We start from the raw sequence: 137909 nt of genomic DNA, 5'->3' as shown, positions 1-137909 counted from the left end.
TGGACAGAGCAGGTGTGGACACTGGGCTGTGGGCGCCAGAGTGGAGGCAGGGAGGCTTGTGGGAGGCTACTGTCCAGGGGAGAGTCGCGCTGGCTCTGGCCTCCCTCCTCAGATGCCAGCCCAGGTGGGGCACAATAGGAGGGACTTGTAATGACCAGTCCCAGACTGCACAGAAGGCGGCACCAGGTCTGGGCTCCTTCGATCTGGACACGTCAAATGGGCAGGTCACGAAGTAGCAGCACCACTGCCTGAGCTGGTTTCAGCCCAGACAGCTGGTGTCCCCAGCTGGCTGGGTCACTCTCCCGGCCCCTGCCCACCCCGCCCCTCCAGACTAATGTGAGGCTTCCTGTCTCAGCTGAAGGGTGACCCAAGGCCTGACCCTGGCGGCCCTGGCGGATGAGCCCGGAAGGAGGGCCTCCTCCTTGATGCACTCCACGGCAGGCAGCTGGTGGGGGCTTCCCTGGGGACTCCCTCAGGAAGCACTTCACACACTGGTGGGCGCTGAGCCAGGGCAGCCCCCAGCCGTTGCGGGAGGCAAGGGCCTCAGGGGCAGGGAGGGCCAGCGGCAGCGCCTGGGGCTGGGGGCAAGCCCAGGCCGCCCCTGCGAGAGAGCCGGAGCTCTCAGGGAACACGCAGGCAGGCTGGCAGGCCAGCTGCCTGTCCAGCCCAGGCACGGGCCAGGGTGAGAATTCAGTGAGCTCGTGCGTGCGTGTGTGTGTGTCCCCATAAGAGAGCTCCAGCTGTAGCCATGCCATGAAAGTCGCAGGCCGGCTCCTCATTTCTGGTGTGCGGCCTCCTCTCGCCTGCGCTGAACTCTGTTCCTGGAACGCAAGCCCCACTCTGTTCTGGGAGTTACTCCCTCCCGCTCGCTGTTCATCCGTCAGAGTGTGTACTGGGGACCTCCAGTGAACCTGGGACGCCTGGCCTTGGGCATCTCTCTCTTTCCTTTTCCCTTCCTCCCCACCCCCAAATATTTATTGAGTCCCTACTATGCGCCAGTCGCTATGCTGGGCACTGGGGATTTAGTTGGGAACAAAACAGAAAGCTCTGTTCTCCAGGAGCTGACAGTCTGGGGGCAGATACCAATCACTTAAATAGAGAGTAAATGCAAAACTGTGACTGTCTCTAGCCCGTTGGAGAGATGCCCGGCTGGCAGTAGAAGGGCAAACAGCAGAGGGATGGGGGCCAGGGGAGGGACTAAGGGGAACTAAAAGAAGCGTGAAGAAGTGGGTGGGATGGGGAGGCAGCAAGTGCAAAGTTCCTGTGGCCCTAACTCTGCGGCTGGATGGTGGGAGGAGCTGCGGCAAGGGTAGGGCTGAGCAGGCAGGACTCCAGGGGTAGGCTGCGGATGTTGATCTTCTCAGTCAAGAGCCTTGAAAGGACTGAGCAGGGTTGTTGTGCTCTGGTCTAAAAGATCAGCCTGTCTCCTGGGGGAGTGCTTGCAGGGAGTAGGTGTGGGGCTAACAGCCTGGACAGGACCTTAGGGACAGAAAAGGGAGAACTAGGTGGCTGCCGCACGCAGGAGGCAAAACCACCAGGCCTTCTGACAGGTTGCACGGGAGGGTTGGTGTGTGCGAGGGTCGGGGGCGCGTACCCTCTCCTCGGGAAGTCCTGGCTCGTGGAGGGCGCTCTCCCCGGTGCTGCTTCTGGACGCCCGCCCCTCCCACCTCCCTAGCCTCCCTCGCCTCCCCCTGATTGGTGGGTCTGGGAGGAGGCCGTGCGCATGCTCACCCCGGGAGGGCTACCCGCCCCCTCTCCCCGCCCCCTCTCCCCGCTCCGGCCCGCAGGCGGTGCACCCTCTGCGCATGCACAGCTCCGGGAGTCCCGTCCTCAGGCGGCGCGCCCTCTGCGCATGCCCAGCCAGGGGAGCCTTGCCCGCAGGCGGCACACCTGCACTGCTCGAACGGTAGCTGTCCCAGCGCCCCTGGCGGTGCGGCCTTTGCCCAGCTCTGGGGAGGACTGACAGGGAGCCCACTGAGGCCATACGGCTGAGCACCCTCTCCAATATCCAATGACTCAGGAATAAAGGCGGCATTGGCCTCTCCTTATGCCTTACTCTTTTATCTGCTCATTGAGAATTAAGTTGGGGGAAGTGGGGACGCATCATCCTGTATGTCCCCCCTCCCGCATAGACGGGTGGCGGGCGGTGGGAGGAGCCGAAGTCTAGGGCCAGACCTGGGCTGCAGGAGGGCTGGAGAAGCATGGTGGCTAGATGGGGGTTACTCTCCAGGTTGTCTCCCTTCTCAAGTCCCAGAATCCACGTGGCCCGTGCGGACTAGAAGCTAGTAGACCCCTGATGCACCTTGATGTGTTCAGGCCTTGCCTTCCCCTCCCTGTCCTCACCCCTTCCCCTCTCCCTCCCGCTGGGATTTTTGCTTCCAATTTCAAACATATCAGACAGTATTCCATCTCCATTCCCCTATCCTGAGCTATCTGCTGCCAGACAGGCCCTTTTGGGGAAAATGGAGAAGAACGGATCCACCACCCACTGGAGAGGGGTTTGCTCAGCCTGTGTGAGCAGCGTCTGACTGGGAGACGGGATGGGTTCTTCTGCAGCTGGGCTGTGGGCACGGATAAAGAGGGCTGGAAGTTTAGCGAAGGAGAGGAGCCCTGTGAGCCTGTCCTGTGCCTGTGTGGCCAGGGGCATCCGCTTTGGCTTCTGAGCCTCATTTTCCCCAGCTGCCTTCAAGGTGTGGGCCCTGGGTCTGCACACAGGGCTCTGTGGCCAATGACCCTGGGGGGCGGGGCATGACAGGCATGAGGATGAAGCCGAGGGGGAGTAGGGAGGGACTGGGACAGGATGAGCGGCAGGTTGGGGCTCTGAGCTGATGCCGGTTCCTGTTCTCAGCACCGGGACTCTGATGGAAGGGAGGGTCATGGGCTGTGATGGTGCTCATAGCCAAGGTTCTGGGCAGAGGTGTCCAGGGGGATGGAGGGTGTCACATCACGCTGGGAGACAGGTCAGTGCTGAGCAGAAATGAGAACTCATTATAATTCCCTGAGTGGAGAACAGCCCTTGATCAGATAAGATCCATCCTGAGGCCCCATAATCCCCTTAGCCAGCTTTCTGGTGACCGACCAGACGGTGAGGGGCCTTGACGTGGGCCTCTCCTGTCCCCTACTGCTGTCACAGCCCTGAAATCCCACCATTGGGGTCACAGTTCTTTGATCCTATAACATTCCTGGATTTTCCAGTGTTAAGCACTCAGAAGACAATGCCAGCAGCTGACACTTATTAAGGGTGTCCTGTGTAGCAGGCTTTGTTCTGAGGTCTTTTTTTTCATTACCTCTTATTCATGCAGGAAATAAATCCTCTTAACAGCCCATTTACAGACTAGGAATCAGCAGCTCAGAGAGGTTAGGTAACTTGCCCAAGGTCACCCTGCTGTGGGTGGCAGAAGCAGGATGGAGCCCAACCTCTGGGCTGACTGGGGGGAGTGCCCTGATTCATCTTCAGAACCTCTACCCTAACCCCGGCGGGAACAGCAGACCCCTGAAAATGGGCTGAATGGATGTGATTAGCCAGGCAGCTGAGACGGAGGGCAAGGGACGCTGCTCCTGGAGGTCCTGCAGTCCTGTATTTAAACTCTGCTCTGCCATGAAAAAGCTGTGTGCCCTTGGGCAAGTTACTTCCCTTCTCTGAGTCTCAGTGTTCTCTACCAAACAGGATACTAAGATATGATTTAGAAGTATGTTGTGACAATTCAGTGTAACATGGGGTGGCGATCAGGAAGAGGTGCATCAGGCAGGCAGTTCCCCCCTCATTCCTGGCTGACCCCAGCCAGTCCCTGCTGTAGATGGGCCACTCTCTCATTCTGCAGGGAGCAAGCTGAGCCCAGAGAGGGCACCAGCTCTCTCTGCATTACACAGCAGAGGAAGCCCAGAGATGAAAAAAAGGAGCATTCTGGCTCTGGCTTTATCACTATGGCTGCAGCCTGACCAAGGCAACTGTTCCAACTGGGGGCCCCAGCCCTGCACCGCTCTCACATGCCCCGAGCCTTGGCCCGCCTGGCAGCGCGGTTTTATCACTAGGTTGCTGGAGGGTTTTTCTTTAAATGGAGGGTGATGCTTAACCCAACAATAGTTACATCCAGCCCGGTCCTTGGCGGGATTTCCTGGGGCCCACGTGTACTAGTGCCTGTTAACACTCTGAAAACTAGGGAACAGCCCCCCCCCGCTGCCCGCTCCTGGTGACTCTTGCCTGGGTAGAGCAGGGGGAGAAGACTTGCAGTCGGAAGCGCCCGCAGACCTGTGTGCCGCCGAGAGGTCTGTGATGAATGTTTCAGCCGTCCTGATAACATCACTTCCCAGCTCCCAGACTCTCCCTCTCCCAGTTTGTCCTCTGTTCTGTTTGTAAGTGGTGTCATGCCCTTAGTCATACCTTGATTAGGAGGGAGACACCCCTCCCTGCCCATCTCTTTTCCCTGTTCCACCTTCCCTGCTGCTGAATGTTCAGCTTTTAATTCAAAAGGTGATCATACAAAATGTTTGCTAAAAATAACCCACTCAAACATTCCTAGACGTGGTATGCTATTGTAGATCTTAAAGGCTGCTTAAAAATGACAGTGCCCCAAGTAGGTTTTCATAGTATATAAATTTCTTTTTTAAATCCAGTTTTGAGTCTGCAAAATGTCCTGGAAGACCCAGGTCCTTGGGACCTGGTCTGGGTGGCCTGGGTGGCTTGCCTTTTCTCCCACCTCCATCTCAGGGTGGGTTCTGGGGTCTGCCAGAGTTGGGTTCCAATCCCAGAGCCACACCCTTCAGAGCTGGCCAGGTGAGGGAGGTTGACTGCCATTGGTGCTTAAACGCCAGGGCAGTGGTAGCACCCCACCCTGCACCCATCCCTCTGAGCTCCGATTCTGCCCATTTTATGGAAGGGGAAATGGAGACCCAGTGTAGTCCCTGCCAAGACCCAGAGAAGTGTCTGCCCAGCAGGCTGGTCAGCTCCCGGCGTCCCCAGTCTCTCCTGGAAGACCCCCCTCCTGCCTCTGTCCCTGCAGACCTGGCCCCTGCCCCAGCCGGGCACGCCTCCATGCCTGAGACCATGCCGGGCCTTCAGCCTGCACCTCTCACCCTCCAAGTCCAGGGAGGCCTGCAGACCCAGGCCCTCTCCGCTGCCCAGCCCCTAGGGGAGGGGGACAGAGGGGCCTAGGGGCTGCCCAGGGCGGAGGAGTCTTGCTGTGCCCCTCTCCTGAATGCTTTGTGTGATCTCAGTCCCTGGACCATGGGGTCCCCAAGGTCCCCTTGGCTTGGAGGACAGTCTTCTGGAACATGGGGTCCCAAAGCTCCCCTGGCTGTTTTCTCCTGGGCTGTTCTGAGATGAAGTTCCAGCGCTGGTCCTCCAGGTCCTCCCAGGCCCAGAAGTCTGAGCTGAAGCCTCCCTCCCTGGGGGGAAGAGGGGAAAGGGAGTAGGGTGGAGGTTGGGGGTCAGGTGCAGACACCAGTACAGGGCCAGGAAGCAGCCGGGTCCAGCTCGTATGGTGTCAGAGCCAGGAAGGAACTTGGACCCATAGGCTCCTCCCCTCCTCAGCCCCAGCTTCCTCACCCACAAGATGAGGTGGGGGCCCCACCCTCCTCGCAGGGCTTGAACAAGATCGCTGACCGCACAAGGCACAAAGCCCCCAAAACCTATCAGGAAACATGCTGAGGCGCCGGGGCGCTGGCTGGTGGCTTCTCAGGCTCACAGAGGCGGCGTCCTGACCTGGGGAAGGGCTGCTCCAGGCAGATCCGGGGCGGGTGGCCGTTGGCAGGGAGGGGCCTCGGTGTTCTCATCCGTGAGTCAGAGGCGATGGGAACATTAATTTATTTGAGTGGCTGGCATGGCTGAGGACTTGGAAGACAAGAAGACTTTACCAAGGGTGGGCCAAGGGTGCCAGGGTGGGGGCAGGGATGGCGCCTGGGAGACCCCTTCTCGGCCACTTGATCACTGTTCCCAGGGTCTGCTGGGCAGTAGGCCATGTGCCATGGACCTGCCCTCAGGGAGTGTCAATCTGATGGGGGACCCAGGGGAGGGAGTTTGTGACCTAGATGATGGGGTCATGGGGGAAGGTGGGCAGCTGGGCAGGATCTGCAGCAGCTTGGGTGGGACCTGAGGGGAGATCTCCAGGCTGGAAGAGGCAGGAGGCACAGTGTGGCCTGATGGTAGGAGGAGCTGAGGAGGAAAGCAGTTTTCTCCTGGAGCCTCCAGAGGGAACTGGCCCTGCTGGCACCTTGATTTTAGCACTCCTGACCCCCAGGGAGAATACATATGTGTGGTTTTAAGCTGCTAAATTTGTGGTTCTTTGGTACAGCAGCCATAGGAGACCAAGGCAGGCTTTTCTAGGGCCAGAGGCCAGCTGTGGCCCCAGGCTGATGCTGCTGGCTGCCATCTTGGGGCAGGGGTGGGTGAGGCCAATTCCAGGACCCCTGGTGGCGGTCGCTAGGAGCCCAAAGCTGGCCCCACCCACAGGCCATGGAGACAGGCGGGCTTGGGCTCAGGCTGGCCCAGGACTGTGACCCCCAGGCTACGTGCAGTTCCCTCTGGAGGCAGATCTACTGTGGCACCCCCAGCCCCACGCGTGGTGTTGGGGTCCTTACAGGAATGGCTGGGTTGGGGGTGATTCGGAAGTAAGTAGGGGTTCCGGGCCAGTCTCTGGGATACTTTGGGATCTCCCAGGAGACTCTGAAGCCAATGGTGAGGGCTGCCCTCCCCACTGCTGACTCACCTCCCCGGCCTTGTCCTGAGCACTGGGCTTGGCTGGAGGCAGCGCTGGGCGGGTCACCAACAGTACAGATGGTACTTTTCGTTAATCCTGTCAACAGTCTTGTGGGTGTTTCTATCCCTGTTTCTCAGATAAGGATTTTTTAATAGTTTTTTTTTTAATTGAGTTGAAATTCACAGAACATAAAATCACCATGTTAAAGTGTACAATTCGGTGGCATTTGGTACATTCACAATGTTGTGCAACTGCCCCCTCTATCTAGGTCCAGAACATTTCTATCACCCCCAAAAGAAACCCTGTACCCATCAAGCAGTCACTCCCCACTCCCTGCCCCCAGCCCCTGGCAACCGCTAATCTTTCTGTCTCTGGATGGGCCTGTTCCTGACGTTTCCTATAGATGGAGTCACACTGTGATTGCTGTGTGTTCCTGGCTTAGCTCACGCAGTGGAATGTTCTCAAGCCTCACTCACACTGTGGTGCGCCAGTGCCTTGCTCCTTTTCATGGCAGAGTAATACTCCGTCGCCCAGCTGTTTAATGGCTCATCTGTTGATGGACATACGGGCTGAAGCTGGGGTTTGAACCCCTCTTTTCGGGGTCCTGGCTCTGCTCTCCCCCACAGCCTTCACCACTCCAGGCCTGCCCTCCCCTTGCCTGGACTTAGTGACTTCTGCCCTCCTGGAGGCCGGGCTGGGGAGGGATCAGCCAGGGAGTGAGTGAGGTCCCTCCAGGCTGTTTGCACACAGGAGGTGTCCTGCAGCTGCCCTTCCTGCCTGAGGCTCCAGAATCAGCCAGTCCTACAGTTCCCTGGCCTCAGAGCTCTTGGGTCTGAAGGTTCCCAAATACTAAGCTTCCGAGGTTTGAGGAGCTGGGGAGTTCTGAGCAGATACCTGCCTCCACCCCGCGCCCACAGCAGGCATCACTAATGGAGGTGGCTGGGCCTTCAGCATCCCTGTGGGGCCTGAGGCAACGACCACCACTCGCTGGGGGTGAGGCCCATGGGCCCTACTTCCAGCAGATGGTCCGTCTCCAGTCGACCCTTCTCTCCCTGCTGGGCTCCCACTCCCCTCCCATGGCCACAGGCCCTTCCCTGCCCCCTCCTACCCGAGTGGGCCCTGGTCTTTCCTGCCACCTCGATCCTGTCCCCAGCATGCTGTGGACAGCTGGGTGGGCCCTGCAGGAAGGGCCCTGCAGGCTCTCAGGATGGGGACAGGTGGTGGGGATGGGGGAGGCTGCCCGGGTCAGGGTGCCCAGGTCCCTTGGGCAGCAGCAGAGAACCTGGCTGAAGGGCAGGGGAAGACCCCAGGAGGTGACAGGGCACCCCCTGCTCCCTCCCTCCCTTCCAGGCGTCAATGCCCCGGTCAGTCCTCTGGGTGGGGAGTGAGCTCTCAGAGGGGCAGTTTCCCGTGGGTAAGGTGTTCACACCCCTGACATCCTGCGGGCACTGGTCCCACTGCATCTGGAAAAGGGGTTTTGGAACTGAAACTGTGCACCCTGGGGGCTCAAACTGAGCTCTTGGTGCCCTGGGCTCCCGGGGGAGGGGAAGAGAAGGTGGGGGGCTCTTTGTTGCTCTTGTTGGAAGACAGATTCTGTTTCTGCTCTTCGTGCCTCCCACCCTATCCTCCCTCTGCAGCCTGGGAGCGGGGACCCTTTGTGGGAAAGGGCGAGCTCTGGCCTCGAAATAGCTACATGTGGACAGAAATAACCCTGGCCTCAAAAAAGAACATGGAAAATTAAATAAGGAACATGAGCAGTAGTGCTTGTTGAGTGACTGATCAATGGACTATTGTCATGAACATGTGAGTGGAGGTAAGTTGAAGCCCTCATCCCGTCTCCTGCATTTTCATCACGACAACCTGAGAAGTTCAAGGTAGGATGGCCATTTTATGGATGAGGCTCAGAGAGGTCAACTCACCTGCCCAAAGTCACACAGCAATTCAGGGCTGGATCTGGGATTTGATCCCAGCCCCACAAACATGGATATTTCTGCAGAGCCCACTGTGTCTGGTGCCAGGCTCAGATGGACCTCTGACTGTCCAGCTTGTCCACTCCCTTCTTCTCCTGCACCCCGTGGCCTGCTGTCCCTTGGGCTGGCTCTCACCAGTGGCATCTGAACACCCTTCCTCTCACCCAGCACCCCCTCTGTGGATCTGGCTTGTCTTCTGAGGACCCCCAGGCATGGAGGGATGTGCTGTCCCAGGAGTACTGCAAATATCCTGCGAGGTGCCACCTGCAGCCACCAGGGAGACCAGGAAAGGTGGCTTTTCATGGGAAGGCAGGGGTGTGGTGCACAAGCCAGAAGTCCGCATTCGAGGGGGTTCCGAGACTGAGAATCACAAACCTCTGTCTCTCTCCTCCCTTAGCCCGGCCCCCCACTTCTCGTTCCCTTTGAGGGGGTCCTTGGCAAGCACCAAGGCCTGAGGCTACCCATGTGAGAGGCTGGGGTCGGCAGAGGCCACAGGGAAGCAGGGAGTGGATGGAAGGTTCTAGAGCCGTTGCAGTGAAGGAAGATGAACACAGGGAGGATTTCAAGGCTCTGGTGTTCACCTGTCTGTCTGTCTGTCTGTCTGTCTCCTGCTTCCTCGCTGCCTGGCTTTGGGGCGGCACCAGCGCTGTGGTTGGAAACGTCCAGTGCTGCTTGTCGGGACGCCCCAGCCCTCGGGCATGCTTCTCTCTCCTGCCCACACAGCGGGCCCGCCTGCCAGGCTGTGTGACTCAGGGCAGCTGTCTGACCCTCTCTGGGTTCATAAGATGGTGAATGAGGTTCTTAACCTGGGGACTGTGTATAGCCATGGCGGGCTCTCAGCTGCCCTAAATCACGCAGTCAGGGGGAGGAGGCATCTCGGGGGAACCCTGGCAGCCCAGAGCCCGCAATCCCCATGTGTCATGGAGTTATCAACCTCTCTCCACAGCCCACGAGCAGGGTTTGGCTCACTGTCCACTCCCCCACCTCTGGCCACCTCACTTAACCTGTCTGGCAGGTGGGGACACAGACCTAGAGCGAGGGGCTGCCTCACAGGTGGCTATATTGAAGGGGCCAGGGAATTCCTGACACTGTCACTCTCCACACCAGGAGCATTAAGGAAGCTGCAGCTCTTCCAAGCAGCCTTCCAGGATTGCCGGCTCTGGGGCCACCCCTCCGACGGTCAGGTGGCAGAGATTATTTTGAGGGTCCCTGCCCTCTGGGTCCTGGCTGGCGGCTGACACCTCAGGTGCCGCTCCCAGGCCAGCAGCGCCACCTGGTGGCCCCAGGCACTCAGACATCTCCATCCAACTGGCATTCCCAGGGGATGCTGGAGGAGTTGGGATCTGGGAGTTGCTCGCTCACCCAAGATCTCTGGCAGCTCTGAGAACCCAGGCATCCTGCACCCACACACCTCCCCTGGTCGTGTGTGTAGGTTCCAGGGGAAGCTCAAAGACGGGGCTTAACCCAGAAGAAAGAGTGAGAATGGAAGGGTCCCTGTCATTGTGACTAGTGTGTGCGTGCGTGTGAGTGCCCAGCTGAGGGGGCAATTGTCCTGTTGGGAGGGAGACCCTCAGGTCACATCCACCACAGGAAGGTAAAGGATGTTGTTGAATAAAGGAAGGAAAATGAATGAATGTGCTGGGGCCTTCCTTGGGGAAGCACTATTTCCTTCATTAGCTCGGTTCAGTCACTAATTATTGCCTGGTGAGCACCATGGGAACACACACACACACACAACAACACTCACACACAGCAACATACACACATACAACACACACGTACACACACATAAACACATACACACCCAATACACACAGCAACATACACAGAAACACACCACACAATACACACCTACACGTACACACAACACACACAGACATACACACAACACACACAACACATATGTACACACACAATGCACACACACGTACACATATGCACATAATGCACATACACAAACATATACACACATAAACACACATATACGTGATAAGTGTGTATACATACACATACGTACGAGTGTTTAATTCTCATAACTGCACCTAAGGCAGTGGATGTAAATCCTCCCCCCGACAGGAAAGGAAACCGAGGCTTAGTGATGGCACGTGACTCGCTCAAGGCTGGAGAAGTTGTTGTGGCCAAGGGGCTGGCGTGGGCCGCACACGCCGTTCCACCCGCCTGGCTCTGTACCTGGGGCGCCTGCCCTGGGCTGGGTTGCGGCACTACCCGTGAGCCTCTGGCCTGAGGTTCCGGGGAACTGCTCCCAGACCCGCCCCGCCGTGGCTTTACTCTGGAGAGGAAGGATGGAGTGCAGGTTCAGAGCCCTGGACCTCACCCCCATGGACTAGAACTTGACCCTCAACCCGCAGCAGGTGACTAAGGGGTGTACCCATGGGGATGAGTGGGGCAAAAAGACCCTCACAAGGTCCCAGGTCTCCTCTGTGAAGTGGGGCCTCAGGCCACCGGTACAGTCTGGAGCCTTGGGGTGCACGGGGTCAGGTGCCTTTCACCCCTCCACGGCCTGTAGGTCCTGGGTCCTGAAGGTTCCATGCAGGGTGGGTGACTGTGGCCCTGGGCGGCTCCTTCCACCAAGCCCCACCCCTTCTCCCACCTGGGACCTCATCAGGAACTCCCTCTCTGCTGTGTGGTGCCCCGGGAAGGCCTCCCTGGCATGGGATGTGAGCGGGGACTCCACGCCTTGTGAGGCCACCTCTCTGCCCAGGACCCTTCCTTCCCCCCCAGCTGGGGCCCGAGAAGCCAGGGGCCGCAGGGGCAGGGGGAGCAGAGCCTCAGGCGGGCGCACAGACGGCTTCTCCCATTCCGGTCGTGGCTGGCCTGGGTACCGAGGATCTGCCACCACAGGGAGCCGTTTGGTCTAAGCTCCTGATCACAGCCGAGGAAACCGAGGCCCAGAGAGGGCAGGGATGTGGCTGAGGTCTCATGGGCACCTGGTGGGCCTCCTTGGGGCTGGGCTCTGCTGTGTCTCGAGCTGGGCTGGGGCTGTCTCAGTTTAGGGGGGCACCTGCAGGCTGGACAGCAGGACCCTCCCTATAGATGGCAGAGCCAAGCCTTGGACAGGTCCCAGAGTCAGCGAATCTGCAGATGAGCTGGGCTGGGACTAACGTGCATGGCCCCAGCACGTGGGCTGGTGTCCACACACCCTGGGGCTCAGTTTCTTCATCTGTAAAATGGGGGTGAAATGCCCTGGCCCTGCCAGCCTGCTGAGGCACCAGGGGAACCTGATGCTTGAAGAGCTCCTATCACCACAGCCTCCAGAGAGGCCCAGCCACGAGGGGTCTGGCAGCCAGGTGGGCACGGTGAGGACCAGGAGGGCAGGGCCTCGAACACCTCCTCCTCTCTGAAGCCCTTCTGGACACCCCTGCTTGGCTGGCCCCACACGGTGTGGGCGAGGGCTCTGAGCCCCCAGCCGCCCAGCTGGGGCCCAGGCTGCAGGCTCCCGGGAGCCCTGCAGAGAAGGCGCTGCAGTGGGCAGTACTGAGAGAGAAGACGGGGACAAGCCATGCAGAGTCCCCGAGGGCCATGGCGCTGCTGGGGCAGGGGCTCAGTCTGGATGGCACAGTTGGGCCATGGGATCTGTTCTGCAGTGGGCTGGGTGGGGAGGAATTCATCAGGCTGGCCCCGGGGGAGCAGGGCAGACTGGTAGGGCAGGGGGCCTGCTGAGACCCAGACCCAGAATAGATGGGACCCTCAGGGAGGGTGTGGGGGAGCCCTGGGCCCTCATCCTGCCAGTGTGGGGTGCAGGACCTGACAGGGTCTGAGGAGGCTCCAAGGGGCAGGTGGTCATGTGGAAACAGGGAACAAGGGGTGGGGAGGTGGTGAGCAAGGCAGGGAGCAGGGGGGCCAGGCCTGGAGGCAGCGGAAGGTGGAAGCTGTTTGCCCAGGCCCATCCGGCCCTGGTGCGGCGGCCCTGCCCCCCCTACCCATCCCCTCCTGCACCCAGTGCACCCTCCTTTCTGATGACACTCAGCTGACTGGTCCCTACATCCCTGACCCACAGCTTTCCTGGCTTCTGTCAGGGGGTCAGGGGGTCAGGGGGCCAGGAGGTAGGGACCTTGGCCCTGGGGTCAGGCAGGTCCAGTGGGGAATGCTAGCCCCGTTTTGAAGATGGCGTTGGGTAGACTTGGTTTGGTCCCATTAGCTCTCAGCCTCAGTTTTCTCCTCTGTGAATTGGAAATGCAGGCCCCTCGGGCGTGGGGGCCGGCCCAAGTGGGCGGGAGGACATGAGGAGCGACTGGCTCCGGGGGTGTCTTCACCTTGTTCCAGGGTTCCCCTCACCCCTGCCTGCTGTGCTCCCCCGTCCTGGGCTCAGGGAGGGGAAGGGAGCACTGAGAGCCTCCTGAGGGAGGCCGTGGGAGGAGTGTGGAGAGGTGGGAGTTGGGGGCTGTGAAAGTGCGGGGTGTAGACCAGGACATTGGGGCGGGACATCCATCTCCGCAGGGCCCCCACCCCTGCTCAGGCACCAGAGGCCCCAGGAAGCCCGGGCGGGCGCCCAGTGACATTTCCTGCTATTAATGGAGCTTAATCTAAACAGGCCCTAATATTTACCTCCAGATGCCTCCGGCCTCTGAGGGTGCCAGACAGCGGGAGTGATGAGTCCCGTGCAGGCGCTGCCCTTCTCACCCTGTGCTTTCCTGGGCCGTGTATGATGCAGGAGAGGGGCCTGGAAGCTCTGGTCCGAGCCCCCTCCTGGATGCCAAGAGCCTCAGTTTCCCCATCTGGATTATGGGGAGGATCAGAGAAGAGGACAGAGCTTTTTCAGCTTATTTGGTAAGCGGTGCTGTGGTCCTTCCCTCTCTCCCTCACTCTCCAGTGTCTACCAGCTGACACATCTCCTCCCTCTCCCTCCGGATCATACATTTGGTGATCTGACCAGATGTTGTGGGTAGTCTGGCTGCCCTACTCATGTCTGTGTTCTCTCCCTGGGCAGGCAGAGCTGGGACCAGGATCGGGCAGGACCCGCCATTCTGCTGGTCTGTGCTGCTACCCTAGCTACTGCTCCCACACCCTGCCCACAACTCTACCGCCTGTGCCCACCCCTCCAACCCTCACCCTTCAGAGGCCCCTACACCTGCCCCCAGCAGTGGGCAAAACCACGAACCCACAATCAGTCTTTCCTGTGGAGCCCCTGTCTGTCGACAGGACGGTGAGTGGGGCAGGGGGGACACAGGGGCCCCCACCTGGCTCAGTGCCCCACGGCGACACCTGCCCACCAGCCAGGGCACTGCGTCAAGGGCACAAAGGGAGTAAACAGGACGAGGACGCCTCGTTAAGGAGAATGTTTACATCAGATATAAATATACACACCATCTTACGTCTCTTGGGTTTTTCAAAAATCTGGGAAGGGAGGCTATGCGGATGGAGGTGCAGGGACTTCACACCCTGGCCCTTGTGGGACCAAGGACAGCCCCAGTCCAGCCTCTGGAGTCTCCTGGGCCTGTGCCCTGATAGAGGAGGCCCGAGTGGGAGGGGGCAGCCGTCAGGAGGAGGGAGCCGGTGTCGGAGGAGTATGGGGACCCAGACAAGGCCATGTGGGGTGCACCCCTTGCCTCCAGCTCCCTGCCCACCAGCTGCAAAAAGGACAAGGACAGGAGGGGGAGGGGTGGAGAGCGGGGGAAATAGGCCCACCCAGTGAGGGTTCTGCAGGGGGGCCATCGGACTTGGCTTTCTGAGGTGTGAGGTTGCCCCTCCCAGGCTTGGGTGGTGGAAGGCTCTCGTGGGGTCCTTCATCCCCAAGACCCTCCCAGTCCCAGAGGAACCCAGGTGGGAGAGTGGGATTTCACGTGTGGGCAAGGGGAGGGGGCTTGGGCAGCCTGGGTCTGGACCCCAGTTCTGGCCGCTGGGCTCTTACTTCCATCAGTGGTGGGGATTCAGGCTGCAATGCGTATGAGGCAGACCCAGGCAGACCTGGGACCCAATCAACATTTGCCCAGCCTCGTGCTGTCACCCCTCCTTAGAGAGGAGGAAGGGATTTTCAGAAAAACTGCAACCTCTCCATCCCCAAGCACAGCAATCAGCTAGTGTCAGACACTCACTCTTTAGTATAAATTAGAGTGAGAGCCTGGCTGCTGACCCCGGGCTGGGGCCAACCCCTGACACTGACCTTCCCTCCCCTGCTCCGTGGTGGCCCCGGGGGCGGCTTGCAGGCTGGGGAGAGGCAGAGCTCTGCCGGAGGCTCCTGCCTGAAAACCCAGTGTTACTGCCGCTCCCCGGGCTTGGTATTGCTGCTGCTCCGGGCTTCTCGGCACAGTCTGCTCCATGCCCTCCTTTCCTGAGAGCCAGGCTCCTCCTCTGCCCTGTGCAGCTCCGGGTCCTTGGTGAGCCACGGCCCTCTCTGAGCTGGGAGGTGGGAGGAGGCTCCAAGGGTGGTGGTCCTGATCCTGACAGCCACACCCTCTGCTTCTTGAGCATCCGGGCCCAGGAAGCAGCCCTGGGCTGGGGGCCCGGCTCCACCACCATCTGAGCAAGCCTTGGACTTCCTTGGGCTCCAGCATCCCTGCCCGGCCAGCCCACAAGGTCCTGGGGCCAGAGAAGCTGACCCCGTGGGGCTCCAGCTGTAGTTTGCAGATAGTGATGTTCTTGCAGTACCCGGTTCTCACACTGTGACCCTGGCAAGGTCCCTTCCCTCTCTGAGCCTCAGTTTTGTCTTCTGTAATATGGATATAAATGGATTTCCTGCCTCTCATCCAGGCCTCACTCCAGGGCCCTGAACTTGGGGGACAGGGTACTCTGCCTGGAGCCACTGAGCATGTAGGACTTTTCTCTGTAGACAAAGGGCAAACTGGGCCCAGATCCCATCTCACCTGTGTCAGTGGCGTTGGCCACATATGAGGGTGGAGGCTGGTGGCTGGAGGTGCCCGGGATGCTCAGCACTACTCTCGTGCAACAGGCACCCTCCCCTCTTACAACAATCCAGAAAGGGCTCACGGGAGCTTGGAAGCTTGACAGATGAAATCTCAGAGTCCAGCTCAGAGAAGGTGACCAGAGGCCCAAGCCAGAGAAATGCTCCCTTCCCAGGAAAGGCCCGGAAGCATGATGAGCCAGGCCAGCAGGAGAACCCAGGGCTCTGTGGAGGCGGGGAGCCGGTGGCCTTGGATCAGCAGGCCGGGGGTTCAAGTTGCTGTGTCTTTTTTCTTGGTTTCTCATCCATAGGATGGGGCTGTGAGCCCTAGCGCCCTCCAGGGGAAACAGGCAGGGTATTCTGAGATGGTTCCTGAAATGGGGGGCTTTGGGAAGAGCTGAGCAGTCTCCCTGGGGCAAGCATGGAGGCTTTGGAGGAGGTAGGGCTGGGTTTTATTCTGACTTGGTCATCGCCCAGCCGTGGCACCTGTACGTGACCCTCAGCACCCCCAACAACCTTCCCTGCGTGGTGAATGGGCGAAAAACAGCCTCTCCTTTGTAGGAGTGTCAGCCCAGATACCACAGCGCTTACGGCAAAGCACTCCATGGTGTCATGCTGTCGTTTTGTGAGATTCACAGGTGCCTCAAGAGGGGATCCTGCAGACGTGAACCCCTCATGTCTGCTAAGGTAACATTATGTCCCCTGACATTTCCCTTCTGTCCTTGTTCTCTGTCAGGAGGGACGTGGGGGTGGGGTGGGGAGGGGGCCTCTTCAGGTCATCTTTTCAGCCCTCTTTGAAATTCCCAGAACCTACCAAATCTTTGTCCCTGTTTCTGAGGAACCCCTTCTGGGAGTAGAATGGTCCAAGTGAGAAGCAGCTCCTGGCTACCCCTCTGAGTTTTCAATGGCCACAAGATACCCTAGGGGTGGCAAGTAATCAGCATTCAGGCCACCATGCACTCTCTGGAGCCCTTGGCAGACATTGCTAATCAATCTCCAGGCAGTGCACCCGGCAGCCATCACCAATTGATCAAGGTGGACCCAATTTGCCACCTGGGTCGAGCAGATGTCTGTGCCGTTCCTGACCTGGTATGCCCAGATTAGTCCTGGCCCACGGCCCCCTTGCAGAGTCCTGCCGACTAAGCCTCAGGCCCATTAGCCAGGGTCTGCGTGAGGGCTCGAGGTCTGGCTCCGAGGATGTGATGGTGGCCTGAGCCCTTGGAGCTCCTGTGCATGCTGACCACGTCGCAGCTGCTAGGCTCGCACTCCACTCCACGCCCACGGAAGAGGCCACGGACGGTGGCCTGGAAGCTGCTGGTGACGAAGCAGTAGACGATGGGGTCCATGCAGCTGTTGAGGCTGCTGAGGGTCACAGCCACGTGATAGGCCACAAGGCTAGTGTGGGGCGGCACGTCGGGCCACAGCTCCACGGCCACCTGGCGGGCGTGGAAGGGCGTGAAGCAGACGAGGAAGATGACGAGCACGGTGAGCAGCAGCTGCATGGCCCGCACGCGGCGCTGGCGGCCCTGGCGCAGCAGGCCTGGCCGTGACAGCGCGCACAGGATGCGGCCCGTGAACATGCTGATGACCAGCAGCGGCAGCAGGAATTCCAGGACGGTCAGCGCGAGGACGCGGCAGCACGGCCCGCCGGTGGCCGTCACGCTCAGCACGGACAGGGTCACGGTGCTGGCAGCCAGCCACACGCAGGCGCACACGGCCCTGGCACAGGCAGGCTGGCGCCAGCGGCGGGAGCCCTCGGGCTGCACGATGGCCAGGTAGCGGTCCACGCAGATGCAGGTGAGGAAGAGGATGGAGCAGTGCATGTTGAGGAAGTAGCTGAAGACGTGCGGGAGGGCGCAGCGCAGACAGCCGCGGGCGCCGTAGAAGACGGCGAAGCGCGTGGGCAGGGACAGCCCCACCAACAGGTCGGTCACCACCAGGTTGATGGTGTAAGTGACTGACGGCGTCTTGGCCCGGGTGCGGCAGCTGAAGACGTACAGCGCCAGCCCGTTGAGCACCAGCCCCGCCAGGAAGATGACGCCATGCACTGCCATCAGCACCAGCCACAGGCCCGGGAAGGCAGCATGCAGCTCCTCGTCCAGCAGGGCAAACCGGTGGAACAGGGACATCTCTGACATGCTGTTGTTGGCCCACATCACCCCCTCCACCGTGGCATTGGGGGCCGCCACGGCTGAGGGCCCTGTGGGAGACGCGGAGGGCATGACAGTGGCCAGCGTGCACCCTGGGCCTGGAAGGAAGGAGACGGGGTTAGCCTGGGGTTATTGGAGCCCTGCCCAGGGGCTGAACCCCACCTGGCTCATCTGTCCACCGAGCACCCCAACATTCCTGCCTTCGTGCCTTTGCCCGGCCCAGCCCTGGCACTTGCCAGTGTGGAGCTTTGGCAGAATGCTAGGGCTCTGAGCCCACGCCTCTCTGATGCAGGAGGTGAAAAGCCTTGCAAGATGATCATCAGGACTGAGAGAAGACAAAGGCGACTGGTGTGGCACAAATAAGATGATGGGCCAAGTGTGGGGTGTTTGAGACCAGGCTCTAATTCCAGGTCCTCCCTCACTTGCTGTGCAACATCAGGCAAGTCACTTAACCTCTCTGTGCCTCATGTCCTAATCTATACCACTGGAACTGCAGAGCCGCTGGGAGGATTAGCTGAGCACAGCAGCAGCGCCCAATGACCACAGTTCTGCTCGGACAGAGCCCGGCCCATGGTCACCCCAGCCCGCTGACCCCACACGCATACCTCACAGCCCTGTCCTCCAGGACACCCATCGGTTCTCACCTCCTCCAAGGCTGGCACCAGGTCAATGCCCGGGGCGAGGATCCTCAAAAGGGACCTTGCCCAAAGAGCTGGGATGTGGGGAACGGGAGTCAGTCCCCTGGCCACCCCAGTTTCTTCCCAGCTCTGAGAGGCTGCCACCTTTGCTGTCTCGGAGGCCCACGTGGGCTGGCTTACTGGGCCAGGGGCCTGGCGCCCAGCCCCTGCAGCAGCAGGGCGGGTGTAAGTTAAATAAACCCCATGCTTCCTGCCGGGCCCAGCCCGGTGGCCGCAGTCGGTGGGGCGGGGTGGGGGCTGGACTGGGGCCGTCCACTTTGTTTTTATTCCTGCTGAGCTGTTTAACTTGAGGAGATTTATCCCTTTGTTTATAAATGAAGGGTTAACAGACTCCCACCCCCACCCTGGGCCAGGCAGATCCTCCAAATAAGGACATTTCTGGCTTTTTCAGGAGAAAGGAGAAGGCTTTGGGGGGAAGCAGGGAGGAGTGGAGGGCACGTGAGACATCCCGGGGCAGAGTGTGCCCTCCCCAACCTGCAGGGGGAGGGAAGACCCCCCCCCCCTTTTCCTGGTGACTGAGGGGAGTGAGGTGTCTGCACTGCCTACTCCCCCTGGCCTCAGGCAACAGGCACCCCGTGGAAGTCCTGCCTGCTGGGGACTGGGGACAAAATGCCCAGCCTGGCTGGGTGGGCACAGCAGGGGAGCTCTTGCTAGCTGAAGTTCGGGTCCCAACCTGGCCTGGAGGGAGGCCCAGGCAGGGCACGTGGTCGCCTCCCTCGTCCAGCTCAGAGAGGTCAGCACCAGCAGAGCCTCTGCCCTGGGAGTCTACCCTCACTCGAGGCTGTGGGGAGGGGTCAGGTGCTGCCCGGGCCTGTGCCCGGCTGCTGAGCCACCTCCGGCACAGGTGTGTCCAGGCCTCAGCTCCCGGGGGGGTGCCCTCCGCTCAGTGTCCTCAGCCCCTAACTCACAGGGACGGTGGGTGTGTATGTCAAATGGCAGCTTGGGGATGTAGGAAGTGAGAGGGACATCTGGGACAGAGACCTTCTGTGGGCGCGAGGGGGCGGCAAGGGGAGGCGACGAGGCTGGCACCGCGGGGCTGTGGGCAGCAGGGGCCCCAGAAATTCCCTGGGAGGGACGGGGACGCCTCCCAGCGTGCCGCTCCTCTACTACGAGAAACATGACGCCTCGGCAAACCAGGGAGGAAGGGGCCAGGGAGCGAGGAGCTGGCCCCGGACACGCGGCAAATAATGGTTTTGAATTTCCTTCCACGTGCTTTTCAGTTTTCCATCTGCACGAGGTCTGTATTAGTGTCACAGTCAGAGACAAATCATAAACATCGCAGAGCGCTTCCTCTGGGAGATGGTCCCAGGATGACGCTGGCCCGGGGGAGCCTGCCTACCCAAGAAACTCCCCAAGGGCAGCCTCGCACGCTGGCCAGCAGCTCGCCGAAGGTTCTGGGGGTTCCAGGCCAGCACTGCAGGCCTCGGGGGACCCCAGAGCAGGGGGATGTGCATGCAGGACACCCCAGAAGCTAGACAGGTAAGAACAGAGGATGTCCGCAAAGCACATGCTGGCCCTCAGCTCCAGGAGTCTGCGCCTGATCTCAGGCACCCACTGGGCGCCAGCCCTGGTCACACACTGAGCCACAGTCCAGGAACATGATGACCCTTGGTGTCTGTCGCACTGAACCCGGGGCCTGGCCACAGCCTGGGCCCTCAGCCCTGACTTCCTCACCCGCCATCCCTTCCCCTCTGCTCTCTGCTGAGTCTGATCTCTCAGCTTCTGTCTGTGTGACAAGACCGTCGCCACCCCCCCACTCACCCCACCCCCAGCAGGCCTGGCCCTCTGCCCTGCCTCTCACAACGACAACCACGGATCTGATTCTCAAAGGACCATTCTCTGGACATCTGCTCAGGATCCCTTTGGTTCTGAAAGATGAGGAACTCAAACAGTGAGACTCTGGACCCTGTGCTCAGCCTGTGAAGGTGGGCCTCCTGAATCCACCATCCACGGCCCTCCCCTCTCTGAGGCAGGGAGGGAGCTGGGCTGGGAGGCTCTGAGGGGAGCAGCTCGCACCCCCACAGCCTCAGGGAGGAACCCCCTGCTCCGGTCTCGGCTTCCCAGTGGGCTCCTCTGCCTGAGCTCCTGGGCTCCCTCGATGCACCCTGGGACGGACTCCCCAACCCCCTGAATCTGTTTGGTCAAGCGTGTGCCCTCCGGGTGGGCCCCCAGCCCCTCAGCCAGGTGCCCCCCTACCCTGTCCACGCTTTCAGCACCCTGTGCTCCTGCCGGCCCTCTCCTCCCTCTCCTCCCACTGTCCACACCCAGGGCCCCCGTACCCCTGCCTGCTGCCCCAGGCTGGGCCTGTCCAGGCTTCCAAGGGAAGAAGGGGCTCAGGGCGGTGTGGAATGTCACAGCTGGTGACAGCTGGGGGTGGAGAGTGTTATGGGGAGTGTTCAAACAGTAACAGTCACCAGCGGAGGTGCGGGCTGGGGGCTGGCCCCCACTGGCCACTGGTCACCCGGGGTGTTGATTAACCTCCCTGAGCCTCAGTTTCCCTGCCTGGAAAGTGATGGAACAAGAACACCTCCTTTCCGCAGCCTCCAAGCAGACCCATGGCATCACTTCTGTGCAGAGCTGGGTGCTGTGCACCAGGCCCTCCTCACCAGCTCCTGGCCTCTTCTGTTCACTCGGAGGAAACTGCAGCTCTGGGAGGGACAGGCCAGGACTCGAACCCAGGTCTGCCTCGCATGAGCCCACAGCCAGGGCCTTGCTTCTGGGGGAGGGTGGAGCACCCCGGCAAACGGCCCCCTCTGCCCGTAGCTGGGACTTCTGCTGGCAGCTCTTTCGTGGGTTTCCCAAGCTGGTTGGATGTGAGACTCAAGCTGCTGATGGCTGTGTTCCTCTAGAAGAAGTCCACAGGAGGAAGGACACAGTCCTGACAGGGCGATTCAGGGCCCGGGTCCAGCCTCGCCTGGAATCAATATTCTGGGACTTGTTGGTTACCTTCCTCTTTGACTTAAGTTACTTTGAGTAGAGTTTCTTTCACTTGTGACTAAAATAATTGGCTGTACCCTCCTATTCACCTGTCAGCTTTCTTCAGTTCAGATGCTTCTTCCTTCAGAGAGCCCTCCCTGATTGCTTCAGGTAGATTTGCTGCCACTTCTGTGCCCTCACAGGCCTTCCCCACCAGCCTGTGAGATTTGGGAGGAGAGGCTTGCGTGCTCACATTCAGTAAATGTCAAATGGGTGAGTGAATGACTGTGTAAAGGCCCAGCTTGCACTCGGAGGGTGGGGAACTTGCTACCTACCAGGCTAGACCACCGCGTAGCCCCTGGCCTCTCTGTTTGGCACGGCTTGGAGTATGCCTGCTTTCTCTGCCCCTTTCCCGGGGGCCCTGCAGTGAGAAGGAACTGGGGAGAGACATCTGGACCCTCCTATCATCGTGGAGGGGGAAGATCCGTATTTTATGAATGAGGATGCCAGATGGAGAGACAGAGAGCTTCAGCAACTAGCCTGGGACCTTGCCCTGCCTGGCCTTGGAGTGAGAATTCTGACAGTGTCCTCTCTGAACCTCAGTATCTTTGCTTGTGAAGTGGGGACAGCCACAGGGCTGTCGTGGGCCTTAGCTGAGACAGAACACCTGGTGCAGGTATGGCCAGAGGTGGAGAGGTGGGGGAGGGCTCCAGCAGGAGGGCAGCCTTTCTCCCCTGACCCCTCCAGGTGCGCAGGCCTGGAGCTCCAAGACCCTCTGGGGGTGGGTGGGTGAAGGATATCTCCGTCTTCCTCATACGCCTCCCCCCAGGCATCTGGTTACAACCAGCCTTCAGGGGTGGGGCCACCGGGGCAGGGGTCTTCCCTGGGCAAAGCCTGAGGCTCTGAGCAGGGCCGGTGGGGGGGGGGCCCTTCTGAGTGAGGAGGCTCCAGGTGCCCTCCAGCTGCTGTGCCTGTGCCCAGGCTGCTCCCGCCCCCTCCCTCTCCTCCCTATTTTTAGGACCCCCCCCCCCCCAAGCCTCAGCTCCTCGGGAAGACATCTCTTTCCTCCGTGACTGGTTTGGTGTCTCTCCTGGGTGTTCCTCGCCCTGCACCCTGTGCTTCCTCCAGCCTAGGACCAGCCCACGGTGCCTCCCCCATCAGACTGTGAGCATCTTGGGTGGGCCTGAGCTCCCGTCTGCAGCTCCCAGAACAGCCAGGCACAGAGTGGCATCCATCTTTCTCTCTGGCTGAGTGAACCCCTGAGCAAGCCCAGCAGAGCCTGTGGGGCGAGGCCCACTCGGGCACTTGGGGCCCTCCACAACTGGCCCAGCCCCTTCGTAGCCCACCCAGTGTCCCAAGCCCCGCCTGGAACTGGCTTTGCCCTCAGCCCCGCCCTCACTCCCCACCAGTCCTCCCAGCTGAGCAGGGCTGACACCTCCTCCTGGAAGCCCACCCAATCGCGCAGCACGTCGGGCCGTGCTTTCCCCGCCCCCCCCACCCACCCTTGGTGCTCATCACTGGTGTTTGTCTCAGAGCCCCAGTTCCTTCGCCTGTGATGCTGGGCATGCTAATTGTCGAATGAACGAGTGACTGAGCTCATAAGCGAAGTCGGCAGGACAGCTGGAGGTACTGGTGGGGAAACGCCTGCAGACGCCCCCACACAGAAGGAGCAGAAACAGCCGTGCCCGAGGCCCCTGGCTTCCCGCCTGAACGAGGCCTGCCTGGGTCTGCTGCCCACCTCTGCGGAGAGGCCCGGGTCACCCCAAGCGCTCAGTGCAGGGCTTCTCAGAACCTCTGCCAAGCTCCCAAACCCAGGGAATCTTCCCGGAGGGGAGGATGAGCATCTTTCCCAAAGTCACTTGACCCTGCCCCGCTTCGGGCCCCCTCTCTGTCCAGCCTGGTGGCCACACCAATTCTCCACACCCAGAGTGGGAGGTCATGCCCGGCTACCTTCCTCGCAGCTTTGGGGGTCCTTGCTGTGTGCCCAGGAGCACAGGCCAAGACCCGGAGCCTCAGGGCGCCAGTACTTGCCCACAGACGGCCGGGGGGTGCCGGCCGCACTGACCGCCCTGCCTTTGCAGGTGAGGGTGCATCCTAACATCTCCTTGGCTTCTCTTGAACCCATCCCGCCATCCCTGTGTGTTCTCTGTGGCTGCCCAGCTGCCTGGCAGATGCCAATCCTGCAGCCTGGCTGCTAATATGAGACCAGAGCAGCCAGAGAGCCTGACCTCAGCCCTGGGCAACAGCCTGGGAGTTTAGCCCAAGATCCCAGGTTCATCTGAAGCTCCCATATCAGGAGCCAGGAGGGACAGGCATGGAGGACAGGCCCAGCCTTTCCCCTTTGAAGGTGCCTGGGGCATCTGCTGGGGACCAGCCACCCTGCCAGGAACTCTGCATCCACATAATAATCCTGGGTTTTATAGGAGAAGTAGAGGCCCAGAGAGGTGAGTGACATGCTTTAGGACACACAGTGTGAACTCGGAGCTGGGAATCAAAGGCAGGTCCACCGGCTCCAGGCCCAGGCAGGGGCAGGACCGGGCTGGGGTCGACATTTCTGGACCTGGGGTTTGCGTGCAATCAGATTGTGGGTACACAGAGCACCTGGATATGCCCGTGCCCTCGACGGGGTGACCCTCACGGCCTTCCAAGCCCCAAATAGCCGTTACTGGGGGAACCGCCTGCATGTTAATTTTCCTGATTATTCTTGACTTCACAGCATCTGCTTTAGAACATCGCCTGCTGACTTCGGCCAATCTGAGCCTCTGTTTGTTCCATCCAGGGACAGCTGGGCCCTTACTGAGCCCTGATCCGGTCTCCGCAAGGGGACCAGACTGGCCCTGGTTGCCCAGCAGGTCCCAAGTGGCACCAGCGGAGTCGAGGTCCCCACCGTGGCCAGGGCTCTTCCGCCTAGCCCCTGGAGAGGGCTCACTCGTGGACCTAGGTTGAGCACCTGGGCTCCACCCCACGTAACCCGGCCTCACGTTTTACCATCTGAGAGCCCTTGGCTGAGATCTTGGCTCTGATGGCAACGCAAGTTTTTCTGGGGCGGGCAGCCGCAGGCATTGCCACATATGGGGCTCCTGCCTGGTGCCAGGCAGTGCTCCCTGCCAGCCTGGTTCACCCCGCACCTCTCCTCGAGGGCCACAGCTGGTGCTCAGCAGGGCCCGCCGGCCCCTCCCGGCCTCCCTGGGGCAGCGCAGTGGCTTCCACGGCTGCTCCTGCCCGCGAGCCCTCAGCCTGGTCCACAGCCTCTGGGCTGTGGTTCCCTCGGCCTGATGTGCCGCTTCTGCCATGTCACCTGTTGAAGGCCCCTGGTGCCCACAGTCCCCCCCCGACCCCACAGTCCTCCCTGGGCCCCTGGACACCCCTCCACAGGGGCAGAGCCGCAATGCCACAGTTCACGGGCTGTCTCCAAAATGACCCCTCCAGGGTCTCACTGCCTCCACCCAAGACGCCCTCATGCCAGTGTCGCTGGCCCCATCTTGCCTGCGGGGGAACTGAGGCACAGGGAGGTTAAGTAACATGCCTGGGGTCAGCCAGATGGGGGTGGATGAGCTGGGATTCGAACTCTGCCCCAAGGACCCTCTCGCCTGCACCAGGCCACTGAATGTTTACCATGGCCCACTGTGCAGAGAAGGACTCAAAGGTCCGGGGGCTGGCCGCTTGCCCCAGGCCACACATCCAGGGTCCTGGGAACAGTTAGGACCACATGCTTTGGAGGCATCAGATCTGGCCCTGAACCCCAGTGCTGGGGGCACGAAGGGTCCCAGGCAGATGTAGCTCCAGCTCACGGAGCTTGCAGCTGGGGGCAGGGTCGGGGGAGTGGGCTGGAAGTGGCAGAGGGGGCAACTTTGGCCGGTCAGGAGCAGGAGGGGCCTTAGGAGGGTCTAGGGGAACAGTGTTTCAGGCACTGGGAAGAGCACAGCATGGGCCCTGAGGCAGGAAGCAGGCTTCTGTGTTCAGGGCACACTGAGAGGTCTGTGGGGTGGCCTGGGTGTGGTGCTAGCTAGCAGGGCAGAGCACGGCGGGGATCTGTTGGTGTTCTTCAGGCCCCAGTGCCACCTCCTCAAGGAGGCCCTCCTGGATGGCCCAGCTCCCTGCATACCCTCGACTTCCACCTGCTTTCTTTCCCTTGCAGCCCTTCCAACACCTGACAGCTTCGTATTTATTTCTTTCCTGTTTCTTGTTTTTCCCCTACTGGACTGGCAATGCCTCGAGGGCCAGGACCTGGGCTGGCCTTTCAGGGCTGCGGCTGAATAAATAAACAAATGATTTTGAGAGACCACCTCTGGCCTCTTCAAGCCTGAGCTTCCTCACCTGTAAAGTGGGAGTGCTGAGACCCCCCGCATCACATCAGGTTACCTCAGGACAAAATGAGACCAACCCCTCCCCCACACACTGGGGGCTGGGAACCAGCAGATCTTGCTTTTGCTGAGGCTCAGAGGGGGCCAGCGACTTGTCCATGGCCACACAGCTGAGAGGGGAGGTGGCACCATGGGTGACTCTCTGGTTGGGAGTGACCAGATGTTGGCAGAAGAGTATGGGGGCCAATGGGTAGGGCCAGCCGCCTGCCTGAGGGCTGTGAGCCACTGCCACCACCCCTCCAGTCCCTTCCGTTCCCAGTCTGGCCCCAGGACGCACAGCTGCTCCCTGTCTGTCCTGCCCAGCACCCTGGCCACAGGCCAGTTCCCAACCCGCCCTCCCCCTCGGGACCCTGTCCTTGCTGCCTTCTCACAGGGCGGTCAGTGCCAGCGGGGGCCAGGCGGGGCAGTGCAGTGACAGGTCCACACTGAGGGCTGGGTGGGCTGGCCGCCCTGGGCCTCAGTTTCTCCATCTCTACAAGGCTGGGGGAAGGGCTGGGGCTGGGGCTTAAGACCTGAGCTGGGGGATGACAGGAGGCCACCCTTCTTGGAGCCTGTCCCCACGAATCCCCCAACCCTCAGCCCTGCCCCAGCTTGGGGGATGCTGGTGGCCGAGGTCCCAGAGCTCATCAAATGCCTCTGGGGTCCCCCAACCCCTTTCCTGGCCTGGCCTCTGGGGCCACCCTCATGCCTTGACAGATGGGGAAAAGCAGCCCCCAGCAGATGCCCAGTAGGAGTGTTGAATGAATGATGAGTGAACGAGTTCCAGGGAAGGGGGCTGTGCATCCAGCAGAACAGATGGGGCTCAGGGCAGCAGGAGCTCTCCCTACCCCCCAACACAGCCCTCACCCTCAATCTCAGTTTTCCCATCTGTGCAATGGTTCCTTGCACAGCGAGACATCAAATCCCTTTCAGGCTCCGAGCGCTCTCCTGCCCCTGCCTTTCTCTGTCCTGCAACCTCTTCCTGCCCTGCTGAGGAGTGAGGACACCCAGTGTCCTGGGAGGGGAGGTCTGGCCCGCCGAGGGGGACTCACCACTGCTGGAGAGGAGATGGCCTCCCGCTGCAGCTCTGCGGGCCACTTACTCCGATGGCCAGCCTGGACCGCGCCTTCCTGGGGCCTGACGTCAGGCCCGTGCTTGGGACTCCTTTTGGGCAAAGGCAGCGGGGGGTGGGGGGTGGGGGCGGGGCAGGCTTCTTCCCGCCTCTGCCGGCCCCTTGAGGAACTTGGTTCCAGGGCCCTGGGGGAGGGAACCTATGGGCAGTGGAGTCTACAGCTCTGCCCATACTAAAGAGGAAACTGAGGCATTGACGGGGGGGGGGTGGTGAGGGGGGTGGTGGTGGGGGCGGGGCATGTATGAGGTGGGGGGGTGGAGCCAGAACCGTACCACCTAGGAAGGGGGAGGGGAAGGGGGAAGGACGGTGGCCCCAGCCCTGGCTCTCTGTCCCCGCAGTGCCCTGTCTGGGGAGACTGCCTGGGCTGGCACTCATGTGCCACGTGTGTGCTGTGGGCGGTGGGGGCACACGCAGACCCGGTTTTCTGCCCAGGAGGGGACACAGGCGTGGTAAACTGCCTCTGGCCACCCTGGCGGCCCCATACAGGTCCCGGTCCCCCGCACTGCTCTCCAGTTCCGTTTGCCTGTTCTGGCCCTGGGGTGCCCGTGTGTGCCTTGACTGAGCACCTGCGCACGTGCACGCGGTGTCTGGGCCTCCGTTTGTGCCCATCCGTGCAGGTCCCTGGGGGCGGATGTGGCTTCACAGGGGCACATGTGCACCTGAGTGTGTTTGTGGGGCCGGCACCAACCTGGGGCTACGTGTGATCGTACATAACCTCTGAGTGCTGGCGGCTCTGTAGGGACACATGGGTTGGAGGGGGCGGTATGGGAAAGACAAGGGCCGGGCGTGGGGCAGCGAGCCATAAACCTCCCTGGCCAAGGCCGGCTCCAGGTGGCGGCTGTGAGGGACATCCCTCTGCAGACGCCCTGCCCGGGGTGGAGGCTTGTTGAGGCTTTGGGGTCAAGGTCAGGGAGGGCTCAGGGCCAGGTCTGTGATGTGCTGCTCCCTGCCCAAGTGCCACCTCTGGTCTCCTGGCCCTGTGCCCCTTCCCACGCATGCGGCTGAATCACCCGGTGCCCCTTGACTCAGCACCTGCTGAGCTGGCCCCGGGCTGGCCACTGAGGACACACAGACGACTGCCCAAGACAGGCCCCGGGCTTCCGAGCTCTGAGTCTGGTGAGGGACATGGTGGCAATGCACCAACAGGAGGGAGCAGGGGTGCTGCAGGGCCCTGGGCAGCCTGCTGGGGTGGCGTGGTCGGAAAGGCCATGGGAGGGGCCGCACAGCTCAGGCAGAGGCAGGGGTAACAGGAAGTAGGCAGCCTGGATGGACAGAGGGAGGGAGGCCATCTGGCACTGGGAACTGCACAGCAGGGTCCTCGTGAGTGTAGGGCAGGAATGAGCCATGAAGCTGAGAGTGAGCAGGGGACTTCCACACTGGCTCATAGCTGTCCCTGTGCAGACCAGATTGGGGACTTGATCCTAAGGGCAGTGGGGAGCCATTGAAGATTCTGGGGGAGGGTACTACTTGGAAAAGCCTCCCTGTTCCCTGCAACCAGGCTGCCCAGCGATGCAGGACTGAGCCCACAGACTGCCATCATCTCCTTAGAACACTGTCATATCTGTCCCAGAAGGGGACACTGAGACCCAGAGAGGCACAGGAGCCTCTGGCCCATCCATATCCTTGCCCCAGCCAGCAAGGCAGGAGCAGCCAGGGTCTAGCTGGGGGGAATGTGGATTCCATGTTGTTTCTGTGTGGGGGTGGCCTGGAGGCAGCCAGGATGTGGGGGTGGAGGGCCGAGGCATCTGAGGCTCAAATTTTATGATCTGACGACCGCTGAGTCACTGGTAGGCCTGGCCAGGCCTCGTGCCCACTCTGAGGGCCACGGGGCTCTAGTCTGGCACAGGAAGGCTGGTTCCCTAAGAAATCTCAGGGATTCTCCAGAACACAGCGGGCACCGTGGACTTCTGAGGAGCACCCCTCCCCCAGGGGGCTTTTCTCTGTAGGACCCAGGGGTCCTGGGCTGGGGGGTGCTGGAGCCTGTGAGGCTTGGGGTGACCCTCTGTGGCCCTCGGTGGAGACAAGGGTACATGGACAATTTTACCCTGTCTCCTCCACAGGCTGGGTCAGGCCAGGCTGCCTGTGTCTGGGGTCAGGGGTCAGAGGTCAGATGTTGGCTTGGTCAGGGGTCAAGACCCCTTCCAGCGGGTCTGACTGGAGCAGTTTAGGGTGGGGCTGCCCTCCTGGAGCCCAGCCTGGAGGAGAGCCCTCGCTGAGCCCACAGAAGCCCCCTGACCCTCATGGCTGCATGGTGAAATTCCACAGTGGTGTTTCCAGGATGCGCAGACCATGGTGGGGACTGCCATTCTGAGGGGCTGAACCACAAAAGCAGTAGAGCAGCTGAGGGGGACCGAGGGGCATCAGGGGACCCTAGGTGACAGCCAGGTGGGTCCTGTCCCCGTCCTGGTGCTGCAGCTCTAGACCTCACCCGTCCTCCCTCATCACAGCACCAGTCGAGGACGTAAACACGCTGGGACTCTGGCTACACGTGCGCCGTCCGCTCCGGGTGCGGCTGGGCGGAGGGGCCTGCAGGGGCCGGATGCACGCCCGCTCTGGGGGAGGACTCTGCTCCTGAGGGGTGATCCCGAGAGGAAAGACAGCAGCTGGGGCTGGGCAGGTGGCCCTTCCTAAGGGGTCAGTGGCCACGTGCCCCCTCCTGTGCTTTGGACTCACTGGCAAGGCCCGGCACCCACAGGGAGGCCCAGGTGGGCAGAACTTTTCCCTGCCCTGGGGAGAAGTGACCCTGTGTGTCTGGGTTGGAGGGGCCTTTGGGCAGCCCTGGGTTCGAGGCTGGCTGGACCACTCACTTATGTGCTCTGACCCTCAGCATCTCCCTCCAAAGTGTGGACAGCGTGGCCTGTGAAAGCCCCCTCCTCTCAGGAAGCACCCAGTCCTGCCTCATCAGGCAGGCTGTTTCACAGGAACACTCATCCCCAGCGGGTGTGTGGAGGCAGACTGCAGCGGGGGACTCACCCTGGGCCCACAGCAGCCACTGGGGGAGCCGGAGAAACCAGGGTGGGCTTCCTGGAGGATGAATGAGGCTCAGCTGGGGCAGAATTTTCGAGGCATGAGTGAGCAGGGGCTGGGCTCAAAGATGCCCACCTTCCCCCCACCTCTGTGTCCTAAAAGGAACAGGACCAGTTTGGGCCAGACAACCAGAACCGGGCTACAAGCTGCTTGTGTGGAAACGTCCAGGGCACCTAGCACGGGCCTTGGGCATAGTTATGGTGGGAACTCGCTCTGAAGCTCTGGGGACGCACCCAGGGGTGACTGCTGGGACCACTGACCGTGAGCTTTGTCCCCGCAGTTCCCTGGGCCACTCTTCTGGGCCCCATTTGTCACTTAGGAGCTCCTCAGAGCTCATCTTATGCCACCTTCAACTTTCACAGGTGGAGAAATTGAGGCCCAGAGAGGGACAGAGTCTTGCTTAAAGCCACACAGTGACCGGATCACTGCAGATGCTGGCGGGAGCAAGGCCTGGGCTTCCGTGTGGCAACACACACTTGGGCCGCCTGAGTGACCGGGAAAGGGCTGTTTAACCTCCTGTTCAACTCAGCGTCAGACTGTGAGAATGGCCTTCCTCATGGGTCCTTGAGACTGTGGCCCTGGTCCTTGGCAAGCCTAGCGTGGGAAGCAAGGTAGACTTCTGGTGCTGCTGTGGACCTGGCAGAGTCCCCGCGGAGCAACAGGAATGGCAGGGAGGTACGGGGTGCTTCGCACCCATGAGGAGGCCAAGGGGAAGCCCCAGGTCTTCCAAGGGTGGATAAAACCCAGGAGGGAGTGCTGGAGGAGGAGGCCTTGTCAGCAGAACTTGCAGGACTCGAGGAGCCATGGTTCCAGGGAGCAGGTCTCAGGGAAAGAAAGTCAGAGCATCATTCACACCCCAGAAGGGTTACACCCCGAGCTCTACCCAAAACGCTGTTTCAGGGGTTCCACATGCATCACCTCATTTTCACAACAGCCCTGAAAGGCAAGTGCAAGTATGATCCCACTTTACAGATGTGGAAACTGGGGCCAGGACGAGGCCACTGAGCAAGTCCTGCTGCCAGAGAGCAGCTGGCTGAAGTCGGGACCAGGCTGACCTCTCAAGCCCACAGCACATTTCCTCCACATCTCAGCCCTGAAGTACGTGTCCACTTTCCTCCCATCCCTATGCGCACAGACACCACGTCAGCCCTGCTCTGGCCCCTACTGGCTTATACACGCATTGGCGTGTATGCACACACATGCACACACATATATCACGCACATAACATACACAGGTGCGTGCGCACAGGTGAACACACACACCCCTGCACACATATGTCGATGCATACATGGGCGTGTATACACACAGGCACACATGGTGCACACTCACACTGATGTACACTCCTGCACACACGTACACGCACACACTGGCGCACACACATGACATATGGATGTGCACACGCAGATTCATGGACATGCCCCTCCCCAGCCTCCTGGTTAGCATCAAGTCCCTTTGGGAGGTGTGCGTGCCACTTGCTTGCACGTGTCCAGGCTGGGCCGTGACAGCGGGAGGAGGAAGCCTTTCCAAACAGGAAGAGCTCGCCTGGGTGGCATTAGGTCCTCCCGGCTGAGGAGCAGGAGCCTGTCACCGACCCCCTGGCCCTCCTGCGACTCGCACCTGCTTTGCCTGGCTTGGCTGTGGAGCCCACTGAGGTAGCCCTGCCTCTTACAGGTAAGTGCACTGAGGGCAGGAGTGGGGCTTGGCACTCCAAACTCAGCTGCTGCTTCAGCCCTTCGGAGCCTCCCCAGAGTCTGGGTAGGTGCGCCCCTTGCCACTCACCTGTGACTGGCCAGGTGGGGCAGGGATGCACACTGAGTGCCCCCTTGGGAGACAGAGGGGAATGGTGGGTTCCCCGGGGGCAGAGAGGACAGGGGAGCCCTTGCCTCCCCTGGGCTCACACGGCTGCCCCCGAGGAGCCAGGACAGGGACCAGGGGGCTCCGGGGCGGGGCCGTGGCTGCTCCCACCACCTCGGGACTGTCTGCACCCGGGGCCGAGGAGCGGGCAGAGCCTCTGGGTCTGTCCAGTGCGGGGGCTGCTGGGATGACTTGGTCACGAGGGAGAGGGCGAAAGGCGGGCTCTCTGGGGCCTGAGCTGCACCCCCTCCCACGTGGCCTCCTCTGGACGCTTGGCCCGGGCTGGGAGGGCTCTGGCGGGCTGCCCGTGTGAGCGCTGTCCCCACTGGCATTGCAGCGTGGGGATGTGGGGTGTGGGCCTGCTTATTTCTCCTTAAGGCCTGGGCGCTGATATACAGAACAGGCCAGTTGTGACCCCACTAAACTGACCCACCGCTGGGTCATGGCCTGTGGCTTGAAAACGTACGTCTAGGGGGTCGGCCAGTCAAGCACCGGTGACGACGCACAGGAGTAAAAGCTGCATTTATTGAGCAGGTGCGACGTGCCAGGCTCGGGGTGGAGCACTTTCCCAAACAACCCTCCACGGAGGCACCCTTGTTACCGTCCTTGTGTGATGGAGAGGAGCCAGAGGCCCGAGGTCATGCAGCTGGGAAGGGGTGGAGCTGGGGTCTGAGCCCAGGCAGCCAGCCGGGCCTGCAGATCCCCGAAGTTGCCCTGAGGAGCTGGATCTGCTTCCTCTGCAGAAGCATCGGGAACCCATGCCCCAGGCACAGTGGCGAGTACTGCACACCCAGGGTGTGGGGATGCTGGTTCCAGGTCTCTCCCCGGTCTAGGACCCTGTCCTCAGGCAGCTGACAGCCTAAGCCCGGAGACGCAGGCCAGCCACTGGCAGCTGCCCTGGCCTGGGCTGGGCGGCGGCTCCCTCGGCAGAGCTAGGCCGGCCCACTCAGGTCAAGAGCCGGCCACATACCCTGCAGGGCTTGGGACCTGCTTTCTATTTCAGCCCTTCCCGGCCTCTGCACGGCCCGTGGGACCAGAATAGCCTTGTCTGTCTCTGTCTGCTCAGCAGGCCTCAGGGGGGTGGCCCTGGACGCCGGGGCTGCCTCCCTGACCCTGCAGTGGGAGCAGGGATGGCGAGGGGTAGGGCCCATGTGGGGACACTGCTGCAGAGCTGCTGGTCTCTGCACAACTCTGTCCACCGCCCCGCACAGAAGGCAGTGAGCTCCCCGTCCCCGTAAGTGACTGAAACAGAGCCTGGATGAACACATTCCAGAGCTGCTGTGGGGGTCAGCCTTGGGTGGGCAGGAAGACCGATGACCTCTGAGGAAGGGGACACAGAGACCCCAGACTCTAAACATCGCTGATTCTAAGATTCTGTGGTTCCAAATTTCTAAGACGTTATTACTTCTAAGAGTCAGGGTTAAAGTTTCTGGGATGGGCCCTGCCCAGGCTCCACCCACTTTCCTGTGACAGAAGATGCTTCCTGAGGCCTCTCCCCACTCTCTGGGGGAAGCCAAGCTCCTTGCCACCTCCACACTTCCGCCCCGACTGTCCTCCCCACCTTGAATGCTCTCGCACTTCTCTCTAGATCCAGATCTACCCTAGCTTCAAGGCCACCTCTTCCATGAAGCCTGTCTTGAATGGTTTCTCTCAGTCCTGAATTCTGAGGGCAGCCTGGACCTGGGTCACTTGTCTCGACTTTCCTAGGCCACATCTGTCTCTAACTGGATGTTTAGCGCCTCTCTGACGGGGCCAGAATCTTACTTGTTTCTCTGTCTTGATGCTCAGGGTATATGAGGGTACACAGCAGGAGCTCAATAAATGCCAATAAATGCCACTAATTTTAAAAGTGGGCAGGCAAGGCAGGGCCCCAGGCTGGTGTGGCCCTGTTGCAGGCACCTGGGCCCCTTTCCTGCCTCTGCAGACTTGCCCAGAGCCGTCCAGGGTGTGCTCTGTCCCTCTGACAAACAGGACGCTCTTCCTAGTGGCTGACCTCATTCTCTCCCGCTGCAGCTTCACCTGATTCTTGCTGGGTTTTAGGGCCGCTCACCCTGCCTCTCCTGCTGGCGAAGAGGATGGGGTGGGGTGGGAGCACCATTAGCACCATCTTCCCTCTTCTAGGCAGGGAAATAGGCTCAGAGAGTGCAGGGACCTGAGGCCACCCAGCTACTGGGAGGGGGAGCCAGGATTTGAACCAGGCACTAGGGGATGTGACCCCCAGACTTCTCTGCACTGAGTCTCTCCTGCGGCTGATGAAGCACAGGGGGCAGCGGGAGCCTGGGTCGGCCCCTGCCTCCCAAGGGAGTCCTGGACATGACCCAGCCGGACTCCTTCCTGACTGTGGTCTGTCCATCTGGACAGTGGGGATGAAGCCCTGCCGAGGGTGATGGGAGGATGTCAGGGTCCCAGTCCGCGAAGGCCCGCCTCCCCCTCACTGCCCACTGCCCCGAGGAGCGGGCAGCTGGTGGGAACGGGAGGAGGGATGCTGTTTCTGTTGGCCAGGATGGTGGCTTTCTGGAACGCTGGTGCCAGTCCTCTGGTTTCGTGGGCGGGGAGGGCACTAGGAGAAGGCGGGCTCCAGCCAACGGGCAGCTGGGCGGAGGGGCAGGTCAGACTCCACGTGTCCCCAGAGCCCCTCTCCCTGCCCAGAATCTTGGAGACCAAACTGCTCTGAGATGGGAAAGCACGCAGGTGAGCTTGACTCAAACCCCCTCAGCTGTATCAAGTGGCCGGAACTACCGGAGGCTAGTGGGGTCTTCACGTGTCCTGCTCAGCGTGAGCCTGATGCTTCCCTTTGTGTTTGGTGGCGTGGGGCTGCCCCTGACCCCATGAGGGTGTCACGTAATAGACGGCATATGCATTTACTGGTGTTGGAAAATCGGCCCCAGAAGGTTCACAGGAGCAGCTGTGGATCCGACTGTCTCCTGCATCTTACAGAGAACTGACCCGGGGCGTGTGGGGTCTGCCCTGGTGGTGGGACGTCTGCTTTTTGTCAGCCTGGAATCCCTGGCCTTGCTGACGGAGGGCAGCGTGAGGTCAGCCCCCACTAAGGAAGTACCTGCCCCCAGGTAGGTCTGTTCTGTCCTGAGCTGTCTTCTCAGAGGCCTCCAGGGGAGCTCAGCGCCTCGGCCCTGCCAAGCGCTGTCCTCCGTCAGTGCTGGAGGTGGACCCGCTCTTCCCCCAGCCCCAGGGCACTTGCCCTGGCAAGGCTGCCCTCTCCCTCATGTGGCGCCTCCAGGGCCCTTGCCAGGTCCTCAGAAGCTTTGGTGAAAGGGAGAAAGTGCCAGACTCAGGGCCCCGGACCTGGCTCAGGTCCCAGCTTGGCGGCTGACCGGCTGCGGGGGGCAGGGCTGGGGCATCATGGCTCTGGACCTCGGCTTTCTTACCTCGAGGAAGGGACAGTGAGCGTTCTGCCTGACAGTTTGTGGGGCCATATGGGTCAGGCTTAGAGTGGGACCAGGGCCAAGGCTCAGTAATGACCAGGGTCAGGGCTCAGTCTGTGACAAGGGCCAACCTTAGTCCATGAGCAAGGTCGGAGTTCAGCCTGTGACCAGGATGTGGGCTCAGAGTGTGACCAGGTCTCAGTCACTGGCTGGCCACCCAGCTTGGGTACATGTGCTGCCACCATCTGACTCTGGCACCTCTTAAGAAAGGTCTTCACACATCACAGACAGCCCTGTGGGCTCTGTGCCCTGCCCTGTCCCTGCCCGTGGGAGGTTTCTCTTTCCGATGAAAAATGGGGAGGTGTGGATTCCAACCATGGCCCTTCCAAGCCCTCCTCTTTCTCCCATGGAGCTGGTGGTGTCTGGGACCGGCCTGGGCAGGCCTGCTGGCTACTTCCTGCTTACAAGGCCCGTCAGGAGGACAGAGGCCAGACCTAGAAGGTGTTTAGATGGGTAGGAGGGGTTGGGCGTGGGTTGAAGCTTGTGGGAGGGCAGGAGAGCCGGGGTGCCGGCCAAAGCCTGTTTCAGGCTGTCAGGATGGCAGCTTCGCCGCCCCGCCAGGGTGGCCCTGGGCAGGTCAGTGGAAGGAATGAAGGTTGGTCTGCTATGCTTCTGATGAGGGGGACTCAGGACCCTGGCCCCGCCCCTGCCAGCTCTCAGGACATGAGCCGAGTGTCCACACTGGGTGCTTGTCCCAGACCCTGCACTTTGGGCCCTGCTCTGTGGCGGGTGCGAGAGCCTTGGATCTGGCAGGGAAATGGGCCAACAAAGCCGCAGATGCAACTGGACGTGATAATGGCAGTGCTGCTGGTGGTGGAGTGACGGTTAAGGCGGTGACCACGGCAGCAGCAGCAGCTGGGGTTCGCCGTGCACAGGCGGAGCCCATCCAGCGGCTCCGCACCAGGACCCGGAACTTGGAGGAGCAGTTAGGAATGCATTTGCTGCAAATAAAGGAGAGCCTCCTCCCATACCACACCCGCTCCCCAACCCCGCAGTGGCTGAACCAAGCATGGGGCAAGGCTGCAGGGGGAGCCGGCCTGACTCAGGAGCATCTCACAACCGCCAGGCTCTCCTCTGCTGCCTGGGGACAGGAGGGCCGCTGGGAAGGTGGGGTCTCAGGGACCTGCGGCATCAGGACCCTTTGGTGACAGATCAGTCCACATCACCCCCACCCCTGGTGGGAAGGGAGCTGGGAGCTGATCCAAACCCACCATCCTCCAAAGCTTTAAGCAGCAGAATGTTTTGTCTGAAGAATTTACACGGAGACCCCATGACGTGAAACGGAGAAGGGGGGCTGCCCTGGAAGCCATGGGAGAGGGGTCCAGAACCCCACTTCCACCTTTGTGTCAGGCTGTAGTCTAGGGATGGGCAGAGCCCGGGGCTCCGTGGACCCCAGGCAGCCCCTGAGAGCCGCTTCCCAGCCCTGAATGCCAGTGGGCCCTGGGCGGCAGGTGGGATGGTGGTGGGGTCTCCTGGATAGGAGGGGGGTAGGAGCTGGAGGAGCAGGGCCCAGGCTGGGAGGCACTGCTAATGGTCAGTTCTGGGTGGGACCTCTTGTCATCAGGGCAGCAGCAAGGTGGGGCTGCGCTGCAAGGGGCCCTATGTCTGGAAGCCAGTGGCTACTCTGTGTCCCACCTGCAGGCGTCTGGGGAGGGGGCAGGCTGTGCGTGGCATGGGTGGGGAAGTGGGGGTGGCTCCCTCCATCCACAGAAGGGACCCCTGGGTGGGGGCCACTGGCCTCGCTCCCGCCTCCACCAGGCACCTGTCCGTGTGGGCAGGTAGGCAGTCCGGTAATTCAAAAACATGCTCCAAGAGAGGAGATTCTTTGAAACTTCCGTTCTTTTAGCCAGGAGGCCTGCCTGACATCCTCTGACTCAGGGCTCTGGACCTGGGGTCCTGGGTGGTCTCAGTGGATCTACAAACCCCCGGATTTGTGTGGGAAAGTGTTCTCGTCATGAGGGTCGGCCTGAGCCTTCAGGGATCTGAAGCCCCCTGCAGGTTAGAGCTGGGGTGTGGTCCGGCCCCCGAAGTCACACAGGGAGTTGGAGGGTCAGAGCCAGGACAGGCTGAGTTAGCTGGGGGTGGGGGTTCCTGTCTGCCCCCACGCTCTGGACCCTCCTTCTCAGGCCGATTTCTGTCCTGAGCCTGGTTCCCCAGGGGGTTGGAGAAACTGGGATGGAGACTCAGAATGAGGTGATGGGGACATTTGGGGATGACAGATTTGGCTTCTAATCCTAGCCCTGCCCTCTCCTACCTGAGGCACGTCACTAGTCACCACGTGCCCAGTGTCCCCATCTGCACAGCGAGGACAGCAGCGCCTGGTGCTGCGGCGAGGAGCAAGCGAGAAAACAGGTGTGTCTTGGGGCCCAGCGCGCGGCTGCGTGGGGCTAAGTGTGAGAGCGTATCAGAGGGTGTGTCAGCCTGGGAGCTGTGATCAAATACAGGTGCCCAGGCTGGGCCTGGAGAGACTGACTTCAGTGGCCTAGGTAGGAGCCTGGGCACCAGCGTTTCAAAGAGCTCCCCAGCGATTCTGATGTCCAGCTAGGGGTAACTCTCTCTGGGTCAGCCTTGGTTCCTACCAGTACACGGAGATGCTGGTCGGAGCAGACATTGGTCTATCAGCCTTCTTAGCTTCCGGTTTCCAACCTAGACCCTGGCTGACAATTCGCTGCTGCCAGACCTTAGACTCAGTTGGGCACCATCTCTTTCCATCCATCCATCCATCCCTCCCTCCCTCCGTCCCTGCATCCCTCCATCCATTCGAGGAAAGACATTTCCGTGTCCAGGGCCTTGTGGATAATTATTTTTTCCTTTTTGTGAATCAAATCCTGTTTAAATCTCACTTCAATCCTTCCAGCCAGAGCCCCCGGCGTCTGCTGGCCTGCTCCGTGTCTCCGGCGGAGCAGGTTTGTTTAAGGCCGGCTGACACTTCTCCCGCGCCTCCTCCATCTGTTTACACTGGGGCTGTCAGCGGAAACTCCAGATGCAGGAGCAAGGCCTTGAGCTTGTTCTGGCCAGAGAGAGGGCGGGGGATGCAGGGGGCTTCAGGGAACCCTCCACATGGTGTTCCCAGCCCTGTCACCAACCCCATTTCACAGGTGAGTCCTCAGAGGCTTAGAGGTCACCCAGCAAGCCAGGGACAGACCTGAGTCTTGGCCCCAGGCTTCCAGGTCCCTGCTTCTCCAGAGAAGGAGCCTAGGAAGGCTTCTCAGAGGAGGTAGCATTTGAATTGGTTGTCTGTGAAGACTGAGGGGGAGCGAGCTGGTGGGTGGCGGAGGGAAAGGCATTACTAGCAGGGAGAGGAGGCTGGGCGGTGGCAGCCCAAGGAAGGAGTGGCCAGAATGCAGGCAGTGTGGGAAGGGAGGGAAGTTCTGGGCCAGCTGTTTGGATGTGAATCCTGGCTCCACCATTTCCCTGCTGTGTGGCCTTGGGCATGCAACCTAACCTCTCTGTGCCTCAGTTTCCTCATCTCTAGAGTGAGGGGAATAGGTGTACTGACTTTTCAGGGTCATCGTAAGGATGAAATAATCTAGTAACGCTGGTTCAGGGGTGGCTGATTTAGGCCAGTGAAAGGTGACCAGAGGTGGCCTTGTGGGTTCTGTTCTTTCTCCTGTCCCTGGAGGAACAGGCAGCCTTTTTGTGACCATGAGGGAAGCCCACACCAGAATGAGGGTGGGGAAGAATCTCAGAGAAGTACAGCTGGAGCTTTGATGGACCTGTGCCTGGAGCTCACATTCCCTGTGTTCTTCCTGGTATGTGAGATAACTTCCCTTCCCAGGGCAGTCTGTGTAGTGTTGGTATGGTCGCCTGGGTCAGGCTTCACTCTTTCCTGCGGCTGAAGAGTATTCCACTGCAGGATGGACTGTGCTTTGCTTGTCCTTGGACCAGCTGATGATCATCAGGGCTGCTTCCATCTTTGGCTTCCTGAGAGGAGCTGCGGTGTATTCGTGAGCAAGGTTTGGTCTGAGTCCTTGCACTTGGCCTTTGGGGCGCATACCTGGGCGTCACCCCAGAGTTCCTTCGTTGCACTGATTCTTTTCTGTAGTCACTGTTCCAATTGTGCCTCTGTTTCCCCCAACCCAGAGACCTGGGGATGTTAACAACTCCTGGCTCCTGAGGGCATGTTGGAGTATGAGATGCGTTTTGCTTTTCTCATGGAGGGACCGGACACTGCCACCCTTGGCTCGTGCCTGCAGAACTGCCTGGTGTCTTCCTGTCACTGTCCCCTTGTGGCCCAGGCCTGGCATGCAGCAGGTGTTCTACTGAAGCTCGCTGAATCAGGAATAAATTCAGAGTGATAGCTTGGGCTTCCTGGGAGTTTTGTTTGCGAAAATAAGTCTGCTGCTGAAGGGGTGACCACCACGCTGTTTACTCCGTCAGCGCCCAGGTAGGGGGCTCGTCTGCCAGGTGCCCAGGGGGCTGGGAGCGAGGTGAGGGCGCCCACTGCCAAATTCCGTGTTCGGGCACAGGCGAGGTGGGGCGGGGCGGTGCCTGGGCCCTCCCAAACCTCTGTGAAGAAAATTCCTCAAAAGGAGTTTCAGATGCTGCTGTGCCTGGGACAGCAGGCTGGTCTCTCCTCCTGTAGAGGTGTTTCCTCCCCCATCTGCTGCCAGAGGAGCCCCCAGTGGGGCTTGGTTACCTCCAAGAATGGGGTGCTTACCCCCTCACCAAGAGTGGGGTCCACTTTTGACTGTTCTTCTCCACATCCTAGAGGAACGTGTGTCTCCCCACCCCACAATCTTGTCCCAAACTCACTCGGTTCCTCATGCCTTGGGCCATTGCCCTAGCTCTGCCCCCTGCAGCCCCGGGTGTGGGTGGCCGTGAGCATCGGCATCGGGGGCTGGGTTTGCCTTGGCTCCTCTGTTGCTGGGCACCTTCCTCCTGCTCTCTGAGGCTCGGTTTTCTCCTCTGTTAAGTGGGGATGAGGAGATGTAGCAGGAAACGTGCTTGGCCGGGGCCTGGCACACGCCGAGCGCTCAGCAGGTGCCAGCTGTGGCCCATAACCATGCCTGAAAGGACACCTTGCCCCGCAGAGCAGAGCGTCCGAGGCCTTCTGCCGTCAGGGCATGCCTGACCACGCCCCAGCCCTAGTGCTGCAGCTGCCTTTGTGTTCCCAACACGCCACGTGCTTCTGCCCCTCTGCACCTCTGTACATGCCATCATTCCCCAGCCTGTGCTGCCCTGCCCGCCGTGGGGGCCCGTGGCATCCTCCCAATGTCACCCAGATCCTGAGCATCAGCCACCCCTGGAGAGTAGGGCCCGTGGCAACCCCCCCACCAAGCCTGCAGATGGTGACAAGGAGACAGGGATCCCAGCTGAGGGTGGCCACTCTCCCAGACCAGGGGGCTGTAGCCCATCTCCGTGGGGCTTTCCTGGTGAGCGGTGGTGCAGGGTGCAAACTCTTGAACCGTGGGCAGTCCCAACAGCAGTGAGGGCTCTGCATTTTGCACCATCTGGCTCAGGGCACCACAGAGGTTCAGCACGTGGTGTATATTTGGACCCTCCTGTGACAGGGAGCTCACGACATTGTCAGGCCGAATTTTCAGCCCTGGCAGCTTCTTGGGAATGAGGGCTCAGCCTCCCCACAGTCTTCCGTGCAGGGGTCAGCAGCCCGAGGTGGTGTGAGATGGTGGGTGATGGGTTGTGGGGTCCCTCTCCCCCTTCACCTCCTGGGGCTCTCCAGAGTGCCTGCAGGAAACTGGGGGCTGCAGAGAGTCGTGCTGCCCCCTGGTGGCCATGGCCCACAGGCGCTGAAACTCTCCTGGCCACAGGGCTCCTGTCCCTGAGTGCCTGCCACTGAGGATACAGGGGACAAGGGCAGTGAGTGGATCCTGGGCCCTTGCAGAAGACAGACACACACACATATGTGGAGGATGGGGCGTCTTCAGGCTCAGGGAGTCCTGACAGTGGCTTCCATAGCCCTGGATGCATGTGGGCCCTATCCCGTGTACAGGCACTTGGGCTCAGACGCCTGGGAGGGTCAGGGACCCCCAGACCCATCAGGTTTCCTTGGCTGGGACCTGCTGTCTTGTGGGAAGTGTCAGTGTCGGGGGACCCATGACTTTGGGACGGGGTTACTGTTCTGAGGCTGCCCCCTGTCCCCCACAGGCTCTCCAATGGGGGACTCACTATGCAGGGTCAGAACATGCCAGTCTTGGGGAGACCTGGCTGGATAGTCCCCACTGCCCTGGGGCCACCACACAGCTCTTACCCAATCCTGGACTCCCAGATGGCCGGCTAGCTGCCCCTGCCATCCATGGGTCTCCTTGGACTCCTCTGCACCATCCCCCCTCCTGGCCCCAGGCAGCCAGCCCTGATGCTCCCTAGACTGTCAGGAGCCCCCACCTGCGTGCCCGTGCCAGGAGGAGGAGATGGGGTTGTGGGGACGGGAAGGGCCCATCTCCAGGCCCAGTTGTCTTGTCCCTCCCCGCCCCCACTGCCTTCCTCCTCTCCCCTATCCCCCCCATTCCTTCCCCTTCCTCCTCTCCAATTTAGGGAGCTTCATACAATCTGGGAGCTTCAATGTCAGTAAAAAGGGTTGGTTTCCTGGCTTGAGCGTGGAGCCACCTCTGAGCCCTGTGGGTCTCGCCAGGATCTAACAGTCCTCAGGAAACGAGGAGGCGGGGGTGAACCCCCAGCCCAGAGACACATGAGTGCTGCAGGGGGGTGAGGAGGGCAGGCAGCGGTGAACCAGGTGCCCACCCCAGCCCCAGGCCCCCAAGGGCTGAGGGGTGCAGGGTTGAGGGGCACTCGTGAACCTGTGTGGGCGAGGTAGGGGGCCCCAGGTGGAAGGCAAGCCCTCAGTCCTCCCTTCCTGACAAGGGGTGCCCCCACCCCAGTCATCAGCACAATGTGACCTCCAGTGGGGCCTCAGCAGGCTTAGATCTTCTACACTGGGGACAGTCTATACTGGGGACAGTCTACACTGGGGGCTTCTACATTGGGGGTGAGCTTGCTGAGACACAGCTGGTGGTCTTCCCACAGGACCCCACCTGTCACTCCTGGCTTGCTGGTGGTCCTGGCTGTCCCTCCTTCCCCTGGGCCTCAGGGTCCCCTACCCCGACCTGGACAAATCCTAACCCCATGTCCCCTTCAGGGCCTAGTGGGGATGTTTCTTCCTCTGGGAAGCCTCCTGGCCTTTTCCCAGCAGAGACTGCTCTCCCGCCTTCCACAAGCATTGTACCCCCATTTCCTGTGTGCAGACTTCTGTGAGGGGCTGAGCTCAGGCCTGTGACCGCCCAAGTCTCACGCCCGTGCCGCCGGCCCTTCCCACAGGAACCACGAGGGGGCGCCCGCGAGGCATGCCTGATGCCTGTTGTGGGCGGGCGCCTGGAGGCGCTCACCCCAAGCCTCCCGGCCCCCAGTGGGAAGCGTCGGGAACGCAGGCAACGTGGGCATTCGGGCCTTCTCACTGGTGGGGGGCGGGGGCCCTAGCGCGCTGGGTCCTGGCTGCTGGCTCTGCGCTGCAGCACCCTGGCGGAGGGCTCAGCTGTGCAAACGCCAGGATATGGGCTTGACCTGGTGCACTGGGGGATCTAGGTACAGAGCTGGAGGTCGCCAAGTGCAGCAGTGGGTGCGGATGGACTCAGGGGTCTGCAGGGTCGGGGAGGGGACACACATGGCGTGGTAGTCCTCAGGGAGGTCTGTTCATACCCGGGAGCAGGCTTCCTGGCTTGCCTGCCTGCAGGCCCACCCTCACACGCTGATGCTTGGGACGCACCCTCTCTGATTCCCAGAGCCCACGGCCTCTCTGGGGGCTCCTGACTACTGTAATTGGGGAGCTGTCTGGCTGGGTTCCCCCACTCACACTGTCAGTTTGTCAGAACCAGGGTTTTCAGCCAACAAGCATTGGAATGGCCGGAGCATCCAGGCTTAGCTGGGGACCCTCCCCTGCACAGGCACTTGGGCTCAGACGCCCCCCAGAGTCCCTACGCGGCACTCCATCGGCAAGTCTCACAAGTCTGGGCATAAGAACTGCCCCTCCTTCACCCTGGCACTGGGAGGGAGGACCCCCGCCTCCCCTTCAGGGACCTGAGCTCATCCTGCGGCTGGCCTTGCCTCCTGACTAGGTTGCGGGCCCATGAAGGGGTCCTGCCCTTCCCACACGGACTCAGGGCTGGCCTGTGTGACCAAGGGAAACCAGCATGGAGGAGGAGTGCGGCTCCCAAGGCTCGGTTACGAACACCTGGCTGCTGCCCCCCTGCTCTCAGAGACCCTGACCTGGGGAAGCCAGCCGCTGTGCGGCGAGGACACCGAAGCAGCCCCTTGAACACCTGCTCACGAGGGAAGGGATGGAGCCGTGGCCAACGGCCTGCACAGCTGGCCAACTGCGACAGTGAGCCAGCTTGAAAGCCAGTCTTCCCGCCCCAGGCAGGCCTTCAGATGAGGCAGCCTGGCCACGAACACACCTCCCAAGGGAGCCTGAGCCAAAGCTGCCCAGCCGTCCTGGCCCACAGACCCCAGCAAGGATGGATGATTACTGTTCTTTCAGGCCACTGAGTTTGGGGTGGCTGTCTCACAGCATATACAGCCAATGAATAGCTGGCGCAAAGTCACGTGTCTCATCGTTTAAGCAACTTGGCTGTGTTATTAGAAATTTGGGAATGAGAGAGATGGACCATCGCCCTCACAGCCCCTTCCCCCGAGTCCTGCTCTCCAAGTCAGCTTCCTCTTCATGTTTGGAACACAGGTGCTCCTCTGACTTCCTTGATAGCAGAGCCTGAGGCAGGGACTTGGGTGCGGTCTACTCCTGTGGTCCCAGGTGAGGGCACGGGCAGGACAGCCAGCACTTGGGCGTGCTGTGGGCTCTCTCCATGCATCCTGGACCTCTGGAGGTGTTCTGGACACGCCTAGGATAGTCTGTCCGCGGGAGAGAGGCGGTGAACACCACAGGTGAGGGTTGTCCTGGCTGTTAACACCTTGGGGGCGCGGTGCACACAGCAGGTGGGACACTGTCAGGGGCAGGAGGATCCCATCACACTGCGGGCCAGCTGTTGCCTCTGTGGCTGAAATGGGTGTGACGTGGCCAACAGGGATCAGGCCCTGAGGTCTTTTCCTGTCCTATACCTCACACCCAGCGCTTGTGTTTTCCTGACCTAACATTAAATCAGAAGCTCTTTTTCTTTGCTCACGTTTGACGCTGGGGCTTGAGGACGATTCTGGAAGGACAGTCCTAACCATGTCTACTGAGCACCTGCCAATGCCAGGTGGAACCAAGCCAGTGCTGACAAATCTCATCCTCTAAGGCTGGAGCTGCCACTCTGACCCCATAGGGATGAGGAAACTGAGGGAAGACGAGGTTAATGCGTGCAGCCCCGGGGTGGGGGCTCAAAAGCCGCTGCCTGCTGCCCCAAGGCTGGCTCCCAGCCCCTTCTTTGTAGCCTTGCTGCATCTGGGGTCAGGTATGCTGGGATGGAGGCTGCTTTCTGGAAATCCACTTAGCACTGACCTCATCTTTGTCCTCCTTGAAGCTAATCTGCTAATCCTGCCCGCCCAGCGGCCCCTCCCCGGTCCCATCCTCCTAGCCCACCTTCCCCTGCAGGCCCTCCTCCCCAGCCGGGGGCCTCCTCTCGGCCACGATGGGTGGGGGGTGGGGGGGTGGGGGGTGGGCAGGTCCAGTGACAGGGGTTACATGGCGGGTTGGGACCTCAATCCCAGGGAGGATTTGGGCACCTGGAATTCAGGCCTGGATTCTGACTCTGCCTCTTCCTCACTCAGCCACCAGCTCCGTGGCACCACTTCCTGTGCCAGGTCAGTTCTGAGACCACCCCTCCCGCTATGGAATCACCATTCAGCTCTTCCCCTTTCTCTCTGCCCACTCCACTCCCAGCAGCTTTGTGGGATTCTGCACAAAGGAGGGCGGGCTCTCACTCTTGCCTTCCAGGGGTCCAGGGGTCAGCTGTTGCAGCTGGACGCTCAGAGGGAATCCTCTCTAGGAAGTGGAGGCAGGACCAGAGCCTTGGGGAGAGGCTGGCATTTGGCTGGGCTGGGGAGGTGGTCCATGGACTGACTGGTGTAGGGGACAGGGCTGGGTGGGTGAGCAACCCCTAGACCCTGGCCAGTTTCCATGTCCACCTCTCTGTCCCCTCTCTGTCCTGAGCCTCTACATGTCACCACTGGCCAAATCACGAGATCCCTAGGAAGGGCTTATCCAGAAGAGGACCTCCTCACAAGTCCCCAAAGGGGCACCTAAAGATCCCCCCAGGGGCTGGCTGGCGGCTGAAGTGGCAGGGCACCTGGGTGGGCTATCCTGGCGTGGAGGATCGGAGGGGTGTGGAGGCTCGCTTCCACCAGTGTCAACGGAGGCTCTTAGAGGGGCAGCTGCCACTTTCTGCGCACCTCTATCGGTGCGCCTAACCCAGTCCTCCGAAAGCCACCTCCCACCCCATGTATCAGGGGCGGCCCTGGGGCCTCGAGCCCCGTTCTGACCCTAAGCCCGGGGCAGGTGACTGCTTTCCACACGCCCCATCCTCGCGGCAACCCGCCCGTGTGCGTGGGGCTCAGCCCCAACTGACACGAGGGGAAATCGAGGACTCCAGAAGTTTCGTGAAACCCTGGACCGGACTCTATCCCTCAGACCCAGCGGACCCCGCCCTCCTCACTCTCACTCGGGGTCAAGCCGCCCCACGACCGCCCCGACGACTTGCTCCCGCGTGCTTGCGGGCGACCCGGGATCAAAGCCAGCCCCCCACGACCACTCTCCTCCCCACCTGGGCGGGGCCCGGGGCGCGCACTTGTGTCCGCGTGGCCCCGGCGTGGGGAGCGCTCCCATTGGGCCGCGCCGCCCATGTGATCCGCCAGGCCCTGCCCGCGCGCCCGGAGCGGGGCCGCGCCTGCGCGCGCCGGGCCCTCGTGCGCGTGCGCGCGCCCCGAGCCCTCCGCCCGTGGAGCCGGCGCCCGGACCGCCAGGTCAGTCTCCTCGCGCCCGCTCGGGCGGGGGCGCGCGCGTGGTGCGGGCGCGTGGCGGGGCGCGCGGGCCGAGGGCGGGCCGCCTCCCAGCGTCCCCGGACCCCGCGCCTGGCGGCGGCTCCGGCGTGAACGCGGGCCCGGCGGCTGCCACGTGCAAGTCTCAGCTCAGAGGCCGGCTCGGGACGCCGCCCGCGGCTTCTTCCCGCGGCGACGGGACTCCCGGGATGGGAGGCGTGACCCCAGCTCTCGATTCTGGGGCGGAAGACCTCCCACCCGAGTGCATCTTCCCCAAGAGCCAGGCGGGGATCTGGCGCTGTCCCCCGTTCCCTTCTCAGTTTCCTCATCTGCACGGTTTGGGGAGACTTGGTCTCTAGTGCTCCTGCCCGCCACAACCCCTCTGGCTTCCCTGCCTTACAGATGAGATGAGGGTGCCAGCAGATGTCGCCTAGGTTGAGCTCCAGGTCCCGGGATCGCTCTGAGCCCTGGCTCTAAGACCTGTGCTAGAGCTGGTAGCCTGGTGACACCTCACGTGTCCAAACAGAACCTCAGCCCCAGAGCAGGTTAGCAGCCTTGCCCCAGATGGCCTTTGACATGCCCCTGTATTCTTCTGGGCAGCTATCGGGTGGCTAGTCAAGTTGGGGTGGGTGGCATGTCAGCTCCAAGTGGGCAGAGCAGCCCTCTCTCTGGTCTGGGCTTCCTGGCTGGAGCGTGGGGACCCCACATGCTGGAGCCTGACAGTGGGTCTGAGGGTGGGGGTGGGGGTCCAGGCCAGCAGGTCACAGTGTGCCTGGGCACCGCAGCCTGGCAGGTGGGCATGCTGTGCGTCTCCTTCCTGGCGGATGGGCTCTGTGGTCAGCCCTGCACATGATGGTGGGTGCCAGGCATCAGTGCATGGACTCAAGGAGGTCCTGTTCCTAGGCTGGAGCAGTGCGGGGCTGTGGACGGAGGAGTTCAGTGGACAAAGGGTGTCTGTGGCCTTGCCCAAGTGAAGGCCCTTTTGCAGCTCTGTGCAGGCGGGGCTTCACTGACCTCCTCAGATCCTCTCATGAGATTCTTAACCCCATTTCTCAGATGAGGAGACTGAGGCCTGGAGAGGTGGAGTCATATCCAGCCGCTCCGCCTGCAGACCTCACCAGAGCCCTGGTTTTCCCATCTGTGAAGTGGGTGCTGGTTGGCCTCCCTGGCAGGCTGCTCTGAGAAGTAAATGGAACCTGAAGCGGGCATGAGGGTGTCCACATGGCCACCCAGGCCTCCCTCGCCTCAGGTATTGGGAGGGGAGGCTGCCCCCCAAATGTCCCCTGGGCGAGCTGGCTATCCCCCAACACCCGCCACGGTGTTTGCCATGCACTCTGTGCCAGGCCTCGTGCTGGACTGAGGGGTGGGTGATGGTGAGGTCAGCCTCGGGCTGTGGTGCTCTGCCTCCCCGTGGGGAGCAGGGAGGGTCTCGTTGTCTGGGTGGTGGTCCTCAGTGGGGCCAACAAGGTGGTGTGTGCTGGGCACTGCTGAGCTTTTATCAGGACCAACCTGGGCCCTGCCCCCATGGAACTGGCAGACAAGTGGAGGGTCCCACCCACGCAGGTGACGAACGTACCAGGAAGAAATGGAGTAGGGTTGGGACTGGTGGGGTGTAGGGGAAGGAGGCCCTCAGAAGGGCTGGCATGGCTGCCATCTTGGGTGTGTCCCCACTGAGCTGCACGGGACCCTTCTCACTTGGGACAGTGATGCTATGTGACTGATGGGGCCATGTATGCCGACTGACGCACCTGTCGAGGGTCCACTGTGCCAGGTGGGGCCCAGACAGTGAGGACCAGGGAACAGGACATGAGGCCCTGCTCTTGTGGACTCTGTCTTCAGTGCTGGGTGCTTGGCGGGCACAGGGGGCGGGTGGGCTGCCAGATGGGCTGGAGGGTCAGGGCTAGGCCTCTCCACCCTGCTGTTTTCCTGGCCAGGAAGCCAGGCCTGGAAGGACCTTGATAGCTGGAAGGAATGAGGGCAGGTCCATTTGTGTGGAACAAGGCTCTGTCCACGTCCCCAGGGGCCAGAGTGTCTTCTGCCGCTGTGACGCTGGAGGCAGGGCTGGTCGCCCCTTTCACAGGTGGGGAAGCCGAGGCACAGAGAAGCAATTTGCCAGGGTGTGTCAGGTGCCAGCTGTGTGCCAGGCCCCTTACCCCCATCCCGGCCTGTCCCCCCCAAACTAGAGTCATTGTCCACCCATCCTGCAGTAAGGACCCAAAGTTCAGCAAAGCTGCTCACCTCCCGCGGTCTCACGGGCTCTGGGCGGTGATGACTGGGGAAGGAGGCCCTTCTGTCCAACCCCACCTTTGGTCCTGTGCCCCCAGAGGGCTGGGAAGTGTTCTAGTGGGAATCTGGAAGGCCGCCTACGTCAGGGGTAGGTGGAAGCCTTGTCCAGGCCCAGTTTCTACCACAACGGCTGTTCTGCGCCTGGCCTGGGGTCCCCCCTGCTGCCTGGGCCTCAGTTGGGAGTCCTCTGCGAGCCCTCACAAGGCAGGTGGTGTGTATGTTTGGATGCTAGGACACAAGCCTCAGTGCTAGGGGCCTCAGCGGGCGTGGCGGCAGCTCGAGCCTCGTGGAGACCAGTGTTCTCATCTCCAGAGGGTGACGGTCCATCAGGATGGCTGGAGAGGGATTCTCCTGTCCTCGCCATCACAGCCGGAAGGGGGTTCAGGAGAAACTCATCCAGCAGTCAGACCTGAGCCCAGTGCGGCTCCTCCGACTGCCCCAGGTTCGGTTCTCAGGCCTCTGTGCCACGAACCTGCCTCTCTGTCCTTGATCTTCTGGGCTGCCACCTTTATTGTGCATCCACTGTGTGCCTGGCCTGAGCTTGGCTGAATCCTGGGTGAGTCCAGGGTACGTGTCACCTCCCTGGGTCTCCATTCTACACTAGCAAATGAGGGGCTGGATCAGATCAGCAGCTGTCAGTTGGGGAAGTGCCCCCAGATGCTTGGTGCATTTTGAGGTGCACCCGCATGTCCTCCAGGAGAGCCTGATGCTCCCAAGCAGGAAGCACCATTGCTGATGTGGGCAGCTGGAGGTTGGGAACCCCCAGACTGCATTATGCTGTGGTTCCGTTTCCCAACTCAGATTCTGGGAGATGGAGTGGTAGGAGCCATGGACTGTTCCAGAGCAGGGTGGTGGGATGGTTTCTGGTGCATGGCTGGAGGCTGCTGTGCTGGAACAGGACTCAGCTGTGACATCAGTGGGGGAACTACCCAGTGTCCAGAACACACTTAATCAATGACAGGTCATTAGCCATCTGGCTTTGGGCCAACTCTGCTCCTCTGGGGTCTCAGTTTCCCCTTCTGCAGAAGGGGGGCTCTGACCTGCTTTCATCAGCTCCTCTGTCCCCGCATCCCCTCCTGGGAGCTGCAGGAGTCTGTTCCCACGGCCTTACTTGCCACAGAGACCCCGAAGCCAGGGCTGGCCCAGCTGGAGGAGGCGGGAGGGTGGCCCTGCCCCGTCCCCTTCCCATGGGACTGGTGCTCCCAGCCACTCTCCTGGCCCCGGGGCCCCTATTGTGACTCAGGCTTCCTGGAAGAGGCGCAGGAGGGCGCGGAGGATTCCCCGCCACCCCACCCAGAGTTCCCGCTGCCACCCGCATGTCCCATCACTGCCCCAAGGCTGCACACCGTGGGCTTTGCTTGCTGTCTGCTCTGTGTCCCCCCACCCCGAGGGTGCCCTTTCCTGCTGCTTCCTGCTGGCACCTGTGGGGTGTTGTCTGCTGGTGCTGGGACAGCAGCCCCTCCTCCCTCCCTCGCCTGGACCAGGCTCTGCCAAACCAGACGTTCTCCCCCCCTTTCCCCTCCCCTCGGGGGCGGCTGCCGGGTTCCTCCTGGCCTTTGCTTCTCTCTGGCCGGCTGCCCAGTGCCCGTCTGCTGGGAATTGCCATGTGGAGCGCAGGGGGTGCCCGAGGGTGCCTGGGGCTCCCCGCAATGACCTCGCCGTCCCCTCCACACAGCCCTAGGGAGCCTAGCCACGGCCCCAGCTCTGCCAGGACTCCCTGGATGACACTGGGCTGGCCGCTGCTCTTCCTGGACCTCAGTTTTCTTGTCTAGATAAAGGAGAGCTTGGAGTAGACCCTGGATCCCAGCAGACTGGATGGGGAGTCAGGACGAAGCTGGTGGCCCAAGTCACCTGAGCCAGGCTGTTGGCCTCCAACCCTACGTCTGCCCCATGCGACCGGCACTGCCGACTTGCCATTTACAGCCTCTCAGGCCTGGACCTCGGGAAGGGCCGTCCGTGGGCGCCTCGGTTTCCCTGAGTTGTGCTCTTGGACCTGGCCCTGTGCAGAGGGTGGGCAGAGAAGGCCTGGGGTCCTGCAGTGACAGCACCGCCAGGCCCCAGGAGCTCCCACTGGGGGCGGGCAACATGCAAACAGTGCTTCCTGTCCTTACTGTTTTAAGTACAGAGTCAGCATGCTCCTTGTGAAAACTCAGATCGCTCAGGAAGTCCACAGCCGCCGAGGCTCCGGGCTTCTGGGCGTTTGCTGATTTCCCGGAGCAGACTGCCCACCTGTGCTACAGGCATCTTACTTGAAACTTCCCTCTGTGTTAGCTGTGGGCCTCTCTCCTGATGGCACCAGTGGGCGCAGGTCCCGGGTCTAGATGGACCCTGTTTATAAACTGGCACCCTTGAGATGGCCCTGCCTCCCTCTTGCCCCCATCACTGCCGTCTTGGCCGCTGTGTAGTGCGGTGGCGCATGCAGGCTCCTGGCTTGGCCTTGTTCCTGCCTTCCTTTGTCTCTTGAGGGGCTGTCAGGCCTGCACTGGCCCCTGTGGGGGATGGAAGAAGGCAGAGAGAGGTGGTCCTGACCCTGGGAGGGACCCACTGGTGAACAGGACCTTCAGGAGATAGCTGTCACCTTCCTGTAGCTTGTGTCCCCAAGACTCTGAGGTTGTGTCCGGGCAGGAGGTCAGGATGGCCTGTTGGGAGGAGGTGGTGTCTGGACTGCGCCTGAAGAATGTGGGCGTCACAGTAGCTGAAGGGAGAGGCTCCAGGAAGGGGGCGCTGGGCGAAGGCAGCTCCCCGGGGGCTCGGCCTGAATTACGATCATTCCTTCAGTGGCACTGTCGTGAGCCCGCTCTGGGCCGGAGTAGAGGTGGTCAGGGCGCCTCCTCTGTCCTCTCGATCAGCTGTGTGGCAGCTCCCAGACCGAGGACCCGCTCAGGGTGCAGGTTGGGGCTCGGACCGAAGGCAGGCGCGCGCTGTGCCTGGTGCCCCTTCAGCTGGGGCAGCGCAGTCCTTGTGGGGTGGCCTGGGGTCAGACTGTTGTCCCCTTGTTTACAGATGCGGGGCCTCTGGGTGTGTGTGGGAGAGAGGGGAGTGGACCCCATCCCAGCACAGCCACAGGCTTGTCCTGCCCCAGGAGACCCTCCCCTCTCTGGCCTCAGTTTTCCCCACCTCAAAAATGGGCTGGAAGGACCTGCCTCCACCGGCAGTGAGAGGCTGGCAAGGGCAGGGACGTGGTGAGCGGAGGGAGGTCTGGCGTGGGGCCTGTGGTGTAGGCCGCCTGTCAGTGCCAGTTTCCCGCTCTGCAGACGGAAGTGTGACCCCTTTTGTGGGGATGTTGGGAGACTTAAAGGGGCATCTCGGGGCGAGCAGAGGTGTTCCTCTGCTGGCGACGCAGCCCTCCCCGCTCCCACCCTCTCCTCCGTGGCCTCGGGGGCTGGGCTGTTCCCACGGCCGCTGGGCAGCCGCAGGAAGCCATCTGGAGGCCTGTTTACCCATCCCCCCAGCTTCCCTGGCAGGAAGTCACCGGAAGGGCCGTCCCCAGGGGCCCCCAGGCCTGTGAGGACAGCCAGTGGCTGGGGGTCCCCGGGTGGACGTCGGGGGCAGGGAGTGCAGAGGACAGAGCCGGCCAGAGCCTGCTGGGCACGAGGGCTGGAGTGTAGGTTGAACCATTCGTCAAGCGTGTCCATCTGTCCATCCCCTGCCCCCGACAGGTCCCAGATGAGGGCCAGTGTGGCCATGGCCCACGAAGTCACAGTCTCCAGACACGGATGAGGGCACGGTAGTCCCAGCTCTGGGTGGTCTGTGTGATGTTAGGGGAGGCGGGGGTCCAGGGAGTCGGAGGAGCGGCCCCTAACCCATGGGGCAGGGGGTAGGGGCAGAGGAAGAGACCAGCTGAGGGTCATCAAGGAGGAGGTGTCTAGGGGAAGGGGGTGGGGAAGCCGGCTGCAGGCAGAGGGGGCAGCCTCTGGGATGGAGGGTCTGAGGCCACCGGGGGTGGTGGGGCTGAGGTCCTGAGGGGCTGAGGGGGTGGGGGTGGCAGGAAGTGAGGTAGTGAGGTGGGCAGGGTCTGGTCTGCTGGCATGGATGGTGACAGTAGGGGAGGTTGTGCCCTGCAAACACTTGTCTCCTCCCATCCCCCACCCCTCCAGCCCCTCCCTCAGAACCCCCGCAAGACCCCCAGATCAGCCTGAAGGCCTGGCTGTGGTTGGAGCAGGATCGGGGCCTGGGTTTCCGCCCCTTGGGACGTGCCCAGCTGCCCTGGCATTTGCGGCAGCCCTGATGCCCACTGACTGGCCTGAGTGTGGCCGGTGGGGCCTGGGGACTGTTCCCACGGACCCTGCCAGCTGGGCCTGCCCAGCCCTAGGAAGGGTGCTGACCCCTCGGGGCCTCGCGTCCTGTGTTCTTGGCTCCCTCACGCCTGCCCAGGCCTCCTGCCTTCAGAGGAAGCCGGGTGGGCTCAGGGGCCAGGCAGCCCTGCCTGGCCAGCCAGGGGAGGCCATGGAGCACCCCTCCTTTTGCTTCTCTCCCTCTCATGTCTCTCCCTGTTCTCCTCCCCTCTTGCCTCCCCCCTCCTCTTGGAAGGCTCTGGCGTGGGGTCCTCATGGGCAAAGCCCTCCCAGCGAGTGCGCTGGGGTTTCAGGGTCAGGGTGAGTATATTGTACCCCACCCCCTACTCCCCACCCCAAGGAAGTGAGCGTGAGAACCAGGGCTCCAGGCAGATCCGGGGTCCAGGAGCACACTGCCGGGAGGCGTGTCCACTGGCCGGTCTGGTCGAGACTGGCTGGTCCAGGGACATCCATGGGCTGGGGACAAGCAGCTGTGGGCTGGTCCCAGGATGGTCACTGACCGTTCCCAAGTGCCTACTGTGTGCCAGGCCTGCTAGTCTGTGGCCCAGCCTCATAGCTGTCCTGGGGCTGTGGGTACCCATTTGTAGAGGACTGGCTACCTCCCTGAGGCAGGGTACAGGTGACCGCAGGTCTGAGCAGTATTGGCCTCACTCCGCCGCCTTGTAATGAATGAGAGACTAAGTCCAGCGGGACACGGGAGGACGCCCTCTTTAAGAGACGTTGCCTGCATGTGTGACCAGGAATGCAAGGGCGGCGGAGGCCGAGGCCAGGTGCCTGGAGCTTGTCGATGGTGTGGGACAAGATGGGGCTCTGCACGCCCCTCCCCTGCTGCCAGGGGTCTGAGTGGAAAGAGCGTCTCAGTGTGTCGGGGGTCTAGTTGGGGCAGGGGCTCCTTGGCAGCCGAGGGCCTCCCTTCTTCCCTTGCTGTTGCTAGGGCGGTGGTCTGAGGGTGTCTGCCTCCAAGGTCACCCCCTGGTTGCTGTGGCCAAATTTGCTGTCATGTCAGGAACTGAGCTTTTCTCCTCGAGAGCTCCCTGGAACCCAGAGCACAGCCATGGCACCCAGTAGGTGCTCAGTAAGAGTTTGTGAGCTGGTGAGTGGGCTTCCAAGAGGTGGGGTTTGGATGGGCACAGGAGGGTTGGGGAGTGGCACCCATAGGCAAAGGCCTGGTGGCTGCACGGGACAGTGCAGGGATGGAGAGCTCCTGGCAGAGGCCACAGCAAGTGCAAAGGGCCAGAAGCAGGACTTGGTGGCAAGTTGGGGGAAGAGCAGGAGGGCAGCTGGGGCTGGAGTGCGTGAGGAAGGGAGCAGGGAGGTCAGCTGGGTGGAGCCTGCCTTCTGGTGGGGTAAGATGTAGGCTTTCCTTCTGAGTCAGGTGGGTGCCGTCGGAGGGTTTCAGCCAAGGACAGGACTGACTCAGGTGTCACCACGGAGGGAGTGGGGAAAGGGGTGGGAGTACCTGGGATGCCAGGGTCGGGGAGATGCTCCCCAGATCCTCAGTCACCCCAGGTGGCTCCCCGCACCAGAGCCCAGGTGTTGCCACCTCGGGACCCATGGTGGCGCTTCTCCCCCGGCTGGGGATTCTGGGTGTTTCCATTTCCTCGCCTTGCACTCGATTCTGTGACAGGCCTGGATTTGGGTTGCAGAGACCCGCCTATCCCCCGCGGCGTTCTGAGAACGGAGGCCCACCCTGATCCCACCTTTCCTGGGGAGCAGCTCCTTGTGTTTACCCTGAAGGTGGGGTCACCTTTTTGCTCCCTGCCCTTTCCTGCCTTGTGGCCTTTGCTCAGGCTGGACCCTCTGCCCGGACACCCATCCCTTTCACCCAGTTGGATCTCTTAAGGCAAAAGGGGGACAGTGAGTCCTTCCGGGCCCTTTTAGGTGTTGTCCAGCAGGCCGTCCGCGGCAGTCTGGCTCTCTAGGGATGTCCGTACCTGCTTATGATTGAGTGGAGCCTGGACCCAGGGGAGTCGCGGGAACGTGCAGTTTTGTGGTGTTGGTGGCATTGCCCTGTGGGAAACCACTCATCTCTACTGTCTCCTCTGGTTCTAACACCTGCTCTCCATGGGCTGAAAGCACACAGTGCCCTGAATCCCCATCTGAGCCAGCTTCCCACCAGCTCCCTCAAACACGATGGATCGAATAGCTCTTAGACCCGTGCTCCCTGTATGTGTGATGGTATTAACCTCTAAAAATGCTTGGGCAAGTCCTCCCATCCTTGAAGACCAGCCCTGTCCCTCCTGGGATCCTGGAGGGTCCCTCCTCACCTGTCCAGCTGCTGGGGCCCTGGTCCCTCCCGGACCTGCCCTGTACCCTGCAGCATGCTGCAGCCCTGATGGCCCAGGAGGGGCTGACCAGGCGCCCCCAGGTGTGGACCCCGATCCCACAGGCCTGTCCATCCCCCATGTCGCCTGGACCCCCGCATGTCCAGCATCACCCCTGCTACGTGCTGCTGCTCAGTCCCTGCAGGTGAAAGGAAAACAGACTTGGAAATGACCCAAATGTCCATCAACTGAAGGGCAGATACGCAAAAAGCGGCCTCTGCACACAATGGGCGATCACTCAGCCACGGAAAGGATGAGCCGTGAAAGTGTGAGTGCTGAGCGACGGGAGCCCAACGCAAAGGACCACACAGTGTCTGGTCCCTGTGGTGTAAAATGTCCAGAAATGGCAAATCCGTAGAGACAGAAAGCAGATTCACGGTTGCCAGGGGCTGGGGTTGGGGGAGGGGAGGGGTGACCGTTCGTAGGCGTGGGGCTTCTTCTGGGGGCGAAGGGAATGTTCTGGAAGTAGATGGTGGTGGTGGTGGTTACATAACACTGTGAATGCACTGAAACAAGACACCCAAGTGTGCACTTCAAATGAGTTAAAATGGTGAACCTGTTAGGTGAATTTTATCTCAAGTAAAAAATTTCAACCAGCTGCCCTGTCCCACGCAGGCTGCCTTGAGCAGGCTCACGGTTAAAGTCCGCAAAATAGGATTAACCCAGCTCTGTCCCAGGGCTCCTGCAGGCGGGGACTTGATTAGCTCTTGCAGAGAAAGTGAAGCCAACACTTGCTTGCAGCTTGGGACGCAGAGGGACCGGCGAGTGCGAGGGGTCAGGTTCGTAGTCCCCCTCCCTTGGCCGAGTTTTGTTGAGTGAATGAAGGAGTGAGGCTTAGGGACAGGCTGACGTCTGTGTGCAAAGTCCCCGCACTTTCCTGCGTGGTGACCCTCCTCACCCTCATGCGTGTGGCTTGTCTTCTTCCTTGTCAGGGGGTCTGTCAACGGATCTGTCCCCCGCTGGGGTGTTTGCCTCACTGTGTGTGGATCCCAGAGCCTGGGCAGCAGGGTGCACCGAGTGCAGGACCACGAGTCACAGCCAAGGCACGTCTGAGCGGGGCAGCTGGGCAGCTTCCGCCTTGCTCTGCACCCCGGGTCCCTGCCCTGTGCGGGGCTCACAGAGTCGCCGAGGGGGCAGCTGGAACAGAGGGCACATGGTCAGTGGCCTCTGAAGTGTCCCCCCACCCTGTTCTGTCCGTGCACACATTTCTTTCCTCATTGGCCTTGCTGGGCCGGGGGAGGAGGGCCTGCCAGGCCCACGCGCCCACTTGGCTCTGGGAGCTTTTGCCTGCCATGGAGAAGGTGTAGCCCAGGGCCTCCTGGCCCCAGGGGTGCTGCCCATGGCCGCCCTTCTGAGTCCTGGCCTGGCTCTGCTGGAGGAGGACCGTGAGCCGCTGTGTCCTTCTGGCCACGGGAATGACCCACATGACACTGCCAGGTGGGTTGAAGTTCCTGGGCCCTGGGGCCATGCTCAGTGGCTGTCGCGCTGTGCAGGGAAAGGGGCTGAAGTCGGCTCCTGCGCAGGGAGTGGGTGGAGCCGCTGGGGCTGCCAGCGCTGCCCGCGCAGGTCTGCCCGCTGGCCTGCAGCCGTGTCTGGAGTCTCCCTCGGGAGCCAGGGCCCGGCGCAGACCCCAGGCTGGAAGGCGCCTCGGCCCCTCATAAAGGCTGAGGGGTTTCTGGTCCCCATGGGGGATCCTCAGGAGCCTGGGAGGGGGGCGGTTTCCCGAGGGTCAGCAGTTCTGCTGGTCCCCGCTTCCTCCCTGGGAGCTGGGCAGGTGCTTAGAGCGGGCAGCGTAGGCAGCCTGGGGTCTGATGCCCCTCCCCAGGACGCACTGTGCTGGGCGCCCTGCCACCTTCTGTTGGGAAGGAAGCTCTGCTTGCCTTGGCGGGGCTGCCGAGGGGGTGGCCAGGGCAGCAGTGAGGGTGGTGTGGCTGGGTGCCTGGCGGGCCCTGGGCTCCCTGTGGCTGGGCCCTCCTGCTGCCCACCTGGCCTGGGCGTCCAGCCTTGGTTGTTCTCATGGCAGGTGGCGCCTGCCTGCAAGAGCCAATCCTCCCACCCTCAGGTCATCATTGCCCCTGGGGGGCCAAGGTGGGGACCCCTGGGGAGGGTGTCAGGGTATGTGGGTGGCCATCCCTGGACTCTGCCCCTACCCATGTTGTGACGGCCACACAGTGACCACCAGCATGGCTCCTGCAACGCTGCTAATAGCCATGACCGGGGATCTTCACGGCTCCGCTTCACAGATGGGGCCCATGCTCAGAGAGGTGGTCCCAGACGTACAGATGCACAGGAGTCAGGGCAGGCGCTCTGCTGCTCATGGCTGGGGGGCTGGGGCACTGGGTGGGGCTAGCCTGGCACTGCCGAGGTGGGGTTCTGTGAGGGGCCTCACCGCTAGTGCCTAGCTTCAGAAACATGCTGGGAACGCGCCCCTGGCTGCCCGCCTCAGCTCCCGCTTCTGTAGAGGAATAAAGGCTCTGAGATAGCCTGTAGGAAAGACGCCTTCTCGGGTGTCCTGGAGATCCCAGAGTCCCCAGAGCCAGCGCCTCCCCAGGTGACTGGCACAGCAGAAGCATTTGAGGGACTCAGGCAAGGCTGCTTGGAAGGGGAGTGTCCTTCTAGAGCCTGGGGAACAGCCAATGGCAGCTCCGTGAAGGATGTGCTTCCAGTGAACCCATTTTACAGATGAGAAAACTGAGGCACAGAGAGGATGAGGGATATACCCAGTGTCACACAGCTTATGTTGAGGGAGTCAGGATGGGAACCAGGCCAGGCTCCCACGCTGGCCATCCACCAGGCCATCTGTGGGCAGTGGAAGCTTGAACAAGAGTAATGGGGCAGACACTTGGGCCTGGGGTGATGAGAGGGAACTTTCCTCTCCCCCTCGGCCCCTGGAGAACTTGCCTAGCCTGGAGGTTTGAGTGGAGGCTGCACCTCAGGTTTTTACACCCTCTCTGGGCCTTAGGTTCCCATCGATCAGACTGTCATCTGTGCCTACAAAGTCACGGGGGTGGTGGTGACCCGTCTGGGGCAGATGGAGCCCAGGCTGGAGGCTGCACAGGGTTCGGTGGGCCGAGAAGGCTGATGGGACACTGACCGGCTAATATCGCCGCTGACAGGCTTTTGGAAAGGGAGCCGGCTCGGAGAGAAATGGCTGCAGCAGGGGGGCCCTATCAGGACCTGGCACCTTGCTGGGCCTCGGCCACCCCCTCATGCTTGGCTCCTGGGGGCACTGGGGGGCTGCGTCTCACTGCCAGGCTGGGCCAGAAATAGCCATGACCTTCCGCACCCAGCTTGGCAGCGCCCAGGCCGAGAAGCCTACGTGCACCCGGCTGAGTCCTTGCAGGGCGGTGGGGCTGGTTATTTTCGATGTGGCCTCCCGAGGCCAGGTCAGAGCTCTTTCCCGCGGCTCCTGCGGGCCCCTTTGACGTGTGTCCACCAGGGCCTTGGCCAGCGGCCCTGGCTACCTCTGTGATCTTACACCCCATTCCTGCCCGCCTGATCCCTAGCAGCCCTGCACTCTGGGCGCTGAGGGGAGGGGTCCCAGGGACTGAGACTGGTGCTGGGTGCTGGGGCCTGCGGGAGCCTTGACATCTCTCAGAGGGCTGGGCCTCAGTTTCCCCTTCAGGGGCTGTTTTAAGGAGAAAACATCTAGCAAGTGCCCACCCCACGCTGGCTCTGCATCCTGGCTCAGCCCCTCAGGGCTGCATGGCATCAGCAAGTGATTGACTGCATGGCCTGGGCCTCAGTTTCCTCGCCCATAAAATGGGGTGACAGGTGCCTTTCAACACTGTGTTGAGGATGGATGTGGGCAGGGGCCTGTGACGAGGGCACGCTGCGGAGCCATTACATGGAGGGTCCTTGGGCCTTCAGGACTGGCCATGGCCCAGGGGCAGGACAGCCATGGATGTCTGAGAAGCAGGGAGCTGGGCAGAGGCTGAATGTGGACTGAGGGTCGTGGGTGGCCTGTGGACCCAGTTCACAGCTGGGCTGCAGTCTCCTCTGTTGTGACACGGGCAGGGTGTGCAGCACTCCTGTCCTGGCTGGGCTGCTGGGCATGGTGGTGAGCAGAAGTGGCCACCGCACCGTGATGCTTCGAGGTCCAGTCACCCCTGGGGTCTGCAAGCTCCCTGGGCTCCCTGCTGACAGGGTTCTGTTGCGGATGCCAGGCCAGCTTTGCTCCCCACCTCCCTAGTGGGGACAGAGGGTTTGGGTGGGCACAGGGGAGTGGCTGCCCTGTCTGAGGGCGGAATCTCCCCACAGTGGCGCTGGGGTGGGCTCCAACCCTGCTGCCCTGTTGGGATCAGGCTGTTCAGGAGCGGCAGGGAGGGGCTGCGTCACCTGCCGGGTGTGGGCTGCACGCTCCGGTCTACTTCCCACCGCCCTCAGGGCCCCTGTCCTTGCGCTGTCCAGGGTTCCCGAGGAGTTAGTCATAGCTACTCCCCAAGGGAGGGGGCCTGTGGAGGGCCCAGCTCCATGTGGGATCCATTCTGCAGAGTGGGCTTGACTAGAACCACCTATCATGTGCGTACTCCCCCTTTGGGCCACGTGACGACTCCGTGGGCACCCGTGGGTGCAATTCTGTTCGCTCACCTTGCAACGGGCCCCTGATTCCCACTTTGTGCTGGTGACTCGGAGGGCCTAGAGAGGTGAGGAGATGGGCGCAGGGCACACAGCGGCCTGGGGCGGGCTTTCTCACCTGCCATGGGCGTTCCACCGGCCGCTGGGTGTGGGCCTTGTGCCGTGCCAGTTGAGGACCCCTGTGGGGCCTCTAGCTGATCCTAGTGGGTGGGGACTCGGTGGGCAGCCTCCTCCCAGCCAGTGAGAGGGCTTGTTAGGCCACACGGACCCTCGCTGAGGGCCCTGGCACCCAGCACCCACCCTGTTCTCTGAGGCCCCAGCCTGGAGGCCCAGTTTATGCCGGGATCCCCTGTGCCTGTTGAGGGTCCCGTCTACACGCTCGTGGAATAGGAGGGGTTGGGGCTTTTCCTGGGGAGCGCTTGGCTCTCCGGAGGCTGGGATCAAGGGCCTCCTGGGGACCACCACATTCCTGGCAGAGGATGAGGTGGGGAGCCCGGGGGGTGTGGGGGCCTCTCAGAGGCCTCCCTAGAGGCCGTGGTGCCCTGCTGGGGCGCCACGCCCGTTCCGGGCACCAGCCTCTAGGGCCTTGGAGACGCGGTGGCATGGTGCAGGAGTCGGTGCCAGCCCCGCGGGGCCCAGGAGGAGTGCACCGGGGACTGCGGGTACAGCTCTAACCCCGAGGGCGGGCTGGCTTTGAAGCTCTGCTGCTTGTGTCCAGAATGTGGGGCTGTGAGTTCCCAGCTCAACACCCCGTGCTCCAGAGACAGGGCTCTGGGCTGGAGGTGCCGCCAGCATCTCAGACAACTGGACTTCTGGGACTAGGGGCTCTGCGGGCAGGGGGCTGGGGGCGCAGCAGGGCCTGCAGAGCCCTGCTCCCAGCTGCTCAAGGTCAGCCCAGCTGGGTGTGAGAATGCAGGCGCTGGGGCCCTGAAGAGGATGCTGAGGCCTGGGCCTCAGAAAGGTGGACACCCCTCTCTGTATGGAGGTCCCCGGCACTGTGAGGCTGGGGAGCCCAGCCTTCCCAGCTCGACCTCCAGACTGGGCAGAGGCCTCTTGGGTCAGGCAGAAGACGGGGCCTGGACCAGAGGGCACAGGGGATGTGGAAGGCTACTGGAGGGCATGGCGGAGCAGCAGGCGATGGGCCCCCACCCTGCCTGGCAGAGGTATCTGGTCTGGACGTCCCTGTTTGTGGCACAAGTGAGTGTTCACACATTGCCAGCGTTCCCCTCAGGCTGTGTCTACACTGGGTTCCCAGTCATGCCGGAGGAGGGGCAGTCCTGTCAGAGCCACTGCCTTGGCTGGCTGTCTCGGAGCCATTCTGTCCACAGGGCTTTGGGGACCGGCTGGGGCACTGGGTAGCCACGACAGCACTGAGCCCTGGCGGCAGCTGGGAAGCAGTGGGGCCATGGGGTGGGGCAGCTGTCCGGGTGACAGGAGTGGAGGGCGTCCTGCAGCTGGAAATTGCCCGCAGTGCCTCACCTGTCGGGGGGCAGGCACAGCGTGGGCTTCTTGGTGGCCTTCCTCTGCCTCCAGGAAGTACAGTCGTGGGGGCTGGGCGAGCCTGAGATACCCCCTCCCCCAGTGCCCCAGCCAGTGTCAGGGGAGAGGGCTCCACCCCTCCTGATGTCGTGGTGATGGGGAGTATCCTGGTGGGGGAGGGACAAGTGACCCAGGCCCTGGGAAGCAGGAACAGCCCCTCCCCCACTGGTGGGGGTTCCTACTTCCTTCATGCTTTTGTGGGGCCCTGGATCTCAGGCCTGGGGAGGCTGGACTAACTTGCGTATTAGCTGGCCTTCTCCCTCCCTTCCTCATGGAGAAAATCGGACAACAGGATGGATGAACTGAGTGCCCAGCTCAGCAGAACTCTGGGCAAACCTGCTGCAGCCTGGAAGGGAGAGCCCTGGGTTCCCATGAGTGGGCCAGGGAGGGCACCAGGGGGCTGCTTAGGTTGGGGTCAGGCTGCAGAAGGCTGGGCTGTGTCTGTGAAGGTGGTTGGGGGAGGTGGGGGTGCAGTGAGCTCCCCACAGCGAGGGAAGGGCCCTGGGACCCCTTTCCTAGCTCACAGTAGGCAGTAGGGAGACAGGGTAGAGACCAGGGAAGCCCCTAGGCTGTCCCTCTGTCCCCCAACCCTGCCAGCTGCAGGGCCTGGGCTTTGATGCCTCAGACCCCCTCCCCGCTGGCTCTGAGCCTGCCCCCTCCTGTCCCTCTTGCCCTCTTCATCTCTGGCTGCCAGCAGTTACAAGACCCTGGGGACTGTCCTGTCCTCTATGGGACCCAGAGCCTGCATGGCAAGGGAGGGGGGCTTTCCTGCCTTCTCCCCGGGACCAGGGTGCGCGCCATGATCTAAGACTCATGTCCCAGCCCCCTTCCTCTGCTGCCAGGGCTGCCCTGGGAGGCGGGAGCAAGGCAGGATCCTTCTGGGGCTGCCCCTGTCCTAGCCCCCGCCTCCCCGGCATCTGGCGGCATTCCAGGGCCTTTGACGCGGGAGGGCGGGAGGCCGGGAGGCCAGGCCGGGGATAAAGCTGGGCTGGGGGCGTGGCCACAGGACTCCAGGACTTGGAAGGAGGGTGAGTGTCTGGGGGCTCCTGGCAGGCTTGTGTGGGGTGAGGACCAGGGTGTGGGGTCCCCAGGCCTTCCTGCTCATGCTCGCAGCTCAGCTGGGAGACTCAGTGGTTTCCTCCATCAAATGGGGCGAGGGGTCCTTTTCCTTCCAGACCCAAACTGGACCATGTTGGAATGGACTCTCCTTCCAGGCACTCTGATATTGCAGACTGCCCCAAGCCTCTGGTTGCGGTCCCCCCGCCTCAGTGGCACAGGAGGGAGGGTGACTGGGAACACTGGTCGCACAGTCAATAGGAGGGACAGGGTCATAGTGCAGAGGGGGGTCTCGGAGCTGGCGGAGGGGTCCAGCCTGGTTTCTTCTCCCCCTTGCGGAGTGACTGAGCCCCCTCTGTGCCCTGTCCTCTCTTGTGAAATGAGGGTCACGTCACAGTGACTGCATGACCGTGTATCGTCACGGGGGCGGCGTGGGGGAACCAGGTGCCATGAAGTATCACTCCAGGACAGCCAGGGTGAAGGGGGCTGTCACCAGTCAGCAGGTGCCCTTGGAGGTGCTGTGAGGCTGGAAATGGCCGGAACATGTGTGCGGTCTGTGGTTGGTGTGGCCATTAGTCCAGATGCCGAGTCTGAACCCTCCAGCGACCAGCTGGGCTATGTTAAACCCCCTTGTCCAAAATGAACCAGTGGAGCTTCAGGAGTGCAGGACCCCCGGCTAATAAACAGAGCTTATGATCTGTTTGACCCCGACAATCTTCAGGCTCGGTCAAAAAGCAGGCACTCAAGCGGTAACTGCGTTATTACCATTTATTGTTAGTAAGTGGTGGCTTAGATTGTCGTATGCTGTTATCTTGGGTTTTAATAACCCCTGAGGGGGTTGGGGTTGTCTGGAACTTTCTTGGTTGGCCATAACGGTGTGCAGAGCAAGAGCTGCTGGGCTCTGAGTTGAGGACCTGGGGGCACATCACCTTGGTGGCTGATATGGGTGGCTGGCCTCCTGGCATCGGCTTCGGCTGCTCTGAAGGCCTCGTCCTGACGTTCCCCTGGGCCTGGGCTCTGGGCAGGTGAGCCATGAATCCTACAGCCCCCTCCCCACCTCCCCCTACTGAGGGTGGAGGGGCAGGGGCCAGTGGGCCGGGCTGAAAAGTGAGACCTCCCCTCAGTTTTGTAGGCCATAGGGAGCCATGGATAGCATGTGAGCAGCAGCAGGTTGGGCGCCACCATTCTGTCTCCAGCCCCGGGCCAGGCCTTGCCTGGCAGCCACTCACTGTGTAGGCGGGCAGAGGGCTAGTCTCGGGCTGGAGGCAGGATGTGCGCCCAGCAAACCTGTACTGAGCCTCCCTTTGAGATGAGAATATGGGGTCTCTTGACTCCCACTCTGGTGGGGAGGGGGTGGCAGAGAGAGAAAGGGGGTCGGGGGCTGCAGACCCTTGAGCTTCCCCCCCCCTGATGAGGGGCAGGGTGGGTGGACCTCCTTCGAGGGCACCTCCGTGTCCCTGAGTTTGGGTCTCTGGTGGGGTCCTGAGCTGCCTGGTGGAAGGGGCAGAGCTGCATGGGGAGGGGCCCAGGGAGGCAAGGCCTTGACACTGGGGACGGGGGACAGGGGTCGAGGCATTAGCTCCGGCCTCAAAGGACCCACTGAGACTGGAGGAGGGGGCTCCTTTCTGTGCTCCAAGGTGAGGTCCCCCAGGCAGTGTGATGGCCAGGCTGTGGGCGTGCTCCGGGCAGCTGTCATTTCTCTTTGCAGGTGAGGAAACTGAGGCACACAGTGATGGCCGAGGTTGCCTGGTCAGTAAAGATGGGAGGAGGGGATGGTGTTCGGTCCAGAGGTCGGGATGTGGGCTGCAGGGGGAACACGAGGCAGTCCCCCAGGTCAAGGGCCTGAAGGCCAGGACAGCTCACAGGGGAGCCGCAGGCCAAGTGGGAGTTCCACAGGGGTGATGCTCCCTGAGCCAGGGGAGGGGAGGCCGGGCTGGGTGGGGAAGGGTGGCCCAGGTGTGACCTGGGTAGCCCAGTGACAGGAGGCCTTGGGGAAATGCCACATTCTAACTGCATGTGACAGCCCAGGGAAACTGAGGCACAGGACGGTGGGAGGGCTCTGCGCGGAGCCCAAGAGGTTTGGCTCCAGGGGTGAGGTGATCCCTGACTCAGTAGTGCTGCCTGCATGAGGGGCACTCCCACCTGCTCCTGGGGCAGCTACAATATTGTAATTACCCGGCCCACCTGAGCTGGGCAGTCTGGGAGGTGGCTTCTCAGGGCAGGGAGTGGAGGGGAGGCCAGCAACCCTGTCTGGGCGGGCGGGGAGGGTCGGGCAGGCTTTTTTGCCTTTTCTGGTGACTTCTTCCCGTGTGTCCCCCAGGCTTAGCCCAGCACCTGGCACTGGGAGGTACTCAGTGAACATCTAAATTGGATGGATGAATGAATGAATGAATGGACAAATGCTGCCCCCCTTCCCCTCTTGGAAAGGATCCTGAGGTCTGGGATGGGAGCCGGGGAGGCCACAGGGAGGACACAAGTGGCTGAACTGGCTCAGAGCCTCAGGGAGGGAGGGGTCACTGGGGGGGGGGTGAGGCACCCTGGTCAGGGATGGGTAAACAGGACTGGGGGGCCTTTGCGCAGAGGCAGGCAGCCTCAGGGGTGCAGTCCCCTCACGTGCTGGACACCTGGATGAGCTGTGGCCAGTGTGTCATATGTGATGTCACAGGCGGTATGGCTAGCAGTAGCCACACCTTCCAAGACGCTGTGTCCCCAGCTGTGAGCTCCCGGCAGGAAAGGCTGCTCCAGGGGTGGGGGCGTGAGGGAGGGGGTGGGGAGAGGCAGGGGAGGTGCCCTACCCCTCAGCTGCAGGGGTCTCGGGGGTGGCAGGAGAGGCACCAGCGGGGCACTTGGCGGCCCTGCTTCCCTGGTTGCATCTCAGTTTCCTCATCTGAGCTGCTGCCTGGAGGCCCTGTTTTCCAGCTGTCAGTGCCTCCTGCCCCTTGTCCCCTTGGCACCCCAGCAAGGCAGGGCTTGTCGTATCTTTTTCAGGTGAGGAGCCAGGGCTCCAAGGGGAGGTGGTCCAGGCAGCACTGGGTTAGCCCCCAGGCCTGAGAGCCCAGTCCCAGCTGGACCACAGGCTTGCGAGCTCCCCTCCCGCCCTGCTTCTCTCCTCTCGTGCGGGTCCCATCAGGGGAGTGTCCAGGCCCATCAAGGTGAGGCCAGGCTGGCTGAGGCTGAGGTGGGGAGGGCCCACGTCCTAGCTGGAGCTGAGGCAACAGCAGCCCTCAGAGTGGCAGTCAGCGCCTGCACCTGCTGCCTGCCTGGAGGCTCCACGTGGGCCTGGCAGGTTCCTGGTGGCCACAGGGTTCAGAAGACCCAAGACTCCTGGTCCGGCTCACCTGGTTGCCAGCCTGGCTGCTTTGTGTCCGCCCCTGATGACAGCTAGGGTGGAATCCAGAAGCCTCGTCCACGCTTTGACCGGTGCTCGCCCGTGGAGGTGGCAGTTACAGCTCCCAGGTCTGCGGTGGAGCTGTGGCCTGCCTGGGCAGTGCTGGGGCCTGATGGCATGTGAGGGTCACCTTGGGGAGAGGTGGGCCACTTGGTTTGGCAAGTGGGTACTATGCCCCACGAGGCACCATTAAAACCACTCTGTGGCGAGGGTGGCCCCTTGCAGCGCCTGAGGGGCAGTGTCCGTGCTGCCATCCTGGTGCCCTGTCCCGGGGGAGGGCGGAAACGCAAGCCTGTTCCCAAACAGCTCTGCTTCCAGGTCACAGCCCCATGACCAGCTTAGAGCTGGCATCCCTGCGGAAGGTGGGTTCCTCCCTGGCACTGTCACCACTTACAGAGGAGGCCACAGGCCCCACAGAGGACAAGGGTGGCCGGTCGAGCCCCGATGACAAGCTTCCAGATAGCAGGAGTGTGCCGGCTCCCTTCACTGGCCAGCTCCTCCTGGAGGCCTTCCCCGGCCACCTGGCCTTCCAGTTCTGCCTCCCACGACCCCTGCTGTGCTGGCCCATCTGCTCTGCAGCCTTCCCCCTGCGGGCCCCCAGCCCAGCAGTAGGCATTCAGGAGGCAGCAGAGGGAGGAATTCATAACTCAGGGAGGTGCCCGAAGATGGAAGGTGCCGCCAAGGAGCAGTGAGCTCCCTGCCACCGCAGGTGTGCAAGCTGGGGATTAGATGGCCTGGGTGATCTCAGGTTCCTCTGGACTTCAGGGGCTGAGATCCCGTGATGGGTTCTGGATACTCCCCAGATCTGGACCTCCGCCCAGAACGCTGGGTCATTTGTTCCTTCCGCAACAAGTTGGGAGCCCTCCTGGTGCCAGGCCCCATGTGGGAGGTGGGTGGAGTCGACAGCCTCTGGGTCCCTCCTTCCAGACATGCCTTCCCTGAGGCCGGGACACTCTCTGCTCTGAGGACATGTGGCTGAAGGGAGGAGGTTGGACAGGGGTGCTGGGAGAGGAGGCGGTGGAGCTTCGCCGGTGATGGGGGCTGGATCCTCAGTGCAAAGGGTGCAGGGACGGGAGTGCTCTGGGAAGGTTTCTCGAGGGCTTGGCGTGGGCTTGGCCTGTCGGGTCTCCCCTTCTGGGCCCCGAGCAGTGTGCAGACTTGGGCTTGCTCTGGGAGGTTTCCAGGAACGGCTCCTGCCCTGATAAAAATAGACTTCCCCGAAGGGCTTGGGACCGTGCCAGCTGCAGCAGGTGCCCCCCGGGCCTGGCTGGAGTGGGCGCCCCAGGCAAGGGGGAACAGGGGTGCTGGGGCCCAGGTCTGCAGCCTGAGCAGCCTGGTGGGCTCTGGGTGCTGGGTGTAGTATCATGGAGCCTGACGGGAGCTCGCACTGCGTCCAGATGACGATGCAGTGTCGGATGGTGGAAGTCGCTTGCCCAGGGCTCCTCTCTCCCAGGGAGCCGGGGTTGGGATGAGCAGGGTCTCCAGGGGGTCATCAAAACTCGGCCCCAGCTGTGGTTCTGCGTCCTGGCTTTGTGACTTGGGCAAGTCCCTTGACCCCTTTGAGCTGCTGTTTTATGAATAGTGTGGCCGACGTGTCTTGTTCAGGGGATGCAGTGTCCAGCACGGTGTCTGAGGGGACAGACCCTCAGAAATCGGTCAAGGCGGGAGACTGGTGTGGCTGAGTGCCCAGAGCTGGCCTTTAGGAAGATGCTGCTGGGAGTGGGGACCTAAGAGCACTGCAGTGGGAGTCCTAGCCTGAGCCGACCTTGCTTCTAGGTGGAGGAGCCCTTGCTGGGGGGCTCACGCCATCGGGCTCCCTGAGCTGGTGGGCAGGCCACCCAGCCTGGCTTGGGCGGGGCTCCAGTGGGCCTTTCTGCCCTGTCCACGGTTGTACTGTCCTTGCCTTCCTTGCCTGCTTGCCCAGCTGGGGTGGGAGGAGGGGGGGGTCACAGGCATGGCTGATACTCCCTGGGTACATGTGTGGGGACAGCCTGGGAGGGGGCTGTGCTCTGGGCTGGGCCCCCAGCCAGTTCCTCCCACCCCGCCCCTGTGGCGCTGACCGATGATTGCAGGGGCCAGGCTGGCTGTCTGGGAGCTGGGCTCAGAGCCGGGTTCCCAGCAAGGCAAGGCCCCTAGGGACCCTGTGTGCTGGGGGCTCTGCCCACCCTGCTCCACCCCCTTCCAAAGGCCTCACGGCTGGCCAGGGCAGGTAGAGTTGATCGCGATCCCAGGCTGCACTCTTGGGATCTGCAGTTTGGGGAGCACGTGTGTTGCTGACACGGTGAAGCCAGGACCCTGCCCATGCGGGCAGGCCCGGACCTGGGAGGGTTTCAATCACAGAGGGTCTCATGGGGAGGAGGCATCTGCACTGAGCACTGGAGAATGAGTGGGATGTGGACACCACACCCTGGGTGAATTCTGCCTGTCTGTGTGTCCCACTAGCTTTCTCACCTGCACGCTGGGGGTGGGGGGTGCAGGTTCAGAGCACACAGAAGGTACTCAGGAAGTGGAGGGGTTCCTCTGGCGCAAAGCTGGTTCCTCTGGGCAGGGCTCTAAGCAGGAGGACTTTGGGACCAGACCAGGTGGCCGGCCCTCATCCTGTGGGTGTCAGCCTCATGAAGCCACTTGGGCCGGGGCACCCTTCTTTCCATTTTCACTTCCTGCCGAGGCCCCCGCCAGGAGCCTAGTTCCTCGCCGAGGTCCTCCTGGCCCGGCTGCCCCAACTCTGATGTGTGAATCCTTCCTTCAAGATGGGGCCACGGGGAGCCCAGGACAGTTCTGGGGGGGGGGCGCACGGGTGAGGGGCACCAGAGCCCGGCGGGAGGCAGGCGGGGTGCTTGGACAGCGCCCCCGCCCTTGCATTTCCCCTTCCTCCGAAGCGCTTCCTCTCCCGGCTCGGCCCTCCACCGTCCCTTTGTTTGCCGGGCGCGTGGGCCAGCCCGTGGTTATATTTAGGCAGCAGGTGTGGGAGCCACAACAAGCTGGGTCGCCCGCCGGTCACCGGCCACACCGCCCACGTGACGCCCGGGCGCTATAAATAGCCCCCGGCCGCCAGGCCGCGGAGCACCCACGGGAGGCCGCCGCGCCCCTCGCACTGGGTCTCCGCGGCTCTCGGCCAGGCCCCGCGCGGCCCCGCGCGGATGGAGGCGGCAGCGGGACGCCTGCGGGCTGGTGAGCCTGGGCGGGGCGGGCGCGGGGCGGGCCGGGGGGACCCCAGCCCCGCCCCCGGGGAGGGGGCCCGCAGCCCTCAGAACCAGCCCCCACACAACCCGTGGCAAACGCACCGTGCGGGATGGGTGCCCCACCCACTGCCCCAGCCCAGCCCAGGCCAGCCCACCGGATCCCAGCCCTGCCCACGGTGCTCCCACGCCCGTGCCTTAGCTCTCCTGGGGCCCAGCTGGGCCCTAGTTCTGCAGGCTTCTTCCAAATCATCCAAGCTCCCCGGTCCAGAGAGGATGGCACTCTCTGAAGCCCTCTGGAGTTGCTCTCGGCCAGCTCCTTAACCATCTGTGCCACCAGCAATAAGCTGCCTGGACTTGAGGCTGAGAAAACCCACAGGGAGCATGTACCAGGCACCGGGCACGGGCAGGGCCCAGAGAAGGTCCTCCATCTCTCCCTGGCCTGTTTCCTGATGTACAGGGACAAGGATGGGGCCTCCACTAGCAGATCTGAAAAGGATGGCTGTTCTGGGCATAGCAGAGGGCTCAGAGCCTGCCCTGGAGAGGAGGCCGGCTGAGGTCCCTACATAGCAATGTGGGGCCAGTGGCAGGAAGGCCAGAGGGAGGGGCGTTGGGCTCCCAGAAGGCTCCTGCTTCACGGGGGGTGGAGGAGACCTGAGGAGTGGTGACTGGTGGTCTTGGGTCGGCCCTGCCTGGGGACATGACTCAGTGACCTCACTGAGGGGGTGTGGTCAGTAGGAAGGGTGCCTCCCTGGAGGGAGGCCAGAAGGTCTGGTTGAGCCCTGTGAGGCTGCCAGGGGCCAGAAGTCGGGGTATCACTGCTTTGCTCACTCGTGGGGAGGGGGGACCCCGGACACTGTGGAGACAAGTGGGGTGTGTGGCAAGACCCCAGCCCAGCTTGGGTAGTGATCTTGGTCTAAACCTTGGCCCAGACCCTGACCCTATCCTAGCTAGGGCCCTGCCAGTTTGGCCCCTGACCCTTGCCAGCAGGGGACACTTGAGGCTCACTTGGTTGGTAGTGTGGGGTGGCTCTGGGTCCTCAGCCTGGAGGGCCGTCCAGGGACACTGGCAGCAGAGCCTGGCCTTCTGCTCCTGCTCACGGGGTCTCCCCAGGTGCCCAGCAACTGTGAGTGGTGAGGTGGTGGCTCATTCCCTCAGGAGAGGCCTGTAGTCTTGTGGCTTCCTTGGGTCTTTGTCCTTTCTTTCTGGTAAACACACTACCACATGGGAACACCCCACAGCCCCAGGAGGGGCAAGTGTTTGTGTGCTGCTCAGGGCGCCGGCCGCGGCCTCTTTCCTCTCCTGTGCTCCGAGCTGGTTTGCTCTGAGATGGTGTGGGTCTGGGCTGGCTGAACCAGGACAGCATCCCTTCTCCTTGGCGTTTTACCCCTCCCTGGGGACCCCCATGTACCCCTCCTGGACAAAGCAAGGGGCAGAATGTGAGCCGTGGCACCTGCCCTGAGCCTGGGAGCAGCGGTGGAGCTGGCCCTGCATGTCCAGTGTCCCAGCTCTGCGCCCTAATTGTGCCTGGGCCCAGCCTGCCTGGTGGGCAGCTGGATAAGAGGGTGCTGGCTGGGGCAGAGGTAAGAAGTGTTGGGTTGGAGGATGGAGGACCTGCCTGGTGAGCAAGTGGGACTACTGGCCCTGGGGCTTGGGCTGAGACCAGTGGCTGGAGGGGTTTGCTAACCCCTGGGTTGTGCCAGAGGGGTCCCCTTTGGCTCCTCACTGTGCAGATGGAGAAACTGAGGCTAGTGATGTGCCCCAGGTCTCCACGTGTCTGTGGGGCGGAAGTGGGGTTGGATGCTCTTGCTGGGGTCCTGGCCCTGGCCCTTTGGGGCCCAGAGTGGGAGAGACAGGTGTGCGAGTGGTTGATGCTCTCTTTGTGGCTGAGCAGCCTCTCTCCCTGGGGCCCTGTCACAGTGGGACCCTATGCCTGGCCCCCTGCATTGTTACCACCTCGGCCTGCACCTGGTGGCTGGCCCTGGCCCTTTGGCCCCTGTGATCTGTCCCTACTTCTCTGAACTCCTGGAGGGCAGAGCCGCCTTGTTTGCGCCCAGTGCCTGGCCAGCCCTGTGGGGGAGTGGTGGCCAGTGGTCCGGGGGCAGAGGCAGACCAGAGCCCGAGGTTTCCACGGGGAAGCTCTTGGGAGATGTTTAAGATGGGACATGGCTGTGGTGACCCTCACCCTGCTGTGCTCGGGTGCCCTGACCTCTGTTCCTGAGCTTCTTTCCCTGAGGGCTGGCCATCCCGGAATAACCTGGGCTTGGAAATCCCAGAGGCCAGAATTCCGCAGAGGAGAGGGCGACTGTCCTGGGTGGGGATGGGGTTTCTGCTGATTGCGGGCCGTGGAGGGGCTGGGCTTCAGGGGGGCTAGGCTTCTGTTACCGCAGACCACTTTGACGTTTGTGTTGGGGTTCAGCACATCCCCAGGGCATGTGTGTGTCCCTCTCTGCCCTGTCCTGGTGGCTGTTCTGTCACCTCAGGGCTGTGGGTCAGCCCTGGCTGGAGCTGTCCTTCCTGGGGCTCCTGGGGTGTGGTTGGGGGAGCTGAGGCCCAAGGAGGGTCGCTCCTTCAGCATGGAGCTGCAGCAGGGCTGGGGAGAGCACTGGCCGTGACGGAGGGGATGGGCCAGGGCTCCCAGTGACCCCTTTTCTGTTCGCTTCCCTCTCCCCTCCTCCCCCAGACGCTGCCTGCCGCTGACCAGCCTGGGATTTATGGAGAGGGCCTCGGGGGGCAGCTCTCAATACCGCCGCGCCCAGCATCGCCGCCGCACCTGCTGCTGACGGGGCCCCTGCGCCTCTGGCCCCCACCATTGCCCTCCCCGGCCCATGGGTGCCGCCGCCCGGCCCGGGGCCGGCTCTGCCTCCTGAGCCCCCTGCCCCACTCCAGGACTCGCTGTACCCCGATGGGGTAACGTGACAAAGGCCCCGCTCAGAGCCGCCCATCTGCCCACCACGGCCACCGCCGCCTGTGACCCCACCACCCCAAGGCTGCCCTGTTGGTTCAGTTCAAGTTTGTTTTTCTTTTGGTCCTTGGCAATTTGGGGCCTGCCTTTGAGTGAAGGCGGCTGTTTCCCCGTCCTCCGATGCAGAGACGGCGTCCCTGGCGACAGGCTCAGCGCTGGACACGGCCACGGCGGCCGGATTCACTTCGGGCTTTTTAAGTTTTCTTTGCTGGGTTGTCGTTGTTTTTCCCTTTTGCCCCCTTATAATTGTCTGGCTCTGAGAGGCGGGAGCTTGGACTGGTCTTACTTTTGGGGGGCGATTTTGTTTCTTTTGTTTTTTAAAGCCTTGGGTTTTCCTTTTTAATTACCCGCATTCCGGGCGGCATCCTCCCCCCTCCAAGTATTTGCACAATATTTGTGCGGGGTTTTGGGGGGCAGGTTTTTAAAAAAGCATTTCCTCTCTCTTGGACAAGCACAGGGATCTTGTTCTCCTTGGGTTTTGGGGGGCTAGTGAGGCCTCTCCTCCGTGTCCCCGGCCCTGCCCACAGCCCCTTCCTGGGCACCGCCCGGCTTCGGGAGGAGCCATGGCGCGGATGAACCGGCCCGCCCCTGTGGAGGTGAGCTACAAGCACATGCGTTTCCTCATCACTCACAACCCCACCAACGCCACCCTCAGCACCTTCATCCAGGTGAGTGCCCAGCAAGCCCAGCTGCGCCGCCCTGGCCTCCCGAGAGCCCCCAGTGTGAGACGGGCTTGGGAGCAGAACTGCCACCCAGGTTCCAGGGTCCCCAGGGCACACGAGAGTGTCCTGTGGAGCTGGGGTGTGAGGACTTGTGGGGGACTTGCTGGGCCCCCTGGGGCCTGCAGGCTGGGCCGGTGCATGGACAGTGGGAGGCCACGCTGCATGGACACAGCCAGGTGCAGAGGCAGGAGGAGAGATGGACATCGCCTCCTCAGGACATCACCTGTGGCTGGGCTCTCCTGAGCACTTTGCTGGCCCTTTGTCCTCCAGGCAGGGGCTGAGCAGGAAGGAGGAGGGAGGGGCCCCCAGGTGAGCAGGGGCTGCTTAAACAGCCAGGGGTCAGGCGGAGGGGGGATGGGGTGTGAAAGCCAGCGCCACCTCCGGCCCACAGGCTTTGGGGGAATCCTTGGGTTAGAACAGACAGCGGGGAGCTTCAGGGCACAGATACCTGTGTGAGGAGAGGCTGGGCAAGAGTCCGAGCTGGCCACTGCACCCTGGAGAGCCAGCAGGCAGAGCTGTGCGCTGCTCGCAGCCCCGTAAGACGTGGCCAGATGCGTTTGCAGGGCCTGCCGTTCTCCGCATGGCCCTGCAAGAGCCTGGCCTCTGCAGTGAGCCTTGCTGTTTGCAGGGCCTGTGGCTATGGGGGGGCAGCATTCGTGGGCTCAGACCTCCAGCTGTTCCCTCTGCAACATGAGATAAGGCCCCTTGAGTACTTGTCATAGTTAAACAGGGGCCAGGGCATGAGAGGACTTAAACACCTTCCCTCGGGGCACCTGGACCTCAGACACTGAGCTGGGGGCCCTATAGAGGAGGGCTGTCCCCCTGCATAGCTGAGACCTTTGAGATAATAGCAGGATCTTGGGGAAGACTGAGCACATCACTCAGGTTGTGATTGGGTTCAGGGCTCAGTCTGGGACCAGGATCAGGGCTTAGTCTAGGACGAGGGTCAGGGCTCAGTCTGGGACGAGGGTCAGGGCTCAGTGTGGGACCAGAATCAGGGCTCAGTCTGGGACGAGGGTCGGGGCTCAGTGTGGGACCAGGGTCAGGGCTCAGTCTGTGATGAGCGTCAGGGCTCAGTGTGTGACCAGGGTCAGGGTTCAGAAAGTGACCAGGGTCAAGGCTCAGCCCTGGGCGGGTGGCAGCACTCTGCTGCAGGCACAGAGGGGTCTGAGGTGTCCTGTGGCCTCAGAGCCCTGCAGCCCCTCCTGCTGCCTGCATTCTCAGAATAGCTCCATGCTGTCCTCACTGTGTTTCGTGTCCCCGTCGCATGATTCCTCACCACTCTGAAAATAGCTGCTGGGAGCAGGTCGGGGTGGGAGCAGCCCCTGCACGTGGACCCCATGGAGTGGAGCCTGCCCCCCACCCCCAGCGTATAAATATTGTTGTGCCTGGCTGTCAACTGCCTTGACCTTTTCCCTGGTAGCTTGGGGCTTCCCCCTGGTGTGCAGGGCCTGGTTCCCTTCTGGCCACCATCTGAGCAGGTGCCTGCCCTCCCTGCTCTGAGGCACCCCTGCCCACTGAGGCCTGCCCCTCTGAGACTCTGAAGGCCCCTGTGTGGGGTCTGGCTGTGACCCTTGACTAGACCTGTCTTGCAACCCCGGCTGAGAGGGCTGCTCAGAGCAGGGACCACACAGGAGCCCACTTGTGGGCTGGTGGTGTCCTGTCCCTGCCTGAGGACCCAGGGGCTTTGTCTGGAAAATGCTGGTGCATCTGGGATCCTGAGCACCCAAGAGGAGGGAGGTGACATGCTGGGGAACTGGTTCACAGCTGTGTAGCCGAGATGGCAGTGCGGGTAGGTGGGGGCACCCTCCCTGCTGCTGGGTGGGCCTAGGGACAGGTGCCCCAGGAGCATCAGGAAAGACCCAACCCCCGGCAAGTCACTGAGCCTGAAAGTTTGTGAACCACGGGTAACTCACGCTGGGCATCAGCCTTCCTGCCTTGTTGAGGGGGGCATGCCCTTGCCCCAGGGGCCTCAATCAGGGGGTCCCCACCCCTGAGCCCCGTAACCCCAGCCCAGACCTGCCTTCCTCCCTCCCTGCCAGGACCTGAAGAGGTACGGGGCCACCACTGTGGTGCGTGTGTGCGAAGTGACCTACGACAAGGCCCCGCTGGAGAGGGATGGCATCACCGTCGTGGTGAGGGTCACGGGGTGCAGGGGGTGTTGCTGCTGTCTCGGGGTGTACGGTTGGGGTTGCTGGGGCTCCCCTCGGCCTGGGCAGTGGTTTGGAAGCCCCTCCGTTGTGAGGCAGGCACACGTGGCCTTGCTGCGTGCCACCTGCCACCCCCAGCCGTGTGCGTGCCCAGGCCACATGCTGTCTGGGCACATCTCTAGGGTGGACGTGCTGTCCCTGGCCAGCCTGGCTCGGGAGGTGGGCCCACACTTGTGCGCAGCCACAGCCAGGGCTCCCGCCCCTGGGCCCCCGTGTGCCACGGGGCTGGCAGGCCCGGCAGACACCAGTGCTCCTCAGCCTCATGGCGGCCCCACGTGGGGCTCTGTCGTGGGGAATCAGGCTCTGGTCAGCCTGTCAGGCCACAGCTAGACAGTGTCAGAGCTGGGAATGCCCGGGTAGTGGCTCGTTCATAGTAACATCCCCACCCCCCAGCACGTGGCGGGGGCTCTGACCCCAACAGCCCTGCTGGCGGGGAGCTCGGCTCCACTGGGCAGGCCGCCCCAGGTCCCCGAGGGAGCACAGGGCAGAGCCGGGACCCCCGCGGCTCTGAGCTGGCACCTCCACGTCTGGGCTCTCTCAGGGGCCTCACCTCTGTCTTGCTGTCTGGTGTTTGGGGCCCTGTCGCCGGGCAGTGGGGTGCCTCTGGGAGGGGGCGTTGCGTGTGCCTGTCGGGTCACTGGGGAGGCTCTCTGCCGAGGCTGTTAGCAGGGGTCCTTGGGGCTGTTTCCTTGGTCCCCGGTTGTGGGGACCGGTGTCCAGGTGGAAGGCAGGGTAGCTCTACTGTCACATCTCCGTGGGCCGGGCCACGGGCTTCCCTGTGCCTCAGCTGCTGCAGCCAGAGCCCCGGGGCCAGCACTGAGGGTGGGCCCCGAGCCAGGAGACGGTGGTGGAAGTGGCCGGGCAGGCCTGCCTGAAGTCCTCCCCTGCCCCTTCCTGGCTGTGTCGCCCCAGGTCCCTCGCCTGTAGGGCAAGGGTGCTTGAAAGGCTCCAGATGAGCACGTGTAAAGGAGCCTGTGGCCTTCCCCTCCCCTCCCACTGCAGCAGTAAGGGTTCCGGTTAGACTTACGGCAGCCAGGCAAACCAGTTTCCTCCAGGGGTTGCCAAATCTGGAGGCCACGTACTGGATTAGATGCCCCAGGGGCTTCGCCTTGCTGGGCCCATGTAGATTCACCCCTGGTGCCAAACGGTGCTAATTCTGGGGCCGCTCACTCTGCCCCACATGAGTCTGCTTCACTCAAGTATCTCCTTCCTCACGGGGCTGGGCCTGCTCTGTGCAGCCAAGCTGGGGGCTGGGGACGCAGAGAGGCATGTCAGCCATGTTCATGGACAGACCCCCTTGGGCCTGCTGACCCAGAATCTCTTGGCTCGGTGAGGATCAGGCTATGACCCCAGAATCGCAGTGTGGCTGACGTGGAGAAGAGCAGGGCTTCCAAAAGGAAAGAGTAGGGTGTTCTGGGAAGCTTCCTGGAAGAGGGAACAGCCGAAGGGAAGGGAAGGGATGAGGAGGAGCCTTGCAGTTGGAGCCCTTTGGGGCCTGTGCCCTGACCCTGACCCTCGTGGGCTCACAGGCTCCTGACATCCTCCATGCTTCTCCCAGTGCCCCGACCTATCCTGGGTCTCACCCCATCTTTGGGTGTGGGGGTCTGCTGCTTTCTGCAGGACTGGCCGTTTGACGATGGGGCACCCCCGCCTGGCAAGGTGGTGGAGGACTGGCTGAGCTTGCTGAAGACCAAGTTCTGTGATGACCCTGGCAGCTGCGTGGCCGTGCACTGTGTGGCCGGCCTGGGACGGTGAGCTGCAGGGCAGGGCGGCTTGCCTGAACCTGGGGACCCTGGGGCCTGGCTCGCTTTTGGGTGTGGGTGTGGAGCCTCCATCACATGTGACCTCCCTCTTAGGGGGTCCCCAGAAGCAGGCAGGGAGGAAGTCCTTGAGCAGGAAGGAGCTCAGCCCCATCCCTCCCCAGACACAAAGACTCCACCCCCACCCATAGCCGGTTTGACCTGGGCAGTGGAATCCTACTTGTATAGGGATCGGCTGGGGTTGATAGTGAAGTATCAGGCTCTTGTCCATGGCCATACACAGGCCCAGCGCTTCGTCCTCCCTCTTTGAACTCTCCCAACATCACACTTACACACAAGGAGCCTGAGGCACAGAGAGGTTGCCTGGCCCCCCAGAGGTCACACAGCAGGGACTGGAAGAGCCAGGATTTGGGATCCCATGCGCTCCCCAGGGGAGGGAAGGGCACTGGGAAAGTGCAGGCAGCCCTCAGGCCTTGAGGGTGACGGTGTTCACTCTGCGTCTCTCAGGGGAGGGGTGGGTGTGGAGGCTTGGATGACCGGCTCCTGCTGTCTGCCCTAGGGCTCCGGTCCTCGTGGCGCTGGCCCTCATCGAGAGCGGGATGAAGTATGAGGATGCCATCCAGTTCATCCGACAGTGAGTGGCCGGTGGGGGGAGGTGGCAAGTGTGGGGGCCCCAGGTGGAGAGGGCCCAGTGCCCTGCCAGCAGGCACTCCTGACCTCTGGGCCCAGGGTGTCCTCTGAGGTGTCCCTGAGCCCAATGCAGCCTCATATTGTGGTACCAATGCATCTCCCAGGCCATGAGACCCCCACAGCCAGGCCTCCTGGCCCCAGCTGAGAACTGGTCCCTGTGTGTGGCCTGCTCCCTGGTGCTGTGAGGTGTGGGTGAGGAAAGGCCACAGGGAGGGCCCGGCTGGTACCATCTCCATGGCTTGTGGCTCCCTCAGCCTGGGGCATATCAGTCAGCACAGGCTGGGACATGCTGAGTAACAAGCAGGCCCAAACCCATCTCTGACATAGGGAGTCATGGCAAACAACTCTTTAAGCCCCCAGCAGTCGTGATATGGGGTGTCACTCCCCTCACTTCTCGGAAGGGGAAGGACACCCAGACCCCATCCAATCCTGCCCCTCAGTGAAGGGAACCTGAAAACCTTCCATGGCACCTCGACTCCCTGCCCTAACAGCCCCAGGGACGACTGACACACTAGTGTCGTTCAGAGCAACCCTCATGCCGCCCTGGCCCCTGGGCTCCACTCCTAGTGTGCTCTCTGGCTGGGGACCCTTCCTACTTCTTGGCCCCCATGGAGGTCTCCCAGCCTCCTCCTCCTTAGGAGGGCCTCCCATCTGCCACTGCTCCTGGGAAAAGCGTGCTGGTGGGGCAGGGTCCTGGGGCATCAGCAGGGAAGGTGGGACTGACTGCAGAGGACCTAGGGCTGCGCTGGGCCCGAGTCCACCCCCAGCCCGGCCCACTGAGAGAGTGTGTGTGTGTGTGTGTGGGGGGGGCACACACACGTGCTCTGTGCCTGGGTGTGTTCTTGCTCTGCTCCCCCAACGGTGGCTCCCAGGGCACAGCTATCTCCTTCTCCCGGAGGCAGGCTTGTTTACCAGCCAAGCGGCAGGTGCTGCGTGTGCCTGCAGGTGCTCAGGCCTCCTGCACGTATGCACACGTGCACTTACATGAACACACTATTTCTCTCTGTGAGCCTAAGTGCAGCTCTGCATCTTGGCACAGGTCCGAGGGGGCACCCAGCAGGAGGGCCGGGCCTTCACCATAGCCTCTCCTCCCCCTACCTTGGTGACCTTGTGGTCCCCCGGCTTGAGGCCCGAGGCCCGTGATCGGGGCTGGGTGGGCCCAACCCGGTGATTCAGAACAACACAAGCTCGTTCCTCTTCTGCTCACAACTCACTGGCCAGAGCAAGTCCATGGCCACGTCTGAGGTCATGTGCAGTTGGGGTGGATGAGCTCCAGAAGTGTCAGATGGGTGGCCCTAGGTGCCCCCAAACCTGGGCATCTGAGGTCCACCTCACTCCTCCCAGAGAGTGGGGATCCCCAGGTTCCATCCCTGTGGCCTCTGGGGTCCCAAGGCCTGGGGTTGGGGTGGTGCCCAGGTAAACACGGGAGACTTGGAAGGTCGGGACCTTGTGGGTGGGGAGGTCAGGGAGTCAGCCTGGAGGAGGCGATGGCCAGGTGAGTTGAAGGCCAGCAGCGGTGACTGCAGGTGACTGGAAGGGTGATTCTGGCAGCGGGAACAGCTCAGAGGGAGGACGGGCTCAGCTGGCCATGGAGACCCACTGCAGCCCCACTGGATTCTGGGGCCCCAGGGCAGGGCAGGTGGCCAAGCCCAGGTACCACCTCATCCCCACCCCTGTCCTGTCTGCCCAGGAAGCGGCGAGGAGCCATCAACAGCAAACAGCTCACCTACCTGGAAAAGTACCGGCCGAAGCAGAGGCTGCGGTTCAAGGACCCACACGCGCACAAGACCCGGTGCTGCGTCATGTAGCTCAGGACCCGGATGCCTCGCCCTGGGGGCTCAGCAGCGCTCCCGAGCCTCCAGCTCGCCTTCTCTCCCGCCACCTCGGCACACCCGCCATTGACGGGTCCTGCTCGCCCCCGTTCCGTGCCATCTCCTTCTGTCTGTTCCCCCGTGTCTGTGCGTGCACATGTGTGCACGTCTGCATCTGTCCTGGTCCACCCTTCCCTTTGTCCTCATGCCCTGCGTCTCCGTCTCTGTGCTGTGCCCTCGCTCCGTCTCTCTCTCTGAGGCTGAACGTCCCCCTCCCCGCCGCACCCCTTGCTCTCCTGCCGTGGCCTCCCTGCACTGCCCCTGGGCAGCTCTCCACTCTGGCCCGTTTGTTTGGGGGCAAGTGTATTTTTTAACCACTGGGCCTCGCCTTTCCTCTGCAGCCCCTCCCCCTGACCTGTTCGTGGCACCTTAAATTATTGAGTCTGGGGCGGTCAGATGTTCTGGACACTCGAAGGCAATAAAACCGGACCCTGTGGCTGTGTGTGCTTGGAGAGTAGGGTATGGGGCCAGGCAGCCTTGGGACGACAGGCGGGTCCCAGGGAGAATGCTGTCCAGGATGGGATCCCGCAGCCCCGCCTGCGGGCTGTGATCCCCCCACCGCCCCCACCCCCGGTGTCTGGCCTGGGGCTCCCCCTGGTGTCCATGCCGCGTCCCTGCGCCCCCTGGCTCAGGGACAGTGGACAACACTGAGGGACCAGAACGCAGGCTGAGTGGGCTCCGCCTGTTGCTGTGTTGCTGCTTTGGGGGCTGGGCAGTGGCAGGCAAGGCTGGGTCACCAGCTCTGCCCTTGTGCAGGACGGGCTGGGGTTCACTTGGTAATTCTCTGGGCCTTGTGTCCAGCGGGGAGGCTGCCCCGTGCTGCCCCCACCAGATGTCCTCATTTCAGCCTTAGAAGCCCAGAGAAAGTGGTGGGTGATGGCCAGCTGGGCTTGGGGTGGAGGGACCCACCATCCCATCAGCCCACGGCAGGCAGGGGGGGCAGGAGGGGTGGAGGGTGACCCCAGGGCACCTGGCGTGATGAGTCTGCATGTGTGGGGGCGCTAGACCTGCCTGAGGGCATGGATTGCCCGGCCCGGTGTTCCGATGTGCAGATCTTGCAGAGCTGGGGGCCCACCCCTCCCTGGGTTGGGTGGGAGGGTGACCCACCGGGACTCAGGCCCCATCTCTCCGCCCTGGCCTGCTGGCTGGCCTGGCAGTGAACTGTTACCACTGGTGCTGTTAATGGGGCACCTTCCATGTGCCCGTGCCTGCTGGTGGGAACTGGGCCTTCCCCCACTTCCAGACAGCCTGAGCCTCAGTTTCCCCTGGGGGCTTGTCCAGGAACCCACTGGGTCCAGGCCCGGCCAGCTCCTAGCATTTACTAAACCAGACTTTCTGGAGGGAGAATGAAGCCCGGGGGAATGTGAAGGAGGCAGCCAGAGGGCAACCGCTGGGTGAATCCAGAGAAGCCCCCTCTTAGGGGACCTGGCACCCCCACCGAGGGGCCATACCCACCAGGCTGGATGGAGAGGACCCTCTCCCTGGGTCCTTTGGTCCTGAAGGAGTGCACCCCCCATCCCCTCTGGCCAGGGGGTTGAGGGAGAGGAGCGATCATTGGGCACCCTCATGGACAAGATGGGGAGTCATGAAAAGGCAAACCCAACCAAAACCCCTCCTCGGGTGGCTGTATTCAGAGATGGCAGACAGGTGGAGAGGGGCCGCCATCTCCCCCGTGGGTTATTTCCTTTCCCCAAACACATCCAAGGATGCAAATGAATCTGGAGTGTGTCCAGGAAGTTGCTGTATTTTTTTCAAGCTGCCATCCAAGTTTTGGGTCCTCTTGGGTGCCAGCCCTGGGGACCCCCATCCCTGCCCCACGGGGCTCACAGTCTACAGCAAGGTGAGACAGGCAAGGTGGGTGCCAGGCCTCAGGAGGAGCTGAGGAGGAGTGGGGGGCCTGGTTCACAGGCCCTGGAGGGATGGAGGTGTAGAGGGGCCGAGGAGGTGGCATGGGGGAGGGGCTCTGCCTGAGCAGGGTGGGGAGGGTCAGTGTGGGCATGTGAGAGGAAGGCGGGGGACTGGCTTGCCTGGACCATCTGTTGGAGGGTGGCCGGCTGGTCTGTCCAGAGAGATGGCCTAGGGTGAGGCCCTAGGGAGGACTCAGGCAGGGAGGGTCTCAGGGCACTCCCTGGACCCCCAGGCAAGGGAAGGGCCCACCTGCCCATTTCACAAGTGGGAAAACCAAGGCTGGGAGGAGGAAGGACCTGGCTGAAAGCCAGGTGGGTCTCCAGGGGCTCTCTGGGGGTGGGCCGACTTTTTCTGGACTCAATTGTCCTAGGGGGATTGGGAGGAAGGTCTTGCTGCCCATTTTACAGATGGGACAACTGAGACTCAGAGAGCCGAGACCCTCACCTCAGGCTGTACACTCATCCAGGGTGGGCCAGGCCCACCAGGAAGTTCTGACTCTGGGCCCAGGCTGGTTCTGCTGCCAATCCTGGGGGCCAGCCTTGACTGGACTCAGGAAGTTAGAGATGGGGACGCTGAATCCTCTGGGCTGAGGGCGACCAGCTGAGGGATCCCTTCCCAATTGTCAGCCCCTCAGCGACTACCAGCTCCAAGCTGGAGATACACTGAAGACTGGGGGCGCCTTGGTAAATGGCCCTACTCAGCTGCGAGTCCTGTAGGCGCGTCCTCTCGGCACCCAGGACATGGGCAGGCAGGCTGTGGCTTGGGCTCCGGTTAAGCAGAGTCCCCCTGATCTCCATGAGAGGAGGGGCTGTCGTTTGCAGGGTTCTGCACAGACTTCACGATCTGTCTCTAGGGGACACAGCCCTGCCGCCCCACCCCAGGCCTGGCCCTGGCTCCCAGTCCTGCCAGTGTCTCCTGAGCTGGCCCACAGGATGGCGGCAGGGAGCAGACTGGTATGATGCTTCTGTTTTGAATCTAGATCTTTCTTTCAAGGGGGAAAATGTTATGCAACCAAGCTCTGTGTGGACAGGGCAGGGCTGGCAGATGGCGGTGGGCACAGGGGAGGGGACGGTGAGGAGGTACCGCTGGAGGTCACCGTGGTCTGGCCGCCACCTCCTGGAGGAAGGAGGCCTGCCTGGTGGCGAATTCGCGGATGCCGGGATCTGGGTCATTTTTGAGATCCTCAAAAGCTCCAGGAGAGGGACAAGTCAGAGGTGCACCCCACTCAGGTCCTGTCTGCCCAAGCCCTGCCCTCACTCCCACCTGGGGTGGGGGAGGCAGGTCGGTGTTCTCGGCTTTCCAGGCCTGGGAGCTTCCCTCCCCAGCTCCGCCCATTCCTGGGCTTTGGGGAGCCCATCACAGCCTTGCTATATTCTAGCCTCAGGTACCCACCCACTGCAGGTGCGGATGGAGGTGTGGACGGGGCGGACTTACTGCAGAACAGCAGTTTAGTGTCCACATCATTGACCATCTGGGACACGGCCTGGAGGTGGTAGCAGATGGTATAACCTGCGTGACAGATGGAGGAGGCCAGGGGAAGGGGGGTGGGGGCTTAGACCCACTCCTGCCACCCCAATCCGGAGGCCCCCTCACCCGCCACCTTTCCTCTCTTGCCAGTGGACCCCAAGCTCCGGCTGGAGTGGCGCGGCGGGCGAGGGCGGGAGAGGGTCAGGGTTCTCCCAGGCGGGCCTGGAGGTCCCTGAGCCTGGCCGGCCTGCTCACCTATGAAGAGGGCTGCCCAGGTCTTGAGGTGGTGGTGGCGGCTGTGCAGGTAACTGAGGGCCTGTGCCAAGTGGATGCTGAATCCCTCCTGGCTGTGGCTCATCTGGGGAGCACGCCTGTCACTCACTGGGGCCGGAGGGTGGCTCCGCGCAGACCACAGACCAGAGCCCCCGCCCCGCCCTGCCCCCCTAGTCCTGCCTCCCCTCCCCCGCCGCGCCCCTCACCAGGCAGGTCCAGAGGAAGTGGCGCGCGCTGAGTCCCCGCTCCCAAGCCAGCGTGCAGAAGAGGGTGTGGCGCAGCCGCCAGCGGAGCAGCACGGAGCAGCGGTAGAAGGCGAACTTGGCCTGCTGCGGGGTCAGCAGGGGCGGGGTCAGCAGGGGCGGGGTCAGCAGGGGCGGGGTCAGCAGGGGCGGGGTCAGCAGGGGCGGGGTCAGCAGGGGCGGGGTCAGCAGGGGCGGGGTCAGCAGGGGCGGGGTCAGCAGGGGCGGGGTCAGCAGGGGCGGGGTCAGCAGGGGCGGGGTCAGCAGGGGCGGGGTCAGCAGGGGCGGGGTCAGCAGGGGCGGGGTCACCCACCACCGGGGGCTCTGAGCTGAGGAAGCGCGCAGCGCTGGGGCGGCCCCTCCTGGGTCCCTGGCCCTCCTGCTGGCCTTTTCCTCTCTGTCTGCACCCTTAACCCATCCCCGCCTCCCTGGCTGCTGCACCCCGGCCGGCTGGACTGAAGGCAGCTCTGGGTCCCCACTTGTGTGGGAACTGGCCACTTAACTGTCTGTCTTCCTGACAGCCAGGAGCCCAGGGAAGGCCAAGCTGTGTCTTAATGGCCTAGACACAGCACCGGCTGGCACACAATAGGGCTCAGGCCACATTTCAACAAGTTCAACGAACAACCTGAGCCCCCATCATATGCCAGTCACGGGGGATGCAGCAGTGAGCAGGACAGACTGGGTCCTGCCCGCACAGACGGCACAGCCACACATGTGCATGCGAGTACGTGTGTGCGTGTGTGTGCGCGCACATGGGCAGGGGCAAGGAAACCAGCAAGGGGCCAAACACACCACCCCAGGGAGCACCCCCTTGCTCTCAGGCAGCCCTGCTGCTGCCAGCAGATCCCCAGCCTCCTGGCCGCCTTTGGGTCCGTCGGTAGGCACTGACCGTGACGACGGCTGGACAGCTGTCCTTCAGGTGCAGAAGCAGTGGCACCATGCTCTGGTGCACCTGGGTTCGAAGCCCACTTAGCTCTTGGCCTGTCATTGTCGCCACCAGGTCCCCGAACAGTGCCATAGCTGCCGCCCGGATTCCCTCCCGCTCCTGCAAGGCAGGGGCTCAGAGCCACAGACAAACATGCCTGGGGGTCCCGGTCCCACCCAGCTTGGGACCCTCCACTCCTTGGTGGGGGTGGGACTTGGCCCTCTCAGCAGGACCCTTTCACCTGGGCTTAGGGCTCCCAGGACAGGGCTGTGCCTCCCGCCAGACAGGGCTCGCACGAGAGGGTTACAAGCCGTCCTCAAGGACCTAAAATCATCTGCCTCATGCTCACAATCACATCCTGACAAGCAAGTTGCAGTTATGAATGCAGCTGGGGCGCGGGACTTATCCCTCTAATCTCCCAGTGAAGGAAAATCTGTCATTGCAAACGAGCTGACAGTCAGGAAGCTAAGGTGGGGTTGGAGAGGCTGACAGTTGGCTCTAGTTCAGCAACACGAGGAAGGGCTAGCGCCACCTAGTGACCACCAGGCCAGCCCACCTGCCCCGGGTACATAACCAGGTGGGGCCTCCATCTCCCGGCTGCACTAGTTGGACAGCAGCCTGGGGGCCTCCCCACCTTCGAGGAAGGGAGCAAGGGAGGCACAGGAGGGGCACGAGTAGGGGGCCCCTGGCCTCCCCGCCCCCGTGCTCACGTCATCAAAGAAGGAGCGGGCGTTGATGGCGATGCCCAGGCTCTGCACCCTTGTGCCCTGGGCACCCAAGCGATGCAGCACGTCTGACACGGTGCCCATGACGCGCACCACCACCGGCTCGCTGCTCTGGAAGAAGCCGTCGAGGAAGGGCGGCAGCTGTCCGCGGAGCAGGCTTCCCTGGGGGACGTGGGGGCCCATGAGCACAGAGGCCAGGAACGGCTGTCCCTATGCCCTCCACACCCCCAGCCCTGCCAGGTGGACCCAGAGCAAACTCGGGCTCTGCCCCTTCCCAGACCCCTGTCTCAGCCAGGGCACCTGCACTGCCCCACACTCTGCTGGGAGCCCGCCCTGGCTCTGCCAGGGGGACTGTGCTCCTGGCCCTGGTCTGTCCCCCAGGAGCTGCAGGCCATGGACGGGCTCTCCCTCTCTGAGCCACCTGGGGTTCTCCTGGGGTTAAGGGAGCATGGACACCTTGCTAGTGGGCTCCCAGGTCCTTCCCTTTCCTGTCTGCATGCTGGCCAAGGGCCCCTCATCAAGTCCTGGGGGCAACCCTTCCCTTCCTCTGCCCCACTCTGCCTTTGCCCCCATTCCTGGCCTCTTTACGGGTCAGAGGGGGCCTGGGGGGCTGGACCGGACAAGGTTGGTCAGGTGTGCACACACTGAAGTCACTGATTTCTCACACTGTGGGGAGCTGGGTGCACCAGTAGTGGCTCCAGATCATCTTTGTTGCAATGACCATTTCCCATTTTTATATTACGTTACAAAGAACAAAGCTAAGTTCATTTTCAGCCTATTTTTTCTGCTCCCGTTGTGTGCCATGCGCTTGTGAGTTGTCTTGATAAACTGTCAGAAAGTGACATGTCAACAAATGGATGTCCCCTGCCATCAGGCCCCTTATCAGTGACTTGGGTGCAAACCAGGGTGACTTTAGGCAACTTTGTTGGCTTCCTGAACTCTGTTTGGTTTCACAGTATTAAATTCATTTTCGGTAAGTGACGTGACAGCAACAAGCATTCTCTGAGCACCACTGGGAGCCAGGTCCGGCAGTGTGCTGGGCATGACCCAAAGTTAGACACACATGACACGGCGTGTGTCAGTAGGTGATGAGTGATATGATAGAGAAGGGTGGGGGTGGGACAGGCCTGCTGGAGGTGGCAGCAGAAGTGGTGGTTATAAAGCTTTAATTTTAAGTAAGTTGGATCAGAGTGTGTGTCACTGAGAAGGTAATAGCTGAGCAAATTCTTAGAAAGTGGTGCTGGAAGAGCATTCCAGCAGAGGGAACAGCAAGTGCAAAGGCCCTGAGGCAGGAGCATGCCTGGGTACCCGTGGGATTTGTTGATCTGTTGAATGACCTTAAGGTTTGGGACTGGAGCAACTAGATGGGTGGAGCCCACATCAACTGAGATGGGGTCTGCAGGAGGAGCCTGTTTGAGGGAGGGGTCTGTTGTGCACATGTGGAGTTTGAGATGCTGCTAGAATCCAGGCAGTCAGAGTTGAGGCTGGAGTTCAGGTCCATGTTTGGGAGAGGTTTGGGAGCAAATGGCCAATAGATGTTCTTAAAGATTGGAGGAGACCACCAAGGGAGCAAGTGTGGACCAAGAAGAGAAAGGGGGAAGGGGTCCAAGAACAGAAGGGAAAACCAGTGAAGGTGATAAGGCACCAACCTCCACGTGGGAGGAAAATCAAGTGGGGCCCAGTGGGTGGAGAGGTCACCCAGTCACGTGCAGGACGTGGAAGGACGGACAGATGGGTGGGCGGACAGGTGGATGGACAGGTCAATGCAGAAGTGCTGTCCAGTTTCCCCTATTAGGTACCTACTATGTGTGAAGGGCTTCGCAGGCCTGACCCCCCCGGGGCTTTCCTCGTAGCCACGTGGAGACCTACAAGGGGACGCGGACCGACTGAAGTGGGATGACAGGCGAAAGGCTTTGGAGTCTCTGTGGAACCTGCCCCTTCTGCGGCCTTCCTACAGTCAGACCCCCTCTTTCACAAGCCCTGAACACCCTTGCGTTCACAGCAGCCCCTCCCTCCCATCAGTTGAGACAGGGTCTGGGCATCTCACCCTCTCCTTGAGGTGTCAACATGGGCCTGGGGTGAGTGGGGGAGGTCAAGGCTGTGCACGGCTGGAAAATAGCTCTCTCCCACTTGGCATGTTTACTGTATGGCATCCACCGCTGGCAGGGCCCACGGGGGCGCCAGAGGTGAAAGGCTGCCGCACGGGCCAGCGGGTGGCTAGGGAGGGCCCCTGCCCCGGGCACACAGCTCAGCACGCAGGAGTTGCCTGCAAGATGAGGCAGGCATCGTCATCACTCCCGTTTTACAGAAATGAGCCCTGACGCCCAGAGAGCTGAAGAAAGGACAGCTGAGAGCGTGGCAGGGAGGCTGGCACGCACCTGCAGGGAGGCTGGCATGCACCTGCCGCAGCTCCTGGGCTTCTGCACGTTGCCTGGCTCCCCAGTGGCCGCAGTGGGGGGGGTGTTTCTGGGACCTGGCCTGGGGGGCTGCAGATGGGACGGCTGGGTCCCCCAGCGGCAGCATTGCAGGCTCCCCTCTAGCTGTTTGGGAGGGCTCTAGCAATTCATTACGGGATGCAGGTTGCCACCATGATGGCTACAACTGGGAGGGAGTGGGACTTATCCATAAGATTCCCAGCAGAGGCTCCCCTCTGAGGGCCAGCTTTGGGGTGCCAACCGGTGGGCTCCTCCCAGGCGCCTGTGGGTCTGCAGGAGCGTTCGTCTCTCCCCTGGGTGTGGAGGAGCATTGTCCTCCTGGAATAGACACCGCACCCCTCCCACAGCCCCACCCAGTGGGCCATCCCAGCTCCATTCTACAGGTGAGGAAACTGAGCCCCAGAGAGGTGAAGTCATGTGTCCCCAGCCCCACTGCCGGAGGGGACAGAGCCAGGATCCCAATCCAGCAGGCCTTGTCTACACCCTGTATCTGGCTGGTCTGGTGGTGGTGTGGGCTGCACCTGCCACAGCCTTCCTCACACTCTTACCTTCTCTGGGTGGAAGAGGATGTTTCCCAGGCCCTGCAGGCTCAGCACGCGGACCTCGGGGCTGGGGTCTCTGAGGCTTCGGGCCAGCACGGTCAGGGCGGCCTGCTTAGGGAGCACCTCCAGCAGGGCAGGGCTGTAGAGGAACTGGGCGCCCCCGAGCCGGCGGGTCAGGCCCTGGCACCCTCTGTAGGGAGCCTACAGCTATGTCTGGGAGCTGCGTCTCGGCCTAGGGCCTGGTGGGTGTTTTGGGGAGGGTTGCTGACCTGCACCCTCTGGGTATCTTGGTTAACAAGTATTTCAAACCCAACTCCAAGCTAGTTTGATCCTTCAGTGTACAGCTGCAGAAACTGAGGCTGAGAGGGGGAAAGGGTCTGGCCTGAGGTCACACAGCAAGGCTGGGAACAACACACATCAGCAGCCTGGCTCATGGGGCACCTGGGGGCGATGCCCCGTAGAGGGGGCCAGACATTCCTACGGTGGGGTGGGGTGGGGTGGGGTGGGGAGGGGGGCGGCACCAGGCTTTGATCTGGGTTTCTTTCTACTGGTGTCTGGTGTGGAAACGACCATGCCCCAACTCTGGCCCGCCCCGACCCCAGCTCACCGCTGCAAGGCCTGGCACACCCAACGCCTGACTGATGCTGGCCACTGCCATTTCAGCGTCACAGCTCCAGGGATGGGACCCTGAGTCGTCAGGGTAGGAGGGGTAGAAAGGCAGGCCCCCCCCCCCCCGCAGGCTGCAGGCTGAGGGGGACTTGAGAGGGGGGACCCAGCCAGGAGCCCTGAGGGGCTAGGAGTGGGAAGGAGGGGCAGCAGGGACCTGTCTGGGCGGGTGAGGTCTGGGTATGGGTCCCGATAGGGACCGCGGCAGCTGGACGAGGTGTTGAGGCTGTCTCTGAGGGGCTCCCCCTCCCCACCTGGGCCCCCACCTCGGTGAGGATGAGGATGGCTGCCTTCCGCTCCCGCTCCTCCTGGCTCTGCAGGTTGGGCAGCAGTTGGACGGTCACTGCCTTGATTTGCCTGCAGCGGCTCTGCACCATGGCCCTGGGGCACAGGGCAAAGGCGTGGCAGGGTCTGGGCGTCGGGGTACAGACCCGTGTCCACCCTCCCGCTACCACCCAGCCCAGCGGGGGGCGGCCAGAGGTGTCCCTGAGCTCGGGCGAGCATGCCTCTCTTTGACCGTGTTCCTGCTCCCTCAGCACCCACGGGCTGCCCCCTAGGTGCCAGGCCTGGGCTGAACGTGGGATAGACAGAGAAGCAGAGTTGGCCCTTGTCCCCTAGGAGGAGGGGGCCTGGGGGAGGATGCCTGCATCCACAGGCTCCACGTGTGTGTGAGACAGGGGGCGGGGCGCACTTCAGTGCCCTGGAGCCCCGTGTGTCCCCGTGTGAATCCATGGGGCTGTGATCACAGGCAGGCCGTGGGGTCCCTGCATCCCCCAGCCCAGCCCGGCCCCGCCCCTACCTGGCCAGGAGGCCCACGCCCTGTGGGTAGGTGTGGATGGTGGTGAAGAGCGCCCAGGCGCCCTGCAGTTCCAGGTGGGCGAAGTCCTGCCAGTGCCCGGTGGTGGACAGCAGGCTCTTCAGCACCTCCAGCGACGTGCTGTGTCAGAGCAGAGGGGTCATCAGCCAGCCCCGCGCCTAGGGAGGGTGCCCAGCTACCAAGGGTGAAAAGGTGCCTTGAGGCTCCTGTCTTGGCTCAGCGCCCTGCAGCACCGAGGCCTCCCTGGCGTGGAGGATGGGCAGGGCCCGTGCTGAGTGCCGGGGCTGCATGAGCCCACCAGACCCAGGCCAGCGCCCCTGGGTCAGCTGCTGGGGTGAGAGACTGGGGTGGGGTGCCTTCTGAGGGGGTGGTCCTGGGGGGAGGCTCGAGACAGGTCTGGCGTGTGGTCAGCATGAGGTGCCTCTGGAGCATCTTAGAGGACACAGTTGTGCTCAGAGCTGGCTTCCCAGGGCCGGAGCTGAGGGCACAGGGCTGGAGAGAGACTGGCGGTTTCCCGTCACAGGGCGGAGAGGGTCCTGGCTGAGCCGGGATGGATGGTGCCGTTTAAATGTGGGGTTGTGGGGTTAAGAATGGAGCGGGGGAGGACGGCTGGGGGTGGGACATCCTGGGAGCCCGGAGGAGGGTCCATTTGCAACTCCTGAGGACACGGGAAACCAGGTTCCACCAGCCTCATGCTCGCATGTACTTGAGACAGAACACCAGACTTGGAGCACGGCAAGGCTGCGTGCTGCCAGCACCCTGTCCCGGTCACACAGCCTGGCCAGGGCAGCAGAAGCGGAGTCCAGCCAGGCTCCCAGCTCCAAGCTTGCACAGCAGTGTCGAACCTCAGGCTCGGGGCTGCCCCTGGCCCTGCAGGCAGCACACAGGTAGGGGGCCCGGAGAAAGCTCGGGTGGCCTGTCTCCCTGCCCGGCTGCCCCACATCTGGTGACATCGCCCAGCTGTGTGTGCGTGCTCCTGGATCAACGCTGTCAGCTTGAGCCGGGCACGACTCTGATCAGACCTGCAAAAGTCTCGAATGAAATGCCACTCCGGGAAAGTCCCCAGTGGCGCTGACTCAAATGTCAGTTGGGCTGTCACCTTGCCCTCGGCTGTGCCATTGAAAATAGGCTGCGTTTTTCAGGTCACTGATCTCAGCCAGAGTGACGACAGTTTCCAGAGAAGGGGACTCCGGGCGCAGTGGCATTTTGTGTGTCCTGTGGCGACTCTCAGGAACTTCTGGTCCTGGGGCACCTCGGGCATCATCTTTCACGGTCGCTGTGTCCCTGCAGCCACACTGGGGCTTCTGGGACCATGTCGTTTGGCTGATTTGGGTGTTCTTGGGATTCCTTTGCCGACTCTCGGGGTGAATAACACTGTGGGGCCCTAAAACCCAAGACCACCCTCATCCCAGGACCCTCCGCAATGCAATGAAATCCACACAGCCCTGCGACTGACAGAAGATGGAGCCCCTCGGGTCTGACCCTGGTTGTTTTTGTGCAGGACTCTCTACCCCTCCTTCTGCAGCCTCACCCCAGAGATGCCTAGGGCAGAGCGAGGAGGAAGATGAGACAAGGGCAGGAGGGCAGGATGCAGATGCGTGGGGAACCTGTGGGTCTGCGCGGAGCTGGGGCTTCCTGTGCATCCGTGCTACAGGCATGTACAGCCGTTGTCCCCTAAGCGATGAGGAAATGGGGCACAGTTCTTTCCTTTCCACCTGAAGCCGAAACCCCAGGAGTTCCCCCATCAGATGTGAGCTATAGGAACCCCTGTGTCGCCCCCTCTGTCTCTCCCCAGCACCAACTGGGTCCTGTCATTCCCTCTGCCCAGAGCCCTCTGTGGCTCCCCACTGCTCTGGGTGTGAGGCTTGGAGTCACCTCCTTGCTGTTCCTTCCCTTCTGGGATCCCCAGGCCTGGAAGGCTCTCTGCCCTCCCTGTGGTACCTGGTGACCTCCAACCATCACACAGGTCTGTGTTCAGGGGCGGGGTCCTTAGGGAACCACACGTAGGTGGTGCCCTAGCTCATCCTCTGCAGAGGCTGTCCCTTTGCGTCACGGCAACTCTCCATGTCACCGGGCTACTACTTGACCCCGCCTGCATGTCCACGGGGCTGTGAGCTCCGGTGAGCAGGACTGACTCTGGTGATGAGTGTGGCGCTGTCTGTGTTCATTAAATAGTAAGACTGGAGCACACAGTGCACACAGCAAGTACTGACCGAATTACCAATAATAGTTCGTGTTTTCTTACTCTTTTCGACCAAGAGCTGTGGGAGCCCGGAGTGGAAGGGAGGCTGAGGCTGAGGCTGAGGCTAAGGCTGAGGCTGAGGCTAGGGGCTAGGGGAGGAGGCAGGTCCGAGCAGGGCTGCAGGGGACTCTTGGGTGGTAATGAGATGACAGGCTGGGACAGAGCAGCACACCTCCCGTCAACCCTCCCTGCTCAGGAACCCCTGCTCAGCTCTGGGAAGTCACAGCCCCTGCAGATCCAAGGAACCAGGGACCCCTTGGGCCTGAGGCTGCAGTGCTCCGAACAGGGCAAGTTGAAGACAAGACACTTGGTCTAGGGTCATGGACTCGAACCCCTTAACTGAGGCCCAGAGCATCAGCTGTGTGTCCAGGCTCACCCTAGATCAGAGGCTGTCCAGTCCTTCACTGCACCTGACCCGCACAACACCTGCGGAGGGACCAACCCCATTGTACAGATAAGGAAACCAAGACCATGAGATGGAGAGACCCCTTGAATGCTCACAGTGAGGTGAGGATGAAATCTTAGCTCAGGTTCAGGCCCCAAACAGCACATCATTATCAATTGCTTATTTGTTGCCTGTCAGCTGCCAAACCCAGGGCTGTGAATAGTGTTTTAAATAAAAGAAGATTTAAATTAAACTTAAAGCTTTAAGTTTAAAAGAGAACTAATCAGGAAGTGAGAAACAAAAGGAGGCCTCCCGGAACCACAGTGAGGGATTAATGAACATTAACTTTATATATGAGCTTCTGGCAGCCAGGGCAAAAAGGGAAATATGTTGGATTATATCTATAAGTGGTCAAAGGGAGTGTCTTTGAAATAAAGAGAAATGAGATGCCCCATTAGAGTTAAAGAGACTCAGCCATAATGGATGAAACAAGAGGAATGAGAAGTCCTTCATAGGACAGGATGGACATTGGCTTGAGGAGGATCTGGCTGAGAACTGACCAAAGCAGGTGATGTCTCTAAAAGAAAGGGGCTTTGTTCATCAGAGAGGCAAAGGAAAGGAGGGTCCCACAGGCAGGGCTGGCAGTGCTTGCTCTGCCCTGGCAGAGGTGGACCCCAACCCTCACTTGTTGGTCCCAGGGGCCAGCCCAGCTCACAGGACATCAGGAACCTCAGAGGCCCAGAACTAACCTGACTCGGCCTCAAGTCTGGAATGGCTGCCACAGGTGTCCTGTGCCACCCCCATGCTGCTAGGCACCCACAAGACAGTGGGCCCCTCAGCAGTGAGTGCCCAGATCCCTCCTTGGTCCCTGTCCACCCTTGCTGGTACCACCACATCTGCCTGGCCTCTGACTCCAGACCACAGCAATCCACTTGGGCAGTGCTGCTCTCTGAGGCCCTGGGAGTGGCTGCTGGCGGCTCCCCGGCATCACAGCTGACTGGCCGGCCTTGCTCGTGGCCCCTTGGGGGGCAGCAGCATCACGGTTTTCCTTGGGGGAAGGGGGGCCAAGGTCCATCCCAGCTCCAGGGAGGGTGTTGGGGCTAGACCTGCTCAGTCAGAGTCACACTTCCCTGTGGCCAAGGCAGCTGGTTCAGGGGTAGGCATGTAAGCTAAGCTGGGCCGCTCAGAGCCCATGAACTATGCCCAGGCCGCTGGAGCCCCACCCTCCTCTGTGGGGAGGACCGGCTCAGAGGAAGGCCAGGGGCATCCACTGTATGGGGCACAGAGAACAGCAGTAGACACGGCGCTGTGGGAGACTACAGCAGGGGGGGAGTAGGGCCGCTATTTTAGAGAAGGTGGTTGGGAGACCACGACAGGTGAGGCTATTTGGGGGAAGAGCATACCAGGAAGAGGGAGCAGCAAGAGCAAAGGCCCTGAGGCAGGAGGGCACTGGGTTTGAAGAACAGCAGGAAGATGCTGAGGCTAGAGCAGGGGGTGTGAGTGGGATGTGTGTGGCAGGAAGTGAGGTCCTGGAGGTGACAGGGAGCCAGAGGGAGGGCCAGTGAGTCACCATAATGATGGGTCCTTCTTTGAGTTAGAGGGGAGAGATAGGAAGGGTTCTGAGTGCAGGCACACCCTGGTCTGACCTAGGTGTGGAGGGGGCGAGGTGGGCTCAGGGAGAGCAAGGGAGGCTGGACCCCTTGGGGGCAGGGAGGGAGGCTGATGGATCGAGGCCATTCATCATGGCTTTCTCCTAACCCTTCGATTTCTGGGAGAATGTTTTATTAGCTTATTAGGGAAGATTCATGCATTTTGCATGGTTGATTTGAATAAAAAAAGGAACTTTATGCACATTTGGATTCAGAAGCAATATGAGAAGAAGTGACATTATTTTTCAGTGACGTGCCTTGGGGAGAGCTCTTCAAACTGACAAATTGTGTGAAGCACATCATAAGACAAACAGATGAAAAGAGTTGGGCCCCAGCGATTCTTAAAGACTTGCTTGTTGGATTTCTCATAATGCAACCTCGTGCAGAGGGAAGGCAAGGCCGCCAGCCCAGGCTGAGAGACACTGACCCTCCCACACGAGTCCTGTCCATGCTGGTCCCTCATGGGGGGCAGAAGAGGCCAGCAAACACCCATGACGTCAGAGCAAAAATGTGTCAAGGTCCAGGGCCACGTGCAAGGGGACCTAGAGGGCATCTGCCTCCAGGGGCAGAGTGGTGGCGGGGCCGACACCCTTGTTGTTCTACAGGCCCCAGCTCAGCAATGCATGGACATTCTGTGAGGCTCAGGGGAAGCCTCTGACCCTCTCTGAGTCTCAGTTTCCTCATCGATAAAAGGGGAAGACAACATTCGTTTTGCAGAATCCCTGCAGGGACCACATTTGGGTAACACATGGTGTGCTGTTGTGGGCACCTGGAGTCCCTGGACGCCAACAGTCATGGGCTTTCTCTGCTGCCAGGCACCCGTGGTAACGAGGAGGCAGGGTGCACGCTGCCCCACCTCGCCCTGCGCTCACCACTGCACCGGCCACAGCGGCTGTTTGGACTCATGCCCGTCGGGGATTCAGTTGTGTCCCCAGCACTTCTGTCGAGGTCCTAACCCCGGGTATCTGTGAATGTGATCTCGTTTGGAAGGAGGGTCTTTCCAGATGGAATCGAGTTAAGATCAGATCATTAGGGTGACCCTAATTCATCACGACTGGTGTTCTTATAAGAAGAGGGAAATTTAGGCGCAGAAACACCCAGTGGAGACGAAGGCAGAAGTGAGAGGGATATTTCTAGCACACAAGGAGCACGGAGAACGGCGGGAGATGCCAGAAGCCTGAGGGGGCAGGAGGAGCCGCCCCTACGGGTTTCAGAGAGCACGGCCCCCCCAGCCCTGGATTCCAGGCCACTAGCCTCCAGAACTGTGGGGGAAAACGCCTTTGCTTTAAGCTGCCCGGTTGTGGCACTGCGTCGCTCATCCCCGGGAAGCCGGTGCACCCCTCTGCCAGGGGCGGGGCCAAGGCCTTACCTCAGGGGGCTGGGTGTGGCCGCCCCCGGGGCCTCCAGGGCCTCCTGGGCCTCCTGGCCGGGCGGGGGCTCCTGGGGCAGGTTCAGCTCCAAGACGTAGTGCACCTGGGTGAGGAGGGCCAGGAGCAGCTTGGGGTAGGCCTCCTGCACGGCCTTCTTGAACTCTCGGGCGAACTGCAGCTCACGCAGCGTGTTCATGGCCTGTCGGGGCGGAGGGGATGCTGAAGGGACCAGGCCCGCGGATCAGCCTTCCCACCAAACCCACGCCCAACCGCGCCTCCCTGTCCCTGCCCACAGCCTCCAGGACCCTCCCTCAGGGCGTGGCTCTCCCTTTGGACCATCCACGCCTGCACCCCTCCCGGCAGGCCCGGGTCCTCCCTCTCCCCCACCACCCTGCCCTCTGCGCTCAGTCACTGCCTCCTGCCTGGCCCCTCTGCTCCATCACCCTGACAGCCAGTGCTCCCCCAGCACAGAGCCTGGCACACAGCAGTGCCCAGTGAGTGACTGATGGGGGACAAGTGGCTTTGGAAGGCAGAGCTACCTGGAGAGGAATTTGGTCCAGACTATTCTCAGGGTGGGGGGCCAGCACTGAGGAGCCATGATGGGGGAGGGCAAGGGCTTGGGGCACGGCGGGACCCAGGGAAGGCCATTTGGCTGACCCCAGGCTGAGTGTGGTCTCCTAGAGGGAGGGTCCGGGGGCTAGGGGTGTCAAGGAGCAGGGCTGACGGAGGGCGGGCCAGGAGGCAGGGTTCAGACGTCACCCCCTCTGCTGCAGGCAGCAGCTTGTCTGGGGGGCTCGGGTGGGAGGGGCAGCTCTGTGCTCCAGGCCGTGGCTCTGGGGCTCCAGGGTGGGGGTGCTTAGCCTGGAATAAAACAGCTGGGGAAAAGCTGCTGCCCTGTCAGAGTCCAGGCAAGGGGGCAGGTGTGGTGTGTTAGGGAGTGAGCCCCCTGTTCCTGGGGATGTGCAAAGAGGGAAAACTGGGGGATGAGGGTGGGTGATTCCTACAGGAGTGTGGGAGCCACTGGAGCAGCCTCTAAGGTCCCCCCAGAACCCAAGCTCACGTACCTCCCCACGCCCTTCCTCTCTGCCTGATCCCTGCTGGAGTGGTCCAGAGCCCTTGGCCCAGAAGTGGGGCACTGGGCTTGGACCCAGCGCCTGTGTGGTCACCCCCAGACTAGGCTCTGCAGCCTGGGTATGGGGCCCCTCCTCCCTGAGGCCTGGAGCTCAGTGAGCACCCCAGCCCGGTGTCTGGCTGAATGCACAGTGGAGGCAGCCGGGCCCAGCTGCAGGGGCGGGGGGCTGGGTGGTAGAGACTCACAGCCAAGGAGCGCAGGTAGGCCTTCTCCTTGGGCTGGGGGCTGCCGTCGCCGGCCCTGGTGGGCAGGGGCCGCTCCTGCAGCCAGGCCAGCAGCATGGCCAGCACCAGGCGGCTCACAGGCTGCTCGGCCCCCAGGGCCCTCCACAACTGGAAGGCGTGACTGTGGGCAGAGAGGGGCCGAGAGGGCAGCACTGAAACCCTGGCCTGACCAGGCTGGGTCCCCCGCTGGTCACCGTGACCAGGGTCCGGGGAGGAGGCTGCCGGACAGGGCAGGTTGGGGAGGGGTGGATAAGAGCACCTGGAGGTGGGGGGGAGGGGCCCGAAGAGTGGGGGTGGGACAGGAGTGTGCGCCGCCTGGGGGACTCAGCAGAGACTGGGCCTGCTGCCCTGGTTCATGTTCCTGGGTCTCTCCACCTTCCAGGTCTCTCCTCCAGGCCCTTCTCACCCCGGCTGCAGACTCTGACTCGGTCTGTCACCTCAGTGACTCCCAAATACCGCCAGAACAAGTCTTGCTGGTGCCTAGAGCTGTCACTCTCTGACCTCTGCCCTCTGACCTCTAGTGCCTGCCTGCTTTCCTTCCTCTCCTGTCCCCAGACCTCCACATGTGCTTGGAGAACTCCTCCTCACCTGACCTATTCCTACTCAGCCTAAAGTTGCTTCCTCCTGGAAGCCTGCCGTGGCTGCTTCTTCCTAGGCCTGGGTTTGCTGGGGTCCAGCTCCCCTGGGCCCAACCTGGGTCAAGTTAGGGGCCATCACTGGTGTGTGCAGAGCTTTGCAGTGTCCTTGTGCCCATTTTGTAGATAAGGAAACAGAGGACTAGAGACAGGATGGACCCTGATTAGGGCCCTGCCTCATAACAGAGAGCTGGTATTGGAGGCCATGCCTGCCTAGTCCCATGGTCTCTCCACCTGGTCCGAGGTCCTGGCTCTGTGAGACCTGGGGGACACGGTGGGCACTGGAGCTCTCTAAGATGTCAGCGGCCACCTTGTTTCCTGTGCTAGGTGTCTTTGGGCCTGAGTCTGTGTGGAAGGGCTTGGGGAGCAGGAGGGACACTGGAATGATGGGGTGGGGGCTGGGAGGGCACAGTTGGGGCTGGATGAGCTGCCACCTCCAGGTTTAAGACAGACCCAAAGGTGGCCCTGCCCTTGAAGCCACCTCAGTCCCATCTGACCCTGGGCTGGGTGGGCTCAGAGGACTCTGGGAGACTCCAGAGAAAGTCACCACCCATTTGGAAGGAGAGGGTCCTTTGGAGTCAGAAGGGCCTGGGCTCAGATCCCCGCTCTGCCCCGTGCTGGCTAGGTGACCTTGGGCAAGTCACTTCACCTCTTAGGGAGGGGGGCAGCCTGCCTGGAGAGGCTTAAGTGAGATGACCCTCCAGGGGTGAGGGTGCACAGAGAGCCAAGACTTCTGTTTTGCTCCCTGTGGGCATCCATCACTTGGTCGGCACCTGCATGACCAGCACTGTCACCATCAGGCAACGTCCCAAGGGACCAAGCAGCGATGGCCTGGGAGTGACCCCCTGGGGTCTGACAAGCTGCAAGCAAGGGTACGTCAGACACTGCACCACACGCATAGAGCAGGGGAGGGAAGGGGGTGGCAGCGGGACACATCTGCGGTGGCATCAGTTTCAGGTCGCGCTGTCAGGAAGGTGTCATGCAGAAGGGGACGCCAGCAGAGAGCTGAGGGTGCGAGGGGAGAGGCGTGCAGCTCTGAGGGCGAGGGGAGAGCCTTCTGGCTCTGAGGCAGCAGCATTCTCGTGTGTTCAAGCGCCAGCATGGCCGGGGCGGAGGGAGCAGGGGGAGGACGGGAGGACAGTGAGGTCATGAGACAGAGGCATGACTTGTTGCTGCAGTAAAGGTTTTGGCTTTGACTTTGAATGAGGTAGGGGCCACCGGAAGATTTGGCGCAAAGAAGAGACATGCTCCGACTCATTTTTAACTCTGGCTGCTGGGCAGGAGGGCTGGAAGCAGGCCAGGGCACCCAGCGGCAGCACGCATGCCCTGACTGAGGCAGCAGCGGCGTGGGGCTGGGGGAGCTGCAGGATTTCCCAGCTGGCGGATTATAGGGGTAGAGAAGAGAGTCAAGGTTACAGCAGAGCTTTGGCCTGAAGCCGGAGGGAAGGGGTCACCTCATCTGGCCCCGGGAGCAGGGGCGGGGGGGGCCGGGGGGTCTGGATGTGTCAAGTGTGTGATGCCTGGGCATCCCAGTGCCGCCACTGGCCGGGGTGAACATTCAGGAGATGCCCAGATTTAGGTGCTGTTTAAAGCCCCGGGAATGGAAGTGGCCACCAGGGAAGGGAATGTAGCTGAAGGTGAGCCCTGTGGCCCTCATGCTAAGGAGTCAGGGGGACAGGAGGGGCCAGTGAGGAGGCTGAGCAGGAGCTGGGGAGGAGAGCCTGGCTGGTGTGGGCTTACGGGAGCCGAGTCAGGAAGGCGTTCCCAGCCCGGGAAGAGGCCCACGAATACGTGGGCAGTTAACGTACGGCAAAGGCGCTAGGATGTGCAGTGCGGAAAGGACAGGCTCTTCCGCACGTGGTGCTGGGAACACTGGACGGCCACACGCTAGAGAATGAAACTGGACCCACAAGTTAACTCAAGATGGGGCAAGAACTTGCACAGAAGTCCCGAAACCACACAACTTCTAGAAGAGAACGTAAGTGAGTAAGCTCCTTGATGCCAGCCGTGGCGATCAGTTTTCTGGGATCTGATACCAAAAGCAAAACTGAACAAGTGGGATCATGTCAAACTAAAAACTGTACAGCAAAGGAGACCATCAAAAAAAATGGAAAGGCTGCCTACGGAGTGGGAGAAGGTATGTGCAGAGCATGGACGTGAAAAGGGGTTGCTATCCAAAATAGATGAAAACGTACACAACTCAGTAGTGAACGGGCAGACGGCAAACAACCCTCCCCACAACAATCCGACTGAAAAATGGGCAGAGGGTCTGAATAGACATTTTTCCAAAGAAGACACACAGATGGCCAACAGACACACGAAAAGATGCTCAGCATCACTAACCATCAGGGAAATGCAAACCAAAACCACAGTGAGGTATCACCTCACACCTGTTAGGACGTCTGTTATAAAAAAGACAAGAAATAAAAAGTGTTGGCAAGGGTGCGGAGAAAAGGGAACCCTTGTGCACTGATGGTGGGAATGTAAATTGGTGCAGCCGCTATGAAAAACAGTATCAAGATTCATCAAAATACTAAAAGTTGAACCATATGGTCCAGCAATCCCCCTTCAGGGTATATACCTGAAGAACACGAAAACACTGACTTGAAAAGATACACACACTCTTGCTGAGAGAAGCGTTGCTTACAACAGCCGATATGGAAACAGCCTAATTGCCCACCGACAGATGAATGGATGAAGAAGATGCTATATATATATAAAATGAAACATTATTGTGCCATAAAAAGGAGGAAATCTTGCCATTTGAGACAACACGGGTGGACCTTGAGGGCATTACGCTAAGTGAAATAAGTCAGAGAAAGACACATACCTCGTGATCTTGCTGATATGTGGAATCTAAAATGAAAACATCAAACCATCAAAACCAAACAAACAGAAACCAGCTCAGAGACACAGAGAACAGGCTGGTGGTTGCCACAGGTGAGGGGTCAGAGGTAAGCGACATGGGTGCTGAGAGCCGAAAGGAAAAACAAACTTGCGGTCATACAATAAATGTCACGGGGAGACAATAAATGTCACGGGGAGGGAACGCGTGGCACGGTGAGCACAGTGTAGCATGTATCTGAAAGTTGCCAAGGGAGCAGACCTGGAAAGTTCTCATCACGAGAAGAAAAATCTGTAAGTAAGTATGACGATGAATGTTAACTAGACTTACCGTGGTGATCATTTCAAAGAAAAAGAAAAAGAAAAAAGAACTCCTAGCAGTGAAAGTGGTCAGAGGAGACTGAAACGCGTATCACAAAGTGACAGAGGCCAGCCTGAAAAGGCTACATCCTGTATGAGTCCGACTCTATGACTTTCTGGAAAAGGCAAAACCATGGAGACAGTCAAAAGACCCGTGGTTGCCAGGGGCTTAGGGGGAGGGAGGGTGTGTCGGCAGAGGACAGCGGGTTTTAGTGGGGGACGCTATTCTGCGTGGCACCGTAACAGTGAATGCTTGCCATTGTACGTTTGTCCAAACCCATAGGATGTACAATGTCAAGACTGAATTGTAATGTGAGCTGGGGACATTATACGAATACTGGCCCATCGACTGTAACACACGCACCACACTAAGGCAGGGTGTTAACAAGAGGGGAGACTGGCAGGCGAGGGAAGTGGGCGGGAACTTTGCAATTTCTGTTTACTTTTTCTGCAAACCAAACACAGCTCCCCAAAAAAAAAGTCTATTAAAAAAATGGGAACAGATACACCACGCAGTAAGCACTGAAGAAGGGAAACTGGCCTCGCTAGGTTTATATTAGAGCAGACGGTCCAGATCCAAAAATCTGTGTTAGTATCAGGCCAGTGGAGAAAGGATCCGAAGATTACAAGCCACGTGATGCTCTTCATGTACAATTATAACATCTACAGTAACATTTCTGAGGAATGTGTTTAGATGTGATCACACTACATAAAAAGAAAACAAAAGGTGACCCTCGGGGGGGTGAGCCAGGGGCATGGAAACCAGTGATGGTGGGTAACCCTGTCCTTAGACATAGCTCATAACTGAGCCCTCGCTTTCGGACGAGTGATGGCCTCGCTGGGGTGTGTTGGGTTACTGAAGAGAATCCCTGCTCTCAGGAAAGAGCTAAATGAAAGCAGACCACGCACAGGGCGATGATGGACGTGGGGGGCAACCCAAGGATCACTCCTTGTCCAGCTTTGAGGGCCAGTCCAATAAAAGCAGTCGTCCAAGAGTGAAAGAGGAAAAGGTGAAAACGGGAAAGCTCGGCGACATGATTACGTAGATTCTCTGTAAGGATTGTGCAGAAATGCGAAGGGCCACGGAGGGCCATGACAGCCCGGCAGAGGGAGGAGGGGAGGCCCTTCTGTGTCAGGGGAGGAGAGTTAGTTAGTGTACAGTCATAGGCATTCCAGCCCTGGGTGCTGGCGCCAGGACAGACCCAGCAGAGGGCGCCGAGCAGAGGACGCCGAGCAGAGGAGTCCCCAGCTCGCGGCCCTCGGCTGCAGGAAGGAGGCACCAGGAGCTGCAGGAACGCAGGGGTCGGCGTAGGGTGTTCAGTAAATGATGCTGGACAGATAGATGGAGCTGGAGCCCGGCTCACATCTACACAAACAGCCCTCCTCGGTGGCTGGAGGCCCGGACGAGGAAGGCAAACACTGGGACTTTTTTTTATAAGATAACGTCTGAGAAGGACGGAGCCCAGAGCTCCTTTTCCATCAGAGGACCTAGGAAGGGAGAGAAGAGGAAAGCCGCGGAAGTGGAAGAAAATACTTAACATGGCAATCAGCAGAGGACTCACATCCAGACGACGTAAAGAATTCCTAGTGGGCGGGTACAGCTCAGTGGTGAAGTGCATGCTTAGCACGCGCGAGGTCCTGGGTTCAGTCCCCAGTGCCTCCTTTAAAAATAAACAATTAATTAAATAAATAAATAACCCTAATTATCCCCCTAAAATTAAAAAAAAAATTCCTAGAAATAGATAAGCAAAAGAGGGACAACCCAAACTGAAAAATGTCTAGGACCCATGTCTTGTAATAGCCTACAGTGGGAGAGAATCAGAAAAAAGAATATATTATATATTATGCAGATTGTATTAAAGGGAAAAGTAGAACTCCACCACACTGCGACTTCAAACACCCAGACTTCACCTTCAGGAAGACGCGGTTGATCTTAAGTCTGAAAATACAGACCAACAAAAAAGAGAAGGACCAGGCAAACCAGAGCACTGACCACAGGAGAGGGGCTGAGAGGTATGTGAGGGGCAGCCATCAAGACGCACAGCTTTGGGAAGAAAAAAGGAGCATAAAAGAAACAAGTATCCTTTGAAAGTGGGTTGGTGAAGGTAAAGCAGCAAAAGAGGAAAAAAATTAAGGCCCTGCAAGAAGAAAAGAGCACCCCCCCCAAAAAAACTGGAGGCTGCATCACGCTCTCACCTGCCACCAGAAGCAACAGCCTGTGGTCTGGACTTTGCTGTGCCGACAGAAGAGGGTGCCATGGAACTTGAAATCCTGCAGAACACTCCAACAGAGTTTTACATGAACAGGAGAAAAATTAATAGATCCGTAGAGTTATTGCAACCCTGCCCCCCAGAGAACCACCACAACAATAAACAAACACACATCAAATGAGAAAATTCCTACCCCGAACCACCACTATGATGCAGTAAAACCTGTAAGACAACACCCGGAAGCAGGCAGATATACTCAAGCAAGCCTCTGAAGGCAAGAAAAACCACCTTGAATTATAAATTCAAAAAGGATGCCCCCCAAAAGCCTCTAATAAGAAAGGAAAAGAGAGTTGATTGAATTCAGAAGTGAAAAAAAAAAATCAAGGTGCGCAAGAGATTGAATTGAAAATTTAGTAAGGGGCACTGGGGAAAAGTAAAACGGCTACCAAGAGGATAACGATGCATTTAAGAGAGGAGTGAAAAGGACCACAGAGAAAGTGGTGGGAACGGAAGAGCGGCGGGGAGGAACAGCATTTGAACCGCGGGAGTCTCAGAGGACGGAAAACAACAGAACAGGACTCGTACTTCAAACTGTGACAGGAGAGGAATAGGTGAGGGATGTGAGAGGGAAAACTTTCAGTCAGAAAATAAATAAGTTACGGGGACGAAATGAACAGCGTGGGGAACACAGTCAATGTAACATCTTTGTGTGGTGACAGATGGTAACGAGACTTACCCTGGTGACCTGGTGATTGTTTTGAAATGTACAGAAATATCAAAACACTATGCTGTGTACCAGGAACTAACGTAGTGTTGTAGGTCAGTTATACGTCAAAACAAACAAACAAGGCAGGGTGGGGACAGCTCAGTGGTAGGGTGAGTGCTTAGCAGGCACGAGGTCCTGGGTTCAATCCTCAGAATCTCCAATCAAGAAGCAGATAAGTTACACCCCCCCCTCGACAACAGCAACAAAACCTTTAAAAAAAATTGGCTGGTCTGCAGCGAGATGTGCTGAAGTGTGAAATGCACACGAGGTTTCAAAGACTTAGCACCTAAAATTAAAAAACAAAACAAAACAAAACATTTAAAAACAAGCAAACCCATAGAAAGAGACCAGATTTGTGGTAGAGGTAAGGTGGGGGGAGGGGGAATTGGACGAAGGTGGTCAAAATGCACAGACTTCCAGTTACAAGATAAGTACTAGGGACATAATGTGCAGTATGATAATATAATCTACATCAATTAATTAATTAGGGTGCAATCTATATTAATAATATTAATATTATGTATAAATATAATAGCATATAATGTATGTTACAGATGAAAGTTGTTAATAGAGTAAATCCTAAGAGTTCTCACCACAAGGAAAAAATTCTCCTTTCCTTTTCTTTTGTGTCTGTATGAGGCAACGGTTGTCACTAAACTTACTGTGGTCGCTTCATGATGTATGTAAATTAACTCATTACGCTGCACACCTTAAACTCATACCGCACTGCGTGTCAAGTGTGTCTCAATAAAACCGGAAGACAAACAATTACAACCAAGAGAACATCTCAGAAACAGCAACAACAAAAGACTTAAATCTGTATGTTCAAAGGACCCACCATGTACCTGGGAAAATTAACACAGAATGGTCAACTCTGAGACATTTCTTAGTAAGAATGTTAAATTTCAAAGATAAAGAATAAAATCTCCAAGGTCTCCAGGCAAAGAGATCGAATAGCTTACAAGGGCAGAAGTAAAAACACACTGTCAGACCTCCTCCGAACAAACCAAGGCAGTGACTGAGCAGCACTAAAACAGATGATTAATAAAAGAACATGTGAACCAAGGATTTTATATCCAGTCAAGCTGCCCTTCAAGTAAACAGCTTCCAACATAAAAGAACCTAGGGTTTTCTCAATCCAGGGGTCTTCCTGAGGGGTCTGTCAGAGGATGAGCTTCGTCAGGCTACGAGAGGACTGGAAATCTTTGGCAAAGGGACTGAGAGTGAGTACGTACTGAATACAAACACACGTGGGGAGGGGGTTGGGTGACTACAGTGCACATTTTGACAAAGAAGAAATGTACAGCTGAAAACACAGATGGATAAAGACGATGATAGGAGGAAGACAGATGATCTCACTGGTTGTTATGTGGGCAGTGGGCGGGGGTTTAAGGACGTCAGTAAAGATGGACAAATCAGATATTAAAAGGGCAAATAAGAAAACGAGAGACTAAGGGCATCAGAATGGGCTAGGAGTACAAAGATAACACCTAGCGCAAAAACACAACCCTTCCTAACTGAAAAAGAACAACTAAAGACCAAAGAATACACGTCTCATAGAAAAAAAGCAGCAAAACAGAGACCCCAAACCCACACACAGTCACAAAGCATAGTGACAGAGTTGAGGTTCAGCACATTAGTCATAGCAATACATGTGAGTGGACTTAACTCACCTATTAAAATAAAAAGATTTCCAAGTTGGATCACAGATCAAGACCAAATTATACGCTGTATATAAGGTGATGCCTAAAACAAATGGATTCTGAAAGGTTAAAATAAAACCATGGACAAGTGCCTACTGGGCAAGCGGGAAAAAGTAGGGGAGCAGAGGTAGCGTCCAAAGCACCAACCGGGACGAGGCAGGGCGCGCCTTAATGCTGGAAGCCCCAGTTCATAAAGAAGACGTAACATGAGCATGTACACACCGAACAACGTGGCGACCTTAGGAAGTAAAAGCTGCAGGAGAGGGAAGGATGCACAGACAGGAGCACATTGATAATGAGAGACTCTAACACCCCACTCTCAGCACAAGACAGGGCAAATGGACCCAGGTAAGGAGGCAGGTGACCTGGACACCACAATCAACAGGGTAACTCTTGTGGATATACAGCAAGTTCTACACCCGATAATAGGGAAAAGCACCTTCTCAAGTGCCTGCGGAGTGTGCACAGAAATTGCTCCAAAGGTCAGCAAGCTCCATAGAGCGGAAACGTTAGCCTACACTCTCTGATCGCAGTGCAGTGAAACTAGGCATTACTGACAAAAACAAAGAGGCCCTTCCCCGTGGAGATGAGAAAGCTTGCTGACAGCAAGGCTTAGGTGCTGAGAACTTGTGGGATTTCTCTTCTGGTGGCTTCAGGGTTTTTCAGTGGGACGGAAGCAAGGTTGGCAGCTGAGTGTGAACAGAGGGGAGAGGTGTTGGGGGCTGAGCAGAGGGGAGGGGTGGGGAAAGGCAGCTGGCTTCCAGGAAGCACTGAGGGCAGGGCCCGTGCAGGTGTGTGGCTGGGAATTTGAAGGGCGGGGTGTGCGTCCTCCCGGCGTTTGGCTGCACAGGTGCAGGTGTGGAGTAGGTGGAGCCAGGTTGAATGGGAGTTGGGTTTTGCCAGCTGAGTGTGACAGAGGGGACAAGGGGTTTGGGGTGTGTTCAGGGAGTTACTTTAACACTGGAAGATGGAATCCATGCTGGCAACGAGGGTGGCGAGGACAGGTGAGGGACTGTGTGAAGGTGGGCAAAGCAGTGAACGTGGAGGTCCCAGAGGGCAGAGACTCACTGGGGTGCAGAGGGTGTGAGGTGGGGGGTGGTCAGAGGCAGGGGAGAGATGCTTGAAACTGGAGATGACTGAGCCAAGGGTAAGACTGCGGAGCTGAGGGAGGATGGAAGACAGGCTTTCTGGGAGAGAAGGGATCCAGGCACTGAGAAGTCAGGGTAAAGGAGAGATGGGGAAATTCCCAAGCTCAGGGCAGGGACAGTGGGCGAGAGGGTGTCTGCGACCAGGCGTTACATCCTCAAGGTCCAAGGAGTGACCAGGGCAAGCACGTGGTGGAGGGGCAGCAGGTGATATAGACTGAAGACCTGGGGTTCAGAGCTGAGATTTTAGGGAGAAAGCACCCCCTCAAGCTAAGGGGTCTCGGGGCTGTGGTGGCCCCTGGGGAGCCAGAAGGGGGGTCCTTGGAGGAGCAGGAAAGGGCAAGGCTTTGGTGTTGGCCGGGGTCTTGCCAGGAGCACCCTGGGTCCTGGGACCCTCTCCATCAGGTGATGGGCGGTCGAGGCTAGGGCAGGGGTTGTGTTACGGGGCCCCTGAGAGAATGAATGGCGAGCGGTGCCTCCCCAGAGCCAACTGCGGGAGGTGCACAGTAAATGAGTAAATGCGTGGCTCCCTCCCAGCCCCCCGCCCTGTGGGGTCCGCTGTGGGCTGTGAGGGTGCAGGCGGGAGGGCAGAGCTAGGGGAGGAGGCCCTGCCCCCTGCTGAGGGGAGGATGGAGGGTGGGCAGGAGGGGAGGGAGGAAGGGGGCTGGGCACCTGTCCAGGGGTATGGAGAAGTCCAGGAAGGCGGCCACCATCTCAGGGGTGTGGCTCCGGGCCAGCAGCGTGATGGCCTGCAGGGCGTTTTCCTTGGCTTGGGGGATGCGGACGGAGCACAGCCGCAGGTGGATGGCCCGGCTCAGGCTGGCAACCTGTGCAGGGAGGAAGAGTAGAGGGAGAGGGCCAGTCTGGGGGGAGGCCAGGTCCTGCCCTGGTGAGCCTGAATCGGGAGGGAGGGCCTGCCCTGATGGGCTTGGAGCCCCTTCAGGTATGGTGCTCTTCTGATGGGATCGCACAGCCCTGTCCTGTGTGTGTGTGTTGGCGGGGGGTGGTTCTGAGCAGGAAGACACAGACCCAAGAGGGAAGTTTGAAGGAGGAGGCACTTCCCTGCCCTGGACACCTGGTCAGAAGTGGGGTCCCAGGCTGATTCAGAGACAAGCCCACTACCTTTTGAATGGCATCTGGGGGCATCCAACTCTGTCCAAATGTTGCCCAGTTGGTGGAAGGTTCACACACAGCCACCTCCTCATCTCCTAAACACCACTTTGGCGCCTGCTCTTCTGTGTGTCTGGAAGGCCCCTCCCACTTCCACTCTTGGGTCTCATTACTCACCCATTAATGCCCAGCTCCCAGAGGGTCCTGGCTGAGCCTTCTCCCACTGACCTCCCTTTCCCATCCTAGGGCATGGGACAGCTGGTCAATCAATTCATGTCTGCACCAGACCCTGCAAACACCACCACTCAGCGCCCCAGGACACCTGCTTGGGCCATTCCCTTATTCATTCATTCATTCATGTGTTCACTCATTGGAACCTATCAGCATGGTTGCTGCCATGCAGAGGGGAGGGTCTGTGTCTGCCCCATCAGGCCCCAGCTCAGGGACATCGCCTTGGTGCAGAGGCTGGGTCCCCAGGGTGCTGACTGCTGGGCCTGTCCCTCTGCCCCTGCCCTGTCCTGGCGGACCCTCAGCGGGTGCCCCAACCCCTCACGGTCTCCAGCTTGGCCCCGTGCTCCTGGATGACAGTGAGCAGCATGTTGGCGGCCGCCTGCACGCGGAAGGGGCTGGTGGAGCCCAGGCCGTCGATGGCCGTCCAGACGAGGTCGGTCAGCTCTGCCATCGTGAGATACTTCATGGCCTCCTGTAGCAGCAGGAGTGGAGGCAGCCGTCACTGCAGTCACCTGCGCTGGGTGCCGCTTCCCCGCCTCCACTCTTACCCCTTTTCTCACTTGCTCCAGGCTCCCCAAGACTCTGAGCCCTTCCAGAGGCCTGAGCCTCACTTGCCTGCCTCCCCCAGTGGGTGCGCGCATTTCGCAACCTGACCTCCTGCACATTTTTCTCAGCTGATCCCAGACCAGGGGCAGGAAGAGAGGGCATGGTGCCCTTCGGAGGGCAGGGGAATGGCTCCTTTTCTCATCAGATTCCTCTGCTTGTCCCAGGACATACGTGGCTGGGCCAGCCTCGTCCGCCCCGTCCTCACTCCATGGGCTTCCTCATCTACTAGCCTCAGCCCAGCTGGGAGCCCCCCCCCCCCCCCCGCCAGGCCCCTGTCCTTGTCCTTACAGCGCTGTAATCAAGAGCAGCTGAACTTCAGGGCTTTGAAGGAAATTTAGGGTCACCTTGGCCAACTGCCAGGCCTGGACAGGCGTGTGGGCTGCCCTCCACAGGGCCTGCCCGGGAGCCTGCCTCTGCTGCCTGCCCACGTTCTCCCTGGAGTGGCTTTCCAAAAGTCCAGGGAGGCGGGTGTCACCTCCAGCACCCAACCATGTGCCATTCTGGGGGATGAAGGGGCTCTCAGGAAATGCAAGGTGCGGGGTGGGATCCCTGCTCCACAGCCTCAGACCACAGTCTCCTAGAGGCAGAACCTTCTGGGAAGACTCAGAGCAATGCTGCCCAGTACGGTAGCCACCAGCCACACAAAGCTATTTAAATTTAATTTAATTAAAAAAATTTAAAATTCAGTTCCTCAGGTGCACTGGCCACATTTCAAGGGCTCAATAGCCACACACGGACAGTGGCCACCTTGAACAGTGCAGATACACCTACCTGTATCGTTCCAAAAAGTCCTACTGGAAAGCTCTGCCTCTGAGTGTCTGATAATCAAAGGAAGACAGAATGCTGGTGATGGAGTGATTGCTGGGCAGCCTGATAGAAAGTTATGATGCTTCCAAGGTTGTCAGGATGGTGAAATGTTTCTCTGCATGTTAGGGTATATGTTGAGATGTTTGAAAGTCTGTTAGGATGTCTATATGTAAATTAGATATAAAAATAAATGTTAAGTAATGGATGTTAGAGTATTTATTAGAATCTAATAAAATTTTGGTAAAATATTTGTGAGAATATTAGGTTATTAGTTGCTGGTTAGAATGTTAAAATAATTTTAATGGAATATTTATAGCTAAAATAACTTTGTGTTAGAATATTAAGGTATTATAAATCTGGTTACAACATTTGTTATAAGATTACATTTAAAATTATTTGCTAAAATGTTAAATTTGTTAAGGTTTTAGTATTTAGAATGTCTTTCAAGGAATTCAACTTGGAATGGTGGTTAGGCCCTCAGAATCCCAGAACACTATCATCTCAGGATTGGTATCTTACTTCAGCCCACAGCGTGAATGAGAGTAAGACGGAGGTGACAGTGGTGGAGGATGTGGTGGTGGTGCTGGACATGGTGGTGGTGGAGGACATGGTGGTGGAGGACGTAGTGGTGGTGGTGGTGGAGGACATGGTGGTGCTGGTGGTGGTGGACATAGTGGTGGTGGTGGTGGACGTAGTGGTGTTGGTGGTGGAGGACATGGTGGTGGTGGACATGGTGGTGGACATGGTGGAGGACATAGTGGTGGTGGTGGTGGTGGTGGTGGTGGTGGTGGACGTAGTGGTGGTGGTGGACGTAGTGGTGGTGGTGGTGGAGGACGTGGTGGTGGTGGTGATGATGTGGTGGTGGTAATGGTGGTTACAGTGGTAGTGGTAGTGATAATCATGGTGGTGATGGTGGTGATGATGACGGTTATGGTGGAGGTGGTGTAGGATGATGTGATGACGACAGTGGTGATGATGAAGGTGCAGTGTATACAAGAGCATGTGGGGACTCCAGGCCAGATTTGGGACCAGCAGCCAGGTCTGTTCTCCATCCCATTCTTTCCCAGAACTACCATCCCTTGATTAGCAGACCCTCCCATCCTCTCCCCTTTCTGTACTCGGTCTGGCATTGCCTCTTGTCCAAGGGGAGCCAGACCTGAATGCTCACTCCCTGTGTGCAGGAGCCATGCAGAGCTGGGCATACTGCCCTTCCCACGCCTTTGACCCTATGTTCCTAGTCATTCAGGCCACCTGAGGACCCAAGTGGTCCAGGGCCCCTTAACTGCTTGTCTCCACTGAGCCCCTGGGGAGCCTTCACCCTGGCCCTGCCTCTGCCCCCAGCCCAGGTTCTTTGGCATAAACTAAAGCCATGCTGGGTTTCCCCATTCTGGGCCTGGACAACTGATGCATCATCCCCAGGCTTTAGATTTAAAGCCCTTCTAAACTTCTGAATGCCCTCGGCAGGCTGACAGCCCACTGCAGCTGCAGAGAACATATGGGCTCTGAAGACAGACAGGGGACCTGCTAGCCCAGTGCTGTCGCTTCATCATTTGGTTCAACTTGGTTCAACATAGTCGGTGTTACTGAAGCCTGGCTCTACCCGTACCAGGCCCTGTGCTGGGCCCTGGTGCGACCCCGCTTCTGGCCTGGAGGTTTAATGGGGAGACTGAACAGCACACCAAGCACAGGGGTCTCATTAGTCACGGGGTCAACAGCAAGAAAGGGTGAGTTGAAGTCACCACAGCAGAGGCATGAGCTGACAACCCCGAACACGAGGCTCCAGGAAACACGGCCTGTCCAGCCCACACCCTGTGCCTCAGCCTCGCTCATCTTCAGAAAAGAACAAAATGGCACACAGACACAGGGTGTCACTAGGGACAGAATGAAAGGGACGTGTGGGAACTGCTGGGCACCCCGAGCCACGGACGGAGGAGCATCTGGCTGCAGGAGATGAGATGGCAGCGGAAGAGGGGAGACGCGGCATGCCTTCAGAGGAGGAGGGTTTGGCTTTCATTGAATTAAGAGAGGCCCCTGGGAAAATGAGGAAGGTGGGACTGTTTCTGCAGAGTGGTCATCCCGCAAAATCAGACTCAAAGGGAAAGACGTCATACGGCGCCTCCAAGAAAACCGACCACGGGAGCTGCCCTGCCAGCACTGTATATCAGGAGCTCCCGGTGGCTGGACGTCATTGGTAACACTGGGCCCATTTCGCAGAGGAAGACTGAGGCTCAGAGAGAAGGGGCTTGTCCAAGGTCCCACAGAGCTGGAACTCAAGCCTGGCTGCTGGCCCCAGAGTTGGTCCCCTGCCCCTCCCTCCAAGCCCCCACCCCCCTTCCCCAGGCCAGTGCGGGGGTGGGGTGGGGGTGGGCAGGGGTTCCCCAAAGCTGTCAGTTAGTCACCAGAGATGCAGATGAGGTCCCAGCCTCGGTTTTAATATTTATGCCCTGGCCCTGCAGGAGCCCCATTACTGGGGTGGCAGTCGGGGTCGGAGCAGAGCATGGCCACGCCCTCCCTCCCAGACCTGCCCAGGATTCTAAGGGCTTTGACCTTGATGACTTGGGAGCTGCTGGGCTGGGAGGTGTGGTCCCTCGGAAGTGCCACCTCCTGGGTGATGGGGAGAGCGGCCCTCTGGTCCCTGCCGCTCCAGACGGGGATCTCATCCACGCCGGCCTGGGAGAGCGGCTTGGGGGCTGAGGCTCGCGCCTGTGAAGCTTCCCCTGCTGGCCCAGGGCGGGAGTGGGCAGAGGTGAGGGTGGGCAAAGGCAGTCTTGCGGTTTAGGTTGGGACTGGCAGGAGGTAGGGTGGGGTCATTTGTAAACAAGATCATGCCTGTGTCCAAATTTGGGGATGGGAGTCAGTGGATCTGGTGATCAGGGCAAGGCTATGGCTGAGGTTAGAGGTGGGTCTGGGGGAACTCTGGGAACGCTGGGGTGGGAGTGGGTCCACTGTGGTGGTCTGCAGAGGCTTACCTCTCTGGCGCATCAGGAGCTGGTAGAGGTGGCCCATCCCTTCCAGGCTGGAGCACTGGGTGGCCTTGTCCGGGTCTTGGCACAGAATCCCCAGCATGCCCATCAGCTGTCCAATCCGTTTGAAGTCCTCTTTTGGCTGCGGTGAGAGTGCAGGGGAATTGCTGAGATCAGATCCCCACCCTGCCACGCACCTACCCCTGGCGTGGCCAGCATCAGATTAGATCCCCACAAATGGTGCACCTGGGCTGGGATTCGGGTCTGGGCAAAACGTGAAGAGTGGGTGGCCGAAAAACTCAGAGATCAAGAGAAACAATATTTTCATGTAATATTTATAAAAATAAAAAAGGATGCAAAAAATCCATGATGCACAAAGTTTCAAAATTGTAAATAAAGACAAGATATGACCCTGCACTTCTGGCCTGGCCTCACTCACCTCACCCTAATCCCGGCCCTAGTTCCAATAAAACTTTATTCACAACAACAGGTGGCCAGCCCACGGGCTGCAGTTTGCCTATATGCTTATTTAAAGCATGACATTAAAATATTTATCTTGCTGGCAGACCGTTTCAGCACCCCCATAAATTTTGTGTCCTGAGGCAAGTGCCTCTCCCAGTCCCAGTCCTATGTTGTGGAAATTGATTTTGAGTAAACTGGAGACACTTTGAACCCCTCTAGAGGGGTTCTCTGCATCAAAGGGATGCTGGAGGAGTCTGCGCAGCGAGCTCGCCTTTGGCAGAACCATCCCTGCTTCTCAACAGCTCTCAGCCTCTCCGCCTTCATTAGGAAGCACGCCTGCCAGGCATCGGCCAGGGAACTGATTTCCTCCTCTCCCCGCCAGTCTCCCTGAGGAACTGATGCTGATTTTGGCTGATAAACGCAGAACCACTCACTCCCTGGACATGTGCCGATGTTCATTCAACCCAAGGGCATTAGTGACAGATGGTGGTTAAGCCATGACCCATGAAACATGGGATGGTGATGGACGAGGCAGAGGGATGGTGACTACTCCACGCAGAGCTGCCAACGCTAGTCTGGGACAGGGCCGCCACCCATCTGATTCCCACTGTATCCCTCTGAGGCAGACTCATTTCCTCCCATGTCCCTGAGACACAGCCTCATGGTGGAGAACCTGCCCAAGGCTTCAAGGTGTATTGGCAGGGCACCTGGGTTCAGCGCCCAGCTCGGAGGCATTGAGCAGGGGTACCCAACGCCCAGCCCAGCCTGTTTCCTCCTGTGTAAAAAGGAGGATCATCTGCCAGGCCGCAGGAGACTCAGAGATCCACCCTGTCCTGGTGGCAGGGACCCCTCGGGCCTTGAACCCCACGATCCTTGGTGGGCTCCAGGAGAAAGGCAGCTTGGCTCGGGTAGCAGAGCGGGTACTCACGTCCAGGTAGAGGTTGTGGCTCAGGAACTTGAGGAGGGACATGCAGCTGTGTACCGCCCGCTGCCGCTCGTGCACCTTCTCTGACGCCAGCCATCTGTACATGTGCTGCAGGTGGGTGGGGGCAGGGAGGGGTGCTGCAGCCTGGGACCCCAGCTCTGAGCAAGCTCTGGCCTGCCCTGGGCCCAGACTCTACCCTCCTGGTCCAGGTCATGCCTGTCATCTTCCCAGACCACACCCCTGGGTCCAGGACCCTCCCACTTTGGCCCAGGCCCCGCCCACTGGCCCAAGCCACGCCCACCACCCACACCCTCGCCCCAGGCCCTTCACTCCCAGCCAAGGCCCAGGCCCCTTGACATCCGCCACTGGCCCTGTCTAGCCTTCCCTGTCCCTTTGCACAGCCTGGGCTAATCCCTCTGCTCAAGGCAGCCCTGCCCCAGAGGAGGAGTCATTTCTTCCTCGTGTAGCTGGCGCGCCCCTCCTGCTCAAAGCCCTTTGAGACGCCTGGGCCTTAACCTGTTTCTCCCAATGTACTTCTTTCCAGAACAATGATTTTCAGGGCACAACATAACTGCACAGAATTACAAAGGAATACAAAGGCACATTGAAACAGTTACGCCAAACACTGTTCCGCCACCTTTGAGCCTCTTTGTTAAGGGGATTGATGAACAGTTAGTAATTTTGAAGCTGGAAGAGGATAAACAGTGTTGGGAGGTTCTGTGACTTGGTCGCGTCCTGGGGCAGCAACTGTGACTTCCACCGGTGGCAGACACAGCCCTGCTGGCGCTGCTGTGGTTAGTGGGCAACATTCGGGCGTGGGCTGGGGTGGGGTTGCTACTCTGCAGCTCGAGCTGAGGGAAGAGGCAGACGCACTTCCTCCTGGCCGTGCTCACTCACCCCGACTTCCATCTGTGCACCCCCGGTCGGATGCTTCGGGGCTCCCCTCACCTCCTCGGGGCCTCTAAGCCTCAGGTGGCCTGGCCCCTGCTGACCAAAACTCACCCTAGCCCACAGCCCTGGCCTCGGTGCCTTCCCCATGCTCTGGCCACACGCAGCCTCTCTCCATTCTGGCCCACTGTGCTCACTGTTTTGGCTCACCTTTGCCCCCGACGTGCCCTCTGCCTGCGGGGTCCTTCCCTTCCCACCCTGCAACCTTCTCAGTCCTCACTCAGGTGAAGGCCCCCCATCCCTGACCTCCGATGCCCCCAGCAGAGGCAGCCTCCCCTGTCTGGGCCCGCCCTCGTCCCTGGACTGTCCCTTTCTGTCGACTGGTCTCCCTCCTATCGGGAGGGGCTCCCTCCACAGAGGGCAGCGACAGAGTAGGGGTGGGGAACTTGTGAGACCCCGTCACAGGTGGCTACAAAGGAGGTTCTCTCAGTGGGAAGGAGGGCAGGTCCCGCCAGGCCACAGCCTGTTTCCTCACCAGTGCCCTGTGGTGTAGCATTCATGGTCCCCTTGCCACCAGGCTGCACTAGCCTCCCCTACTTGTCCCCAACCACTGTGATCCCTAACAATGACCAGCCCTCGAGCCTCTGTGTTCCTGGAGGATGGCCCACCCTTGGTTCAGGCCCTCCCCGCCTCCTGTGGGGCACCCTCCTCCGTCCACCCTCTGCCCCCTGTGCCGCCCCTGCCCTGCCCCGCCCCGCCCTCACCGACAGCAGGAAATGCAGCTCGTCGGGCGTGGGGTTCTGCGTGATGAAGCTCTGCAGCATCTGACCCAGCGCCTCCAAGGTCTTGTTGTAGAGGGTCTGCGCAGGGATGCGGGGCAGGTCAGGTGGCCGCCAAGCCCCAGGGGGATGGAGGTCTGTGGCCTGCTGAGGGGCCCGAGTCCCCGGCCTCTCCATGCCCATGATGCCCGCTTCCCGCCCTGGAGAAATCTGACGTCCCTGGGCCAGGTTGCACACCAGCGAGCTCCCACCAGGCCCAGGAAGACCCCCACCGTCCCCACTGGGCAGCTGGGGAGAGTGGGTGGGGGCAGTCTGGGATCTGCCCCAGGACACAGATTTCTCGGTGGCCGAGGCAGGTTCATGTCCAAGTTCGCAGGCGTGCGGCTGCACAAGACCTGGCTCGGGGAGCTCTGTGTGCTCCATTCAACGCTCTATTGTCGCCATCCGGAGATTCTCAAAAACTTATGAACAGAGGCCCCACATTTTTGTTTTGCCCTGGTCCTGATTCCCAGGTGTCCCACAAGAGACCCCCAATCTTTGCTGCTTGGCTTGTCAGGGAGGGAGGGGCCACAAGGTGTACCCATTGGAGCAGAGCCCTGGGTGCTGGCCATCAACTCCCTGAGGGGCTCACTTCAGCTCTCTGAGCCCATCTTTGTCACCTGAGAACTGGGCTGGAGCCAGGGTAGAGGTGGACACGGGATACGAATGAACAGGACCCCCAGCCCAGCGCCTGGCTCCGTGGAGTCGCACTCCTGAGGGGAGTCAGCCGTGAGGTCGTCATCTAGTAATGGGGCACCCTGGGCCCCTTCTGGAGGGCTGCTGCAGTGGCATTGCCCCGGGTCCAGAGGGTCCCTCATTCTCACCCCATACCCAAGGTGCTTATCTGTGAGGTTCCGGCCTGGACCCAGCCTGGACGTGTGGCGTGAAGACCAGCGCCCCAGGGGCAGGGGTGGGGTTCAACCCTGACTCTCCCTTGACACATCCATTTCTCTGAGCTGCTTTCCTCACTCTCTGGGCGGCTTGCTGCTGGGAAGGTGAGCTAATGCTTATTATACTGGGCCTGGCACACAGCAGGTGCTCGGTTAACGTCGGCTCCCGCCCTTTGCGCTGACACAGGGCGCCAGGCGCTGGCGGGCCTGGGGACGGCGGGCACTCGCCCCCTGGTGGCGGCTGCCCACAATGGCAGCTTCTCCCTGCCGTGCGGAGTCCCTTTAACCCAGGAGGGGATGGGTGTCCGGCCTGGGGAGTGGAGAGTGCATCAGAGCTCCTTCCTCCAGCCACTAGGGCAGCAGAGGTGGCTGCGTGGCTGACACTGAGGCTGCATGCTCCCAGTGCCTGCAGGGAAGAAGGGAGGCCATTTACACTCCTATTTATAGAGCATCGCTCTTCACCAGACGCTGAAACCCTGTGTCTCCTCTCACCCTGAGTGCTGGGCACCTTTAGCACTAGGATGATCACTCCCACTTTACAGGTGGGCAGATGGAGGCTCAGAGCACTTAAGAAACATGCCCAGGGTCCTCCGGCCCTGGCCTGGGGGTGACCAGCGGCGCTGCCCGTCCAGCCTGCCCCTTCCAAAGCTGAGAGCAGCAGACAGAGCTGGACAGCCTGTCTGAGGAGCCCCTCTCGAAGGGGTGCAAGTGCCAGGCTCGCACCTGTATGTTGGGCGGCTCCAGATAGAGGCAGGTGTGCTTCTCTAGGACTTCCAGTAGCGGCAGGGACAACACACTGCGGAGGCTGATGGTCAGAAGCCGAGATTTCTTTTCCAAGTCCAGGGGTGGCCTCAGCTTACTGTGCGGATGGAGGGCAAAGGTGGTGAGGGAGGGGCAGGGGCGGGATGGGCAGTGACTGGGAAGGGGCCACCTGCCAGGACAGAAGTTGGCGAGCCTGGAGAAGTGGAGCCTCGAGAAGTGGAGCCTCTCAGAACACTTCTGCTTTTGCCCAGAGGCTCACAGGCACACTTCTGCCTCCCGGCCTTTCCCCCCCAGGGCTGTGAGGGCTTCTGGGCAGGATTTGTAAGGGCCCGGGCCTGGCTGGGAGCAGGACTTGAGAAGCCCTGAGCCCGGCTCCCTTTGCAGGGCGGGCTGGTCTTGCCCCAGCCCTGGTTACACCTTTGGGAACTTAGCAGCTCTGTGCTGGCCAATGATGCTAACTTTCTATCTTTGAGGTGGGAATGAATAATAATACCGTGTATTGGGTGCCTCCTATGTGCCAGTGTCGCCAAGCACTTCACCTGGGGTAGGGCTGCTGGGCCATCCCAAGACCTGGCGGTTTTTCCTGTTTTATATGACCCTCCCCTGAATCCGCTTCCCTTCTGGGTGGCACCCCATCTCTCTCCTCCCCTTATCCTCGAACCCCTAGAAGGATGGTCTGCACTGACCCCCCCAGCTCTCCCTGCCCCCTTCAAATCCTCCCAACCAGACTTTCACCCTGAACATCCCCTGCTCCCGGCCTGTCACGGGTGGTCTCCGCCTGGCAGTTCTGAGGCCTGGCGGCCGCCAGTAGCTTTGAGGAACTGATCACCTGCTCCTTGGAATGCTCCTTCCCCGCCCCCGGCTCACCACCACTCCCTGCCTCCCCAGCGCTCCTGCTCCGCCTCCGCCACTGGCTCCGCCCCTTTCCTCACCCTCTCCGCACTGGGTGCCCCAGCCCAGGCCTTAGTCCTCTTCTCCTTCCCATCCCTGGCCTAAAATGCCATCTGAATGCTGATGATCTTGACCTTGGGTCTGCAGTCTGGGCCTCACCTCATCTCCAGACTCACTGCCCACTGAGTGGTCCCGTCAACTCACCATGGAGAAGCCAGACATCTCTCTCAAATATGATTTCCACAAAGGCCCCTCCTGTATGACCTTCCCTGTGACCCTGGGGCCTCATCTGGAACCCCATTTCTCACTCATGCCACTCCAGCCACTCTGGCCCTTTGCTGGTCCTCCAGCCTCAGGGCCTTTGCACTTGCCTTCCCCTTGGCTGGGTACCCCAGGGCTCATTCTCTTACCTTTGGGTCTTTGTTCAGTCTCTTAACGGAAGCCTTAGGGTGCTGGGCACACCAGAGGTGCTCAGTCACTCAATCCTCAGTCAACAGATTCTCCTTGACTCAGCACTAAGTCTCACTTAGTCCTCAGCTCTGTGAGGGTTTGTATTCCCTCCCTGTCTTGTTACCCCCGCCTCATTTTTCTTCATTACCTTCATCAGTCCCTGATATGTGTGGCTTGCTCATTCTGTCCCCATCCCCAGATGTCAGCTTTTAGAGAACAAGGACCGTCCCTGCTGGTTCACAGCTGGTCCCAGAACTCAGAACAGTGCCTAGAGCACCATAGGTGCTCAGCAGTTACTTATGGAATGAGCGAACCAGGAATCTGAGGCTTGCAGAGGTGAAGTACCTGGGTGGAGTTGGGATTTGAACCTGGCCTCCCTGCTCTGGGGAAGGCCCACCCAGCTCCACTTGCCACCCTGCCCAGGGCAGTACTGGGCCCGGGGGGTGCATGACGGTGGCCTGCACTCCCTCTGCAGTCTGAGAGCAGGCAGCCCTGAAGTCCCTGCCCTCCACTTCCTCTTCAGGCTCCCCTTGTCGCCGCCAGTGTAGGGAGGCTGGTACAGCCTTGCCCTACCCGCAGCCGCACAGCTAAATCAGGACCCACCCTTCACCCAGGAATCCCTTCACCCTCTGGGCTCTGGCCTCCCTCCCGTCCCTGGGATGCTGGATGGAGTCCAGTTTCCCTTTGCACTTCCTTCCCCAACTTCTGGAGTTTGCTCTAGACTCTGCCTGTGGCTGGGGTCTTACCATGAATGACGCTCTGACCTTGAGTGTCTGGGGAGGTCAGCTGACTCTGGGGTCACCCAATGCTCTGGCCGCCATAAGCTGCCACTTGCCCCCACACTGTGGCCTGCGCTGGCTCAGGCCCGACCCCTGTCCAGCAGGGCCTTGATGTCTGATCTCTCCTACTTCACTGTCCTGCTGGTACCAAGCCTGAGTGGGGAAGCTGCGTTTGACGCTGAGGACCCTGTGTGGGGCTGGGGGGCCTACCAGAGCCTGGAGATGATGTGGATGGTCTGCTGGCGGGTCGACGTGCACAGGGTGTCTTGGGGTTCCTTCTCCATCAAAAGCTGCAAATGCCCAGGTGAAGGCTGAGTCACTCACGCCTGGGCCTGTCCCACTTCTGACCAAGTCTCACCCCTGTCTAAAGGCCTTGGTGGCCAGCCCCTCTGTAACCCACTGGACTGTGCTCTAGCTCCCCACCTACCGGGGGCCGTGGCTCCCACTCAGAGAACTCGAGCACAGACTTTGGAATCAGATGGGTCATGTCTGAATCCTGGCTGCCCACATGCTAGCTGCATGACCTTGGGCAAATCTCCAAACTGCGCTGAGCTTTGTTGACCCACAGCTACCACGTTGCCCGTGTGTTACATGTGAAGCAAGGCATGCAAAGCAGTGAGTCCCAGCAGGAGCCCAGTGAGAACTGTTCTTACTGTCATACTATCACTATGATAACTCTCTATCACTCGTGCACGTCCTCCCCTACCCCAGGCGTCCTGGGGGCCCCAGGTCTCTAGTAACCAGTGGCCTGAGCTAGGCCAGTATTAGCAGAAGGGGTGGTGCTGGTCTTTCTGGGTCTCAGCCTCATCAGCTGTGAGGTGGAGGTACCTGGCCAGCTCAGGATCATGGTAAGAACCAAGCGGTGTGGGCGATGTGGACGTGTGTCCAGGTGGGAAAGCCCGTGAGGGGCTGGTACATGCTCTAGGAGTCCAGTCTGCCACCCCTCTCCCAGTGGGCGCCTCCCCCGGAGGCCACCGCTCTGAGGGAGGTGCCCCTCCGCCCCGGGGAAGCCCCCCCTCCACCCCAGGACCTTGCGCTCACCATCAGACACTCGAGGAGCTCGGAGGTCTGGGAGAACTCGTAGCTTTGCGCCCCTTCGCTGCGGCTGATGGCCCCCACCAGCATGAGGACGCCCGCGAGGAAGCTCTGCTTCAGGGTCTCGTCCTGGCATGCGGTCAGGCGGCGGGGCAAGGGGGTGGGGCCGGGGGGGCAGGAGGGCACAAGAGTCGTGGTCACACGTGGCAGCAGGGCCATGGCCAAGGGGGTGAGTAGAGACCTTCAGGTGGGGTCGCACACATGGGCTTTGTTTTTGTGGGGGACCCCTGTGATATTTTTTGAGAATGTGAATACACTGATGACACTTAAGCATCAGGAGGTGCCTGTAGGGAGCCCGGTGTCCAGCTTCGTGTGATGCGTGGCTACCCCAGGTCCAAAGGCCTCAGCTCTGCAGTGGCCCCATGGGGCTGCCTGGCCCCTCAGTTTTGGGGTGAGGCCCCGGCACAGGGTGTGTCAGGGGACTGTTGTCACAGGGAGTGATGGGAGTTCCTCTGAACTTCCAAACCCCTGAGTAAAAACCCAGGGTTTGCTTTAAGGGGAGAAGTGGGGTTAAGGTGGGTCATCACAAAGGCCCCCAAAGCTTCAGGTGGGAAGGACGGATGAGGAGGGAGGGCAATGGGGAGGCTCGGCTCAGCTCTGCATGATTCCAGGGTGGGTGGGAGGTGGGAGGTGGGCTTCAAGGCCCTGGAAGGCCTGGAACTCAGACTCAGACTCTGGCAGGGCCCCGGGCTGTGATGAGGCTGGGCTCCGGGGCAGCAGGGGTCCTACCCAGGAGCTGCAGTGGAAGTAGAAGATCATGCGCGACAAGATGTTGTCCACCCATGGGAGGATGTGGGCCTTGGCCTTGGCCGCCATCTGCCCGTAGGCCAGGAGGATGGTGCTGCTGGCCCACTTCCACCTCAGGTCCTCCGAGTTCTGCGCACAGGCGGGTGGGGTGGGGCAGGTCAGGAGCACCAGGGCCCTGCTGAGCCCTCCGCCGGGGGAGCAGTGACCGAAGGTGCCCCAGGCCCTCGTGGGGTCCTGGAGGCAGGGTGTTCTGAGGGCTGGTGGGCCTCAGTCTGCCTCACTAGGAAGGTAGGGAAAATGGAATTTCCCCCCCTGGGGGTTGGGAGGGGCCTTATGGGGTGACCTAGGGCTGTATGCGGGGATGCTTGGCTCTGCCAGAACAGGCTGGAGTCCAAGCCCCTCACCCTCCCGGCCTCATCATCGCCCCTTCCCCAGGAGCCCAGGGCCTGTCCCCTTTTTCACCCTGCCTCAGGCTGCTGGGGGCCTGGGAGGGTTGTTCCTGGACCCAGACCCAGAGACATGGCGATGGGACACCTGGAGCTTTGGCTCCAGGCAAGACCCAGAGAGCTGGGAAGGACACGTGGGACATGCCCGGTGTCACCCGAGGACACCACTGCCATCAGTGATGAGACCCCCTATGAGGGTCTGAGAGGCGGGTCGCAGACCCTGCTCTGCCGCCTGCTGGCGGCAGGACGCCCGGGAGGCGGCTGGCCGGCCACCCCTAGGCCGCCAGCTTTCCTTAGGGCTCTTCCCCCGCTGTCCTGCCCAGGCTCCCTTTCCACAGTCCCAGGCGCTGCTTCTGCCCGTGGGCGTCATCCGGGGGCCGTGAGGGCGGGGGCCGCTCCGCTCATCAGCGGGGGCCCAGGGCTGACCGCTGGCCCTTGTCTCGTGCTCTGGATGAGGCCCAGGATCAAACAGCCACTAAGGAACACACAGCAGGTGCCACAGCCGTGCCGGGAGCTGTCACCCGAGCACCCACTACGTTGGCCTCCCAGCCAGGCTCCCTTCCATCCCAGCAGCTGTGAGGAGGAGTTGCTATTCAAGAGGAGGAAACTGAGGCACAGGGGTCACACACAGGTGGGCACAGAGGCGGGAACAAAGCTCAGGACGCATGGTCCAAAGCCCCTTCCCCTAATTCGCCCCAGAATCCCCCTCCTCAGAGGCCTAGACCTTCACGGAGGGTTGGGTCCCATTGTCCCAGTCCCTGGCCAAGGCCCCCGACCCCCAGGGAGCCAGTACCTTAGGGGAGAAGCTGTGCAAGCTCCACTTGACAGGCGTGCTCCGGCCAAACTGCTCCAGGACGGCCCAGACATGGTCCAGGTGGCGGGCTGCAGCCAGCCCCACCGTGAGAGCGATGCCCTGCGGGGGCGGGGGCCAGGGTCATGGAAGCTGGGTGGCTGAACCAGGCCTGCCCCTCACCTGGGGGTGTGGAAACTGAGGCCCAGAAAGGGAGGGGACTTGTCTGAGGTCACAGGGCATCTGCTTCCCACCCCTACCCTCTTGAGGACATGCATCTCTGAGCCCACCCTCGTGGGCATCTCTTTATAGGGGCTGGCAGTGGGGGTGGGGCAGGAGGGAGAGGTGACTCCTTAGAGGTCTGTTACCACTGCCACCGCCCCCACCCAGCTCTGGGCAGACCTGTGCCAGAGGTGGGAATGAGAGTCCAGGAAATAGATGTGAGACAAGGAAGAGGACATAGCTGTGGTGGACTCAGAGTGTGACCAGAGTCGGGGCTCAGGGTGTGACCAGGATCAGGCTAATCCTATGGTCGGGGTCAGGAGGTTGGGGGATGGGGTGGGGGCTAGGTCCTCACCTCCCTTTGCTTGGGCCACTGGTGGGACGTTTCCAGGAGGGTCCTCAGGTGTGTCCTAACTGTGGTGCTATTGTCCTCAGCTTGAAGGATCAGCCCATAGTAGAGGAACAGGAAGGCCTAGGGGAGGGTTCAACTTCTTGTCCTGAGCCTGACCCCTCCTCGCGTCCACCCCTGTCCACCCCAGATGGTCTGCCACTTCCCCTGTCCAGGTTCCCTCGCCCTCCCTGGGCTCCGGCAGCCACCCTGCCCGCCCTGCTCTGGGACCATCAGCTCCCTGCTTGGTCGTGAAGCTTCAAGGGTGCGGCTTCAAGTCCTGCTGCCCAGGCCCTGCCCCTGTTTCTTTGGGGTCCCTCAGTTTCCTTCTGGGGCCCGATCTTGCTCTAGGCATACGTCCTGTGGACAGAGCCCCGGGCCTGTGCTGTGGGCAGCAGGGGTGCTTGTGGCCCACCTTCTCTGGGGGCTGCTCCTGGTGTATCTGGTCGGGCTTGGTCAGTGCCCCCAGCAGCTCCTTGGACCACGCATCTGTGTTCAGAAACTGGACCGACTTGATGGCTATCTGTGAGCAGATGGGCGTGGGCAGGGCTGAGCGGCCTCTCCCTCCATCCGGTGAGCTGGGAACCCGGCCTCCACCAGCCCTGGCGCAGCCCTGGCCACTCAGAGCCCTGACTCCACTGTCCTCTTGCCCCTTCCCCTCTTCTGAGGCTCCAGAGCCCGCTCTCTGATTTGTTTGCTAGCCTTCAGGGACAAGAAATTCATTTTTCAAGATTCACCTCCCTGGAGGTGTCCAAGGGGGAAACCTGGAAACTGGGAGCCTGACCATGTCCCCAGCACCAAGCCAGGGCTCAGCCGTCAAAGATGCTCAGTGAGTGTCCGCTGAGGGTGGCCCCCCTAGGGTGTGGATGCTGGCGGGGGCTTGTCCGGTTTGCCCACAGCTGTCTCTCCAGCACCTAGGACAGCGCCTGGCAAGTAGCTGACACTCTTAATAAAGGAATGAATCAAATACATGAAGGAAACATCTCTAAACATACAGTGCTGTTGCGTGTTCCAGCAAGTTCGCTCCTCTTTTTCTGCTACGGTTTTTATTATTTCATTTCTTCTGCCTGGTTTCAGTCGGACAGGCTGTTCCTTCGCTAGTTTCCTCAGGTGGACGAGCCAGTCATTGACTTTCGGTATCTGGGGAGGGAATTGGTCTGCCTGGTACAGGCTGTTTCCAGTTGGAGGCTCTTATGAACAAGGCTGCCAGGAACACGCTTGTATGTGTAATTTTGTGTACAAATGGTTCATGCCTCTGGGGTCAGTACCTAAAAGTGGAATTGCTGAGTCATGTGTTTCCCTTTATGAGAAAATGCCAGTTTTCCAAGGCGGTCTCACCCGCCCGCGAGCGGCGCGCCTCCCTGCCAGCTTGGTGGGTCGTCCTCCCTCCTCTGAGTTCCGTCTGTGGGACGGTGGGGGCAGCTCACCGCGTTTTAAGTTGGCATTTCCCTGAGGATTCAAGCTGCTGACCACTGTTTCTTTGGCTGATTGGTCATTCATGTCTTGCTCTGCGAAGTGCCTGTTTAACCCTTTTGTTCACTTTTGCAGCCGGGCCGTTGTCGGCTTCCTCACCGAGGTGTAGGACGTTCTCCATTTACTGACGACACACTCCCTTGGCAGATATGCTTACTGTGGCCGTGGCCATTTCCTCCATGTCTGTTGGCTTTCCTTTTTTTTTTTTTTTTTTGCTTTCCTCACTGTGTTGTTTGATGAGCAGATGCTTTAATTTAGATGAAATTAAATTTATCCATCTTTTCCTTTTTATGATGACTGCTTTCTGGGTCCTAAGAAATATTTACCTAACCCAAGGTTGGCAAGACTTTCCTCTGTGTTTTCTTCTAGAAACTTTTTTTGTTTTCATTTTTATATTTAGGCCTTGATTCCATCTGAAATTAATTTTTGTGAATGGTTCAAGGTAGGCATCAAAGTTCTTTTTTTTCCTCCTAGATATGCAATTGTTCCAGAACCATTTGTTCAAAAGACTTTCCTAATTGCATTGGTACCTTTATTCAAACTAACTAACTAACTAACTAACTAACTAACTAACTAACAAACAAACAAACAAACAAACTGACTACATATGTGTGGTTTTATATTGGAGTTTCTATTCTGTCCACTGATGTATTGGTTTAGTCTCTCTCAGCTCCTCGCCGTCTGGTTGGCTGTAGCTATATAGTAAATCTTAAAATCAGGTAGAATAATTCTCACAACTTTGTTCGTTTTCAAGACTGTTTTAGCTGTTCTAGGTCCCTTGAAATTTCCATATAAAATTTTAATATGTAGATTATATTTAACTTTATAATAAAGTCTGTTGGGATTTCATTGGCATTGCACTGAATCTATAAGCCAATTTTGGGGGAAATGACATCTTAACATTATTGACTCATTTTACCCATGATCATATATCTCCATTTATTTAGGTTTTCTTTAATCTCTTTTTGCAAAGTTTTGTAAAGATCTTGCATATATTTTGATAAATTTATCTTGGAGTCTTTTATGTTTTTAATGCGGATGTGTCATTGTTTTTTTTTTTGAACTTTGTTTTCCGGCTGTTTGTATTAGTATCTAGAAATTCAATTGACATTTGCATATTGATTTTGTATCCTGAGATCTTGCTAAAGTCAATTATTAGTGATTAATATTTCTAGCATTAAAGAAAACTTTTGTGAGATTTCCTGTGTATGCAGTTATGTTGTCTGCAAAGGAAGCTGGGTTTACATTTTCCATTGCAATCTGTATGTTTTTTTCCCCCTTCCTCTTACCTTACTGCAGTGGTTAGGACTTCAGTGCAATGTTGACCAGAAGTGGAGAGATGGACATCTTTGCCTTATTCTAGTCTTGGTGGGCAGGTTCATCACTATGTTAGTTGTAGCGTTTTATTTTTCTCTTTTTATTTTTTTAAACATTTTTTATTGAGTTATAGTCATTTTACAATGTTGTGTCAAACTCCAGTGTAGAGCACAATTTTTCAGTTATACATGAACATACATACATTCATTGTCACATTTTTTTTCCACTGTGAGCTACCACAAGATCTTGTATATATTTCCCTGTGCTATACAGTATAATCTTGTTTATCTATTCTGCATTTTGAAATCCCAATCTATCCCTTCCCACCCCTTGCCCCCTTGGCAACCACAAGTTTGTATTCTATGTCTATGAGTCTATTTCTGTTTTGTATTTATGTTTTGTTTTTGTTTTTGTTTTTTTTTTAGATTCCACATATGAGCAATCTCATATGGTATTTTTCTTTCTCTTTCTGGCTTACTTCACTTAGAATGACATTCTCCAGGAGCATCCATGTTGCTGCAAATGGCGTTATGTTGTCGGTTTTTGTGGATGAATAGTATTCCATTGTATAAATGGCCAATGATTTCATTAATCATATCTATTAATGAAGCCTCCAAAAAACCCCAAAGGACTGGGTTCTGAGAGTTTCCAGGTCGGTGAACATGTGCAAATTTTTTGGTATATTGCTGGATTTATTTTGCTAACATTTTGTTAAAGATTTTTGAGTCCATCCTCATGAAGAACACGGTCTATAGTTTTCTTGTAATGTCTTTTTCTGACTTTGGTGTCAGAGTTGTGCTGGCTGCATAAAATGATTTAGGAAGTGTTCCTTCTATTTTCTGAGAGAATCTGTATAGAATCTGTATTATTTCTTCCTCAGCTTGTGACAGAATTAACCAGTGAAGCATCCGGGCACAGAGCTTTCTTTGTGGGAAGGTTTTTAACTATGATTCCAATTTCTTTGCTGCAGGACTACTCAGACTTTCTGTGTCTTCTTGGGTCAGTTTTGTTTGTGCTTTCTAGGGGATTTGTGGCTTTCCAGGGAATTAGACTGCCTAATTTGTAGGAATCATTTTATTATCACTCCATGTCCAAATATCTTTTCTGATATTTAGTATTTTTTATTTTCTTGATCAGCCTATCAAGGAGGTTACCATTTTATCAGTTTTTGAATACCCGACTTTTGGCTTTATTCTCTGCTTTTCAAAAATCTCTCTATTTTTTGTCTGTTTAAAAAATTTCTTTGATTTCTACTCTAGTTTCATTATGTCCTTCCTTCTATTTACTTTGGGCTTTGTTGCTCTTTTTTGGGTGGCTTCTTAAAGTGGAAGTATAGGTAACAGTTTTTATACTTTTCTTCTTTCTAACATGGGCATTAAAATATAGATTTCTTTCTAAGTGTTGCTTTTGTTGAGCCCCACAGATTTCCACAGGGCGTACTTTCTTTATCACTCAGTTCAGAACCTTTCCTCATTTCCCTCGTGATCTCGCCTTTGCTCCGTCGGCTGCCTGGAAGCGTGTTGTCTGACTGCCAGAAACGCGGGATTTTCCGGAGTGTCCTTCTGCTGTTGACCTCTAATTTATGTTCTGGTCCCAGAATGTGCTCTGGTTGATTTCAATCCTTTTAAATTTATTGAAACTTGATATACGGCCCAGCAAATGATCTGTCTTGGTGAATGCTCTGTTTACATTTGAAAGGAATGTCAATTAGATCAATCGGGTTAATTACATTGTTCAAGTCTTCTGTATCCTTAGTGATTTTCTGTCTCATGTTTCTGTTAATTACTTGTGTGGCTGCTGCTGGTGGCGGCGGCACTATTTCTCCTAAATGCCATGGAATTACTACTGCCTGCTGCTACCATGCGGCGACAATAACTAACACGTAGCGAGGGCTCCTGTCTGTCCCGCGGTGACAAACGCTTTACACGGGTTGTTTCCTGTCATCTCACAGCAAACATTTGAGCTGGGGACTTATATTCCCACTGACATAAGAGGAAACTAAGGCACAGAGAGGCAAAGTAGGTCACCCAGGTCACACAGCTGTGACTGGCTGAACCTGGACTTGAACCCAGGCATGCCAGGGCCCCATGTCCCTGCTCCCAGCCGTGAAAGCCCTTCACGTGGGGCTTCAGTGCAGGCCAGCATCCTTCTTCTTTCCCTGCTCTCAGACCTGGCCTCTGCAACCTCTCTGGGCCTTCAGTGCGAGGGGAAGGGCCTTGTGTGTGCTGGACAGTTGTTCTGTGCCAGGTGTCTAGAGACCTCTCCGCAGGGACCAGTCTCATGACTGTGGTCAAGTGTCTCCCCTCCAAGCCTGTCTGCTTATCTGTAACAGTGGGCCTCTCCCTCCCTTCCCTCCCCCCTCCCTCTCCTCCTCCCTCCTCCCACCTCCCAGGGCTGCGCAGGTGCCCTCCCACGTTGGCTTGCTGCCTGCTGCCCTGTCGCCCCCCATGGTCCCCGCAGAGGGCCCTGGTGGCCAGGCTCTCTCCTTACCCGGGCCAACTGCTCTTCCCAGCATGCCTTCTCTCCCTCCTTGAATAGTTCCTCTGTGGAAGGGAGGCAGGGGCTCACTGGAGGCTGGACCCAATGTCCACGGCCAGGGCTGGGCCTTGGGCTCCGTCTCCCCCACCCCTGGGACAGGACTGAGTCAGGGTGAAGCTGTCCTGCCTCTACCCATCCTGGGTCCATGGGGGACGTGGGCTTGGAGGATGGTGGGCTGGACTTGGCTTGGGGTACAGAGAGCTGGGCTGGAGTTTGTGGCCTGCCACCTTTGCTGTGTGTGACTTCAGACTGGCCACGTTCCCTATCTGGGCCTCAGGCTCACCAATGGTGAATGGAGGGTTCCCTCTAGTCATGGTCACTTGGGATGTGCTGGGGTCTCCTCAGGGGTGGGAAAATGAGGCTCAGAGAGGGGCACATGGGGAGGCTGGAAAGCTTTTACGGAACTTTGGAAACCCAGTCTCAGAGGGAGGGGCTGCTTACCAACTCCTCCTCAAGGCCCCGAGGTGTAGACCCACCATTCCCTCCTCAAACTCCTATTATCCGTCAAGGCATGGCTCAGACTTGGCTGCCTCCTCCAGGAAGCCCTCCTTGATGGCCACCAGGGCAGCCCAGTACCTCCCCAGCTGGGCAGCAGTGAGCTCAGCTCATGCTTGTGAATGAATGAATGAATGAATGAGCGACTAACGCAAATTGGCCCTTGGCTCCCTGGCGAGTCTGTGGGCTCCGGATGGCAGGGCCAGGCATGTTTTGAACACTTAGTGTTTATTGTCTTGCATTAGCTGAGCCCTCCTCCTGGCAGGACCCCTCCCCATCAGTCCTTCCTCAGGGTCCTCAGAGACCCCAGGTGTCCAGACCTCTCAGTGACTCAGAGGCAGCAGCCACTGAGGAGCCACTGAGACCAGGACCCCGCACGCCTGTGATGTGCTGCCAGGTGACCTGGGCCTGTCACACGGCCTCTGTGAGCTTGGTCTCCCTGTCTGCCGGTGATCCAGGGGGAGGACCACGCGGCAGTGCTGGACTGCCTCCTGGACCCTCTCGCTCTGTCCTGGGTCTGTCCAGGCCTGTCGTTGAAGTGCTGGCAGCAGGGGCATGGGCTAGCTGGGACCTGCAGCACAGCTGGCCGCTGGTGTCCTATCCTGGGGGTACCGACATGGCCCAGGCCGGCCGAGGGGAGGTGGGCTGTGGGCACGCTCGGGCCGCAGCCCATTGCCTCTGGCATGAAGATGCTTCGCTGCTATGCAGCCGATGCTCGGTCCTGTGTGTGTCCTGCGGGGCAGCAGCCCTGCCGAGCCCCTCCCTAAGTCTTTCTCTATGACTGGCCCCACCCTGCCCTGCTGGCCTGGGGCCAGAGGGTGGCCAAACCCAGCCCCAAGGGCAGGACATACCGTTAGAGGTCAGGATGCCCATCACGTAGAGGAGGCTGCGGTGCGGGAAGATGCCCGTCAGGACCTCGGACTCCAGGTGCTGGGCCACCACCCGCCACGAGTGCTTGCAGACGGCCAGCAGCACGTTGCTGGCCGCGTCCTGGTACGCCTCCTCCAGCTCCTGGGAGGGGGCAGAAAGGAAGAGTGGGTGTTCACACTGGGCCTTGGCGTCTCACACGTGGTCCAGTTGGGTGGGCAGGACAGCTCCTGTCAGCTCAGTTTTTGGATAGAAAGCTGAGGCTGAGGAAGCCCGGTACACAGAGCTGGCCGGTGAAGCTCAGGTTCAGCCTCAGGACTCAGGACTACACGTGACTGTCAGCATTCCTGGTCCCCTGACCGCTCCAGAAACCCACCGTCATTCCTCCTGCTTCTGAGCCTTTGCTCGGGCTGTGCCTCTTGCCTGGGACACGGGTCCCTCTCACCTGTCTATCCAAATCCCAGCCCGCTTTCCACGCTCACTGCAAGGCCCGCACTCAGGAGGTGCGGCCTGAGGGCTCTAGCCGGTGGCAGCTCTTCCTCAGCCCTTGGTGGCTCAGGACACTGCCATGTCCTTTGAGTCTCAATCAGCAGAGACTCAGAACCAGAGTCTACGCTTCTGTCCCAGGTTCTCTGGCCTAAGGGGTCAGAGTGTCAGCTGCTTGGGGGCAGAGGCCCAGCTGGCCAGTCCCCGACCCTCCCTGGACCCTGGCCAGGCCACCGCCGGCTACGAGAAGGGTGCCCTCGGGGGCCTGGCTCTGTGTTGCCACAGGCAGCGCTTTCCTCAACCGGTGTGCTGGAATTTCTTTTGCTCTTGCTGCGGTTCTGAGTCCCCGTTCTCCGTTTCTCGGTGGGAGCCAACAGGTGAGTTCTATAACTGTTGGTGTGAGGGAGGCGCCTGGGCTGAGGCTGGGCGTCTGCCCTGCATTTGGTGGCATCTAAAAGTGAGGGGGTCTCTGGTCCCTCCCTAAGCGCCCTGGGATGCTGTTTGAATCATCGAATGAAATCCTTACATCATTTATAATGTATTGAAAGGGTGAATGTGATGGCTTCTTATCAAGATGGTGGATTGAATCTGATTTTGCTCTTGCAAAAAAAAAAAAAAAAGACCTCAACTACACTATCTTTAGGAGATTTTTAAAAAGGACAATAGCGACCATGTTCTGAAGCCGGAAAGCAGGAGGTGGAGAACTCTAAGCGGGCAGTGGGGCGAGCTGAGAACCAGTCCGCCTGCACGGCACACTCTCCCATTGTTTGCTGGAGACCCTGAGGGCCGCGTCTCCCAGGTGTGTGCAGCTGGGGAGGCGGGCTGAGGGGAAGGCGGCTTAGGAGGCAGTCAGGCGCTCGGACGTGTCCCCACTCTGCACACCTGGAGAGGCCAGGCTTGCACGCACGGGGGCAGACACTTCCGGGGCCAGGGCCTCCGTGGTGCTGCCTGTGGCCGGCCCAGGATCAGGGTCTTCTCTGGGAGATGTGGACGTTCCAGGAGGAAAGACACGGGGGAGGCGGCGTGGGGACCACAGCTCTAGAGCGGGCGCCCAACCCATCACCCGGCTGTGTGCTCAGACCGCCTTACTCACCCTAACCGCAGGCACACGGCCACGCAGAGAAGGCCGCGGACTTGGGAGGGACTAAAACCACACCCCAAGCCGTAAACCTGGTGAAACCCAGAGAAAGGCACTTGGAAGAAAGAGGCCCATCAGAGAGATGAAACTTGAAGAAAACAGTCTTTTCAACGTCCTGAGAGATAAGGCACTGCGTCAGTGAAGCTGCAAACAGGATGAAACGGGAACGTTCCAAGAACAGAAATCAAGATCTCTTGAAAGTAAAAGGCTCGCAGGCATGCACGGAAAGCTCAGTAGAAGGTTTGGAAGATCACAGATCTTCAGAGAGTGAACAAAGGGCGGAGAGACAGGAGAGAGAGGCGAGATGATGTTAGAAACCGTTGAAAGTCCCTCACCTGAGTGTCAGGCTTTCCCGGAGCCCAAGACAGAGAAACACAGGGACAATGTTATCAGTGAGTTAAGTCAGCGTTTCCCAGAAGGAAAGGACCGAAGCAGCCGGACTGCAAGGCTGCAGGACCGCCACCCCGCACAGCGGTTAAAGCAGCCCTGAGCCAGGCAGGCGCTGGGGATCACAGAGCGCAGGACGCCGGTGCCGCGAGCCGCCGGCACAAAGGCAGGTGCGGGTAAAGGAGCGGCATTCAGAGCTGCTCTGGAGTCCCTGCGGTGTCACCAGGGGAAGGAGGACAAGATGACAGCGATCAATGGCACGTAGTCCCTGGGAAACGGAACGGAGGAATTTGCAGAAACGCACGGTCTCAGGACTGTACTTCCCAAGCAAGCTTTCCCAGGGACCTACTGGAGGCAGCGTCTCAACACAAGAGAGTAAATCAGGAAGGGGGAAGGCTTGGGTGCAGGAGGTGGGGTCCCTGGAGGGAAGAGACAATGGCGGTCCCAGCCTGGCCTCCAGATCCTGAGATGCCGGAGGATGTGCTTTGCCGGCCTTGATCTGGGTGGTGATGCACCCGCTCTCCCCTGTGAGGCCCGGACCGACCCACAGAAGACCTGCCGCCCCTCACTGGAGAGCCGGTGTGCGCTGTGGTGTGTTTAGGAGCAGAGAGTGCAGAGCAGCCTGGCCTCGGTGCCCCGTGTGCCCCGGCCCTGCCGCAGGCTGTCCCGGAGGGGCTCCGAGTCACCCAGACACTGGCGGCCTTTGCTTGACCTGTGGCCCCCGGCAGCCCGGGTCCCTTCCGTCCCTGGCCCACAGCTCCGTGTGGTTAGTAGGCTGTGAACTCCACGAAGATGCCTTGTACTTTTAAAGTATGCCTGATTATGTTTCACAACCGTGAGTGAAAAGCTTTTTAAAATTAAAAAAAAAAAAAGAACGTTAGGAGGAACACACGCAGGGCACGTATGGACCTTGTTCCCTGCTTTTCCCTGCTACCCGCACTGCAGTGGCCCACGATGTCTTTGAGGGGAGCGTGGGGGCTCGCCACCGCTGCTGGTGGCCAGCTGGGCAGTTACTGCAGGGAAGTGTCCTAAAGTCTTGGAGCCTCGGTCCCTCCAGCTTCAAAAGGGGGTCACGAACCTCTGGCGGGAGGGCTAAATATGCCTGTTCCCGCTTTGTGGGGGTGGTGGCTGGGGCTCCTTCCACAGTGATAACCTTGGTGACAGTCACCGCTCTCCGACCACAACTTGCCCCGTGTTTATTACCGAGTCCACCAGGGGCATCCCTGGGTACTCTGTCTAAATAAAGGCTGCTGGCCCTCGAGTCCCTGGAGGAGAAGTCAGCCTAGACGGTTGCTGGGCCCCTGGCAGCCTTGACCGCTGTAGGGGCAGGGGTGGCAGGGGACATATGGTTCAGTGGCAAACCTGTGGTCTCCATCAGGTGGAGACCCAGAGACAGGCAGCCCGGGGTTGAGTGACAGTCAGGGGAGGGGTGGGACGCACACGGGGTGTGGATGCAGCCATGGGAACGGTGCGGAAGGTGGTGGTGGGGGAACCCAGAGCCCACATCCAGGCAGGGACTTGCGTGGGAAAGGGCTCTGAATGCAGCCGACGCTGCCTCTTCCACCTACAGGCTCTGCGGCCTTAGACCAGCAATGTGCTCTCTGAGCGTCCCCTTTCTCATCTGTAAAGTGGGTGCATGGGGTTGTCCCTCTGAAGGGGCTCATGATAACACAATGAGAAGAGGGTCAGAATTGCTAGGTCCACCAGAAGGCTGGGCACTCCTGGCGTTATTTGTGTCCCGTGGGGCGGCTGCCTGCGTCCTCGGAAGCCCTTGGGGGAGCGGCCTCTTTGCTGGGGCAGGGGGTGGGGGTAGGGGTCGGGGGGGCCCACCGTAGACTTGGTCATGTTCTCCAGGGCCAGCTGCATGAAGGTGGTCTCCCAGGTCTCCTCCATGAAGTCGCTGGCTTCAATGACGCTCTCCAGGACGTGGAGCAGCCGGAGCTTGTGCCGTGTGGAGATCTGTGGGTGGCAGAGGACAGAGGCTCAGGGATCTGTCACGTCTAACCACAAGGGGAGTTGCCAGGGGAAGCATCGGTGGGGGACAGTGAGGGGGCCAGCGGGGAGTGTGGATGCATTTGGCCATCACCCAACAGCCATGTAGTGAACATCTACAATGTGCAGGCCCGCGTAGTGAGCGCCTACGATGTGCAGGCCCTGAGCTAGGTTTTGCAGAGATGGATGGATAAAACTTTGTCCCTATCTTCAGGGAACTGCTATGGGATTTTAAAAGCATTCCACCTGTTCATTCGTTCATTCATTCATTCATTCACTCACTCATTCATTAAAAAACCAGACAGCACTTTCCCCCAGTCATCCCCCCAACCATCCACCCCTCTGTGACTTGAAGCAATCACTTCCCTTCCCTAAGCCTTGGTTTCCTCATCTCTGGGGTCACATCTTATCATGAGGCCATCAGAGGACGGTCAACACGTGTTGGCCCACTTTTCTCCCTCCCCCTTGGCTCACTGGATCTATGAGGAGACTGACTTGCCCCGAAGCACAGAGCTGCTGCCTGGAGGAACAAGATTGGAGCCCACTTTGGAATCCAGCCCGCCAACCCCCGTGCCTGCCCCGATGGCCCAAGCAGCTCCCACCTCCGGGTTGTCTACAAAGTAGTCGTGGATGGTCCCCAGCACCAGGCTGGGGGCCTCGTGAGCCATGTGCGTGATTTTCTTGATGATGGACTTCCGGCGGAGGGGGTCTGAGCCGTTCAGGTCCCGGAGCATCTTGAAGCAGATGGCTAAAGCGGATGGCAAGGAAGTGTGAGGTAGGTGTGCTGTGGGAAGGTCACATTGTGCCAGCCGGGCTGGGTGGGCAAGGAACGGGTGGGGCTGGGAAGGGAAAGAGTGATCTGAAAATGAGGACTGCGGACCTGAACACATTAAGAAATCCTGGGCCTCCTGGCTGCTCAGGTGGTCCTTGTGGGGCTCCAGAGAGGATGAGAAGCGGGAATGCGTGCAGGGAATGCATCCATGCTCACTCGTGCATGTTTCCACTCGCTCATTGACTCAATCTCCTTTTCATCTGAACTTTTATCCATTCATCTGTCATCCACCTATCCATTGCTCCTTTGTCCATCCACCCACACGTTCACCCGTATGTCCGTCTGTCCATCAGTCCATCTGTCTATGTAACTGCCTGCCCATCCTTAGGCTCATCCATCAATCCATCCAGTAATAAATTTATCCATCCAGCCACCCATCCATCTACCCACTATTCAGCCATTTAAAGAAACTGAACTATAGTTGATTACAAAGTTGTGTTAGTTTCAGGTATATAACAAAGTGATTCAGTCATACACATATATTTTTCAGATTCTTTTCTGTTACAGGCTATTACAAGATATTGAATATAGTTCCCTGTGCTGTACAGCAAATCCTTGATGTTTATCTGTTATGTATATAGTAGTGTGTGTCTGTTTATCTCATACTCTTAATTTATTCCCCCCCCACCTCTTTGGTAACCATAAGTTTGTTTTCTATGTCTGTGAGCCTGTTTCTGCCTTATAAATAAGTTCATTACTTTTTAGATTCCACATATTAGTGATATCATATATTTCTTTCTCTTTCTGACTTAGTATGATAATTTCTAGCTCCATCCATGTTTGTGCAAATGGCAATATTTCATTCACTTTAATGGCTGAATACTATTCCATTCTATATACACCACATCTTCTTTATCCATTTATCTATCGATGGGCATTTAGGTTGCTTCCGTGTCTTGCCTATTGTAAATAGTGCTGCTTATTCATCTGTTTTAAAATTCATCCATCCATCCACCTATCTGTTCGTAAATTAATCAACCATCACTCTATCCCTCTGTCTATTCATTCCTTCATCCTCCATCCAGCCACCCAGCACTTAATGATGTCCATTCACTGTGTGGTCACAGGGCTGTGTGGGAGGCTCAAAGGGGAGTCAGGGCCCAGCTCTGTTCTGAAGGAGCCTCCAGCCTGTATCAGTGGGTTTTAGTTCCGTGAGAAGGTTGCATAAAAGGCCCTGGGCACACAGAGAGGGGAGGGGCTATATACCCTGAATAAGATGGAGGGACAGTCAGGACTGGCTTCTCAGAGGAGGTGGCAATTTAACCTTTCCTGGAATTATGAGGGCAAGGCATCCTTTGAATGAAAGAAAAAGCATCCTGATGAGGGCGCCAGGCCTTAACTGCGGTTCTCAGGTGTGAAAAGATGTTGGAGGAGCGCGGAGGGCGAGCTGCGGCAGAGAACTGTTTGGCTCTGGGTTTTGCCTCAGGAGGCATGAAGAGGCCAAGGAAGATGGGCAGGAGTCTCTGGTGACGCCCCCCAGGCCCCGGAGGGTAGACTCCCTCTGGCCCCACCCCCAGGATGCCTTCAGGTGGAGGGACATGATGGGATCGGCTGGAATTGGACCACCTGCCCCTGCCCCACCTAAGTCCTGGGGCCAGGGGTCACCTGCATTGTATGCTTCCTCCAAGAATGTCTTGTGCTCCTGGGGCACCAGGGCAGCCTGGCTGCTCTGTGACTTGCAGAGCAGGATAGTGGTGGGGTGCATCTTTCTGTCCTTGCGGGCAGAATCCTGAGGCACCTTCATGAAAAACTGCTTCTTCGTGGATTCAGAGACGTGGGAGCAGATTCTGAAATGGAAAAGGGGTTCTGAGTGCATGCACCTGGGTGCCCTTGGGTATGTTCATGGATGCAGGTGTAGTAGACGCTGACAGTCACCCTGGTCTGGATGAGACTTGGCAACATCTTTCCATACACCCACCCTTCTGTTCAAGGGACTGGCTGAATCCTCAGAAGGGGGCAGGGGTCTGGAGGCCCCAGGGCCCTGCTTAGTGGGCAGCATCACCCATGGGCCTGGTTTCCCATCAAGCGTTGGTGGGACAGACGTGGCTGGAGGGATGTGGAGGGCTCAGGGTGTTCCATCCCCTGCTCCAGCTCTCACATTGACTTGGAGGAGCCAATCTTTTCAGGAACACACATGAGACTGCCCTGGCTACCCAGATATCATGCTGGGGGTCCTCAAGGGAGGTCGGGGAGCTGCAGGAGCAGGAGCCATGAAGCTGGGTGTGCAGAACCAAGCCCCATCTGTGCCCCAGGCCCTACTATCCTGGTACTTCAGATGCTCGTGTGAGAGAGACACTGAGAAGGAATGTGTGGCAGGAAGGAAGGATGTAGGATCCCTTAAAACTGGTTTCCATCTCCTTCCTCCCTATGCCCTCTTTCCCTCCTCCTCTCCTGCTAGTTTGGGGGAAAGGATTCCTTCAGATGGTGTGCACTGCCATAAAGGGCCCCCAGAGGAGGCGTCCTTTATTTGGGGTAAATGTGGGTGCTGCCTTCCCACACCCCCCTCCAGCGCAGCCCCTGTGGCGGGCGGGCTCTTGCTCTGCCTGCTTCATGACTTCGTTTGCTTGTCTGCTCTCAGTTCCCGCTTTTCATGGGGGAGGCACGCTCTTTCTAGGTGCTAGTGATGTGACAGTGAGTAAGACAAACAACAAAGAGTCAACAAATTTCGTGGTGCACTATGTGGTGCAGCAGAAGGTGGTGTCTTAGCAGGAATGGCTGAGCTCTCTTAACATTGGAATATGAGATGTGTGTCAGATCATGCCACATGGAATCCTCCTGTGGTTCCCCGCTGCACTCAGAGAAGAACCCCAAATCCTGAATACGATGAAGATGACGCTGGTGTTTCCATCCAAGATGGAGTATCAAGGACCAGATTCACCCTCCTGCCTTAAATAACTGGAAAATTGAAACAAACACCCCCCCCCCCCATCAAAACCATGAATATCAGACATTAGACGGCAAGCAGGGCAAACAGTGACTCCTGAGAGATGGAAACCAACAAGGCCAGCTCCCACTGCCGCCGCCTGCTGCCTGGAAAGTTTCTAATTTGCAGCACAGCAGGAGGGAACCCAAGAAAACCCAGTGGTCTCTTTGAGTCAAGGAAATGGAGGTGGAAGTTTGGGGATGCCAAAATGGCCAGAGTTTGCAGAAGAGTGATAAGAGAGGGCTGCATTAGGAGGGAATGCAAGTTCTGGAGGCTTTTCAGAGCCCCCGCCCCCCAAGCCTTTATCTGCATGCTGATCAGTGCACGTGCAAAAAGAAACTGCCCAAAGGGAGAGGAGGGAACAGTCCTTGGAGCTCACACAGGCTGACGATTGTTCAGTTTTCATCAGTCAGAGCGGAAAACCTCGTAATCCACAGGATATTGGTCAGAGCACTGTGACTGGTATTCTCTCAGCAGTGGGGAAAAGTAACTCAGCCCTAGGCAAGAGTGCTTTGGCCTGCCCTGGAAAGGCCCAAGGCGCACCTCAAGAGGCCCAAACTGATTTTAAATAATTTAATTGCATCTCAGAACAAAGCTCAAAAATATTTAAAAAGTATGGCAATATCCAGAACCCAAAAAGGTAAGATTTGCGATGCCTAGCATTGCATCAAAACTTACCAGGCATGCAAAGGAAGCAAGAGAGTCTGACTCACCTTGAGGAGAAAAATCAGTGGGTCAGAATCAACACGCAAATGACACAAATGACAGAATCAGTAGGCAAGGACATGAGAAAGTATTATAATCATATTCCGTATGTTCAACATGGCAGATTAAAACATAAGCACACTGAGGAAAGACATGTAAAATATAAAAAAGGTGAAAAAAATACAATGTTTTTTATAATATATTTTTACTGAAGTATAGTCAGTTCACAATGTTGTGTCAACGTCTGGTGTACAGTACAAGACTTCAGTCATATAGGAACATACATATATTCATTTTCATATTCTTTTTAACCATGAGTTGCTGCAAGATATTGAGTATAGTTCCCTGTGCTCTACAGTACAAACTTGTTGTTTATTGGACTTTGTGAGAACCCTCCTGTACTTCAAAATGAGGCCCTCTGCCAGAGTTCTGTAGGTGTTCTGTGTGAGTCAGTGAGGCTGTAGATGTAATCCCTGGTGTATCTGTGGGACAGAGCAAGCTGTGGGTCTCTCTACTCTGCCAGCTTGGCTCCCCCCAAGATACTGGGTTTAAGATAAGAATACACAGGGTGAGTTTAACAGCAGAGTAGACATCATGGAAGCAGAAAGAAGTGAACTTGAAGCCACAACAGGAACTGTACAAACGTGTAACACTAGTAGAAGGAAGACTGAAAAAAAAATGGAACAGAGCATCAGCGAGCTGTGGGACAACTTCACAGGGCATAGTGCATGTTTAATTTGAGTTCTCACAGGAGAAATATTTGAAGAAATAATATCTGAAGTTTCCAAGTTAGTGAAAACTATAAATCCACAGATTCTGGAAACTCAGTGAGTCGCAAGCCAAAGAAAATGAAGAAAACTACACAAAGTCACATTGAAAAAAATTTGCTTAAAACCAGTGATAAGAGAAAACCTTAAAAACAGCCAGAGAAGAAAAGACACATTTTA

The 137909-nt window shown here is 59.5% G+C and overlaps 3 protein-coding genes across 5 annotated transcripts; 1 reads left to right on the top strand and 2 right to left on the bottom strand.

Moving 5' to 3' along the window:
* Positions 1-16663: 16663 nt before the first annotated feature.
* Positions 16664-26721, bottom strand: GPR20 (G protein-coupled receptor 20). Its single transcript, XM_031439714.2, has 2 exons — positions 26684-26721; positions 16664-17772 (listed from the first exon to the last, which is right to left on the bottom strand). The coding sequence occupies exon 2, from the start codon at positions 17744-17746 to the stop codon at positions 16664-16666; it is 1083 nt and encodes a 360-aa protein (XP_031295574.2). The 5' UTR covers positions 17747-17772; positions 26684-26721.
* A 19229-nt stretch (positions 26722-45950) lies between these two features.
* On the top strand, positions 45951-79310 carry PTP4A3 (protein tyrosine phosphatase 4A3). Of its 3 annotated transcripts, none has more exons than XM_064476789.1 (6): positions 45951-45996; positions 71340-72289; positions 74386-74478; positions 76174-76304; positions 76873-76947; positions 78694-79310. In XM_064476789.1, the coding sequence occupies exons 2-6, from the start codon at positions 72185-72187 to the stop codon at positions 78809-78811; spliced, it is 522 nt and encodes a 173-aa protein (XP_064332859.1). In that variant the 5' UTR covers positions 45951-45996; positions 71340-72184; the 3' UTR covers positions 78812-79310. The 3 variants fall into 3 exon arrangements, with proteins under 3 accessions (XP_064332859.1, XP_064332860.1, XP_031295575.1); XM_064476790.1 differs by lacking the exon at positions 45951-45996 and adding an exon at positions 66447-66465; XM_031439715.2 differs by lacking the exon at positions 45951-45996 and adding an exon at positions 68552-68648.
* A 2564-nt stretch (positions 79311-81874) lies between these two features.
* On the bottom strand, positions 81875-135356 carry LOC105095127 (maestro heat-like repeat family member 5). Its single transcript, XM_064476651.1, has 30 exons — positions 135337-135356; positions 134940-135121; positions 133105-133250; positions 132341-132469; positions 128484-128643; positions 127090-127142; positions 122225-122332; positions 121777-121893; positions 121203-121322; positions 119946-120092; positions 119163-119285; positions 118332-118411; positions 115963-116098; positions 114296-114598; positions 112647-112751; positions 111263-111398; positions 110841-111013; positions 107203-107352; positions 106212-106366; positions 95838-95997; positions 94520-94719; positions 88857-88994; positions 88324-88438; positions 87398-87541; positions 84400-84576; positions 83654-83809; positions 82729-82851; positions 82505-82607; positions 82217-82291; positions 81875-81972 (listed from the first exon to the last, which is right to left on the bottom strand). The coding sequence occupies exons 1-30, from the start codon at positions 135354-135356 to the stop codon at positions 81875-81877; spliced, it is 4032 nt and encodes a 1343-aa protein (XP_064332721.1).
* Positions 135357-137909: the final 2553 nt, after the last annotated feature.

The sequence above is a fragment of the Camelus dromedarius genome, chromosome 20 (genome assembly GCF_036321535.1).
Source record: "Camelus dromedarius isolate mCamDro1 chromosome 20, mCamDro1.pat, whole genome shotgun sequence".
NCBI classification, from domain to species: domain Eukaryota; kingdom Metazoa; phylum Chordata; class Mammalia; order Artiodactyla; family Camelidae; genus Camelus; species Camelus dromedarius.
The sequence above is the reverse complement of the archived record's forward strand: the minus strand, read 5'-3'. Positions and strand labels throughout refer to the sequence as shown.

Coding starts and splice junctions, on each gene's coding strand:
- GPR20 (XM_031439714.2), bottom strand. CDS start 17,746: ATGCCCTCCGCGTCTCCCACAGGGCCCTCAGCCGTGGCGGCCCCCAAT.
- PTP4A3 (XM_064476789.1), top strand. CDS start 72,185: ATGGCGCGGATGAACCGGCCCGCCCCTGTGGAGGTGAGCTACAAGCAC. Junction 72,290..74,385: donor CCCTCAGCACCTTCATCCAG/GTGAGTGCCCAG, acceptor CCTCCCTGCCAG/GACCTGAAGAGGTACGGGGC. Junction 76,948..78,693: donor GCCATCCAGTTCATCCGACA/GTGAGTGGCCGG, acceptor CTGTCTGCCCAG/GAAGCGGCGAGGAGCCATCA.
- LOC105095127 (XM_064476651.1), bottom strand. CDS start 135,356: ATGGGAAACCAGGCCCATGG. Junction 88,995..94,519: donor GCCACACCCAGCCCCCTGAG/GTAAGGCCTTGG, acceptor GCTCTGACACAG/CACGTCGCTGGAGGTGCTGA. Junction 82,608..82,728: donor ACTTCCTCTGGACCTGCCTG/GTGAGGGGCGCG, acceptor CGTGCTCCCCAG/ATGAGCCACAGCCAGGAGGG.